The sequence below is a fragment of the Macaca mulatta genome, chromosome 6, assembly GCF_049350105.2.
Source record: "Macaca mulatta isolate MMU2019108-1 chromosome 6, T2T-MMU8v2.0, whole genome shotgun sequence".
Taxonomy (NCBI): Eukaryota; Metazoa; Chordata; class Mammalia; order Primates; family Cercopithecidae; genus Macaca; species Macaca mulatta.
Genome location: NC_133411.1, coordinates 54537078 through 54681256, shown reverse-complemented (window position 1 = coordinate 54681256; position 144179 = coordinate 54537078).

Here is a 144179-nt window from a genome sequence, read left to right as displayed (position 1 = left end):
CTTCTTGAGGGGAAAGCTGTAACTCTGTGAGATGATTTCACAGAACACAAAGAAGTTTCTCAGAAAGCTTCTTTCTCTTAGTTATCGGAGGATATTTCCTTTGGCCCTATAGTCTTCAAAGGGATCCGAAATATCTGTTCTTAGATTCCACAGAAATAAGGCTAGCAAAGAGATCCACGAAATACAGATGTAACTCTGTGAGATGAATTAACAGAACACTGAGCAGTTTCTCAGAAAGCTTCTTTCCAGATTTCATCTGAGGATATTTCCTTTTTCACCATAGCCCTCTATGGGCTTCCAAATATCACTTTGCCAATTCCACAAGAACTGTCTTAGCGAAAGGATTCTTGAGGGGAAAGCTGTAACTCTGTGAGATGATTTCACAGAACACAAAGAAGTTTCTCAGAAAGCTTCTTTCTCTTAGTTTTCGGAGGATATTTCCTTTGGCCCTATAGTCTTCAAAGGGATCCGAAATATCTGTTCTCAGATTCCACAGAAATAAGGCTAGCAAAGAGATCCACGAAATACAGATGTAACTCTGTGAGATGAATTAACAGAACACTAAGCAGTTTCTCAGAAATCTTCTTTCCAGATTTCATCGGAGGATATTTCCTTTTTCACCATAGCCCTCTATGTTCTTCCAAATATCACTTTGCCAATTCCACAAGAACTGTCTTAGCAAAAGGCTTCTTCAGGGGAAAGCTGTAACTCTGTGAGCTCATTTCACAGAACACAAAGAAGTTTCTCAGAAAGCTTCTTTCTCTTAGTTTTCGGAGGATATTTCCCTTGGCCCTATAGTCTTCAAAGGGATCCGAAATATCTGTTCTCAGATTCCACAGAAATAATGCTAGCAAAGAGATCCACGAAATATAGATGTAACTCTGTGAGATGAATTAACAGAACCCTAAGCAGTTTCTCAGAAATCTTCTTTCCAGATTTCATCGGAGGATATTTCCTTTTTCACCATAGCCCTCTATGGGCTTCCAAATATCACTTTGCCAATTCCACAAGAACTGTCTTAGCGAAAGGATTCTTGAGGGGAAAGCTGTAACTCTGTGAGATGATTTCACAGAACACAAAGAAGTTTCTCAGAAAGCTTCCTTTTCTTTGTTATCCGAGGATATTTCCTTTGGCCCTATAGTCTTCAAAGGGATCCGAAATATCTGTTCTCAGATTCCACAGAAATAAGCCTAGCAAAGAGATCCACGAAATACAGATGTAACTCTGTGAGATGAATTAACAGAACACTGAGCAGTTTCTCAGAAAGCTTCTTTCCAGATTTCATCGGAGGATATTTCCTTTTTCACCATAGCCCTCTATGGGCTTCCAAAAATCACTTTGCCAATTCCACAAGAACTGTCTTAGCGAAAGGCTTCTTGAGGGGAAAGCTGTAACTCTGTGAGATGATTTCACAGAACACAAAGAAGTTTCTCAGAAAGCTTCTTTCTCTTAGTTTTCGGAGGATATTTCCTTTGGCCCTATAGTCTTCAAAGGGATCCGAAATATCTGTTCTCAGATTCCACAGAAATAAGGCTAGCAAAGAGATCCACGAAATATAGATGTAACTCTGTGAGATGAATTAACAGAACACTAAGCAGTTTCTCAGAAAGCTTCTTTCCAGATTTCATCTGAGGATATTTCCTTTTTCACCATAGCCCTCTATGGGCTTCCAAATATCACTTTGCCAATTCCACAAGAACTGTCTTAGCGAAAGGCTTCTTGAGGGGAAAGCTGTAACTCTGTGAGCTGATTTGACAGAACACAAAGAAGTTTCTCAGAAAGCTTCTTTCTCTTAGTTTTCGGAGGATATTTCCTTTGGCCCTATAGTCTTCAAAGGGATCCGAAATATCTGTTCACAGATTCCACAGAAATAACGCTAGCAAAGAGATCCAGAAATATAGATGTAACTCTGTGAGATGAATTAACAGAACACTAAGCAGTTTCTCAGAAAGCTTCTTTCCAGATTTCATCGGAGGATATTTCCTTTTTCACCATAGAACTCTATGGGCTTCCAAATATCACTTTGCCAATTCCACAAGAAATGTCTTAGCGAAAGGCTTCATGAGGGGAAAGCTGTAACTCTGTGAGATGATTTCACAGAACACAAAGAAGTTTCTCAGAAAGCTTCTTTCTCTTAGTTATCGGAGGATATTTCCTTTGGCCCTATAGTCTTCAAAGGGATCCGAAATATCTGTTCTCAGATTCCACAGAAATAAGGTTAGCAAAGAGATCCACGAAATATAGATGTAACTCTGTGAGATGAATTAACAGAACCCTAAGCAGTTTCTCAGAAATCTTCTTTCCAGATTTCATCGGAGGATATTTCCTTTTTCACCATAGCCCTCTATGGGCTTCCAAATATCACTTTGCCAATTCCACAAGAACTGTCTTAGCGAAAGGATTCTTGAGGGGAAAGCTGTAACTCTGTGAGATGATTTCACAGAACACAAAGAAGTTTCTCAGAAAGCTTCCTTTTCTTTGTTATCCGAGGATATTTCCTTTGGCCCTATAGTCTTCAAAGGGATCCGAAATATCTGTTCTCAGATTCCACAGAAATAAGCCTAGCAAAGAGATCCACGAAATACAGATGTAACTCTGTGAGATGAATTAACAGAACACTGAGCAGTTTCTCAGAAAGCTTCTTTCCAGATTTCATCGGAGGATATTTCCTTTTTCACCATAGCCCTCTATGGGCTTCCAAATATCACTTTGCCAATTCCACAAGAACTGTCTTAGCGAAAGGCTTCTTGAGGGGAAAGCTGTAACTCTGTGAGATGATTTCACAGAACACAAAGAAGTTTCTCAGAAAGCTTCTTTCTCTTAGTTTTCGGAGGATATTTCCTTTGGCCCTATAGTCTTCAAAGGGATCCGAAATATCTGTTCTCAGATTCCACAGAAATAAGGCTAGCAAAGAGATCCACGAAATATAGATGTAACTCTGTGAGATGAATTAACAGAACACTAAGCAGTTTCTCAGAAAGCTTCTTTCCAGATTTCATCTGAGGATATTTCCTTTTTCACCATAGCCCTCTATGGGCTTCCAAATATCACTTTGCCAATTCCACAAGAACTGTCTTAGCGAAAGGCTTCTTGAGGGGAAAGCTGTAACTCTGTGAGCTGATTTGACAGAACACAAAGAAGTTTCTCAGAAAGCTTCTTTCTCTTAGTTTTCGGAGGATATTTCCTTTGGCCCTATAGTCTTCAAAGGGATCCGAAATATCTGTTCTCAGATTCCACAGAAATAACGCTAGCAAAGAGATCCAGAAATATAGATGTAACTCTGTGAGATGAATTAACAGAACACTAAGCAGTTTCTCAGAAAGCTTCTTTCCAGATTTCATCGGAGGATATTTCCTTTTTCACCATAGAACTCTATGGGCTTCCAAATATCACTTTGCCAATTCCACAAGAAATGTCTTAGCGAAAGGCTTCATGAGGGGAAAGCTGTAACTCTGTGAGATGATTTCACAGAACACAAAGAAGTTTCTCAGAAAGCTTCTTTCTCTTAGTTATCGGAGGATATTTCCTTTGGCCCTATAGTCTTCAAAGGGATCCGAAATATCTGTTCTCAGATTCCACAGAAATAAGGCTAGCAAAGAGATCCACGAAATACAGATGTAACTCTGTGAGATGAATTAACAGAACACTAAGCAGTTTCTCAGAAAGCTTCTTTCCAGATTTCATCTGAGGATATTTCCTTTTTCACCATAGCCCTCTATGGGCTTCCAAATATCACTTTGCGAATTCCACAAGAACTGTCTTAGCGAAAGGCTTCTTGAGGGGAAAGCTGTAACTCTGTGAGATGATTTCACAGAACACAAAGAAGTTTCTGAGAAAGCTTCTTTCTCTTAGTTATCGGAGGATATTTCCTTTGGCCCAATAGTCTTCAAAGGGATCCGAAATATCTGTTCTCAGATTCCACAGAAATAAGGCTAGCAAAGAGATCCACGAAATATAGATGTAACTCTGTGAGATGAATTAACAGAACACTAAGCAGTTTCTCAGAAAGCTTCTTTCCAGATTTCATCGGAGGATATTTCCTTTTTCACCATAGCCCTCTATGGGCTTCCAAATATCACTTTGCCAATTCCACAAGAACTGTCTTAGCGAAAGGCTTCTTGAGGGGAAAGCTGTAACTCTGTGAGCTCATTTCACAGAACACAAAGAAGTTTCTCAGAAAGCTTCTTTCTCTTAGTTTTCGGAGGATATTTCCTTTGGCCCTATAGTCTTCAAAGGGATCCGAAATATCTGTTCTCAGATTCCACAGAAATAAGGCTAGCAAAAAGATTCATGAAACATAGATGTAACTCTGTGAGATGAATTAACAGAACACTAAGCAGTTTCTCAGAAAGCTTCTTTCCAGATTTCAACTGAGGATATTTCCTTTTTCACCATAGCCCTCTATGGGCTTCCAAATATCACTTTGCCAATTCCACAAGAACTGTCTTAGCGAAAGGCTTCTTGAGGGGAAAGCTGTAACTCTGTGAGCTGATTTGACAGAACACAAAGAAGTTTCTCAGAAAGCTTCTTTCTCTTAGTTTTCGGAGGATATTTCCTTTGGCCCTATAGTCTTCAAAGGGATCCGAAATATCTGTTCTCAGATTCCACAGAAATAACGCTAGCAAAGAGATCCAGAAATATAGATGTAACTCTGAGAGATGAATTAACAGAACACTAAGCAGTTTCTCAGAAAGCTTCTTTCCAGATTTCATCGGAGGATATTTCCTTTTTCACCATAGCCCTCTAAGGGCTTCCAAATATCACTTTGCCAATTACACAAGAAATGTCTTAGCGAAAGGCTTCTTGAGGGGAAAGCTGTAACTCTGTGAGATGATTTCACAGAACACAAAGAAGTTTCTCAGAAAGCTTCTTTCTCTTAGTTATCGGAGGATATTTCCTTTGGCTTATAGTCTTCAAAGGGATCCGAAATATCTGTTTTCAGATTCCACAGAAATAAGGCTAGCAAAGAGATCCACGAAATACAGATGTAATTCTGTGAGATGAATTAACAGAACACTAAGCAGTTTCTCAGAAAGCTTCTTTCCAGATTTCATCGGAGGATATTTCCTTTTTCACCATAGCCCTCTATGGGCTTCCAAATATCACTTTGCCAATTCCACAAGAACTGTCTTAGCGAAAGGCTTCTTGAGGGGAAAGCTGTAACTCTGTGAGATGATTTCACAGAACACAAAGAAGTTTCTCAGAAAGCTTCTTTCTCTTTGTTATCGGAGGATATTTCCTTTGGCCCTATAGTCTTCAAAGGGATCCGAAATATCTGTTCTCAGATTCCACAGAAATAACGCTAGCAAAGAGATCCACGAAATATAGAAGTAACTCTGTGAGACGAATTAACAGAACACTTAGCAGTTTCTCAGAAAGCTTCTTTCCAGATTTCATCGGAGGATATTTCCTTTTTCAACATAGCCCTCTATGGGCTTCCAAATATCTCTTTGGCAATTACACAAGAAATGTCTTAGCGAAAGGATTCTAGAGGGGAAAGCTGTAACTCTGTGAGATGATTTCACAGAACACAAAGAAGTTTCTCAGAAAGCTTCTTTCTCTTAGTTATCGGAGGATATTTCCTTTGGCCCTATAGTCTTCAATGGGATCCGAAATATCTGTTCTCAGATTCCACAGAAATAAGGCTAGCAAAGAGATCCACGAAATATAGAAGTAACTCTGTGAGATGAATTAACAGAACACTAAGCGGTTTCTCAGAAAGCTTCTTTCCAGATTTCATCGGAGGATATTTCCTTTTTCTCCATAGAACTCTATGGGCTTCCAAATATCACTTTGCCAATTCCACAAGAAATGTCTTAGCGAAAGGCTTCATGAGGGGAAAGCTGTAACTCTGTGAGATGATTTCACAGAACACAAAGAAGTTTCTCAGAAAGCTTCTTTCTCTTACTTATCGGAGGATATTTCCTTTGGCCCTATAGTCTTCAAAGGGATCCGAAATATCTGTTCTCAGATTCCACAGAAATAAGGCTAGCAAAAAGATCCACGAAATACAGATGTAACTCTGTGAGATGAATTAACAGAACACTAAGCAGTTTCTCAGAAAGCTTCTTTCCAGATTTCATCTGAGGATATTTCCTTTTTCACCATAGCCCTCTATGGGCTTCCAAATATCACTTTGCCAATTCCACAAGAACGGTCTTAGCGAAAGGCTTCTTGAGGGGAAAGCTGTAACTGTGAGCTGATTTCACAGAACACAAAGAAGTTTCTCAGAAAGCTTCTTTCTCTTAGTTATCGGAGGATATTTCCTTTGGCCCTATAGTCTACAAAGGGATCCGAAATATCTGTTCTCAGATTCCACAGAAATAAGGCTAGCCAAGTGATCCACGAAATACAGATGTAACTCTGTGAGATGAATTAACAGAACACTAAGCAGTTTCTCAGAAAGCTTCTTTCCAGATTTCATCTGATTATATTGCCTTTTTCACCATAGCCCTCTATGGGCTTCCAAATATCACTTTGCCAATTCCACAAGAACTGTCTTAGCGACAGGCTTCTTGAGGGGAAAGCTGTAACTCTGTGAGGTGATTACATAGAACACAAAGAAGTTTCTCAGAAAGCTTCTTTCTCTTAGTTATCGGAGGATATTTCCTTTGGCCCTATAGTCTACAAAGGGATCCGAAATATGTGTTCTCAGATTCCACAGAAATAAGGCTAGCAAAGTGATCCACGAAATACAGCTGTAACTCTGTGAGATGAATTAACAGAACACTAAGCAGTTTATCAGAAAGCTTCTTTCCAGATTTCATCTGATTATATTGCCTTTTTCACCATAGCCCTCTATGGGCTTCCAAATATCACTTTGCCAATTCCACAAGAACTGTCTAAGCGAAAGGCTTCTTGAGGGGAAAGCTGTAACTCTGTGAGATGATTTCACAGAACACAAAGAAGTTTCTCAGAAAGCTTCTTTCTCTTAGTTTTCGGAGGATATTTCCTTTGGCCCTATAGTCTTCAAAGGGATCCGAAATATCTGTTCTCAGATTCCACAGAAATAAGGCTAGCAAAGAGATCCACGAAATATAGATGTAACTCTGTGAGATGAATTAACAGAACACTAAGCAGTTTCTCAGAAAGCTTCTTTCCAGATTTCATCGGAGGATATTTCCTTTTTCACCATAGCCCTCTATGGGCTTCCAAATATCACTTTGCCAATTCCACAAGAACTGTCTTAGCGAAAGGATTCTTGAGGGGAAAGCTGTAACTCTGTGAGATGATTTCACAGAACACAAAGAAGTTTCTCAGAAAGCTTCTTTCTCTTAGTTTTCGGAGGATATTTCCTTTGGCCCTATAGTCTTCAAAGGGATCCGAAATATCTGTTCTCAGATTCCACAGAAATAAGGCTAGCAAAGAGATCCATGAAACATAGATGTATCTCTGTGAGATGAATTAACAGAACACTAAGCAGTTTCTCAGAAAGCTTCTTTCCAGATTTCAACTGAGGATATTTCCTTTTTCACCATAGCCCTCTATGGGCTTCCAAATATCACTTTGCCAATTCCACAAGAACTGTCTTAGCGAAAGGCTTCTTGAGGGGAAAGCTGTAACTCTGTGAGCTGATTTGACAGAACACAAAGAAGTTTCTCAGAAAGCTTCTTTCTCTTTGTTTTCGGAGGATATTTCCTTTGGCCCTATAGTCTTCAAAGGGATCCGAAATATCTGTTCTCAGATTCCACAGAAATAACGCTAGCAAAGAGATCCAGAAATATAGATGTAACTCTGTGAGATGAATTAACAGAACACTAAGCAGTTTCTCAGAAAGCTTCTTTCCAGATTTCATCGGAGGATATTTCCTTTTTCACCATAGAACTCTATGGGCTTCCAAATATCACTTTGCCAATTCCACAAGAAATGTCTTAGCGAAAGGCTTCATGAGGGGAAAGCTGTAACTCTGTGAGATGATTTCACAGAACACAAAGAAGTTTCTCAGAAAGCTTCTTTCTCTTAGTTATCGGAGGATATTTCCTTTGGCCCTATAGTCTTCAAAGGGATCCGAAATATCTGTTCTCAGATTCCACAGAAATAAGGCTAGCAAAGAGATCCACGAAATACACATGTAACTCTGTGAGATGAATTAACAGAACACTAAGCAGTTTCTCAGAAAGCTTCTTTCCAGATTTCATCTGAGGATATTTCCTTTTTCACCATAGCCCTCTATGGGCTTCCAAATATCACTTTGCGAATTCCACAAGAACTGTCTTAGCGAAAGGCTTCTTGAGGGGAAAGCTGTAACTCTGTGAGATGATTTCACAGAACACAAAGAAGTTTCTCAGAAAGCTTCTTTCTCTTAGTTATCGGAGGATATTTCCTTTGGCCCAATAGTCTTCAAAGGGATACGAAATATCTGTTGTCAGATTCCATAGAAATAAGGCTAGCCAAGTGATCCACGAAATACAGATGTAACACTTTGAGATGAATTAACAGAACACTAAGCAGTTTCTCAGAAAGCTTCTTTCCAGATTTCATCGGAGGATATTTCCTTTTTCACCATAGCCCTCTATGGGCTTCCAAATATCACTTTGCCAATTCCACAAGAACTGTCTTAGCGAAAGGCTTCTTGAGGGGAAAGCTTAACTCTGTGAGATGATTACATAGAACACAAAGAAATTTCTCAGAAAGCTTCTTTCTCTTTGTTATCGGAGGATATTTCCTTTGGCCCTATAGTCTTCAAAGGGATCCGAAATATCTGTTCTCAGATTAAACAGAAATAAGGCTAGCAAAGAGATCCACGAAATACAGATGTAATTCTGTGAGATGAATTAACAGAACACTAAGCAGTTTCTCAGAAAGCTTCTTTACAGATTTCATCGGAGGATATTTCCTTTTTCACCATAGCCCTCTATGGGCTTCCAAATATCACTTTGCCAATTCCACAAGAACTGCCTTAGCAAAAGGCTTCTTCAGGGGAAAGCTGTAACTCTGTGAGCTGATTTGACAGAACACAAAGAAGTTTCTCAGAAAGCTTCTTTCTCTTAGTTTTCGGAGGATATTTCCTTTGGCCCTATAGTCTTCAAAGGGATCCGAAATATCTGTTCTCAGATTCCACAGAAATAACGCTAGCAAAGAGATCCAGAAATATAGATGTAACTCTGAGAGATGAATTAACAGAACACTAAGCAGTTTCTCAGAAAGCTTCTTTCCAGATTTCATCGGAGGATATTTCCTTTTTCACCATAGCCCTCTAAGGGCTTCCAAATATCACTTTGCCAATTACACAAGAAATGTCTTAGCGAAAGGCTTCTTGAGGGGAAAGCTGTAACTCTGTGAGATGATTTCACAGAACACAAAGAAGTTTCTCAGAAAGCTTCTTTCTCTTAGTTATCGGAGGATATTTCCTTTGGCCCTATAGTCTTCAAAGGGAACCGAAATATCTGTTCTTAGATTCCACTGAAATAAGGCTAGCAAAGAGATCCACGAAATACAGATGTAACTCTGTGAGATGAATTAACAGAACACTGAGCAGTTTCTCAGAAAGCTTCTTTCCAGATTTCATCGGAGGATATTTCCTTTTTCACCATAGCCCTCTATGGGCTTCCAAATATCACTTTGCCAATTCCACAAGAACTGTCTTAGCGAAAGGATTCTTGAGGGGAAAGCTGTAACTCTGTGAGATGATTTCACAGAACACAAAGAAGTTTCTCAGAAAGCTTCTTTCTCTTAGTTATCGGAGGATATTTCCTTTGGCTTATAGTCTTCAAAGGGATCCGAAATATCTGTTTTCAGATTCCACAGAAATAAGGCTAGCAAAGAGATCCACGAAATACAGATGTAATTCTGTGAGATGAATTAACAGAACACTAAGCAGTTTCTCAGAAAGCTTCTTTCCAGATTTCATCGGAGGATATTTCCTTTTTCACCATAGCCCTCTATGGGCTTCCAAATATCACTTTGCCAATTCCACAAGAACTGTCTTAGCGAAAGGCTTCTTGAGGGGAAAGCTGTAACTCTGTGAGATGATTTCACAGAACACAAAGAAGTTTCTCAGAAAGCTTCTTTCTCTTGTTATCGGAGGATATTTCCTTTGGCCCTATAGTCTTCAAAGGGATCCGAAATATCTGTTCTGAGATTCCACAGAAATAACGCTAGCAAAGAGATCCACGAAATATAGAAGTAACTCTGTGAGACGAATTAACAGAACACTTAGCAGTTTCTCAGAAAGCTTCTTTCCAGATTTCATCGGAGGATATTTCCTTTTTCACCATAGCCCTCTATGGGCTTCCAAATATCACTTTGCCAATTCCACAAGAACTGTCTTAGCGAAAGGCTTCTTGAGGGGAAAGCTGTAACTCTGTGAGCTGATTTGACAGAACACAAAGAAGTTTCTCAGAAAGCTTCTTTCTCTTAGTTTTCGGAGGATATTTCCTTTGGCCCTATAGTCTTCAAAGGGATCCGAAATATCTGTTCTCAGATTCCACAGAAATAACGCTAGCAAAGAGATCCAGAAATATAGATGTAACTCTGTGAGATGAATTAACAGAACACTAAGCAGTTTCTCAGAAAGCTTCTTTCCAGATTTCATCGGAGGATATTTCCTTTTTCACCATAGAACTCTATGGGCTTCCAAATATCACTTTGCCAATTCCACAAGAAATGTCTTAGGGAAAGGCTTCATGAGGGGAAAGCTGTAACTCTGTGAGCTGATTTGACAGAACACAAAGAAGTTTCTCAGAAAGCTTCTTTCTCTTAGTTATCGGAGGATATTTCCTTTGGCCCTATAGTCTTCAAAGGGATCCGAAATATCTGTTCTCAGATTCCACAGAAATAAGGCTAGCAAAGAGATCCACGAAATACAGATGTAACTCTGTGGGATGAATTAACAGAACACTAAGCAGTTTCTCAGAAAGCTTCTTTCCAGATTTCATCTGAGGATAATTCCTTTTTCACCATAGCCCTCTATGGGCTTCCAAATATCACTTTGCCAATTCCACAAGAACTGTCTTAGCGAAAGGCTTCTTGAGGGGAAAGCTGTAACTCTGTGAGATGATTTCACAGAACACAAAGAAGTTTCTGAGAAAGCTTCTTTCTCTTAGTTATCGGAGGATATTTCCTTTGGCCCAATAGTCTTCAAAGGGATACGAAATATCTGTTGTCAGATTCCACAGAAATAAGGGTAGCCAAGTGATCCACGAAATACAGATGTAACACTGTGAGATGAATTAACAGAACACTAAGCAGTTTCTCAGAAAGCTTCTTTCCAGATTTCATCTGAGGATATTTCCTTTTTCACCATAGCCCTCTATGGGCTTCCAAATATCACTTTGCCAATTCCACAAGAACTGTCTTAGCGAAAGGCTTCTTGAGGGGAAAGCTTAACTCTGTGAGATGATTACATAGAACACAAAGAAATTTCTCACAAAGCTTCTTTCTCTTTGTTATCTGAGGATATTTCCTTTGGCCCTATAGTCTTCAAAGGGATCCGAAATATCTGTTCTCAGATTCCACAGAAATAAGGCTAGCAAAGAGATCCAGGAAATACAGATGTAACTCTGTGAGATGAATTAACAGAACACTAAGCAGTTTCTCAGAAATCTTCTTTCCAGATTTCATCGGAGGATATTTCCTTTTTCACCATAGCCCTCTATGGGCTTCCAAATATCACTTTGCCAATTCCACAAGAACTGTCTTAGCAAAAGGCTTCTTCAGGGGAAAGCTGTAACTCTGTGAGCTCATTTCACAGAACACAAAGAAGTTTCTCAGAAAGCTTCTTTCTCTTAGTTTTCGGAGGATATTTCCCTTGGCCCTATAGTCTTCAAAGGGATCCGAAATATCTGTTCTCAGATTCCACAGAAATAATGCTAGCAAAGAGATCCACGAAATATAGATGTAACTCTGTGAGATGAATTAACAGAACCCTAAGCAGTTTCTCAGAAATCTTCTTTCCAGATTTCATCGGAGGATATTTCCTTTTTCACCATAGCCCTCTATGGGCTTCCAAATATCACTTTGCCAATTCCACAAGAACTGTCTTAGCGAAAGGATTCTTGAGGGGAAAGCTGTAACTCTGTGAGATGATTTCACAGAACACAAAGAAGTTTCTCAGAAAGCTTCCTTTTCTTTGTTATCCGAGGATATTTCCTTTGGCCCTATAGTCTTCAAAGGGATCCGAAATATCTGTTCTTAGATTCCACAGAAATAAGCCTAGCAAAGAGATCCACGAAATACAGATGTAACTCTGTGAGATGAATTAACAGAACACTGAGCAGTTTCTCAGAAAGCTTCTTTCCAGATTTCATCTGAGGATATTTCCTTTTTCACCATAGCCCTCTATGGGCTTCCAAATATCACTTTGCCAATTCCACAAGAACTGTCTTAGCGAAAGGATTCTTGAGGGGAAAGCTGTAACTCTGTGAGATGATTTCACAGAACACAAAGAAGTTTCTCAGAAAGCTTCTTTCTCTTAGTTTTCGGAGGATATTTCCTTTGGCCCTATAGTCTTCAAAGGGATCCGAAATATCTGTTCTCAGATTCCACAGAAATAAGGCTAGCAAAGAGATCCACGAAATATAGATGTAACTCTGTGAGATGAATTAACAGAACACTAAGCAGTTTCTCAGAAAGCTTCTTTCCAGATTTCATCTGAGGATATTTCCTTTTTCACCATAGCCCTCTATGGGCTTCCAAATATCACTTTGCCAATTCCACAAGAACTGTCTTAGCGAAAGGCTTCTTGAGGGGAAAGCTGTAACTCTGTGAGCTGATTTGACAGAACACAAAGAAGTTTCTCAGAAAGCTTCTTTGTCTTAGTTATCGGAGGATATTTCCTTTGGCCCTATAGTCTTCAAAGGGATCCGAAATATCTGTTCTCAGATTCCACAGAAATAACGCTAGCAAAGAGATCCAGAAATATAGATGTAACTCTGTGAGATGAATTAACAGAACACTAAGCAGTTTCTCAGAAAGCTTCTTTCCAGATTTCATCGGAGGATATTTCCTTTTTCACCATAGAACTCTATGGGCTTCCAAATATCACTTTGCCAATTCCACAAGAAATGTCTTAGCGAAAGGCTTCATGAGGGGAAAGCTGTAACTCTGTGAGATGATTTCACAGAACACAAAGAAGTTTCTCAGAAAGCTTCTTTCTCTTAGTTATCGGAGGATATTTCCTTTGGCCCTATAGTCTTCAAAGGGATCCGAAATATCTGTTCTCAGATTCCACAGAAATAAGGCTAGCAAAGAGATCCACGAAATACAGATGTAACTCTGTGAGATGAATTAACAGAACACTAAGCAGTTTCTCAGAAAGCTTCTTTCCAGATTTCATCTGAGGATATTTCCTTTTTCACCATAGCCCTCTATGGGCTTCCAAATATCACTTTGCGAATTCCACAAGAACTGTCTTAGCGAAAGGCTTCTTGAGGGGAAAGCTGTAACTCTGTGAGATGATTTCACAGAACACAAAGAAGTTTCTGAGAAAGCTTCTTTCTCTTAGTTATCGGAGGATATTTCCTTTGGCCCAATAGTCTTCAAAGGGATACGAAATATCTGTTGTCAGATTCCACAGAAATAAGGCTAGCCAAGTGATCCACGAAATACAGATGTAACACTTTGAGATGAATTAACAGAACACTAAGCAGTTTCTCAGAAAGCTTCTTTCCAGATTTCATCGGAGGATATTTCCTTTTTCACCATAGCCCTCTATGGGCTTCCAAATATCACTTTGCCAATTCCACAAGAACTGTCTTAGCGAAAGGCTTCTTGAGGGGAAAGCTTAACTCTGTGAGATGATTACATAGAACACAAAGAAATTTCTCACAAAGCTTCTTTCTCTTTGTTATCTGAGGATATTTCCTTTGGCCCTATAGTCTTCAAAGGGATCCGAAATATCTGTTCTCAGATTAAACAGAAATAAGGCTAGCAAAGAGATCCACGAAATACAGATGTAATTCTGTGAGATGAATTAACAGAACACTAAGCAGTTTCTCAGAAAGCTTCTTTACAGATTTCATCGGAGGATATTTCCTTTTTCACCATAGCCCTCTATGGGCTTCCAAATATCACTTTGCCAATTCCACAAGAACTGCCTTAGCAAAAGGCTTCTTCAGGGGAAAGCTGTAACTCTGTGAGCTGATTTGACAGAACACAAAGAAGTTTCTCAGAAAGCTTCTTTCTCTTAGTTTTCGGAGGATATTTCCTTTGGCCCTATAGTCTTCAAAGGGATCCGAAATATCTGTTCTCAGATTCCACAGAAATAACGCTAGCAAAGAGATCCAGAAATATAGATGTAACTCTGAGAGATGAATTAACAGAACACTAAGCAGTTTCTCAGAAAGCTTCTTTCCAGATTTCATCGGAGGATATTTCCTTTTTCACCATAGCCCTCTAAGGGCTTCCAAATATCACTTTGCCAATTACACAAGAAATGTCTTAGCGAAAGGCTTCTTGAGGGGAAAGCTGTAACTCTGTGAGATGATTTCACAGAACACAAAGAAGTTTCTCAGAAAGCTTCTTTCTCTTAGTTATCGGAGGATATTTCCTTTGGCCCTATAGTCTTCAAAGGGAACCGAAATATCTGTTCTTAGATTCCACAGAAATAAGGCTAGCAAAGAGATCCACGAAATACAGATGTAACTCTGTGAGATGAATTAACAGAACACTGAGCAGTTTCTCAGAAAGCTTCTTTCCAGATTTCATCGGAGGATATTTCCTTTTTCACCATAGCCCTCTATGGGCTTCCAAATATCACTTTGCCAATTCCACAAGAACTGTCTTAGCGAAAGGATTCTTGAGGGGAAAGCTGTAACTCTGTGAGATGATTTCACAGAACACAAAGAAGTTTCTCAGAAAGCTTCTTTCTCTTAGTTATCGGAGGATATTTCCTTTGGCTTATAGTCTTCAAAGGGATCCGAAATATCTGTTTTCAGATTCCACAGAAATAAGGCTAGCAAAGAGATCCACGAAATACAGATGTAATTCTGTGAGATGAATTAACAGAACACTAAGCAGTTTCTCAGAAAGCTTCTTTCCAGATTTCATCGGAGGATATTTCCTTTTTCACCATAGCCCTCTATGGGCTTCCAAATATCACTTTGCCAATTCCACAAGAACTGTCTTAGCGAAAGGCTTCTTGAGGGGAAAGCTGTAACTCTGTGAGATGATTTCACAGAACACAAAGAAGTTTCTCAGAAAGCTTCTTTCTCTTTGTTATCGGAGGATATTTCCTTTGGCCCTATAGTCTTCAAAGGGATCCGAAATATCTGTTCTGAGATTCCACAGAAATAACGCTAGCAAAGAGATCCACGAAATATAGAAGTAACTCTGTGAGACGAATTAACAGAACACTTAGCAGTTTCTCAGAAAGCTTCTTTCCAGATTTCATCGGAGGATATTTCCTTTTTCAACATAGCCCTCTATGGAATTCCAAATATCTCTTTGGCAATTACACAAGAAATGTCTTAGCGAAAGGCTTCTTGAGGGGAAAGCTGTAACTCTGTGAGATGATTTCACAGAACGCAAAGAAGTTTCTCAGAAAGCTTCTTTCTCTTAGTTATCGGAGGATATTTCCTTTGGCCCTATAGTCTTCAAAGGGATCAGAAATATCTGTTCTCAGATTCCACAGAAATAAGGCTAGCAAAGAGATCCACGAAATACAGATGTAACTCTGTGAGATGAATTAACAGAACACTAAGCAGTTTCTCAGAAAGCTTCTTTCCAGATTTCATCTGAGGATAATTCCTTTTTCACCATAGCCCTCTATGGGCTTCCAAATATCACTTTGCCAATTCCACAAGAACTGTCTTACCAAAAGGTTTCTTCAGGGGAAAGCTGTAACTCTGAGAGCTCATTTCACAGAACACAAAGAAGTTTCTCAGAAAGCTTCTTTCTCTTAGTTTTCGGAGGATATTTCCCTTGGCCCTATAGTCTTCAAAGGGATCCGAAATATCTGTTCTCAGATTCCACAGAAATAATGCTAGCAAAGAGATCCACGAAATATAGATGTAACTCTGTGAGATGAATTAACAGAACACTAAGCAGTTTCTCAGAAATCTTCTTTCCAGATTTCATCGGAGGATATTTCCTTTTTCACCATAGCCCTCTATGGGCTTCCAAATATCACTTTGCCAATTCCACAAGAACTGTCTTAGCGAAAGGATTCTAGAGGGGAAAGCTGTAACTCTGTGAGATGATTTCACAGAACACAAAGAAGTTTCTCAGAAAGCTTCTTTCTCTTAGTTATCGGAGGATATTTCCTTTGGCCCTATAGTCTTCAATGGGATCCGAAATATCTGTTCTCAGATTCCACAGAAATAAGGCTAGCAAAGAGATCCACGAAATATAGAAGTAACTCTGTGAGATGAATTAACAGAACACTAAGCGGTTTCTCAGAAAGCTTCTTTCCAGATTTCATCGGAGTTTATTTCCTTTTTCTCCATAGAACTCTATGGGCTTCCAAATATCACTTTGCCAATTCCACAAGAAATGTCTTAGCGAAAGGCTTCATGAGGGGAAAGCTGTAACTCTGTGAGATGATTTCACAGAACACAAAGAAGTTTCTCAGAAAGCTTCTTTCTCTTAGTTATCGGAGGATATTTCCTTTGGCCCTATAGTCTTCAAAGGGATCCGAAATATCTGTTTTCAGATTCCACAGAAATAAGGCTAGCAAAGAGATCCACGAAATACAGATGTAACTCTGTGAGATGAATTAACAGAACACTAAGCAGTTTCTCAGAAAGCTTCTTTCCAGATTTCATCTGAGGATATTTCCTTTTTCACCATAGCCCTCTATGGGCTTCCAAATATCACTTTGCCAATTCCACAAGAACGGTCTTAGCGAAAGGCTTCTTGAGGGGAAAGCTGTAACTGTGAGCTGATTTCACAGAACACAAAGAAGTTTCTCAGAAAGCTTCTTTCTCTTAGTTATCGGAGGATATTTCCTTTGGCCCTATAGTCTACAAAGGGATCCGAAATATCTGTTCTCAGATTCCACAGAAATAAGGCTAGCCAAGTGATCCACGAAATACAGATGTAACTCTGTGAGATGAATTAACAGAACACTAAGCAGTTTCTCGGAAAGCTTCTTTCCAGATTTCATCTGATTATATTGCCTTTTTCACCATAGCCCTCTATGGGCTTCCAAATATCACTTTGCCAATTCCACAAGAACTGTCTTAGCGACAGGCTTCTTGAGGGGAAAGCTGTAACTCTGTGAGGTGATTACATAGAACACAAAGAAGTTTCTCAGAAAGCTTCTTTCTCTTAGTTATCGGAGAATATTTCCTTTGGCCCTATAGTCTTCAAAGGGATCCGAAATATCTGTTCTCAGATTCCACAGAAATAAGGCTAGCAAAGAGATCCATGAAATACAGATGTAACTCTGTGAGATGAATTAACAGAACACTAAGCAGTTTCTCAGAAAGCTTCTTTCCAGATTTCATCGGAGAATATTTCCTTTTTCACCATAGCCCTCTATGGGCTTCCAAATATCACTTTGCCAATTCCACAAGAACTGTCTTAGCGAAAGGCTTCTTGAGGGGAAAGCTGTAACTCTGTGAGATGATTTCACAGAACACAAAGAAGTTTCTCAGAAAGCTTCTTTCTCTTAGTTTTCGGAGGATATTTCCTTTGGCCCTATAGTCTTCAAAGGGATCCGAAATATCTGTTCTCAGATTCCACAGAAATAAGGCTAGCAAAGAGATCCACGAAATATAGATGTAACTCTGTGAGATGAATTAACAGAACACTAAGCAGTTTCTCAGAAAGCTTCTTTCCAGATTTCATCGGAGGATATTTCCTTTTTCACCATAGCCCTCTATGGGCTTCCAAATATCACTTTGCCAATTCCACAAGAACTGTCTTAGCGAAAGGCTTCTTGAGGGGAAAGCTGTAACTCTGTGAGCTCATTTCACAGAACACAAAGAAGTTTCTCAGAAAGCTTCTTTCTCTTAGTTTTCGGAGGATATTTCCTTTGGCCCTATAGTCTTCAAAGGGATCCGAAATATCTGTTCTCAGATTCCACAGAAATAAGGCTAGCAAAGAGATCCATGAAACATAGATGTAACTCTGTGAGATGAATTAACAGAACACTAAGCAGTTTCTCAGAAAGCTTCTTTCCAGATTTCAACTGAGGATATTTCCTTTTTCACCATAGCCCTCTATGGGCTTCCAAATATCACTTTGCCAATTCCACAAGAACTGTCTTAGCGAAAGGCTTCTTGAGGGGAAAGCTGTAACTCTGTGAGCTGATTTGACAGAACACAAAGAAGTTTCTCAGAAAGCTTCTTTCTCTTTGTTTTCGGAGGATATTTCCTTTGGCCCTATAGTCTTCAAAGGGATCCGAAATATCTGTTCTCAGATTCCACAGAAATAACGCTAGCAAAGAGATCCAGAAATATAGATGTAACTCTGTGAGATGAATTAACAGAACACTAAGCAGTTTCTCAGAAAGCTTCTTTCCAGATTTCATCTGAGGATATTTCCTTTTTCACCATAGCCCTCTAAGGGCTTCCAAATATCACTTTGCCAATTACACAAGAAATGTCTTAGCGAAAGGCTTCTTGAGGGGAAAGCTGTAACTCTGTGAGATGATTTCACAGAACACAAAGAAGTTTCTCAGAAAGCTTCTTTCTCTTAGTTATCGGAGGATATTTCCTTTGGCCCTATAGTCTTCAAAGGGATCCGAAATATCTGTTCTTAGATTCCACAGAAATAAGGCTAGCAAAGAGATCCACGAAATACAGATGTAACTCTGTGAGATGAATTAACAGAACACTGAGCAGTTTCTCAGAAAGCTTCTTTCCAGATTTCATCTGAGGATATTTCCTTTTTCACCATAGCGCTCTACGGGCTTCCAAATATCACTTTGCCAATTCCACAAGAACTGTCTTAGCGAAAGGATTCTTGAGGGGAAAGCTGTAACTCTGTGAGATGATTTCACAGAACACAAAGAAGTTTCTCAGAAAGCTTCTTTCTCTTAGTTTTCGGAGGATATTTCCTTTGGCCCTATAGTCTTCAAAGGGATCCGAAATATCTGTTCTCAGATTCCACAGAAATAAGGCTAGCAAAGAGATCCACGAAATATAGATGTAACTCTGTGAGATGAATTAACAGAACACTAAGCAGTTTCTCAGAAAGCTTCTTTCCAGATTTCATCTGAGGATATTTCCTTTTTCACCATAGCCCTCTATGGGCTTCCAAATATCACTTTGCCAATTCCACAAGAACTGTCTTAGCGAAAGGCTTCTTGAGGGGAAAGCTGTAACTCTGTGAGCTGATTTGACAGAACACAAAGAAGTTTCTCAGAAAGCTTCTTTCTCTTAGTTTTCGGAGGATATTTCCTTTGGCCCTATAGTCTTCAAAGGGATCCGAAATATCTGTTCTCAGATTCCACAGAAATAACGCTAGCAAAGAGATCCAGAAATATAGATGTAACTCTGTGAGATGAATTAACAGAACACTAAGCAGTTTCTCAGAAAGCTTCTTTCCAGATTTCATCGGAGGATATTTCCTTTTTCACCATAGAACTCTACGGGCTTCCAAATATCACTTTGCCAATTCCACAAGAAATGTCTTAGCGAAAGGCTTCATGAGGGGAAAGCTGTAACTCTATGAGATGATTTCACAGAACACAAAGAAGTTTCTCAGAAAGCTTCTTTCTCTTAGTTATCGGAGGATATTTCCTTTGGCCCTATAGTCTTCAAAGGGATCCGAAATATCTGTTTTCAGATTCCACAGAAATAAGGCTAGCAAAGAGATCCACGAAATACAGATGTAACTCTGTGAGATGAATTAACAGAACACTAAGCAGTTTCTCAGAAAGCTTCTTTCCAGATTTCATCTGAGGATATTTCCTTTTTCACCATAGCCCTCTATGGGCTTCCAAATATCACTTTGCCAATTCCACAAGAACTGTCTTAGCGAAAGGCTTCTTGAGGGGAAAGCTCTAACTCTGTGAGCTGATTTCACAGAACACAAAGAAGGTTCTCAGAAAGCTTCTTTCTCTTAGTTATCGGAGGATATTTCCTTGGGCCCTATAGTCTACAAAGGGATCCGAAATATCTGTTCTCAGATTCCACAGAAATAAGGCTAGCCAAGTGATCCACGAAATACAGATGTAACTCTGTGAGATGAATTAACAGAACACTAAGCAGTTTCTCAGAAAGCTTCTTTCCAGATTTCATCTGATTATATTGCCTTTTTCACCATAGCCCTCTATGGGCTTCCAAATATCACTTTGCCAATTCCACAAGAACTGTCTTAGCGAAAGGCTTCTTGAGGGGAAAGCTGTAACTCTGTGAGATGATTTCACAGAACACAAAGAAGTTTCTCAGAAAGCTTCTTTCTCTTAGTTTTCGGAGGATATTTCCTTTGGCCCTATAGTCTTCAAAGGGATCCGAAATATCTGTTCTCAGATTCCACAGAAATAAGGCTAGCAAAGAGATCCACGAAATATAGATGTAACTCTGTGAGATGAATTAACAGAACACTAAGCAGTTTCTCAGAAAGCTTCTTTCCAGATTTCATCGGAGAATATTTCCTTTTTCACCATAGCCCTCTATGGGCTTCCAAATATCACTTTGCCAATTCCACAAGAACTGTCTTAGCGAAAGGCTTCTTGAGGGGAAAGCTGTAACTCTGTGAGCTCATTTCACAGAACACAAAGAAGTTTCTCAGAAACCTTCTTTCTCTTAGTTATCGGAGGATATTTCCTTTGGCCCTATAGTCTTCAAAGGGATCCGAAATATCTGTTCTTAGATTCCACAGAAATAAGGCTAGCAAAGAGATCCACGAAATACAGATGTAACTCTGTGAGATGAATTAACAGAACACTGAGCAGTTTCTCAGAAAGCTTCTTTCCAGATTTCATCTGAGGATATTTCCTTTTTCACCATAGCCCTCTATGGGCTTCCAAATATCACTTTGCCAATTCCACAAGAACTGTCTTAGCGAAAGGATTCTTGAGGGGAAAGCTGTAACTCTGTGAGATGAATTCACAGAACAGAAAGAAGTTTCTCAGAAAGCTTCTTTCTCTTAGTTTTCGGAGGATATTTCCTTTGGCCCTATAGTCTTCAAAGGGATCCGAAATATCTGTTCTCAGATTCCACAGAAATAAGGCTAGCAAAGAGATCCACGAAATATAGATGTAACTCTGTGAGATGAATTAACAGAACACTAAGCAGTTTCTCAGAAAGCTTCTTTCCAGATTTCATCTGAGGATATTTCCTTTTTCACCATAGCCCTCTATGGGCTTCCAAATATCACTTTGCCAATTCCACAAGAACTGTCTTAGCGAAAGGCTTCTTGAGGGGAAAGCTGTAACTCTGTGAGATGATTTCACAGAACACAAAGAAGTTTCTCAGAAAGCTTCTTTCTCTTAGTTATCGGAGGATATTTCCTTTGGCCCTATAGTCTTCAAAGGGATCCGAAATATCTGTTTTCAGATTCCACAGAAATAAGGCTAGCAAAGAGATCCACGAAATACAGATGTAACTCTGTGAGATGAATTAACAGAACACTAAGCAGTTTCTCAGAAAGCTTCTTTCCAGATTTCATCTGTGGATATTTCCTTTTTCACCATAGCCCTCTATGGGCTTCCAAATATCACTTTGCCAATTCCACAAGAACTGTCTTAGCGAAAGGCTTCTTGAGGGGAAAGCTGTAACTGTGAGCTGATTTCACAGAACACAAAGAAGTTTCTCAGAAAGCTTCTTTCTCTTAGTTATCGGAGTATATTTCCTTTGGCCCTATAGTCTACAAAGGGATCCGAAATATCTGTTCTCAGATTCCACAGAAATAAGGCTAGCCAAGTGATCCACGAAATACAGATGTAACTCTGTGAGATGAATTAAAAGAACACTAAGCAGTTTCTCAGAAAGCTTCTTTCCAGATTTCATCTGATTATATTGCCTTTTTCACCATAGCCCTCTATGGGCTTCCAAATATCACTTTGCCAATTCCACAAGAACTGTCTCAGCGAAAGACTTCTTGAGGGGAAAGCTGTAACTCTGTGAGGTGATTACATAGAACACAAAGAAGTTTCTCAGAAAGCTTCTTTCTCTTAGTTATCGGAGGATATTTCCTTTGGCCCTATAGTCTTCAAAGGGATCCGAAATATCTGTTCTCAGATTCCACAGAAATAAGGCTAGCAAAGAGATCCACGAAATACAGATGTAACTCTGTGAGATGAATTAACAGAACACTAAGCAGTTTCTCAGAAAGCTTCTTTCCAGATTTCATCGGAGGATATTTCCTTTTTCACCATAGCCCTCTATGGGCTTCCAAATATCACTTTGCCAATTCCACAAGAACTGTCTTAGCGAAAGGCTTCTTGAGGGGAAAGCTGTAACTCTGTGAGATGATTTCACAGAACACAAAGAAGTTTCTCAGAAAGCTTCTTTCTCTTAGTTTTCGGAGGATATTTCCTTTGGCCCTATAGTCTTCAAAGGGATCCGAAATATCTGTTCTCAGATTCCACAGAAATAAGGCTAGCAAAGAGATCCACGAAATATAGATGTAACTCTGTGAGATGAATTAACAGAACACTAAGCAGTTTCTCAGAAAGCTTCTTTCCAGATTTCATCGGAGGATATTTCCTTTTTCACCATAGACCTCTATGGGCTTCCAAATATCACTTTGCCAATTCCACAAGAACTGTCTTAGCGAAAGGCTTCTTGAGGGGAAAGCTGTAACTCTGTGAGCTCATTTCACAGAACACAAAGAAGTTTCTCAGAAAGCTTCTTTCTCTTAGTTTTCGGAGGATATTTCCTTTGGCCCTATAGTCTTCAAAGGGATCCGAAATATCTGTTCTCAGATTCCACAGAAATAAGGCTAGCAAAGAGATCCACGAAATATAGATGTAATTCTGTGAGATGAATTAACAGAACACTAAGAAGTTTATCAGAAAGCTTCTTTCCAGATTTCATCTGAGGATATTTCCTTTTTCACCATAGCCCTCTATGGGCTTCCAAATATCACTTTGCCAATTCCACAAGAACTGTCTTAGCGAAAGGCTTCTTGAGGGGAAAGCTGTAACTCTGTGAGCTGATTTGACAGAACACAAAGAAGTTTCTCAGAAAGCTTCTTTCTCTTAGTTATCGGAGGATATTTCCTTTGGACCTATAGTCTTCAAAGGGATCCGAAATATCTGTTCTTAGATTCCACAGAAATAAGGCTAGCAAAGAGATCCACGAAATACAGATGTAACTCTGTGAGATGAATTAACAGAACACTGAGCAGTTTCTCAGAAAGCTTCTTTCCAGATTTCATCTGAGGATATTTCCTTTTTCACCATAGCCCTCTATGGGCTTCCAAATATCACTTTGCCAATTCCACAAGAAATGTCTTAGCGAAAGGATTCTTGAGGGGAAAGCTGTAACTCTGTGAGATGATTTCACAGAACACAAAGAAGTTTCTCAGAAAGCTTCTTTCTCTTAGTTTTCGGAGGATATTTCCTTTGGACCTATAGTCTTCAAAGGGATCCGAAATATCTGTTCTCAGATTCCACAGAAATAAGGCTAGCAAAGAGATCCACGAAATATAGATGTAACTCTGTGAGATGAATTAACAGAACACTAAGCAGTTTCTCAGAAAGCTTCCTTCCAGATTTCATCTGAGGATATTTCCTTTTTCACCATAGCCCTCTATGGGCTTCCAAATATCACTTTGCCAATTCCACAAGAACTGTCTTAGCGAAAGGCTTCTTGAGGGGAAAGCTGTAACTCTGTGAGCTGATTTGACAGAACACAAAGAAGTTTCTCAGAAAGCTTCTTTCTGTTAGTTTTCGGAGGATATTTCCTTTGGCCCTATAGTCATCAAAGGGATCCGAAATATCTGTTCTCAGATTCCACAGAAATAACGCTAGCAAAGAGATCCAGAAATATAGATGTAACTCTGTGAGATGAATTAACAGAACACTAAGCAGTTTCTCAGAAAGCTTCTTTCCAGATTTCATCGGAGGATATTTCCTTTTTCACCATAGAACTCTACGGGCTTCCAAATATCACTTTGCCAATTCCACAAGAAATGTCTTAGCGAAAGGCTTCATGAGGGGAAAGCTGTAACTCTATGAGATGATTTCACAGAACACAAAGAAGTTTCTCAGAAAGCTTCTTTCTCTTAGTTATCGGAGGATATTTCCTTTGGCCCTATAGTCTTCAAAGGGATCCGAAATATCTGTTTTCAGATTCCACAGAAATAAGGCTAGCAAAGAGATCCACGAAATACAGATGTAACTCTGTGAGATGAATTAACAGAACACTAAGCAGTTTCTCAGAAAGCTTCTTTCCAGATTTCATCTGAGGATATTTCCTTTTTCACCATAGCCCTCTATGGGCTTCCAAATATCACTTTGCCAATTCCACAAGAACTGTCTTAGCGAAAGGCTTCTTGAGGGGAAAGCTCTAACTCTGTGAGCTGATTTCACAGAACACAAAGAAGGTTCTCAGAAAGCTTCTTTCTCTTAGTTATCGGAGGATATTTCCTTGGGCCCTATAGTCTACAAAGGGATCCGAAATATCTGTTCTCAGATTCCACAGAAATAAGGCTAGCCAAGTGATCCACGAAATACAGATGTAACTCTGTGAGATGAATTAACAGAACACTAAGCAGTTTCTCAGAAAGCTTCTTTCCAGATTTCATCTGATTATATTGCCTTTTTCACCATAGCCCTCTATGGGCTTCCAAATATCACTTTGCCAATTCCACAAGAACTGTCTTAGCGAAAGGCTTCTTGAGGGGAAAGCTGTAACTCTGTGAGATGATTTCACAGAACACAAAGAAGTTTCTCAGAAAGCTTCTTTCTCTTAGTTTTCGGAGGATATTTCCTTTGGCCCTATAGTCTTCAAAGGGATCCGAAATATCTGTTCTCAGATTCCACAGAAATAAGGCTAGCAAAGAGATCCACGAAATATAGATGTAACTCTGTGAGATGAATTAACAGAACACTAAGCAGTTTCTCAGAAAGCTTCTTTCCAGATTTCATCGGAGAATATTTCCTTTTTCACCATAGCCCTCTATGGGCTTCCAAATATCACTTTGCCAATTCCACAAGAACTGTCTTAGCGAAAGGCTTCTTGAGGGGAAAGCTGTAACTCTGTGAGATGATTTCACAGAACACAAAGAAGTTTCTCAGAAACCTTCTTTCTCTTAGTTATCGGAGGATATTTCCTTTGGCCCTATAGTCTTCAAAGGGATCCGAAATATCTGTTCTTAGATTCCACAGAAATAAGGCTAGCAAAGAGATCCACGAAATACAGATGTAACTCTGTGAGATGAATTAACAGAACACTGAGCAGTTTCTCAGAAAGCTTCTTTCCAGATTTCATCTGAGGATATTTCCTTTTTCACCATAGCCCTCTATGGGCTTCCAAATATCACTTTGCCAATTCCACAAGAACTGTCTTAGCGAAAGGATTCTTGAGGGGAAAGCTGTAACTTTGTGAGATGATTTCACAGAACAGAAAGAAGTTTCTCAGAAAGCTTCTTTCTCTTAGTTTTCGGAGGATATTTCCTTTGGCCCTATAGTCTTCAAAGGGATCCGAAATATCTGTTCTCAGATTCCACAGAAATAAGGCTAGCAAAGAGATCCACGAAATATAGATGTAACTCTGTGAGATGAATTAACAGAACACTAAGCAGTTTCTCAGAAAGCTTCTTTCCAGATTTCATCTGAGGATATTTCCTTTTTCACCATAGCCATCTATGGGCTTCCAAATATCACTTTGCCAATTCCACAAGAACTGTCTTAGCGAAAGACTTCTTGAGGGGAAAGCTGTAACTCTGTGAGCTGATTTGACAGAACACAAAGAAGTTTCTCAGAAAGCTTCTTTCTCTTAGTTTTCGGAGGATATTTCCTTTGGCCCTATAGTCTTCAAAGGGATCCGAAATATATGTGTTCTCAGATTCCACAGAAATAACGCTCGCAAAGAGATCCAGAAATATAGATGTAACTCTGTGAGATGAATTAACAGAACACTAAGCAGTTTCTCAGAAAGCTTCTTTCCAGATTTCATCGGAGGATATTTCCTTTTTCACCATAGAACTCTATGGGCTTCCAAATATCACTTTGCCAATTCCACAAGAAATGTCTTAGCGAAAGGCTTCATGAGGGGAAAGCTGTAACTCTGTGAGATGATTTCACAGAACACAAAGAAGTTTCTCAGAAAGCTTCTTTCTCTTAGTTATCGGAGGATATTTCCTTTGGCCCTATAGTCTTCAAAGGGATCCGAAATATCTGTTCTCAGGTTCCACAGAAATAAGGCTAGCAAAGAGATCCACGAAATACAGATGTAACTCTGTGAGATGAATTAACAGAACACTAAGCAGTTTCTCAGAAAGCTTCTTTCCAGATTTCATCTGAGGATAATTCCTTTTTCACCATAGCCCTCTATGGGCTTCCAAATATCACTTTGCCAATTCCACAAGAACTGTCTTAGCGAAAGGCTTCTTGAGGGGAAAGCTGTAACTCTGTGAGATGATTTCACAGAACACAAAGAAGTTTCTGAGAAAGCTTCTTTCTCTTAGTTATCGGAGGATATTTCCTTTGGCCCAATAGTCTTCAAAGGGATACGAAATATCTGTTGTCAGATTCCACAGAAATAAGGCTAGCCAAGTGATCCACGAAATACAGATGTAACACTGTGAGATGAATTAACAGAACACTAAGCAGTTTCTCAGAAAGCTTCTTTCCAGATTTCATCTGAGGATATTTCCTTTTTCACCATAGCCCTCTATGGGCTTCCAAATATCACTTTGCCAATTCCACAAGAACTGTCTTAGCGAAAGGCTTCTTGAGGGGAAAGCTTAACTCTGTGAGATGATTACATAGAACACAAAGAAATTTCTCACAAAGCTTCTTTCTCTTTGTTATCTGAGGATATTTCCTTTGGCCCTATAGTCTTCAAAGGGATCCGAAATATCTGTTCTCAGATTCCACAGAAATAAGGCTAGCAAAGAGATCCACGAAATACAGATGTAACTCTGTGAGATGAATTAACAGAACACTAAGCAGTTTCTCAGAAAGCTTCTTTCCAGATTTCATCGGAGGATATTTCCTTTTTCACCATAGCCCTCTATGGGCTTCCAAATATCACTTTGCCAATTCCACAAGAACTGTCTTAGCGAAGGGCTTCTTGAGGGGAAAGCTGTAACTCTGTGAGCTCATTTCACAGAACACAAAGAAGTTTCTCAGAAAGCTTCTTTCTCTTAGTTATCGGAGGATATTTCCTTTGGCCCTATAGTCTTCAAAGGGATCAGAAATATCTGTTCTCAGATTCCACAGAAATAAGGCTAGCAAAGAGATCCACGAAATACAGATGTAACTCTGTGAGATGAATTAACAGAACACTAAGCAGTTTCTCAGAAAGCTTCTTTCCAGATTTCATCTGAGGATAATTCCTTTTTCACCATAGCCCTCTATGGGCTTCCAAATATCACTTTGCCAATTCCACAAGAACTGTCTTAGCGAAAGGCTTCTTGAGGGGAAAGCTGTAACTCTGTGAGATGATTTCACAGAACACAAAGAAGTTTCTGAGAAAGCTTCTTTCTCTTAGTTATCGGAGGATATTTCCTTTGGCCCAATAGTCTTCAAAGGGATACGAAATATCTGTTGTCAGATTCCACAGAAATAAGGCTAGCCAAGTGATCCACGAAATACAGATGTAACACTGTGAGATGAATTAACAGAACACTAAGCAGTTTCTCAGAAAGCTTCTTTCCATATTTCATCTGAGGATATTTCCTTTTTCACCATAGCCCTCTATGGGCTTCCAAATATCACTTTGCCAATTCCACAAGAACTGTCTTAGCGAAAGGCTTCTTGAGGGGAAAGCTTAACTCTGTGAGATGATTACACAGAACACAAAGAAATTTCTCACAAAGCTTCTTTCTCTTTGTTATCTGAGGATATTTTCTTTGGCCCTATAGTCTTCAAAGGGATCCGAAATATCTGTTCTCAGATTCCACAGAAATAAGGCTAGCAAAGAGATCCACGAAATACAGATGAAACTCTGTGAGATGAATTAACAGAACACTAAGCAGTTTCTCAGAAAGCTTCTTTCCAGATTTCATCGGAGGATATTTCCTTTTTCACCATAGCCCTCTATGGACTTCCAAATATCACTTTGCCAATTCCACAAGAACTGTCTTAGCAAAAGGCTTCTTGAGGGGAAAGCTGTAACTCTGTGAGCTCATTTCACAGAACACAAAGAAGTTTCTCAGAAAGCTTCTTTCTCTTAGTTTTCGGATGATATTTCCCTTGGCCCTATAGTCTTCAAAGGGATCCGAAATATCTGTTCTCAGATTCCACAGAAATAATGCTAGCAAAGAGATCCACGAAATATAGATGTAACTCTGTGAGATGAATTAACAGAACACTAAGCAGTTTCTCAGAAATCTTCTTTCCAGATTTCATCGGAGGATATTTCCTTTTTCACCATAGCCCTCTATGGGCTTCCAAATATCACTTTGCCAATTCCACAAGAACTGTCTTAGCGAAAGGATTCTAGAGGGGAAAGCTGTAACTCTGTGAGATGATTTCACAGAACACAAAGAAGTTTCTCAGAAAGCTTCTTTCTCTTAGTTATCGGAGGATATTTCCTTTGGCCCTATAGTCTTCAAAGGGATCCGAAATATCTGTTCTCAGATTCCACAGAAATAAGGCTAGCAAAGAGATCCACGAAATATAGAAGTAACTCTGTGAGATGAATTAACAGAACACTAAGCGGTTTCTCAGAAAGCTTCTTTCCAGATTTCATCGGAGGATATTTCCTTTTTCACCATAGAACTCTATGGGCTTCCAAATATCACTTTGCCAATTCCACAAGAAATGTCTTAGCGAAAGGCTTCATGAGGGGAAAGCTGTAACTCTGTGAGATGATTTCACAGAACACAAAGAAGTTTCTCAGAAAGCTTCTTTCTCTTAGTTATCGGAGGATATTTCCTTTGGCCCTATAGTCTTCAAAGGGATCCGAAATATCTGTTTTCAGATTCCACAGAAATAAGGCTAGCAAAGAGATCCACGAAATACAGATGTAACTCTGTGAGATGAATTAACAGAACACTAAGCAGTTTCTCAGAAAGCTTCTTTCCAGATTTCATCGGAGGATATTTCCTTTTTCACCATAGCCCTCTATGGGCTTCCAAATATCACTTTGCCAATTCCACAAGAACTGTCTTAGCGAAAGGCTTCCTGAGGGGAAAGCTTAACTCTGTGAGATGATTACACAGAACACAAAGAAATTTCTCAGAAAGCTTCTTTCTCTTTGTTATCTGAGGATATTTTCTTTGGCCCTATAGTCTTCAAAGGGATCCGAAATATCTGTTCTCAGATTCCACAGAAATAAGGCTAGCAAAGAGATCCATGAAATACAGATGTAACTCTGTGAGATGAATTAACAGAACACTAAGCAGTTTCTCAGAAAGCTTCTTTCCAGATTTCATCGGAGGATATTTCCTTTACACCATAGCCCTCTATGGGCTTCCAAATATCACTTTGCCAATTCCACAAGAACTGTCTTAGCGAAAGGCTTCTTGAGGGGAAAGCTGTAACTCTGTGAGCTCATTTCACAGAACACAAAGAAGTTTCTCAGAAAGCTTCTTTCTCTTAGTTTTCGGAGGATATTTCCCTTGGCCCTATAGTCTTCAAAGGGATCCGAAATATCTGTTCTCAGATTCCACAGAAATAATGCTAGAAAAGAGATCCACGAAATATAGATGTAACTCGGTGAGATGAATTAACAGAACACTAAGCAGTTTCTCAGAAATCTTCTTTCCAGATTTCATCGGAGGATATTTCCTTTTTCACCATAGCCCTCTATGGGCTTCCAAATATCACTTTGCCAATTCCACAAGAACTGTCTTAGCGAAAGGATTCTAGAGGGGAAAGCTGTAACTCTGTGAGATGATTTCACAGAACACAAAGAAGTTTCTCAGAAAGCTTCTTTCTCTTAGTTATCGGAGGATATTTCCTTTGGCCCTATAGTCTTCAAAGGGATCCGAAATATCTGTTCTCAGATTCCACAGAAATAAGGCTAGCAAAGAGATCCACGAAATATAGAAGTAACTCTGTGAGATGAATTAACAGAACACTAAGCGGTTTCTCAGAAAGCTTCTTTCCAGATTTCATCGGAGGATATTTCCTTTTTCACCATAGCCCTCTATGGGCTTCCAAATATCACTTTGCCAATTCCACAAGAACTGTCTTAGCGAAAGGCTTCTTGAGGGGAAAGCTGTAACTCTGTGAGCTCATTTCACAGAACACAAAGAAGTTTCTCAGAAAGCTTCTTTCTCTTAGTTTTCGGAGGATATTTCCCTTGGCCCTATAGTCTTCAAAGGGATCCGAAATATCTGTTCTCAGATTCCACAGAAATAATGCTAGCAAAGAGATCCACGAAATATAGATGTAACTCTGTGAGATGAATTAACAGAACACTAAGCAGTTTCTCAGAAATCTTCTTTCAAGATTTCATCGGAGGATATTTCCTTTTTCACCATAGCCCTCTATGGGCTTCCAAATATCACTTTGCCAATTCCACAAGAACTGTGTTAGCGAAAGGATTCTAGAGGGGAAAGCTGTAACTCTGTGCGATGATTTCACAGAACACAAAGAAGTTTCTCAGAAAGCTTCTTTCTCTTAGTTATCGGAGGATATTTCCTTTGGCACTATAGTCTTCAAAGGGATCCGAAATATCTGTTCTCAGATTCCACAGAAATAAGGCTAGCAAAGAGATCCACGAAATATAGATGTAACTCTGTGAGATGAATTAACAGAACACTAAGCAGTTTCTCAGAAAGCTTCTTTCCAGATTTCATCGGAGGATATTTCCTTTTTCACCTTAGAACTCTATGGGCTTCCAAATATCACTTTGCCAATTCCACAAGAAATGTCTTAGGGAAAGGCTTCATGAGGGGAAAGCTGTAACTCTGTGAGATGATTTCACAGAACACAAAGAAGTTTCTCAGAAAGCTTCTTTCTCTTAGTTATCGGAGGATATTTCCTTTGGCCCTATAGTCTTCAAAGGGATCCGAAATATCTGTTTTCAGATTCCACAGAAATAAGGCTAGCAAAGAGATCCACGAAATACAGATGTAACTCTGTAAGATGAATTAACAGAACACTAAGCAGTTTCTCAGAAAGCTTCTTTCCAGATTTCATCTGAGGATATTTCCTTTTTCACCATAGCCCTCTATGGGCTTCCAAATATCACTTTGCCAATTCCACAAGAACTGTCTTAGCGAAAGGCTTCTTGAGGGGAAAGCTGTAACTGTGAGCTGATTTCTCAGAACACAAAGAAGTTTCTCAGAAAGCTTCTTTCTCTTAGTTATCGGATGATATTTCCTTTGGCCCTATTGTCTACAAAGGGATCCGAAATATCTGTTCTCAGATTCCACAGAAATAAGGCTAGCCAACTGATCCACGAAATACAGATGTAACTCTGTGAGATGAATTAACAGAACACTAAGCAGTTTCTCAGAAAGCTTCTTTCCAGATTTCATCTGATTATATTGCCTTTTTCACCATAGCCCTCTATGGGCTTCCAAATATCACTTTGCCAATTCCACAAGAACTGTCTTAGCGAAAGGCTTCTTGAGGGGAAAGCTGTAACTCTGTGAGGTGATTACATAGAACACAAAGAAGTTTCTCAGAAAGCTTCTTTCTCTTAGTTATCGGAGGATATTTCCTTTGGCCCTATAGTCTTCAAAGGGATCCGAAATATCTGTTCTCAGATTCCACAGAAATAAGGCTAGCAAAGAGATCCACGAAATACAGATGTAACTCTGTGAGATGAATTAACAGAACACTAAGCAGTTTCTCAGAAAGCTTCTTTCCGGATTTCATCGGAGGATATTTCCTTTATCACCATAGCCCTCTATGGGCTTCCAAATATCACTTTGCCAATTCCACAAGAACTGTCTTAGCGAAAGGCTTCTTGAGGGGAAAGCTGTAACTCTGTGAGATGATTTCACAGAACACAAAGAAGTTTCTCAGAAAGCTTCTTTCTCTTAGTTTTCGGAGGATATTTCCTTTGGCCCTATAGTCTTCAAAGGGATCCGAAATATCTGTTCTCAGATTCCACAGAAATAAGGCTAGCAAAGAGATCCACGAAATATAGATGTAGCTCTGTGAGATGAATTAACAGAACACTAAGCAGTTTCTCAGAAAGCTTCTTTCCAGATTTCATCGGAGGATATTTCCTTTTTCACCATAGCCCTCTATGGGCTTCCAAATATCACTTTGCCAATTCCACAAGAACTGTCTTAGCGAAAGGCTTCTTGAGGGGAAAGCTGTAACTCTGTGAGCTCATTTCACAGAACACAAAGAAGTTTCTCAGAAAGCTTCTTTCTCTTAGTTTTCGGAGGATATTTCCTTTGGCCCTATAGTCTTCAAAGGGATCCGAAATATCTGTTCTCAGATTCCACAGAAATAAGGCTAGCAAAGAGATCCACGAAATATAGATGTAACTCTGTGAGATGAATTAACAGAACACTAAGCAGTTTCTCAGAAAGCTTCTTTCCAGATTTCATCTGAGGATATTTCCTTTTTCACCATAGCCCTCTATGGGCTTCCAAATATCACTTTGCCAATTCCACAAGAACTGTCTTAGCGAAAGGCTTCTTGAGGGGAAAGCTGTAACTCTGTGAGCTGATTTGACAGAACACAAAGAAGTTTCTCAGAAAGCTTCTTTCTCTTAGTTTTCGGAGGATATTTCCTTTGGCCCTATAGTCTTCAAAGGGATCCGAAATATCTGTTCTCAGATTCCACAGAAATAACGCTAGCAAAGAGATCCAGAAATATAGATGTAACTCTGTGAGATGAATTAACAGAACACTAAGCAGTTTCTCAGAAAGCTTCTTTCCAGATTTCATCGGAGGATATTTCCTTTTTCACCATAGCCCTCTAAGGGCTTCCAAATATCACTTTGCCAATTACACAAGAAATGTCTTAGCGGAAGGCTCCTTGAGGGGAAAGCTGTAACTCTGTGAGATGATTTCACAGAACACAAAGAAGTTTCTCAGAAAGCTTCTTTCTCTTAGTTATCGGAGGATATTTCCTTTGGCCCTATAGTCTTCAAAGGGATCCGAAATATCTGTTCTTAGATTCCACAGAAATAAGGCTAGCAAAGAGATACACGAAATACAGATGTAACTCTGTGAGATGAATTAACAGAACACTGAGCAGTTTCTCAGAAAGCTTCTTTCCAGATTTCATCTGAGGATATTTCCTTTTTCACCATAGCCCTCTATGGGCTTCCAAATATCACTTTGCCAATTCCACAAGAACTGTCTTAGCGAAAGGATTCTTGAGGGGAAAGCTGTAACTCTGTGAGATGATTTCACAGAACACAAAGAAGTTTCTCAGAAAGCTTCTTTCTCTTAGTTTTCGAAGGATATTTCCTTTGGCCCTATAGTCTTCAAAGGGATCCGAAATATCTGTTCTCAGATTCCACAGAAATAAGCCTAGCAAAGAGGTCCACGAAATATAGATGTAACTCTGTGAGATGAATTAACAGAACACTAACAGTTTCTCAGAAAGCTTCTTTCCAGATTTCATCTGAGGATATTTCCTTTTTCACCATAGCCCTCTATGGGCTTCCAAATATCACTTTGCCAATTCCACAAGAACTGTCTTAGCGAAAGGCTTCTTGAGGGGAAAGCTGTAACTCTGTGAGCTGATTTGACAGAACACAAAGAAGTTTCTCAGAAAGCTTCTTTCTCTTAGTTTTCGGAGGATATTTCCTTTGGCCCTATAGTCTTCAAAGGGATCAGAAATATCTGTTCTCAGATTCCACAGAAATAACGCTAGCAAAGAGATCCAGAAATATAGATGTAACTCTGTGAGATGAATTAACAGAACACTAAGCAGTTTCTCAGAAAGCTTCTTTCCAGATTTCATCGGAGGATATTTCCTTTTTCACCATAGAACTCTATGGGCTTCCAAATATCACTTTGCCAATTCCACAAGAAATGTCTTAGCGAAAGGCTTCATGAGGGGAAAGCTGTAACTCTGTGAGATGATTTCACAGAACACAAAGAAGTTTCTCAGAAAGCTTCTTTCTCTTAGTTATCGGAGGATATTTCCTTTGGCCCTATAGTCTTCAAAGGGATCCGAAATATCTGTTTTCAGATTCCACAGAAATAAGGCTAGCAAAGAGATCCACGAAATACAGATGTAACTCTGTGAGATGAATTAACAGAACACTAAGCAGTTTCTCAGAAAGCTTCTTTCCAGATTTCATCGGAGGATATTTCCTTTTTCACCATAGCCCTCTATGGGCTTCCAAATATCACTTTGCCAATTCCACAAGAACTGTCTTAGCGAAAGGATTCTTGAGGGGAAAGCTGTAACTCTGTGAGATGATTTCACAGAACACAAAGAAGTTTCTCAGAAAGCTTCTTTCTCTTAGTTTTCGGAGGATATTTCCTTTGGCCCTATAGTCTTCAAAGGGATCCGAAATATCTGTTTTCAGATTCCACAGAAATAAGGCTAGCAAAGAGATCCACGAAATACAGATGTAACTCTGTGAGATGAATTAACAGAACACTAAGCCGTTTCTCAGAAAGCTTCTTTCCAGATTTCATCTGAGGATATTTCCTTTTTCACCATAGCCCTCTATGGGCTTCCAAATATCACTTTGCCAATTCCACAAGAACTGTCTTAGCGAAAGGCTTCTTGAGGGGAAAGCTGTAACTCTGTGAGATGATTTCACAGAACACAAAGAAGTTTCTCAGAAAGCTTCTTTCTCTTAGTTTTCGGAGGATATTTCCTTTGGCCCTATAGTCTTCAAAGGGATCCGAAATATCTGTTCTCAGATTCCACAGAAATAAGGCTAGCAAAGAGATCCACGAAATATAGATGTAACTCTGTGAGATGAATTAACAGAACACTAAGCAGTTTCTCAGAAAGCTTCTTTCCAGATTTCATCGGAGGATATTTCCTTTTTCACCATAGCCCTCTATGGGCTTCCAAATATCACTTTGCCAATTCCACAAGAACTGTCTTAGCGAAAGGCCTCTTGAGGGGAAAGCTGTAACTCTGTGAGCTCATTTCACAGAACACAAAGAAGTTTCTCAGAAAGCTTCTTTCTCTTAGTTTTCGGAGGATATTTCCTTTGGCCCTATAGTCTTCAAAGGGATCCGAAATATCTGTTCTCAGATTCCACAGAAATAACGCTAGAAAAGAGATCCAGAAATATAGATGTAACTCTGTGAGATGAATTAACAGAACACTAAGCAGTTTCTCAGAAAGCTTCTTTCCAGATTTCATCGGAGGATATTTCCTTTTTCACCATAGCACTCTAAGGGCTTCCAAATATCACTTTGCCAATTCCACAAGAACTGTCTTAGCGAAAGGCTTCTTGAGGGGAAAGCTGTAACTCTGTGAGAGGATTTCACAGACACAAAGAAGTTTCTCAGAAAGCTTCTTTCTCTTAGTTATTGGAGGATATTTCCTTTGGCCCTATAGTCTTCAAAGGGATCCGAAATATCTGTTCTCAGATTCCACAGAAATAAGGCTAGGAAAGAGATCCACGAAATACAGATGTAACTCTGTGAGATGAATTAACAGAACACTGAGCAGTTTCTCAGAAAGCTTCTTTCCAGATTTCATCTGAGGATATTTCCTTTTTCACCATAGCCCTCTATGGGCTTCCAAATATCACTTTGCCAATTCCACAAGAACTGTCTTAGCGAAAGGATTCTTGAGGGGAAAGCTGTAACTCTGTGAGATGATTTCACGGAACACAAAGAAGTTTCTCAGAAAGCTTCTTTCTCTTAGTTATCGGAGGATATTTCCTTTGGCCCTATAGTCTTCAAAGGGATCCGAAATATCTGTTTTCAGATTCCACAGAAATAAGGCTAGCAAAGAGATCCACGAAATACAGATGTAACTCTGTGAGATGAATTAACAGAACACTAAGCAGTTTCTCAGAAAGCTTCTTTCCAGATTTCATCTGAGGATATTTCCTTTTTCACCATAGCCCTCTATGGGCTTCCAAATATCACTTTGCCAATTCCACAAGAACTGTCTTAGCGAAAGGCTTCTTGAGGGGAAAGCTGTAACTCTCTGAGATGATTTCACAGAACACAAAGAAGTTTCTCAGAAAGCTTCTTTCTCTTAGTTTTCGGAGGATATTTCCTTTGGCCCTATAGTCTTCAAAGGGATCCGAAATATCTGTTCTCAGATTCCACAGAAATAAGGCTAGCAAAGAGATCCACGAAATATAGATGTAACTCTGTGAGATGAATTAACAGAACACTAAGCAGTTTCTCAGAAAGCTTCTTTCCAGATTTCATCGGAGGATATTTCCTTTTTCACCATAGCCCTCTATGGGCTTCCAAATATCACTTTGCCAATTCCACAAGAACTGTCTTAGCGAAAGGCCTCTTGAGGGGAAAGCTGTAACTCTGTGAGCTCATTTCACAGAACACAAAGAAGTTTCTCAGAAAGCTTCTTTCTCTTAGTTTTCGGAGGATATTTCCTTTCGCCCTATAGTCTTCAAAGGGATCCGAAATATCTGTTCTCAGATTCCACAGAAATAAGGCTAGCAAAGAGATCCACGAAATATAGATGTAACTCTGTGAGATGAATTAACAGAACACTAAGCAGTTTCTCAGAAAGCTTCTTTCCAGATTTCATCTGAGGATATTTCCTTTTTCACCATAGCCCTCTATGGGCTTCCAAATATCACTTTGCCAATTCCACAAGAACTGTCTTAGCGAAAGGCTTCTTGAGGGGAAAGCTGTAACTCTGTGAGCTGATATGACAGAACACAAAGAAGTTTCTCAGAAAGCTTCTTTCTCTTAGTTTTCGGAGGATATTTCCTTTGGCCCTATAGTCTTCAAAGGGATCCGAAATATCTGTTCTCAGATTCCACAGAAATAACGCTAGCAAAGAGATCCAGAAATATAGATGTAACTCTGTGAGATGAATTAACAGAACACTAAGCAGTTTCTCAGAAAGCTTCTTTCCAGATTTCATCGGAGGATATTTCCTTTTTCACCATAGCACTCTAAGGGCTTCCAAATATCACTTTGCCAATTCCACAAGAACTGTCTTAGCGAAAGGCTTCTTGAGGGGAAAGCTGTAACTCTGTGAGAGGATTTCACAGACACAAAGAAGTTTCTCAGAAAGCTTCTTTCTCTTAGTTATTGGAGGATATTTCCTTTGGCCCTATAGTCCTCAAAGGGATCCGAAATATCTGTTCTTAGATTCCACAGAAATAAGGGTAGGAAAGAGATCCACGAAATACAGATGTAACTCTGTGAGATGAATTAACAGAACACTGAGCAGTTTCTCAGAAAGCTTCTTTCCAGATTTCATCTGAGGATATTTCCTTTTTCACCATAGCCCTCTATGGGCTTCCAAATATCACTTTGCCAATTCCACAAGAACTGTCTTAGCGAAAGGATTCTTGAGGGGAAAGCTGTAACTCTGTGAGATGATTTCACGGAACACAAAGAAGTTTCTCAGAAAGCTTCTTTCTCTTAGTTATCGGAGGATATTTCCTTTGGCCCTATAGTCTTCAAAGGGATCCGAAATATCTGTTTTCAGATTCCACAGAAATAAGGCTAGCAAAGAGATCCACGAAATACAGATGTAACTCTGTGAGATGAATTAACAGAACACTGAGCAGTTTCTCAGAAAGCTTCTTTCCAGATTTCATCTGAGGATATTTCCTTTTTCACCATAGCCCTCTATGGGCTTCCAAATATCACTTTGCCAATTCCACAAGAACTGTCTTAGCGAAAGGCTTCTTGAGGGGAAAGCTGTAACCCTCTGAGATGATTTCACAGAACACAAAGAAGTTTCTCAGAAAGCTTCTTTCTCTTAGTTTTCGGAGGATATTTCCTTTGGCCCTATAGTCTTCAAAGGGATCCGAAATATCTGTTCTCAGATTCCACAGAAATAAGGCTAGCAAAGAGATCCACGAAATATAGATGTAACTCTGTGAGATGAATTAACAGAACACTAAGCAGTTTCTCAGAAAGCTTCTTTCCAGATTTCATCGGAGGATATTTCCTTTTTCACCGTAGCCCTCTATGGGCTTCCAAATATCACTTTGCCAATTCCACAAGAACTGTCTTAGCGAAAGGCCTCTTGAGGGGAAAGCTGTAACTCTGTGAGCTCATTTCACAGAACACAAAGAAGTTTCTCAGAAAGCTTCTTTCTCTTAGTTTTCGGAGGATATTTCCTTTGGCCCTATAGTCTTCAAAGGGATCCGAAATATCTGTTCTCAGATTCCACAGAAATAAGGCTAGCAAAGAGATCCACGAAATATAGATGTAACTCTGTGAGATGAATTAACAGAACACTAAGCAGTTTCTCAGAAAGCTTCTTTCCAGATTTCATCTGAGGATATTTCCTTTTTCACCATAGCCCTCTATGGGCTTCCAAATATCACTTTGCCAATTCCACAAGAACTGTCTTAGCGAAAGGCTTCTTGAGGGGAAAGCTGTAACTCTGTGAGCTGATATGACAGAACACAAAGAAGTTTCTCAGAAAGCTTCTTTCTCTTAGTTTTCGGAGGATATTTCCTTTGGCCCTATAGTCTTCAAAGGGATCCGAAATATCTGTTCTCAGATTCCACAGAAATAACGCTAGCAAAGAGATCCAGAAATATAGATGTAACTCTGTGAGATGAATTAACAGAACACTAAGCAGTTTCTCAGAAAGCTTCTTTCCAGATTTCATCGGAGGATATTTCCTTTTTCACCATAGCACTCTAAGGGCTTCCAAATATCACTTTGCCAATTCCACAAGAACTGTCTTAGCGAAAGGCTTCTTGAGGGGAAAGCTGTAACTCTGTGAGAGGATTTCACAGACACAAAGAAGTTTCTCAGAAAGCTTCTTTCTCTTAGTTATTGGAGGATATTTCCTTTGGCCCTATAGTCTTCAAAGGGATCCGAAATATCTGTTCTTAGATTCCACAGAAATAAGGGTAGGAAAGAGATCCACGAAATACAGATGTAACTCTGTGAGATGAATTAACAGAACACTGAGCAGTTTCTCAGAAAGCTTCTTTCCAGATTTCATCTGAGGATATTTCCTTTTTCACCATAGCCCTCTATGGGCTTCCAAATATCATTTTGCCAATTCCACAAGAACTGTCTTAGCGAAAGGATTCTTGAGGGGAAAGCTGTAACTCTGTGAGATGATTTCACGGAACACAAAGAAGTTTCTCAGAAAGCTTCTTTCTCTTAGTTATCGGAGGATATTTCCTTTGGCCCTATAGTCTTCAAAGGGATCCGAAATATCTGTTTTCAGATTCCACAGAAATAAGGCTAGCAAAGAGATCCACGAAATACAGATGTAACTCTGTGAGATGAATTAACAGAACACTAAGCAGTTTCTCAGAAAGCTTCTTTCCAGATTTCATCGGAGGATATTTCCTTTTTCATCATAGCCCTCTATGGGCTTCCAAATATCACTTGGCCAATTCCACAAGAACTGTCTTAGCGAAAGGCTTCTTGAGGGGAAAGCTGTAACTCTGTGAGATGATTTCCCAGAACACAAAGAAGTTTCTCAGAAAGCTTCTTTCTCTTTGTTATCGGAGGATATTTCCTTTGGCCCTATAGTCTTCAAAGGGATCCGAAATATCTGTTCTCAGATTCCACAGAAATAACGCTAGCAAAGAGATCCACGAAATATAGAAGTAACTCTGTGAGACGAATTAACAGAACACTAAGCAGTTTCTCAGAAACCTTCTTTCCAGATTTCATCGGAGGATATTTCCTTTTTCAACATAGCCCTCTATGGGCTTCCAAATATCTCTTTGGCAATTACACAAGAAATGTCTTAGCGAAAGGCTTCTTGAGGGGAAAGCTGTAACTCTGTGAGATGATTTCACAGAACACAAAGAAGTTTCTCAGAAAGCTTCTTTCTCTTAGTTATCGGAGGATATTTCCTTTGGCCCTATAGTCTTCAAAGGGATCAGAAATATCTGTTCTCAGATTCCACAGAAATAAGGCTAGCAAAGAGATCCACGAAATACAGATGTAACTCTGTGAGATGAATTAACAGAACACTAAGCAGTTTCTCAGAAAGCTTCTTTCCAGATTTCATCGGAGGATATTTCCTTTTTCACCATAGCCCTCTATGGGCTTCCAAATATCACTTTGCCAATTCCACAAGAACTGTCTTAGCGAAAGGCTTCTTGAGGGGAAAGCTGTAACTCTGTGAGCTGATTTGACAGAACACAAAGAAGTTTCTCAGAAAGCTTCTTTCTCTTAGTTTTCGGAGGATATTTCCTTTGGCCCTATAGTCTTCAAAGGGATCCGAAATATCTGTTCTCAGATTCCACAGAAATAACGCTAGCAAAGAGATTCAGAAATATAGATGTAGCTCTGTGAGATGAATTAACAGAACACTAAGCAGTTTCTCAGAAAGCTTCTTTCCAGATTTCATCGGAGGATATTTCCTTTTTCACCATAGCACTCTAAGGGCTTCCAAATATCACTTTGCCAATTCCACAAGAACTGTCTTAGCGAAAGGCTTCTTGAGGGGAAAGCTGTAACTCTGTGAGAGGATTTCACAGACACAAAGAAGTTTCTCAGAAAGCTTCTTTCTCTTAGTTATTGGAGGATATTTCCTTTGGCCCTATAGTCTTCAAAGGGATCCGAAATATCTGTTCTTAGATTCCACAGAAATAAGGCTAGGAAAGAGATCCACGAAATACAGATGTAACTCTGTGAGATGAATTAACAGAACACTGAGCAGTTTCTCAGAAAGCTTCTTTCCAGATTTCATCTGAGGATATTTCCTTTTTCACCATAGCCCTCTATGGGCTTCCAAATATCATTTTGCCAATTCCACAAGAACTGTCTTAGCGAAAGGATTCTTGAGGGGAAAGCTGAACTCTGTGAGATGATTTCACGGAACACAAAGAAGTTTCTCAGAAAGCTTCTTTCTCTTAGTTATCGGAGGATATTTCCTTTGGACCTATAGTCTTCAAAGGGATCCGAAATATCTGTTTTCAGATTCCACAGAAATAAGGCTAGCAAAGAGATCCACGAAATACAGATGTAACTCTGTGAGATGAATTAACAGAACACTAAGCAGTTTCTCAGAAAGCTTCTTTCCAGATTTCATCGGAGGATATTTCCTTTTTCACCATAGCCCTCTATGGGCTTCCAAATATCACTTGGCCAATTCCACAAGAACTGTCTTAGCGAAAGGCTTCTTGAGGGGAAAGCTGTAACTCTGTGAGATGATATCCCAGAACACAAAGAAGTTTCTCAGAAAGCTTCTTTCTCTTTGTTATCGGAGGATATTTCCTTTGGCCCTATAGTCTTCAAAGGGATCCGAAATATCTGTTCTCGGATTCCACAGAAATAACGCTAGCAAAGAGATCCACGAAATATAGAAGTAACTCTGTGAGACGAATTAACAGAACACTAAGCAGTTTCTCAGAAACCTTCTTTCCAGATTTCATCGGAGGATATTTCCTTTTTCAACATAGCCCTCTATGGGCTTCCAAATATCTCTTTGGCAATTACACAAGAAATGTCTTAGCGAAAGGCTTCTTGAGGGGAAAGCTGTAACTCTGTGAGATGATTTCACAGAACACAAAGAAGTTTCTCAGAAAGCTTCTTTCTCTTAGTTATCGGAGGATATTTCCTTTGGCCCTATAGTCTTCAAAGGGATCAGAAATATCTGTTCTCAGATTCCACAGAAATAAGGCTAGCAAAGAGATCCACGAAATACAGATGTAACTCTGTGAGATGAATTAACAGAACACTAAGCAGTTTCTCAGAAAGCTTCTTTCCAGATTTCATCGGAGGATATTTCCTTTTTCACCATAGCCCTCTATGGGCTTCCAAATATCACTTTGCCAATTCCACAAGAACTGTCTTAGCGAAAGGCTTCTTGAGGGGAAAGCTGTAACTCTGTGAGCTGATTTGACAGAACACAAAGAAGTTTCTCAGAAAGCTTCTTTCTCTTAGTTTTCGGAGGATATTTCCTTTGGCCCTATAGTCTTCAAAGGGATCCGAAATATCTGTTCTCAGATTCCACAGAAATAACGCTAGCAAAGAGATCCAGAAATATAGATGTAACTCTGTGAGATGAATTAACAGAACACTAAGCAGTTTCTCAGAAAGCTTCTTTCCAGATTTCATCGGAGGATATTTCCTTTTTCACCATAGCACTCTAAGGGCTTCCAAATATCACTTTGCCAATTCCACAAGAACTGTCTTAGCGAAAGGCTTCTTGAGGGGAAAGCTGTAACTCTGTGAGAGGATTTCACAGACACAAAGAAGTTTCTCAGAAAGCTTCTTTCTCTTAGTTATTGGAGGATATTTCCTTTGGCCCTATAGTCTTCAAAGGGATCCGAAATATCTGTTCTTAGATTCCACAGAAATAAGGCTAGGAAAGAGATCCACGAAATACAGATGTAACTCTGTGAGATGAATTAACAGAACACTGAGCAGTTTCTCAGAAAGCTTCTTTCCAGATTTCATCTGAGGATATTTCCTTTTTCACCATAGCCCTCTATGGGCTTCCAAATATCACTTTGCCAATTCCACAAGAACTGTCTTAGCGAAAGGCTTCTTTAGGGGAAAGCTGTAACTCTCTGAGATGATTTCACAGAACACAAAGAAGTTTCTCAGAAAGCTTCTTTCTCTTAGTTTTCGGAGGATATTTCCTTTGGCCCTATAGTCTTCAAAGGGATCCGAAATATCTGTTCTCAGATTCCACAGAAATAAGGCTAGCAAAGAGATCCACGAAATATAGATGTAACTCTGTGAGATGAATTAACAGAACACTAAGCAGTTTCTCAGAAAGCTTCTTTCCAGATTTCATCGGAGGATATTTCCTTTTTCACCGTAGCCCTCTATGGGCTTCCAAATATCACTTTGCCAATTCCACAAGAACTGTCTTAGCGAAAGGCCTCTTGAGGGGAAAGCTGTAACTCTGTGAGCTCATTTCACAGAACACAAAGAAGTTTCTCAGAAAGCTTCTTTCTCTTAGTTTTCGGAGGATATTTCCTTTGGCCCTATAGTCTTCAAAGGGATCCGAAATATCTGTTCTCAGATTCCACAGAAATAAGGCTAGCAAAGAGATCCACGAAATATAGATGTAACTCTGTGAGATGAATTAACAGAACACTAAGCAGTTTCTCAGAAAGCTTCTTTCCAGATTTCATCTGAGGATATTTCCTTTTTCACCATAGCCCTCTATGGGCTTCCAAATATCACTTTGCCAATTCCACAAGAACTGTCTTAGCGAAAGGCTTCTTGAGGGGAAAGCTGTAACTCTGTGAGCTGATATGACAGAACACAAAGAAGTTTCTCAGAAAGCTTCTTTCTCTTAGTTTTCGGAGGATATTTCCTTTGGCCCTATAGTCTTCAAAGGGATCCGAAATATCTGTTCTCAGATTCCACAGAAATAACGCTAGCAAAGAGATCCAGAAATATAGATGTAACTCTGTGAGATGAATTAACAGAACACTAAGCAGTTTCTCAGAAAGCTTCTTTCCAGATTTCATCGGAGGATATTTCCTTTTTCACCATAGCACTCTAAGGGCTTCCAAATATCACTTTGCCAATTCCACAAGAACTGTCTTAGCGAAAGGCTTCTTGAGGGGAAAGCTGTAACTCTGTGAGAGGATTTCACAGACACAAAGAAGTTTCTCAGAAAGCTTCTTTCTCTTAGTTATTGGAGGATATTTCCTTTGGCCCTATAGTCTTCAAAGGGATCCGAAATATCTGTTCTTAGATTCCACAGAAATAAGGGTAGGAAAGAGATCCACGAAATACAGATGTAACTCTGTGAGATGAATTAACAGAACACTGAGCAGTTTCTCAGAAAGCTTCTTTCCAGATTTCATCTGAGGATATTTCCTTTTTCACCATAGCCCTCTATGGGCTTCCAAATATCATTTTGCCAATTCCACAAGAACTGTCTTAGCGAAAGGATTCTTGAGGGGAAAGCTGTAACTCTGTGAGATGATTTCACGGAACACAAAGAAGTTTCTCAGAAAGCTTCTTTCTCTTAGTTATCGGAGGATATTTCCTTTGGCCCTATAGTCTTCAAAGGGATCCGAAATATCTGTTTTCAGATTCCACAGAAATAAGGCTAGCAAAGAGATCCACGAAATACAGATGTAACTCTGTGAGATGAATTAACAGAACACTAAGCAGTTTCTCAGAAAGCTTCTTTCCAGATTTCATCGGAGGATATTTCCTTTTTCACCATAGCCCTCTATGGGCTTCCAAATATCACTTGGCCAATTCCACAAGAACTGTCTTAGCGAAAGGCTTCTTGAGGGGAAAGCTGTAACTCTGTGAGATGATTTCCCAGAACACAAAGAAGTTTCTCAGAAAGCTTCTTTCTCTTTGTTATCGGAGGATATTTCCTTTGGCCCTATAGTCTTCAAAGGGATCCGAAATATCTGTTCTCAGATTCCACAGAAATAACGCTAGCAAAGAGATCCACGAAATATAGAAGTAACTCTGTGAGACGAATTAACAGAACACTAAGCAGTTTCTCAGAAACCTTCTTTCCAGATTTCATCGGAGGATATTTCCTTTTTCAACATAGCCCTCTATGGGCTTCCAAATATCTCTTTGGCAATTACACAAGAAATGTCTTAGCGAAAGGCTTCTTGAGGGGAAAGCTGTAACTCTGTGAGATGATTTCACAGAACACAAAGAAGTTTCTCAGAAAGCTTCTTTCTCTTAGTTATCGGAGGATATTTCCTTTGGCCCTATAGTCTTCAAAGGGATCAGAAATATCTGTTCTCAGATTCCACAGAAATAAGGCTAGCAAAGAGATCCACGAAATACAGATGTAACTCTGTGAGATGAATTAACAGAACACTAAGCAGTTTCTCAGAAAGCTTCTTTCCAGATTTCATCGGAGGATATTTCCTTTTTCACCATAGCCCTCTATGGGCTTCCAAATATCACTTTGCCAATTCCACAAGAACTGTCTTAGCGAAAGGCTTCTTGAGGGGAAAGCTGTAACTCTGTGAGCTGATTTGACAGAACACAAAGAAGTTTCTCAGAAAGCTTCTTTCTCTTAGTTTTCGGAGGATATTTCCTTTGGCCCTATAGTCTTCAAAGGGATCCGAAATATCTGTTCTCAGATTCCACAGAAATAACGCTAGCAAAGAGATTCAGAAATATAGATGTAGCTCTGTGAGATGAATTAACAGAACACTAAGCAGTTTCTCAGAAAGCTTCTTTCCAGATTTCATCGGAGGATATTTCCTTTTTCACCATAGCACTCTAAGGGCTTCCAAATATCACTTTGCCAATTCCACAAGAACTGTCTTAGCGAAAGGCTTCTTGAGGGGAAAGCTGTAACTCTGTGAGAGGATTTCACAGACACAAAGAAGTTTCTCAGAAAGCTTCTTTCTCTTAGTTATTGGAGGATATTTCCTTTGGCCCTATAGTCTTCAAAGGGATCCGAAATATCTGTTCTTAGATTCCACAGAAATAAGGCTAGGAAAGAGATCCACGAAATACAGATGTAACTCTGTGAGATGAATTAACAGAACACTGAGCAGTTTCTCAGAAAGCTTCTTTCCAGATTTCATCTGAGGATATTTCCTTTTTCACCATAGCCCTCTATGGGCTTCCAAATATCACTTTGCCAATTCCACAAGAACTGTCTTAGCGAAAGGATTCTTGAGGGGAAAGCTGTAACTCTGTGAGATGATTTCACGGAACACAAAGAAGTTTCTCAGAAAGCTTCTTTCTCTTAGTTATCGGAGGATATTTCCTTTGGCCCTATAGTCTTCAAAGGGATCCGAAATATCTGTTTTCAGATTCCACAGAAATAAGGCTAGCAAAGAGATCCACGAAATACAGATGTAACTCTGTGAGATGAATTAACAGAACACTAAGCAGTTTCTCAGAAAGCTTCTTTCCAGATTTCATCTGAGGATATTTCCTTTTTCACCATAGCCCTCTATGGGCTTCCAAATATCACTTTGCCAATTCCACAAGAACTGTCTTAGCGAAAGGCTTCTTGAGGGGAAAGCTGTAACTCTCTGAGATGATTTCACAGAACACAAAGAAGTTTCTCAGAAAGCTTCTTTCTCTTAGTTTTCGGAGGATATTTCCTTTGGCCCTATAGTCTTCAAAGGGATCCGAAATATCTGTTCTCAGATTCCACAGAAATAAGGCTAGCAAAGAGATCCACGAAATATAGATGTAACTCTGTGAGATGAATTAACAGAACACTAAGCAGTTTCTCAGAAAGCTTCTTTCCAGATTTCATCGGAGGATATTTCCTTTTTCACCATAGCCCTCTATGGGCTTCCAAATATCACTTTGCCAATTCCACAAGAACTGTCTTAGCGAAAGGCCTCTTGAGGGGAAAGCTGTTACTCTGTGAGCTCATTTCACAGAACACAAAGAAGTTTCTCAGAAAGCTTCTTTCTCTTAGTTTTCGGAGGATATTTCCTTTGGCCCTATAGTCTTCAAAGGGATCCGAAATATCTGTTCTCAGATTCCACAGAAATAAGGCTAGCAAAGAGATCCACGAAATATAGATGTAACTCTGTGAGATGAATTAACAGAACACTAAGCAGTTTCTCAGAAAGCTTCTTTCCAGATTTCATCGGAGGATATTTCCTTTTTCACCATAGCCCTCTATGGGCTTCCAAATATCACTTTGCCAATTCCACAAGAACTGTCTTAGCGAAAGGCTTCTTGAGGGGAAAGCTGTAACTCTGTGAGCTGATATGACAGAACACAAAGAAGTTTCTCAGAAAGCTTCTTTCTCTTAGTTTTCGGAGGATATTTCCTTTGGCCCTATAGTCTTCAAAGGGATCCGAAATATCTGTTCTCAGATTCCACAGAAATAACGCTAGCAAAGAGATCCAGAAATATAGATGTAACTCTGTGAGATGAATTAACAGAACACTAAGCAGTTTCTCAGAAAGCTTCTTTCCAGATTTCATCGGAGGATATTTCCTTTTTCACCATAGCACTCTAAGGGCTTCCAAATATCACTTTGCCAATTCCACAAGAACTGTCTTAGCGAAAGGCTTCTTGAGGGGAAAGCTGTAACTCTGTGAGAGGATTTCACAGACACAAAGAAGTTTCTCAGAAAGCTTCTTTCTCTTAGTTATTGGAGGATATTTCCTTTGGCCCTATAGTCTTCAAAGGGATCCGAAATATCTGTTCTTAGATTCCACAGAAATAAGGGTAGGAAAGAGATCCACGAAATACAGATGTAACTCTGTGAGATGAATTAACAGAACACTGAGCAGTTTCTCAGAAAGCTTCTTTCCAGATTTCATCTGAGGATATTTCCTTTTTCACCATAGCCCTCTATGGGCTTCCAAATATCATTTTGCCAATTCCACAAGAACTGTCTTAGCGAAAGGATTCTTGAGGGGAAAGCTGAACTCTGTGAGATGATTTCACGGAACACAAAGAAGTTTCTCAGAAAGCTTCTTTCTCTTAGTTATCGGAGGATATTTCCTTTGGCCCTATAGTCTTCAAAGGGATCCGAAATATCTGTTTTCAGATTCCACAGAAATAAGGCTAGCAAAGAGATCCACGAAATACAGATGTAACTCTGTGAGATGAATTAACAGAACACTAAGCAGTTTCTCAGAAAGCTTCTTTCCAGATTTCATCGGAGGATATTTCCTTTTTCACCATAGCCCTCTATGGGCTTCCAAATATCACTTGGCCAATTCCACAAGAACTGTCTTAGCGAAAGGCTTCTTGAGGGGAAAGCTGTAACTCTGTGAGATGATTTCCCAGAACACAAAGAAGTTTCTCAGAAAGCTTCTTTCTCTTTGTTATCGGAGGATATTTCCTTTGGCCCTATAGTCTTCAAAGGGATCCGAAATATCTGTTCTCAGATTCCACAGAAATAACGCTAGCAAAGAGATCCACGAAATATAGAAGTAACTCTGTGAGACGAATTAACAGAACACTAAGCAGTTTCTCAGAAACCTTCTTTCCAGATTTCATCGGAGGATATTTCCTTTTTCAACATAGCCCTCTATGGGCTTCCAAATATCTCTTTGGCAATTACACAAGAAATGTCTTAGCGAAAGGCTTCTTGAGGGGAAAGCTGTAACTCTGTGAGATGATTTCACAGAACACAAAGAAGTTTCTCAGAAAGCTTCTTTCTCTTAGTTATCGGAGGATATTTCCTTTGGCCCTATAGTCTTCAAAGGGATCAGAAATATCTGTTCTCAGATTCCACAGAAATAAGGCTAGCAAAGAGATCCACGAAATACAGATGTAACTCTGTGAGATGAATTAACAGAACACTAAGCAGTTTCTCAGAAAGCTTCTTTCCAGATTTCATCGGAGGATATTTCCTTTTTCACCATAGCCCTCTATGGGCTTCCAAATATCACTTTGCCAATTCCACAAGAACTGTCTTAGCGAAAGGCTTCTTGAGGGGAAAGCTGTAACTCTGTGAGCTGATTTGACAGAACACAAAGAAGTTTCTCAGAAAGCTTCTTTCTCTTAGTTTTCGGAGGATATTTCCTTTGGCCCTATAGTCTTCAAAGGGATCCGAAATATCTGTTCTCAGATTCCACAGAAATAACGCTAGCAAAGAGATCCAGAAATATAGATGTAACTCTGTGAGATGAATTAACAGAACACTAAGCAGTTTCTCAGAAAGCTTCTTTCCAGATTTCATCGGAGGATATTTCCTTTTTCACCATAGCACTCTAAGGGCTTCCAAATATCACTTTGCCAATTCCACAAGAACTGTCTTAGCGAAAGGCTTCTTGAGGGGAAAGCTGTAACTCTGTGAGAGGATTTCACAGACACAAAGAAGTTTCTCAGAAAGCTTCTTTCTCTTAGTTATTGGAGGATATTTCCTTTGGCCCTATAGTCTTCAAAGGGATCCGAAATATCTGTTCTTAGATTCCACAGAAATAAGGCTAGGAAAGAGATCCACGAAATACAGATGTAACTCTGTGAGATGAATTAACAGAACACTGAGCAGTTTCTCAGAAAGCTTCTTTCCAGATTTCATCTGAGGATATTTCCTTTTTCACCATAGCCCTCTATGGGCTTCCAAATATCACTTTGCCAATTCCACAAGAACTGTCTTAGCGAAAGGCTTCTTTAGGGGAAAGCTGTAACTCTCTGAGATGATTTCACAGAACACAAAGAAGTTTCTCAGAAAGCTTCTTTCTCTTAGTTTTCGGAGGATATTTCCTTTGGCCCTATAGTCTTCAAAGGGATCCGAAATATCTGTTCTCAGATTCCACAGAAATAAGGCTAGCAAAGAGATCCACGAAATATAGATGTAACTCTGTGAGATGAATTAACAGAACACTAAGCAGTTTCTCAGAAAGCTTCTTTCCAGATTTCATCGGAGGATATTTCCTTTTTCACCGTAGCCCTCTATGGGCTTCCAAATATCACTTTGCCAATTCCACAAGAACTGTCTTAGCGAAAGGCCTCTTGAGGGGAAAGCTGTAACTCTGTGAGCTCATTTCACAGAACACAAAGAAGTTTCTCAGAAAGCTTCTTTCTCTTAGTTTTCGGAGGATATTTCCTTTGGCCCTATAGTCTTCAAAGGGATCCGAAATATCTGTTCTCAGATTCCACAGAAATAAGGCTAGCAAAGAGATCCACGAAATATAGATGTAACTCTGTGAGATGAATTAACAGAACACTAAGCAGTTTCTCAGAAAGCTTCTTTCCAGATTTCATCTGAGGATATTTCCTTTTTCACCATAGCCCTCTATGGGCTTCCAAATATCACTTTGCCAATTCCACAAGAACTGTCTTACGAAAGGCTTCTTGAGGGGAAAGCTGTAACTCTGTGAGCTGATATGACAGAACACAAAGAAGTTTCTCAGAAAGCTTCTTTCTCTTAGTTTTCGGAGGATATTTCCTTTGGCCCTATAGTCTTCAAAGGGATCCGAAATATCTGTTCTCAGATTCCACAGAAATAACGCTAGCAAAGAGATCCAGAAATATAGATGTAACTCTGTGAGATGAATTAACAGAACACTAAGCAGTTTCTCAGAAAGCTTCTTTCCAGATTTCATCGGAGGATATTTCCTTTTTCACCATAGCACTCTAAGGGCTTCCAAATATCACTTTGCCAATTCCACAAGAACTGTCTTAGCGAAAGGCTTCTTGAGGGGAAAGCTGTAACTCTGTGAGAGGATTTCACAGACACAAAGAAGTTTCTCAGAAAGCTTCTTTCTCTTAGTTATTGGAGGATATTTCCTTTGGCCCTATAGTCTTCAAAGGGATCCGAAATATCTGTTCTTAGATTCCACAGAAATAAGGCTAGGAAAGAGATCCACGAAATACAGATATAACTCTGTGAGATGAATTAACAGAACACTGAGCAGTTTCTCAGAAAGCTTCTTTCCAGATTTCATCTGAGGATATTTCCTTTTTCACCATAGCCCTCTATGGGCTTCCAAATATCACTTTGCCAATTCCACAAGAACTGTCTTAGCGAAAGGATTCTTGAGGGGAAAGCTGTAACTCTGTGAGATGATTTCACGGAACACAAAGAAGTTTCTCAGAAAGCTTCTTTCTCTTAGTTATCGGAGGATATTTCCTTTGGCCCTATAGTCTTCAAAGGGATCCGAAATATCTGTTTTCAGATTCCACAGAAATAAGGCTAGCAAAGAGATCCACGAAATACAGATGTAACTCTGTGAGATGAATTAACAGAACACTAAGCAGTTTCTCAGAAAGCTTCTTTCCAGATTTCATCTGAGGATATTTCCTTTTTCACCATAGCCCTCTATGGGCTTCCAAATATCACTTTGCCAATTCCACAAGAACTGTCTTAGCGAAAGGCTTCTTGAGGGGAAAGCTGTAACTCTCTGAGATGATTTCACAGAACACAAAGAGGTTTCTCAGAAAGCTTCTTTCTCTTAGTTTTCGGAGGATATTTCCTTTGGCCCTATAGTCTTCAAAGGGATCCGAAATATCTGTTCTCAGATTCCACAGAAATAAGGCTAGCAAAGAGATCCACGAAATATAGATGTAACTCTGTGAGATGAATTAACAGAACACTAAGCAGTTTCTCAGAAAGCTTCTTTCCAGATTTCATCGGAGGATATTTCCTTTTTCACCATAGCCCTCTATGGGCTTCCAAATATCACTTTGCCAATTCCACAAGAACTGTCTTAGCGAAAGGCCTCTTGAGGGGAAAGCTGTAACTCTGTGAGCTCATTTCACCGAACACAAAGAAGTTTCTCAGAAAGCTTCTTTCTCTTAGTTTTCGGAGGATATTTCCTTTGGCCCTATAGTCTTCAAAGGGATCCGAAATATCTGTTCTCAGATTCCACAGAAATAAGGCTAGCAAAGAGATCCACGAAATATAGATGTAACTCTGTGAGATGAATTAACAGAACACTAAGCAGTTTCTCAGAAAGCTTCTTTCCAGATTTCATCGGAGGATATTTCCTTTTTCACCATAGCCCTCTATGGGCTTCCAAATATCACTTTGCCAATTCCACAAGAACTGTCTTAGCGAAAGGCTTCTTGAGGGGAAAGCTGTAACTCTGTGAGCTGATTTGACAGAACACAAAGAAGTTTCTCAGAAAGCTTCTTTCTCTTAGTTTTCGGAGGATATTTCCTTTGGCCCTATAGTCTTCAAAGGGATCCGAAATATCTGTTCTCAGATTCCACAGAAATAACGCCAGCAAAGAGATCCAGAAATATAGATGTAACTCTGTGAGATGAATTAACAGAACACTAAGCAGTTTCTCAGAAAGCTTCTTTCCAGATTTCATCGGAGGATATTTCCTTTTTCACCATAGCACTCTAAGGGCTTCCAAATATCACTTTGCCAATTCCACAAGAACTGTCTTAGCGAAAGGCTTCTTGAGGGGAAAGCTGTAACTCTGTGAGAGGATTTCACAGACACAAAGAAGTTTCTCAGAAAGCTTCTTTCTCTTAGTTATTGGAGGATATTTCCTTTGGCCCTATAGTCTTCAAAGGGATCCGAAATATCTGTTCTTAGATTCCACAGAAATAAGGGTAGGAAAGAGATCCACGAAATACAGATGTAACTCTGTGAGATGAATTAACAGAACACTGAGCAGTTTCTCAGAAAGCTTCTTTCCAGATTTCATCTGAGGATATTTCCTTTTTCACCATAGCCCTCTATGGGCTTCCAAATATCACTTTGCCAATTCCACAAGAACTGTCTTAGCGAAAGGATTCTTGAGTGGAAAGCTGTAACTCTGTGAGATGATTTCACGGAACACAAAGAAGTTTCTCAGAAAGCTTCTTTCTCTTAGTTATCGGAGGATATTTCCTTTGGCCCTATAGTCTTCAAAGGGATCCGAAATATCTGTTTTCAGATTCCACAGAAATAAGGCTAGCAAAGAGATCCACGAAATACAGATGTAACTCTGTGAGATGAATTAACAGAACACTAAGCAGTTTCTCAGAAAGCTTCTTTCCAGATTTCATCGGAGGATATTTCCTTTTTCACCATAGCCCTCTATGGGCTTCCAAATATCACTTGGCCAATTCCACAAGAACTGTCTTAGCGAAAGGCTTCTTGAGGGGAAAGCTGTAACTCTGTGAGATGATTTCCCAGAACACAAAGAAGTTTCTCAGAAAGCTTCTTTCTCTTTGTTATCGGAGGATATTTCCTTTGGCCCTATAGTCTTCAAAGGGATCCGAAATATCTGTTCTCAGATTCCACAGAAATAACGCTAGCAAAGAGATCCACGAAATATAGAAGTAACTCTGTGAGACGAATTAACAGAACACTAAGCAGTTTCTCAGAAACCTTCTTTCCAGATTTCATCGGAGGATATTTCCTTTTTCAACATAGCCCTCTATGGGCTTCCAAATATCTCTTTGGCAATTACACAAGAAATGTCTTAGCGAAAGGCTTCTTGAGGGGAAAGCTGTAACTCTGTGAGATGATTTCACAGAACACAAAGAAGTTTCTCAGAAAGCTTCTTTCTCTTAGTTATCGGAGGATATTTCCTTTGGCCCTATAGTCTTCAAAGGGATCAGAAATATCTGTTCTCCGATTCCACAGAAATAAGGCTAGCAAAGAGATCCACGAAATACAGATGTAACTCTGTGAGATGAATTAACAGAACACTAAGCAGTTTCTCAGAATGCTTCTTTCCAGATTTCATCTGAGGATAATTCCTTTTTCACCATAGCCCTCTATGGGCTTCCAAATATCACTTTGCCAATTCCACAAGAACTGTCTTAGCGAAAGGCTTCTTGAGGGGAAAGCTGTAACTCTGTGAGATGATTTCACAGAACACAAAGAAGTTTCTGAGAAAGCTTCTTTCTCTTAGTTATCGGAGGATATTTCCTTTGGCCCAATAGTCTTCAAAGGGATACGAAATATCTGTTGTCAGATTCCACAGAAATAAGGCTAGCCAAGTGATCCACGAAATACAGATGTAACACTGTGAGATGAATTAACAGAACACTAAGCAGTTTCTCAGAAAGCTTCTTTCCAGATTTCATCTGAGGATATTTCCTTTTTCATCATAGCACTCTATGGGCTTCCAAATATCACTTTGCCAATTCCACAAGAACTGTCTTAGCAAAAGGCTTCTTCAGGGGTAGCTATAACTCTGTGAGCTCATTTCACAGAACACAAAGAAGTTTCTCAGAAAGCTTCTTTCTCTTAGTTTTCGGAGGATATTTCCCTTGGCACTATAGTCTTCAAAGAGATCCGAAATATCTGTTCTCAGATTCCACAGAAATAATGCTAGCAAAGAGATCCACGAAATATAGATGTAACTCTGTGAGATGAATTAAGAGAACACTAAGCAGTTTCACAGAAATCTTCTTTCCAGATTTCATCGGAGGATATTTCCTTTTTCACCATAGCCCTCTATGGGCTTCCAAATATCACTTTGCCAATTCCACAAGAACTGTCTTAGCGAAAGGATTCTTGAGGTGAAAGCTGTAACTCTGTGAGATGATTTCACAGAACACAAAGAAGTTTCTCAGAAAGCTTCTTTTTCTTTGTTATCCGAGGATATTTCCTTTGGCCCTATAGTCTTCAAAGGGATCCGAAATATCTGTACTCAGATTCCACAGAAATAAGCCTAGGAAAGAGATCCACGAAATACAGATGTAACTCTGTGAGATGAATTAACAGAACACTGAGCAGTTTCTCAGAAAGCTTCTTTCCAGATTTCATCGGAGGATATTTCCTTTTTCACCATAGCCCTCTATGGGCTTCCAAATATCACTTTGCCAATTCCACAAGAACTGTCTTAGCGAAAGGCTTCTTGAGGGGAAAGCTGTAACTCTGTGAGATGATTTCACAGAACACAAAGAAGTTTCTCAGAAAGCTTCTTTCTCTTAGTTATCGGAGGATATTTCCTTTGGCCCTATAGTCGACAAAGGGATCCGAAATATCTGTTCTCCGATTCCACAGAAATAAGGCTAGCCAAGTGATCCACGAAATACAGATGTAACTCTGTGAGATGAATTAACAGAACACTAAGCAGTTTCTCAGAAAGCTTCTTTCCAGATTTCATCTGATTATATTGCCTTTTTCACCATAGCCCTCTATGGGCTTCCAAATATCACTTTGCCAATTCCACAAGAACTGTCTTAGCGAAAGGCTTCTTGAGGGGAAAGCTGTAACTCTGTGAGGTGATTACATAGAACACAAAGAAGTTTCTCAGAAAGCTTCTTTCTCTTAGTTATCGGAGGATATTTCCTTTGGCCCTATAGTCTTCAAAGGGATCCGAAATATCTGTTCTCAGATTCCAGAGAAATAAGGCTAGCAAAGAGATCCACGAAATACAGATGTAACTCTGTGAGATGAATTAACAGAACACTAAGCAGTTTCTCAGAAAGCTTCTTTCCAGATTTCATCTGAGGATATTTCCTTTTTAACCATAGCCCTCTATGGGCTTCCAAATATCACTTTGCCAATTCCACAAAAACTGTCTTAGCGAAAGGCTTCTTGAGGGGAAAGCTGTAACTCTGTGAGATGATTTCACAGAACACAAAGAAGTTTCTCAGAAAGCTTCTTTCTCTTAGTTTTCAGAGGATATTTCCTTTGGCCCTATAGTCTTCAAAGGGATCCGAAATATCTGTTCTCAGATTCCACAGAAATAAGGCTAGCAAAGAGATCCACGAAATATAGATGTAACTTTGTGAGATGAATTAACAGAACACTAAGCAGTTTCTCAGAAAGCTTCTTTCCAGATTTCATCGGAGGATATTTCCTTTTTCACCATAGCCCTCTATGGGCTTCCAAATATCACTTTGCCAATTCCACAAGAACTGTCTTAGCGAAAGGCTTCTTGAGGGGAAAGCTGTAACTCTGTGAGCTCATTTCACAGAACACAAAGAAGTTTCTCAGAAAGCTTCTTTCTCTTAGTTTTCGGAGGATATTTCCTTTGGCCCTATAGTCTTCAAAGCGATCCGAAATATCTGTTCTCAGATTCCACAGAAATAAGGCTAGCAAAGAGATCCATGAAATATAGATGTAACTCTGTGAGATGAATTAACAGAACACTAAGCAGTTTCTCAGAAAGCCTCTTTCCAGATTTCATCTGAGGATATTTCCTTTTTCACCATAGCCCTCTATGGGCTTCCAAATATCACTTTGCCAATTCCACAAGAACTGTCTTAGCGAAAGGCTTCTTGAGGGGAAAGCTGTAACTCTGTGAGCTGATTTGACAGAACACAAAGAAGTTTCTCAGAAAGCTTCTTTCTCTTAGTTTTCGGAGGATATTTCCTTTGGCCCTATAGTCTTCAAAGGGATCCGAAATATCTGTTCTCAGATTCCACAGAAATAACGCTAGCAAAGAGATCCAGAAATATAGATGTAACTCTGTGAGATGAATTAACAGAACACTAAGCAGTTTCTCAGAAAGCTTCTTTCCAGATTTCATCGGAGGATATTTCCTTTTTCACCATAGCCCTCTAAGGGCTTCCAAATATCCCTTTGCCAATTACACAAGAAATGTCTTAGCGAAACGCTTCTTGAGGGGAAAGCTGTAACTCTGTGAGATGATTTCACAGAACACAAAGAAGTTTCTCAGAAAGCTTCTTTCTCTTAGTTATCGGAGGATATTTCCTTTGGCCCTATAGTCTTCAAAGGGATCCGAAATATCTGTTCTCAGATTCCCCAGAAATAAGGCTAGCAAAGAGATCCAGAAATACAGATGTAACTCTGTGAGATGAATTAACAGAACACTGAGCAGTTTCTCAGAAAGCTTCTTTCCAGATTTCATCGGAGGATATTTCCTTTTTCACCATAGCCCTCTATGGGCTTCCAAATATCACTTTGCCAATTCCACAAGAACTGTCTTAGCGAAAGGATTCTTGAGGGGAAAGCTGTAACTCTGTGAGATGATTTCACAGAACACAAAGAAGTTTCTCAGAAAGCTTCTTTCTCTTAGTTTTCGGAGGATATTTCCTTTGGCCCTATAGTCTTCAAAGGGATCCGAAATATCTGTTCTCAGATTCCACAGAAATAAGGCTAGCAAAGAGATCCACGAAATATAGATGTAACTCTGTGAGATGAATTAACAGAACACTAAGCAGTTTCTCAGAAAGCTTCTTTCCAGATTTCATCTGAGGATATTTCCTTTTTCACCATAGCCCTCTATGGGCTTCCAAATATCACTTTGCCAATTCCACAAGAACTGTCTTAGCGAAAGGCTTCTTGAGGGGAAAGCTGTAACTCTGTGAGCTGATTTGACAGAACACAAAGAAGTTTCTCAGAAAGCTTCTTTCTCTTAGTTTTCGGAGGATATTTCCTTTGGCCCTATAGTCTTCAAAGGGATCCGAAATATCTGTTCTCAGATTCCACAGAAATAACGCTAGCAAAGAGATCCAGAAATATAGATGTAACTCTGTGAGATGAATTAACAGAACACTAAGCAGTTTCTCAGAAAGCTTCTTTCCAGATTTCATCGGAGGATATTTCCTTTTTCACCATAGCCCTCTAAGGGCTTCCAAATATCACTTTGCCAATTACACAAGAAATGTCTTAGCGAAAGGCTTCTTGAGGGGAAAGCTGTAACTCTGTGAGATGATTTCACAGACACAAAGAAGTTTCTCAGAAAGCTTCTTTCTCTTAGTTATTGGAGGATATTTCCTTTGGCACTATAGTCTTCAAAGGGATCCGAAATATCTGTTCTTAGATTCCACAGAAATAAGGCTAGGAAAGAGATCCACGAAATACAGATGTAACTCTGTGAGATGAATTAACAGAACACTGAGCAGTTTCTCAGAAAGCTTCTTTCCAGATTTCATCTGAGGATATTTCCTTTTTCACCATAGCCCTCTATGGGCTTCCAAATATCACTTGGCCAATTCCACAAGAACTGTCTTAGCGAAAGGATTCTTGAGGGGAAAGCTGTAACTCTGTGAGATGATTTCACGGAACACAAAGAAGTTTCTCAGAAAGCTTCTTTCTCTTAGTTATCGGAGGATATTTCCTTTGGCCCTATAGTCTTCAAAGGGATCCGAAATATCTGTTTTCAGATTCCACAGAAATAAGGCTAGCAAAGAGATCCACGAAATACAGATGTAACTCTGTGAGATGAATTAACAGAACACTAAGCAGTTTCTCAGAAAGCTTCTTTCCAGATTTCATCGGAGGATATTTCCTTTTTCACCATAGCCCTCTATGGGCTTCCAAATATCACTTGGCCAATTCCACAAGAACTGTCTTAGCGAAAGGCTTCTTGAGGGGAAAGCTGTAACTCTGTGAGATGATTTCACAGAACACAAAGAAGTTTCTCAGAAAGCTTCTTTCTCTTTGTTATCGGAGGATATTTCCTTTGGCCCTATAGTCTTCAAAGGGATCCGAAATATCTGTTCTCAGATTCCACAGAAATAAGGCTAGCAAAGAGATCCACGAAATATATATGTAACTCTGTGAGATGAATTAACAGAACACTAAGCAGTTTCTCAGAAAGCTTCTTTCCAGATTTCATCGGAGGATATTTCCTTTTTCACCATAGCCCTCTATGGGCTTCCAAATATCACTTTGTCAATTCCACAAGAACTGTCTTAGCGAAAGGCTTCTTGAGGGGAAAGCTGTAACTCTGTGAGATGATTTCACAGAACACAAAGAAGTTTCTCAGAAAGCTTCTTTCTCTTAGTTTTCGGAGGATATTTCCTTTGGCCCTATAGTCTTCAAAGGGATCCGAAATATCTGTTCTCAGATTCCACAGAAATAAGGCTGGCAAGGAGATTCACGAAATACAGATGTAACTCTGTGAGATGAATTAACAGAACACTAAGCAGTTTCTCAGAAAGCTTCTTTCCAGATTTCATCTGAGGATATTTCCTTTTTCACCATAGCCCTCTATGGGCTTCCAAATATCACTTTGCCAATTCCACAAGAACTGTCTTAGCGAAAGGCTTCTTGAGGGGAAAGCTGTAACTCTGTGAGCTGATTTGACAGAACACAAAGAAGTTTCTCAGAAAGCTTCTTTCTCTTAGTTATCGGAGGATATTTCCTTTGGCCCTATAGTCTTCAAAGGGATCCGAAATATCTATTCTTAGATTCCACAGAAATAAGGCTAGCAAAGAGATCCACGAAATACAGATGTAACTCTGTGAGATGAATTAACAGAACACTGAGCAGTTTCTCAGAAAGCTTCTTTCCAGATTTCATCGGAGGATATTTCCTTTTTCACCATAGCCCTCTATGGGCTTCCAAATATCACTTTGCCAATTCCACAAGAACTGTCTTAGCGAAAGGCTTCTTGAGGGGAAAGCTGTAACTCTGTGAGATGATTTCACAGAACACAAAGAAGTTTCTCAGAAAGCTTCTTTCTCTTAGTTTTCGGAGGATATTTCCTTTGGCCCTATAGTCTTCAAAGGGATCCGAAATATCTGTTCTCAGATTCCACAGAAATAAGTCTAGCAAAGAGATCCACGAAATATAGATGTAACTCTGTGAGATGAATTAACAGAACACTAAGCAGTTTCTCAGAAAGCTTCTTTCCAGATTTCATCGGAGGATATTTCCTTTTTCACCATAGCCCTCTATGGGCTTCCAAATATCACTTTGCCAATTCCACAAGAACTGTCTTAGCGAAAGGCCTCTTGAGGGGAAAGCTGTAACTCTGTGAGCTCATTTCACAGAACACAAAGAAGTTTCTCAGAAAGCTTCTTTCTCTTAGTTTTTGGAGGATATTTCCTTTGGCCCTATAGTCTTCAAAGGGATCCGAAATATCTGTTCTCAGATTCCACAGAAATAACGCTAGCAAAGAGATCCACGAAATATAGATGTAACTCTGTGAGATGAATTAACAGAACACTAAGCAGTTTCTCAGAAAGCTTCTTTCCATATTTCATCTGAGGATATTTCCTTTTTCACCATAGCCCTCTATGGGCTTCCAAATATCACTTTGCCAATTCCACAACAACTGTCTTAGCGAAAGGCTTCTTGAGGGGAAAGCTGTAACTCTGTGAGCTGATTTGACAGAACACAAAGAAGTTTCTCAGAAAGCTTCTTTCTCTTAGTTTTCGGAGGATATTTCCCTTGGCCATATAGTCTTCAAAGGGATCCGAAATATCTGTTCTCAGATTCCACAGAAATAAGGCTAGCAAAGAGATCCACCAAATACAGATGTAACTCTGTGAGATGAATTAACAGAACACTAAGCAGTTTCTCAGAAAGCTTCTTTCCAGATTTCATCGGAGGATATTTCCTTTTTCACCATAGCCCTCTATGGGCTTCCAAATATCACTTTGCCAATTCCACAAGAACTGTCTTAGCGAAAGGCTTCTTGAGGGGAAAGCTGTAACTCTGTGAGATGATTTCACAGAACACAATGAAGTTTTTCAGAAAGCTTCTTTTTCTTTGTTATCGGAGAATATTTCCTTTGGCCCTATAGTCTTCAAAGGGATCCGAAATATCTGTTCTCAGATTCCACAGAAATAAGCTTAGCAAAGAGATCCACGAAATACAGATGTAACTCTGTGAGATGAATTAACAGAACACTGAGCAGTTTCTCAGAAAGCTTCTTTCCAGATTTCATCTGAGGATATTTCCTTTTTCACCATAGCCCTCTATGGGCTTCCAAATATCTCTTTGACAATTCCACAAGAACTGTCTTAGCGAAAGGCTTCTTGAGGGGAAAGCTGTAACTCTGTGAGATGATTTCACAGACCACAAAGAAGTTTCTCAGAAAGCTTCTTTTTCTTTATTATCCGAGGATATTTCCTTTGGCCCTATTGTCTTCAAAGAGATCCGAAATATCTGTTCTCAGATTCCACAGAAATAAGCCTAGCAAACAGATCCACGAAATACAGATGTAACCCTGTGAGATGAATTAACAGAACACTGAGCAGTTTCTCAGAAAGCTTCTTTCCAGATTTCGTCGGAGGATATTTCCTTTTTCACCATAGCCCTCTATGGGCTTCCAAATATCACTTGGCCAATTCCACAAGAACTGTCTTAGCGAAAGGCTTCTTGAGGGGAAAGCTGTAACTCTGTGAGATGATTTCACAGAACACAAAGAAGTTTCTCAGAAAGCTTCTTTCTCTTAGTTATCGGAGGATATTTCCTTTGGCCCTATAGTCTTCAAAGGGATCCGAAATATCTGTTTTCAGATTCCACAGAAATAAGGCTAGCAAAGACATCCACGAAATACAGATGTAACTCTGTGAGATGAATTAACAGAACACTAAGCAGTTTCTCAGAAAGCTTCTTTCCAGATTTCATCTGAGGATATTTCCTTTTTCACCATAGCCCTCTATGGGCTTCCAAATATCACTTTGCCAATTCCACAAGAACTGTCTTAGCGAAAGGCTTCTTGAGGGGAAAGCTTTACCTCTGTGAGATGATTTCACAGAACACAAAGAAGTTTCTCAGAAAGCTTCTTTCTCTTTGTTATCGGAGGATATTTCCTTTTGCCCTATAGTCTTCAAAGGGATCCGAAATATCTGTTCTCAGATTCCACAGAAATAAGGCTAGCAAAGAGATCCACGAAATATAGATGTAACTCTGTGAGATGAACTAACAGAACACTAAGCAGTTTCTCAGAAAGCTTCTTTCCAGATTTCATCGGAGGATATTTCCTTTTTCACCATAGCCCTCTATGGGCTTCCAAATATCACTTTGCCAATTCCACAAGAACTGTCTTAGCGAAAGGCTTCTTGAGGGGAAAGCTGTAACTCTGTGAGATGATTTCACAGAACACAAAGAAGTTTCTCAGAAAGCTTCTTTCTCTTAGTTATCGGAGGATATTTCCTTTGGCCCTATAGTCTTCAAAGGGATCCGAAATATCTGTTTTCAGATTCCACAGAAATAAGGCTAGCAAAGAGATCCACGAAATACAGATGTAACTCTGTGAGATGAATTAACAGAACACTAAGCAGTTTCTCAGAAAGCTTCTATCCAGATTTCATCTGAGGATATTTCCTTTTTCACCATAGCCCTCTAAGGGCTTCCAAATATCACTTTGCCAATTCCACAAGAACTGTCTTAGAGAAAGGCTTCTTGAGGGGAAAGCTGTAACTCTGTGAGATGATTTCACAGAACACAAAGAAGTTTCTCAGAAAGCTTCTTTCTCTTAGTTATCGGAGGATATTTCCTTTGGCCCTATAGTCTTCAAAGGGATCCGAAATATCTGTTCTCAGATTCCACAGAAAAAAGGCTAGCCAAGTGATCCACGAAATACAGATATAACTCTGTGAGATGAATTAACAGAACACTAAGCAGTTTCTCAGAAAGCTTCTTTCCAGATTTCATCTGAGGATATTTCGTTATTCACCATAGCCCTCTATGGGCTTCCAAATATCACTTTGCCAATTCCACAAGAACTGTCTTAGCGAAAGGCTTCTTGAGGGGAAAGCTGTAACTCTGTGAGATGATTACATAGAACACAAAGAAATTTCTCACAAAGCTTCTTTCTCTTTGTTATCGGAGGATATTTCCTTTGGCCCTATAGTCTTCAAAGGGATCCGAAATATCTGTTCTCAGATTCCACAGAATTAAGGCTAGCAAAGAGATCCACGAAATACAGATGTAACTCTGTGAGATGAATTAACAGAACACTAAGCAGTTTCTCAGAAAGCTTTCCAGATTTCATCGGAGGATATTTCCTTTTTCACCATAGCCCTCTATGGGCTTCCAAATATCACTTTGCCAATTCCACAAGAACTGTCTTAGCGAAAGGCTTCTTGAGGGGAAAGGTGTAACTCTGTGAGATGATTTCACAGAACACAAAGAAGTTTCTCAGAAAGCTTCTTTCTCTTAGTTATCGGAGGATATTTCCTTTGGCCTTATAGTCTTCAAAGGGATCCGAAATATCTGTTGTCAGATTCCACAGAAATAAGGCTAGCAAAGAGATCCACGAAATACAGATGTAACTCTGTGAGATGAATTAACAGAACACTAAGCAGTTTCTCAGAAAGCTTCTTTCCAGATTTCATCGGAGGATATTTCCTTTTTCACCATAGCCTTCTATGGGCTACCAAATATCACTTGGCCAATTCCAGAAGAACTGTCTTACCGAAAGGCTTCTTGAGGGGAAAGCTGTAACTCTGTGAGATGATTTCACAGAACACAAAGAAGTTTCTCAGAAAGCTTCTTTTTCTTTGTTATCGGAGGATATTTCCTTTGGCCCTATAGTCTTCAAAGGGATCCGAAATATCTGTTCTCAGATTCCACAGAAATAAGCCTAGCAAAGAGATCCACGAAATACACATGTAACTCTGTGAGATGAATTAACAGAACACTGAGCAGTTTCTCAGAAAGCTTCTTTCCAGATTTCATCTGAGGATATTTCCTTTTTCACCATAGCCCTCTATGGGCTTCCAAATATCACTTTGCCAATTCCACAAGAACTGTCTTAGCGAAAGGATTCTTGAGGGGAATGCTGTAACTCTGTGAGATGATTTCACAGAACACAAAGAAGTTTCTCAGAAAGCTTCTTTCTCTTAGTTATCGGAGGATATTTCCTTTGGCCCTATAGTCTTCAAAGGGATCCGAAATATCTGTTTTCAGATTCCACAGAAATAAGGCTAGCAAAGAGATCCACGAAATACAGATATAACTCTGTGAGATGAATTAACAGAACACTAAGCAGTTTCTCAGAAATCTTCTTTCCAGATTTCATCGGAGGATATTTCCTTTTTCACCATAGCCCTCTAAGGGCTTCCAAATATCACTTTGCCAATTCCACAAGAAATGTCTTAGCGAAAGGCTTCTTGAGGGGAAAGCTGTAACTCTGTGAGATGATTTCACAGAACACAAAGAAGTTTCTCAGAAAGCTTCTTTCTCTTAGTTATTGGAGGATATTTCCTTTGGCCCTATAGTCTTCAAAGGGATCCGAACTATCTGTTTTCAGATTCCACAGAAATAAGGCTAGCAAAGAGATCCACCAAATACAGATGTAACACTGTGAGATGAATTAACAGAACACTAAGCAGTTTCTCAGAAAGCTTCTTTCCAGATTTCATCTGAGGATATTTCCTTTTTCACAATAGCCCTCTATGGGCTTCCAAATATCACTTTGCCAATTCCACAAGAACTGTCTTAGCGAAAGGCTTCTTGAGGGGAAAGCTGTAACTCTGTGAGATGATTTCACAGAACACAAAGAAGTTTCTCAGAAAGCTTCTTTCTCTTAGTTATCGGAGGATATTTCCTTTGGCCCAATAGTCTTCAAAGGGATACGAAATATCTGTTCTCAGATTCCACAGAAATAAGGCTAGCCAAGTGATCCACGAAATACAGATGTAACTCTGTGAGATGAATTAACAGAACACTAAGCAGTTTCTCAGAAAGCTTCTTTCCAGATTTCATCTGAGGATATTTCCTTTTTCACCATAGCCCTCTAAGGGCTTCCAAATATCACTTTGCCAATTCCACAAGAAATGTCTTAGCGAAAGGCTTCTTGAGGGGAAAGCTGTAACTCTGTGAGATGATTTCACAGAACATAAAGAAGTTTCTCAGAAAGCTTCTTTCTCTTAGTTATCGGAGGATATTTCCTTTGGCCCTATAGTCTTCAAAGGGATCCGAAATATCTGTTCTCAGATTCCACAGAAATAAGCCTAGCAAACAGATCCACGAAATACAGATGTAACTCTGTGAGATGAATTAACAGAACACTGAGCAGTTTCTCAGAAAGCTTCTTTCCAGATTTCATCGGAGGATATTTCCTTTTTCACCATAGCCCTCTAGGGGCTTCCAAATATCACTTTGCCAATTCCACAAGAACTGTCTTAGCGAAAGGCTTCTTGAGGGGAAAGCTGTAACTCTGTGAGCTCATTTCACAGAACACAAAGAAGTTTCTCAGAAAGCTTCTTTCTCTTAGTTATCGGAGGATATTTCCTTTGGCCCTATAGTCTTCAAAGGGATCCGAAATATCTGTTCTCAGATTCCACAGAAATAAGGCTAGCAAAGAGATCTACGAAATATAGATGTAACTCTGTGAGATGAATTAACAGAACACTAAGCAGTTTCTCAGAAAGCTTCTTTCCAGATTTCATCGGAGGATATTTCCTTTTTCACCATAGCTCTCTATGGGCTTCCAAATATCACTTTGCCAATTCCACAAGAACTGTCTTAGCGAAAGGCTTCTTGAGGTTAAAGCTGTAACTCTGTGAGCTCATTTCACAGAACACTAAGAAGTTTCTCAGAAAGCTTCTTTCTCTTAGTTTTCGGAGGATATTTCCTTTGGCCCTATAGTCTTCAAAGGGATCCGAAATATCTGTTCTCAGATTCCACAGAAATAAGGCTAGCAAAGAGATCCACGAAATATAGATGTAACTCAGTGAGATGAATTAACAGAACACTAAGCAGTTTCTCAGAAAGCTTCTTTCCAGATTTCATCTGAGGATATTTCCTTTTTCACCATAGCCCTCTATGGGCTTCCAAATATCACTTTGCCAATTCCACAAGAACTGTCTTAGCGAAAGGCTTCTTGAGGGGAAAGCTGTAACTCTGTGAGATGATTACATAGAACACAAAGAAATTTCTCACAAAGCTTCTTTCTCTTTGTTATCGGAGGATATTTCCTTTGGCCCTATAGTCTTCAAAGGGATCCGAAATATCTGTTCTCAGATTCCACAGAAATAAGGCTAGCAAAGAGATCCACGAAATACAGATGTAACTCTGTCAGATGAATTAACAGAACACTAAGCAGTTTCTCAGAAAGCTTCTTTCCAGATTTCATCTGAGGATATTTCCTTTTTCACCATAGCCCTCTATGGGCTTCCAAATATCACTTTGCCAATTCCACAAGAACTGTCTTAGCGAAAGGCTTCTTGAGGGGAAAGATGTAACTCTGTGAGATGATTTCACAGAACACAAAGAAGTTTCTCAGAAAGCTTCTTTCTCTTAGTTATCGGAGGATATTTCCTTTGGCCCTATAGTCTTCAAAGGGATCCGAAATATCTGTTCTCAGATTCCACAGAAATAAGGCTAGCAAAGAGATCCACGAAATACAGATGTAACTCTGTGAGATGAATTAACAGAACACTAAGCAGTTTCTCAGAAAGCTTCTTTCCAGATTTCATCTGAGAATATTTCCTTTTTCACCATAGCCCTCTATGGGCTTCCAAATGTCACTTTGCCAATTCCACAAGAACTGTCTTAGCGAAAGGCTTCTTGAGGGGAAAGCTGTAACTCTGTGAGATGATTTCACAGAACACAAAGAAGTTTCTCAGAAAGCTTCTTTCTCTTAGTTATCGGAGGATATTTCCTTTGGCCCTATAGTCTTCAAAGGGATCCGAAATATCTGTTCTCAGATTCCACAGAAATAAGGCTAGCAAAGAGATCTACGAAATATAGATGTAACTCTGTGAGATGAATTAACAGAACACTAAGCAGTTTCTCAGAAAGCTTCTTTCCAGATTTCATCGGAGGATATTTCCTTTTTCACCATAGCTCTCTATGGGCTTCCAAATATCACTTTGCCAATTCCACAAGAACTGTCTTAGCGAAAGGCTTCTTGAGGGGAAAGCTGTAACTCTGTGAGCTCATTTCACAGACACAAAGAAGTTTCTCAGAAAGCTTCTTTCTCTTAGTTTTCGGAGGATATTTACTTTGGCCCTATAGTCTTCAAAGGGATCCGAAATATCTGTTCTCAGATTCCACAGAAATAAGGCTAGCAAAGAGATCCACGAAATGTAGATGTAACTCTGTGAGATGAATTAACAGAACACTAAGCAGTTTCTCAGAAAGCTTCTTTCCAGATTTCATCGGAGGATATTTCCTTTTTCACCATAGCCCTCTATGGGCTTCCAAATATCACTTTGCCAATTCCACAAGAACTGTCTTAGCGAAAGGCTTCTTGAGGGGAAAGATGTAACTCTGTGAGATGATTTCACAGAACACAAAGAAGTTTCTCAGAAAGCTTCTTTCTCTTAGTTATCGGAGGATATTTCCTTTGGCCCTATAGTCTTCAAAGGGATCCGAAATATCTGTTCTCAGATTCCACAGAAATAAGGCTAGCAAAGAGATCCACGAAATACAGATGTAACTCTGTGAGATGAATTAACAGAACACTAAGCAGTTTCTCAGAAAGCTTCTTTCCAGATTTCATCTGAGAATATTTCCTTTTTCACCATAGCCCTCTATGGGCTTCCAAATGTCACTTTGCCAATTCCACAAGAACTGTCTTAGCGAAAGGCTTCTTGAGGGGAAAGCTGTAACTCTGTGAGATGATTTCACAGAACACAAAGAAGTTTCTCAGAAAGCTTCTTTCTCTTAGTTATCGGAGGATATTTCCTTTGGCCCTATAGTCTTCAAAGGGATCCGAAATATCTGTTCTCAGATTCCACAGAAATAAGGCTAGCAAAGAGATCTACGAAATATAGATGTAACTCTGTGAGATGAATTAACAGAACACTAAGCAGTTTCTCAGAAAGCTTCTTTCCAGATTTCATCGGAGGATATTTCCTTTTTCACCATAGCTCTCTATGGGCTTCCAAATATCACTTTGCCAATTCCACAAGAACTGTCTTAGCGAAAGGCTTCTTGAGGGGAAAGCTGTAACTGTGTGAGCTCATTTCACAGAACACTAAGAAGTTTCTCAGAAAGCTTCTTTCTCTTAGTTTTCGGAGGATATTTCCTTTGGCCCTATAGTCTTCAAAGGGATCCGAAATATCTGTTCTCAGATTCCACAGAAATAAGGCTAGCAAAGAGATCCACGAAATATAGATGTAACTCTGTGAGATGAATTAACAGAACACTAAGCAGTTTCTCAGAAAGCTTCTTTCCAGATTTCATCTGAGGATATTTCCTTTTTCACCATAGCCCTCTATGGGCTTCCAAATATCACTTTGCCAATTCCACAAGAACTGTCTTAGCGAAAGGCTTCTTGAGGGGAAAGCTGTAACTCTGTGAGATGATTACATAGAACACAAAGAAATTTCTCACAAAGCTTCTTTCTCTTTGTTATCGGAGGATATTTCCTTTGGCCCTATAGTCTTCAAAGGGATCCGAAATATCTGTTCTCAGATTCCACAGAAATAAGGCTAGCAAAGAGATCCACGAAATACAGATGTAACTCTGTCAGATGAATTAACAGAACACTAAGCAGTTTCTCAGAAAGCTTCTTTCCAGATTTCATCTGAGGATATTTCCTTTTTCACCATAGCCCTCTATGGGCTTCCAAATATCACTTGGCCAATTCCACAAGAACTGTCTTAGCGAAAGGCTTCTTGAGGGAAAAGCTGTAACTCTGTGAGCTGATTTGACAGAACACAAAGAAGTTTCTCAGAAAGCTTCTTTCTCTTAGTTATCGGAGGATATTTCCTTTGGCCCTATAGTCTTCAAAGGGATCCGAAATATCTCTTCTCAGATTCCACAGAAATAAGGCTGGCAAGGAGATCCACGAAATACAGATGTAACTCTGTGAGATGAATTAACAGAACACTAAGCAGTTTCTCAGAAAGCTTCTTTCCAGATTTCATCGGAGGATATTTCCTTTTTCACCATAGCCCTCTATGGGCTTCCAAATATCACTTTGCCAATTCCACAAGAACTGTCTTAGCGAAAGGCTTCTTGAGGGGAAAGCTGTAACTCTGTGAGCTCATTTCACAGACACAAAGAAGTTTCTCAGAAAGCTTCTTTCTCTTAGTTTTCGGAGGATATTTACTTTGGCCCTATAGTCTTCAAAGGGATCCGAAATATCTGTTCTCAGATTCCACAGAAATAAGGCTAGCAAAGAGATCCACGAAATGTAGATGTAACTCTGTGAGATGAATTAACAGAACACTAAGCAGTTTCTCAGAAAGCTTCTTTCCAGATTTCATCGGAGGATATTTCCTTTTTCACCATAGCCCTCTATGGGCTTCCAAATATCACTTTGCCAATTCCACAAGAACTGTCTTAGCGAAAGGCTTCTTGAGGGGAAAGCTGTAACTCTGTGAGATGATTTCACAGAACACAAAGAAGTTTCTCAGAAAGCTTCTTTCTCTTAGTTTTCGGAGGATATTTCCTTTGGCCCTATAGTCTTCAAAGGGATCCGAAATATCTGTTCTCAGATTCCACAGAAATAAGGCTAGCAAAGAGATCCACGAAATATAGATGTAGCTCTGTGAGATGAATTAACAGAACACTAAGCAGTTTCTCAGAAAGCTTCTTTCCAGATTTCATCGGAGGATATTTCCTTTTTCACCATAGCCCTCTATGGGCTTCCAAATATCACTTTGCCAATTCCACAAGAACTGTCTTAGCGAAAGGCTTCTTGAGGGGAAAGCTGTAACTCTGTGAGCTCATTTCACAGAACACAAAGAAGTTTCTCAGAAAGCTTCTTTCTCTTAGTTTTCGGAGGATATTTCCTTTGGCCCTATAGTCTTCAAAGGGATCCGAAATATCTGTTCTCAGATTCCACAGAAATAAGGCTAGCAAAGAGATCCACGAAATATAGATGTAACTCTGTGAGATGAATTAACAGAACACTAAGCAGTTTCTCAGAAAGCTTCTTTCCAGATTTCATCTGAGGATATTTCCTTTTTCACCATAGCCCTCTATGGGCTTCCAAATATCACTTTGCCAATTCCACAAGAACTGTCTTAGCGAAAGGCTTCTTGAGGGGAAAGCTGTAACTCTGTGAGCTGATTTGACAGAACACAAAGAAGTTTCTCAGAAAGCTTCTTTCTCTTAGTTTTCGGAGGATATTTCCTTTGGCCCTATAGTCTTCAAAGGGATCCGAAATATCTGTTCTCAGATTCCACAGAAATAACGCTAGCAAAGAGATCCAGAAATATAGATGTAACTCTGTGAGATGAATTAACAGAACACTAAGCAGTTTCTCAGAAAGCTTCTTTCCAGATTTCATCGGAGGATATTTCCTTTTTCACCATAGCCCTCTAAGGGCTTCCAAATATCACTTTGCCAATTACACAAGAAATGTCTTAGCGGAAGGCTTCTTGAGGGGAAAGCTGTAACTTTGTGAGATGATTTCACAGAACACAAAGAAGTTTCTCAGAAAGCTTCTTTCTCTTAGTTATCGGAGGATATTTCCTTTGGCCCTATAGTCTTCAAAGGGATCCGAAATATCTGTTCTTAGATTCCACAGAAATAAGGCTAGCAAAGAGATACACGAAATACAGATGTAACTCTGTGAGATGAATTAACAGAACACTGAGCAGTTTCTCAGAAAGCTTCTTTCCAGATTTCATCTGAGGATATTTCCTTTTTCACCATAGCCCTCTATGGGCTTCCAAATATCACTTTGCCAATTCCACAAGAACTGTCTTAGCGAAAGGATTCTTGAGGGGAAAGCTGTAACTCTGTGAGATGATTTCACAGAACACAAAGAAGTTTCTCAGAAAGCTTCTTTCTCTTAGTTTTCGAAGGATATTTCCTTTGGCCCTATAGTCTTCAAAGGGATCCGAAATATCTGTTCTCAGATTCCACAGAAATAAGCCTAGCAAAGAGGTCCACGAAATATAGATGTAACTCTGTGAGATGAATTAACAGAACACTAAGCAGTTTCTCAGAAAGCTTCTTTCCAGATTTCATCTGAGGATATTTCCTTTTTCACCATAGCCCTCTATGGGCTTCCAAATATCACTTTGCCAATTCCACAAGAACTGTCTTAGCGAAAGGCTTCTTGAGGGGAAAGCTGTAACTCTGTGAGCTGATTTGACAGAACACAAAGAAGTTTCTCAGAAAGCTTCTTTCTCTTAGTTTTCGGAGGATATTTCCTTTGGCCCTATAGTCTTCAAAGGGATCAGAAATATCTGTTCTCAGATTCCACAGAAATAACGCTAGCAAAGAGATCCAGAAATATAGATGTAACTCTGTGAGATGAATTAACAGAACACTAAGCAGTTTCTCAGAAAGCTTCTTTCCAGATTTCATCGGAGGATATTTCCTTTTTCACCATAGAACTCTATGGGCTTCCAAATATCACTTTGCCAATTCCACAAGAAATGTCTTAGCGAAAGGCTTCATGAGGGGAAAGCTGTAACTCTGTGAGATGATTTCACAGAACACAAAGAAGTTTCTCAGAAAGCTTCTTTCTCTTAGTTATCGGAGGATATTTCCTTTGGCCCTATAGTCTTCAAAGGGATCCGAAATATCTGTTTTCAGATTCCACAGAAATAAGGCTAGCAAAGAGATCCACGAAATACAGATGTAACTCTGTGAGATGAATTAACAGAACACTAAGCAGTTTCTCAGAAAGCTTCTTTCCAGATTTCATCGGAGGATATTTCCTTTTTCACCATAGCCCTCTATGGGCTTCCAAATATCACTTTGCCAATTCCACAAGAACTGTCTTAGCGAAAGGCTTCTTGAGGGGAAAGCTCTAACTCTGTGAGCTGATTTCACAGAACACAAAGAAGTTTCTCAGAAAGCTTCTTTCTCTTAGTTATCGGAGGATATTTCCTTTGGCCCTATAGTCTACAAAGGGATCCGAAATATCTGTTCTCAGATTCCACAGAAATAAGGCTAGCCAAGTGATCCACGAAATACAGATGTAACTCTGTGAGATGAATTAACAGAACACTAAGCAGTTTCTCAGAAAGCTTCTTTCCAGATTTCATCGGAGGATATTTCCTTTTTCACCATAGCCCTCTATGGGCTTCCAAATATCACTTTGCCAATTCCACAAGAACTGTCTTAGCGAAAGGCTTCTTGAGGGGAAAGCTGTAACTCTGTGAGATGATTTCACAGAACACAAAGAAGTTACTCAGAAAGCTTCTTTCTCTTAGTTTTCGGAGGATATTTCCTTTGGCCCTATAGTCTTCAAAGGGATCCGAAATATCTGTTCTCAGATTCCACAGAAATAAGGCTAGCAAAGAGATCCACGAAATATAGACGTAACTCTGTGAGATGAATTAACAGAACACTAAGCAGTTTCTCAGAAAGCTTCTTTCCAGATTTCATCGGAGAATATTTCCTTTTTCACCATAGCCCTCTAGGGGCTTCCAAATATCACTTTGCCAATTCCACAAGAACTGTCTTAGCGAAAGGCTTCTTGAGGGGAAAGCTGTAACTCTGTGAGCTCATTTCACAGAACACAAAGAAGTTTCTCAGAAAGCTTCTTTCTCTTAGTTTTCGGAGGATATTTCCTTTGGCCCTATAGTCTTCAAAGGGATCCGAAATATCTGTTCTCAGATTCCACAGAAATAAGGCTAGCAAAGAGATCCACGAAATATAGATGTAACTCTGTGAGATGAATTAACAGAACACTAAGCAGTTTCTCAGAAAGCTTCTTTCCAGATTTCATCGGAGGATATTTCCTTTTTCACCATAGCCCTCTAAGGGCTTCCAAATATCACTTTGCCAATTACACAAGAAATGTCTTAGCGAAAGGCTTCTTGAGGGGAAAGCTGTAACTCTGTGAGATGATTTCACAGAACACAAAGAAGTTTCTCAGAAAGCTTCTTTCTCTTAGTTATCGGAGGATGTTTCCTTTGGCCCTATAGTCTTCAAAGCGATCGGAAATATCTGTTCTTAGATTCCACAGAAATAAGGCTAGCAAAGAGATCCACGAAATACAGATGTAACTCTGTGAGATGAATTAACAGAACACTGAGCAGTTTCTCAGAAAGCTTCTTTCCAGATTTCATCGGAGGATATTTCCTTTTTCACCATAGCCCTCTATGGGCTTCCAAATATCACTTTGCCAATTCCACAAGAACTGTCTTAGCGAAAGGCTTCTTGAGGGGAAAGCTGTAACTCTGTGAGATGATTTCACAGAACACAAAGAAGTTTCTCAGAAAGCTTCTTTCTCTTAGTTTTCGGAGGATATTTCCTTTGGCCCTATAGTCTTCAAAGGGATCCGAAATATCTGTTCTTAGATTCCACAGAAATAAGGCTAGCAAAGAGATCCACGAAATATAGACGTAACTCTGTGAGATGAATTAACAGAACACTAAGCAGTTTCTCAGAAAGCTTCTTTCCAGATTTCATCGGAGAATATTTCCTTTTTCACCATAGCCCTCTATGGGCTTCCAAATATCACTTTGCCAATTCCACAAGAACTGTCTTAGCGAAAGGCTTCTTGAGGGGAAAGCTGTAACTCTGTGAGCTCATTTCACAGAACACAATGAAGTTTCTCAGAAAGCTTCTTTCTCTTAGTTTTCGGAGGATATTTCCTTTGGACCTATAGTCTTCAAAGGGATCCGAAATATCTGTTCTCAGATTCCACAGAAATAAGGCTAGCAAAGAGATCCACGAAATATAGATGTAACTCTGTGAGATGAATTAACAGAACAATAAGCAGTTTCTCAGAAAGCTTCTTTCCAGATTTCATCGGAGGATATTTCCTTTTTCACCATAGCCCTCTAAGGGCTTCCAAATATCACTTTGCCAATTACACAAGAAATGTCTTAGCGAAAGGCTTCTTGAGGGGAAAGCTGTAACTCTGTGAGATGATTTCACAGAACACAAAGAAGTTTCTCAGAAAGCTTCTTTCTCTTAGTTATCGGAGGATGTTTCCTTTGGCCCTATAGTCTTCAAAGCGATCGGAAATATCTGTTCTTAGATTCCACAGAAATAAGGCTAGCAAAGAGATCCACGAAATACAGATGTAACTCTGTGAGATGAATTAACAGAACACTGAGCAGTTTCTCAGAAAGCTTCTTTCCAGATTTCATCGGAGGATATTTCCTTTTTCACCATAGCCCTCTATGGGCTTCCAAATATCACTTTGCCAATTCCACAAGAACTGTCTTAGCGAAAGGATTCTTGAGGGGAAAGCTGTAACTCTGTGAGATGATTTCACAGAACACAAAGAAGTTTCTCAGAAAGCTTCTTTCTCTTAGTTTTCGGAGGATATTTCCTTTGGCCCTATAGTCTTCAAAGGGATCCGAAATATCTGTTTTCAGATTCCACAGAAATAAGGCTAGCAAAGAGATCCACGAAATACAGATGTAACTCTGTGAGATGAATTAACAGAACACTAAGCCGTTTCTCAGAAAGCTTCTTTCCAGATTTCATCTGAGGATATTTCCTTTTTCACCATAGCCCTCTATGGGCTTCCAAATATCACTTTGCCAATTCCACAAGAACTGTCTTAGCGAAAGGCTTCTTGAGGGGAAAGCTGTAACTCTGTGAGATGATTTCACAGAACACAAAGAAGTTTCTCAGAAAGCTTCTTTCTCTTAGTTTTCGGAGGATATTTCCTTTGGCCCTATAGTCTTCAAAGGGATCCGAAATATCTGTTCTCAGATTCCACAGAAATAAGGCTAGCAAAGAGATCCACGAAATATAGATGTAACTCTGTGAGATGAATTAACAGAACACTAAGCAGTTTCTCAGAAAGCTTCTTTCCAGATTTCATCGGAGGATATTTCCTTTTTCACCATAGCCCTCTATGGGCTTCCAAATATCACTTTGCCAATTCCACAAGAACTGTCTTAGCGAAAGGCCTCTTGAGGGGAAAGCTGTAACTCTGTGAGCTCATTTCACAGAACACAAAGAAGTTTCTCAGAAAGCTTCTTTCTCTTAGTTTTCGGAGGATATTTCCTTTGGCCCTATAGTCTTCAAAGGGATCCCAAATATCTGTTCTCAGATTCCACAGAAATAAGGCTAGCAAAGAGATCCACGAAATATAGTTGTAACTCTGTGAGATGAATTAACAGAACACTAAGCAGTTTCTCAGAAAGCTTCTTTCCAGATTTCATCTGAGGATATTTCCTTTTTCACCATAGCCCTCTATGGGCTTCCAAATATCACTTTGCCAATTCCACAAGAACTGTCTTAGCGAAAGGCTTCTTGAGGGGAAAGCTGTAACTCTGTGAGCTGATTTGACAGAACACAAAGAAGTTTCTCAGAAAGCTTCTTTCTCTTAGTTTTCGGAGGATATTTCCTTTGGCCCTATAGTCTTCAAAGGGATCCGAAATATCTGTTCTCAGATTCCACAGAAATAACGCTAGAAAAGAGATCCAGAAATATAGATGTAACTCTGTGAGATGAATTAACAGAACACTAAGCAGTTTCTCAGAAAGCTTCTTTCCAGATTTCATCGGAGGATATTTCCTTTTTCACCATAGCACTCTAAGGGCTTCCAAATATCACTTTGCCAATTCCACAAGAACTGTCTTAGCGAAAGGCTTCTTGAGGGGAAAGCTGTAACTCTGTGAGAGGATTTCACAGACACAAAGAAGTTTCTCAGAAAGCTTCTTTCTCTTAGTTATTGGAGGATATTTCCTTTGGCCCTATAGTCTTCAAAGGGATCCGAAATATCTGTTCTCAGATTCCACAGAAATAAGGCTAGGAAAGAGATCCACGAAATACAGATGTAACTCTGTGAGATGAATTAACAGAACACTGAGCAGTTTCTCAGAAAGCTTCTTTCCAGATTTCATCTGAGGATATTTCCTTTTTCACCATAGCCCTCTATGGGCTTCCAAATATCACTTTGCCAATTCCACAAGAACTGTCTTAGCGAAAGGATTCTTGAGGGGAAAGCTGTAACTCTGTGAGATGATTTCACGGAACACAAAGAAGTTTCTCAGAAAGCTTCTTTCTCTTAGTTATCGGAGGATATTTCCTTTGGCCCTATAGTCTTCAAAGGGATCCGAAATATCTGTTTTCAGATTCCACAGAAATAAGGCTAGCAAAGAGATCCACGAAATACAGATGTAACTCTGTGAGATGAATTAACAGAACACTAAGCAGTTTCTCAGAAAGCTTCTTTCCAGATTTCATCTGAGGATATTTCCTTTTTCACCATAGCCCTCTATGGGCTTCCAAATATCACTTTGCCAATTCCACAAGAACTGTCTTAGCGAAAGGCTTCTTGAGGGGAAAGCTGTAACTCTCTGAGATGATTTCACAGAACACAAAGAAGTTTCTCAGAAAGCTTCTTTCTCTTAGTTTTCGGAGGATATTTCCTTTGGCCCTATAGTCTTCAAAGGGATCCGAAATATCTGTTCTCAGATTCCACAGAAATAAGGCTAGCAAAGAGATCCACGAAATATAGATGTAACTCTGTGAGATGAATTAACAGAACACTAAGCAGTTTCTCAGAAAGCTTCTTTCCAGATTTCATCGGAGGATATTTCCTTTTTCACCATAGCCCTCTATGGGCTTCCAAATATCACTTTGCCAATTCCACAAGAACTGTCTTAGCGAAAGGCCTCTTGAGGGGAAAGCTGTAACTCTGTGAGCTCATTTCACAGAACACAAAGAAGTTTCTCAGAAAGCTTCTTTCTCTTAGTTTTCGGAGGATATTTCCTTTCGCCCTATAGTCTTCAAAGGGATCCGAAATATCTGTTCTCAGATTCCACAGAAATAAGGCTAGCAAAGAGATCCACGAAATATAGATGTAACTCTGTGAGATGAATTAACAGAACACTAAGCAGTTTCTCAGAAAGCTTCTTTCCAGATTTCATCTGAGGATATTTCCTTTTTCACCATAGCCCTCTATGGGCTTCCAAATATCACTTTGCCAATTCCACAAGAACTGTCTTAGCGAAAGGCTTCTTGAGGGGAAAGCTGTAACTCTGTGAGCTGATATGACAGAACACAAAGAAGTTTCTCAGAAAGCTTCTTTCTCTTAGTTTTCGGAGGATATTTCCTTTGGCCCTATAGTCTTCAAAGGGATCCGAAATATCTGTTCTCAGATTCCACAGAAATAACGCTAGCAAAGAGATCCAGAAATATAGATGTAACTCTGTGAGATGAATTAACAGAACACTAAGCAGTTTCTCAGAAAGCTTCTTTCCAGATTTCATCGGAGGATATTTCCTTTTTCACCATAGCACTCTAAGGGCTTCCAAATATCACTTTGCCAATTCCACAAGAACTGTCTTAGCGAAAGGCTTCTTGAGGGGAAAGCTGTAACTCTGTGAGAGGATTTCACAGACACAAAGAAGTTTCTCAGAAAGCTTCTTTCTCTTAGTTATTGGAGGATATTTCCTTTGGCCCTATAGTCCTCAAAGGGATCCGAAATATCTGTTCTTAGATTCCACAGAAATAAGGGTAGGAAAGAGATCCACGAAATACAGATGTAACTCTGTGAGATGAATTAACAGAACACTGAGCAGTTTCTCAGAAAGCTTCTTTCCAGATTTCATCTGAGGATATTTCCTTTTTCACCATAGCCCTCTATGGGCTTCCAAATATCACTTTGCCAATTCCACAAGAACTGTCTTAGCGAAAGGATTCTTGAGGGGAAAGCTGTAACTCTGTGAGATGATTTCACGGAACACAAAGAAGTTTCTCAGAAAGCTTCTTTCTCTTAGTTATCGGAGGATATTTCCTTTGGCCCTATAGTCTTCAAAGGGATCCGAAATATCTGTTTTCAGATTCCACAGAAATAAGGCTAGCAAAGAGATCCACGAAATACAGATGTAACTCTGTGAGATGAATTAACAGAACACTGAGCAGTTTCTCAGAAAGCTTCTTTCCAGATTTCATCTGAGGATATTTCCTTTTTCACCATAGCCCTCTATGGGCTTCCAAATATCACTTTGCCAATTCCACAAGAACTGTCTTAGCGAAAGGCTTCTTGAGGGGAAAGCTGTAACCCTCTGAGATGATTTCACAGAACACAAAGAAGTTTCTCAGAAAGCTTCTTTCTCTTAGTTTTCGGAGGATATTTCCTTTGGCCCTATAGTCTTCAAAGGGATCCGAAATATCTGTTCTCAGATTCCACAGAAATAAGGCTAGCAAAGAGATCCACGAAATATAGATGTAACTCTGTGAGATGAATTAACAGAACACTAAGCAGTTTCTCAGAAAGCTTCTTTCCAGATTTCATCGGAGGATATTTCCTTTTTCACCGTAGCCCTCTATGGGCTTCCAAATATCACTTTGCCAATTCCACAAGAACTGTCTTAGCGAAAGGCCTCTTGAGGGGAAAGCTGTAACTCTGTGAGCTCATTTCACAGAACACAAAGAAGTTTCTCAGAAAGCTTCTTTCTCTTAGTTTTCGGAGGATATTTCCTTTGGCCCTATAGTCTTCAAAGGGATCCGAAATATCTGTTCTCAGATTCCACAGAAATAAGGCTAGCAAAGAGATCCACGAAATATAGATGTAACTCTGTGAGATGAATTAACAGAACACTAAGCAGTTTCTCAGAAAGCTTCTTTCCAGATTTCATCTGAGGATATTTCCTTTTTCACCATAGCCCTCTATGGGCTTCCAAATATCACTTTGCCAATTCCACAAGAACTGTCTTAGCGAAAGGCTTCTTGAGGGGAAAGCTGTAACTCTGTGAGCTGATATGACAGAACACAAAGAAGTTTCTCAGAAAGCTTCTTTCTCTTAGTTTTCGGAGGATATTTCCTTTGGCCCTATAGTCTTCAAAGGGATCCGAAATATCTGTTCTCAGATTCCACAGAAATAACGCTAGCAAAGAGATCCAGAAATATAGATGTAACTCTGTGAGATGAATTAACAGAACACTAAGCAGTTTCTCAGAAAGCTTCTTTCCAGATTTCATCGGAGGATATTTCCTTTTTCACCATAGCACTCTAAGGGCTTCCAAATATCACTTTGCCAATTCCACAAGAACTGTCTTAGCGAAAGGCTTCTTGAGGGGAAAGCTGTAACTCTGTGAGAGGATTTCACAGACACAAAGAAGTTTCTCAGAAAGCTTCTTTCTCTTAGTTATTGGAGGATATTTCCTTTGGCCCTATAGTCTTCAAAGGGATCCGAAATATCTGTTCTTAGATTCCACAGAAATAAGGGTAGGAAAGAGATCCACGAAATACAGATGTAACTCTGTGAGATGAATTAACAGAACACTGAGCAGTTTCTCAGAAAGCTTCTTTCCAGATTTCATCTGAGGATATTTCCTTTTTCACCATAGCCCTCTATGGGCTTCCAAATATCATTTTGCCAATTCCACAAGAACTGTCTTAGCGAAAGGATTCTTGAGGGGAAAGCTGTAACTCTGTGAGATGATTTCACGGAACACAAAGAAGTTTCTCAGAAAGCTTCTTTCTCTTAGTTATCGGAGGATATTTCCTTTGGCCCTATAGTCTTCAAAGGGATCCGAAATATCTGTTTTCAGATTCCACAGAAATAAGGCTAGCAAAGAGATCCACGAAATACAGATGTAACTCTGTGAGATGAATTAACAGAACACTAAGCAGTTTCTCAGAAAGCTTCTTTCCAGATTTCATCGGAGGATATTTCCTTTTTCATCATAGCCCTCTATGGGCTTCCAAATATCACTTGGCCAATTCCACAAGAACTGTCTTAGCGAAAGGCTTCTTGAGGGGAAAGCTGTAACTCTGTGAGATGATTTCCCAGAACACAAAGAAGTTTCTCAGAAAGCTTCTTTCTCTTTGTTATCGGAGGATATTTCCTTTGGCCCTATAGTCTTCAAAGGGATCCGAAATATCTGTTCTCAGATTCCACAGAAATAACGCTAGCAAAGAGATCCACGAAATATAGAAGTAACTCTGTGAGACGAATTAACAGAACACTAAGCAGTTTCTCAGAAACCTTCTTTCCAGATTTCATCGGAGGATATTTCCTTTTTCAACATAGCCCTCTATGGGCTTCCAAATATCTCTTTGGCAATTACACAAGAAATGTCTTAGCGAAAGGCTTCTTGAGGGGAAAGCTGTAACTCTGTGAGATGATTTCACAGAACACAAAGAAGTTTCTCAGAAAGCTTCTTTCTCTTAGTTATCGGAGGATATTTCCTTTGGCCCTATAGTCTTCAAAGGGATCAGAAATATCTGTTCTCAGATTCCACAGAAATAAGGCTAGCAAAGAGATCCACGAAATACAGATGTAACTCTGTGAGATGAATTAACAGAACACTAAGCAGTTTCTCAGAAAGCTTCTTTCCAGATTTCATCGGAGGATATTTCCTTTTTCACCATAGCCCTCTATGGGCTTCCAAATATCACTTTGCCAATTCCACAAGAACTGTCTTAGCGAAAGGCTTCTTGAGGGGAAAGCTGTAACTCTGTGAGCTGATTTGACAGAACACAAAGAAGTTTCTCAGAAAGCTTCTTTCTCTTAGTTTTCGGAGGATATTTCCTTTGGCCCTATAGTCTTCAAAGGGATCCGAAATATCTGTTCTCAGATTCCACAGAAATAACGCTAGCAAAGAGATTCAGAAATATAGATGTAGCTCTGTGAGATGAATTAACAGAACACTAAGCAGTTTCTCAGAAAGCTTCTTTCCAGATTTCATCGGAGGATATTTCCTTTTTCACCATAGCACTCTAAGGGCTTCCAAATATCACTTTGCCAATTCCACAAGAACTGTCTTAGCGAAAGGCTTCTTGAGGGGAAAGCTGTAACTCTGTGAGAGGATTTCACAGACACAAAGAAGTTTCTCAGAAAGCTTCTTTCTCTTAGTTATTGGAGGATATTTCCTTTGGCCCTATAGTCTTCAAAGGGATCCGAAATATCTGTTCTTAGATTCCACAGAAATAAGGCTAGGAAAGAGATCCACGAAATACAGATGTAACTCTGTGAGATGAATTAACAGAACACTGAGCAGTTTCTCAGAAAGCTTCTTTCCAGATTTCATCTGAGGATATTTCCTTTTTCACCATAGCCCTCTATGGGCTTCCAAATATCATTTTGCCAATTCCACAAGAACTGTCTTAGCGAAAGGATTCTTGAGGGGAAAGCTGAACTCTGTGAGATGATTTCACGGAACACAAAGAAGTTTCTCAGAAAGCTTCTTTCTCTTAGTTATCGGAGGATATTTCCTTTGGACCTATAGTCTTCAAAGGGATCCGAAATATCTGTTTTCAGATTCCACAGAAATAAGGCTAGCAAAGAGATCCACGAAATACAGATGTAACTCTGTGAGATGAATTAACAGAACACTAAGCAGTTTCTCAGAAAGCTTCTTTCCAGATTTCATCGGAGGATATTTCCTTTTTCACCATAGCCCTCTATGGGCTTCCAAATATCACTTGGCCAATTCCACAAGAACTGTCTTAGCGAAAGGCTTCTTGAGGGGAAAGCTGTAACTCTGTGAGATGATATCCCAGAACACAAAGAAGTTTCTCAGAAAGCTTCTTTCTCTTTGTTATCGGAGGATATTTCCTTTGGCCCTATAGTCTTCAAAGGGATCCGAAATATCTGTTCTCGGATTCCACAGAAATAACGCTAGCAAAGAGATCCACGAAATATAGAAGTAACTCTGTGAGACGAATTAACAGAACACTAAGCAGTTTCTCAGAAACCTTCTTTCCAGATTTCATCGGAGGATATTTCCTTTTTCAACATAGCCCTCTATGGGCTTCCAAATATCTCTTTGGCAATTACACAAGAAATGTCTTAGCGAAAGGCTTCTTGAGGGGAAAGCTGTAACTCTGTGAGATGATTTCACAGAACACAAAGAAGTTTCTCAGAAAGCTTCTTTCTCTTAGTTATCGGAGGATATTTCCTTTGGCCCTATAGTCTTCAAAGGGATCAGAAATATCTGTTCTCAGATTCCACAGAAATAAGGCTAGCAAAGAGATCCACGAAATACAGATGTAACTCTGTGAGATGAATTAACAGAACACTAAGCAGTTTCTCAGAAAGCTTCTTTCCAGATTTCATCGGAGGATATTTCCTTTTTCACCATAGCCCTCTATGGGCTTCCAAATATCACTTTGCCAATTCCACAAGAACTGTCTTAGCGAAAGGCTTCTTGAGGGGAAAGCTGTAACTCTGTGAGCTGATTTGACAGAACACAAAGAAGTTTCTCAGAAAGCTTCTTTCTCTTAGTTTTCGGAGGATATTTCCTTTGGCCCTATAGTCTTCAAAGGGATCCGAAATATCTGTTCTCAGATTCCACAGAAATAACGCTAGCAAAGAGATCCAGAAATATAGATGTAACTCTGTGAGATGAATTAACAGAACACTAAGCAGTTTCTCAGAAAGCTTCTTTCCAGATTTCATCGGAGGATATTTCCTTTTTCACCATAGCACTCTAAGGGCTTCCAAATATCACTTTGCCAATTCCACAAGAACTGTCTTAGCGAAAGGCTTCTTGAGGGGAAAGCTGTAACTCTGTGAGAGGATTTCACAGACACAAAGAAGTTTCTCAGAAAGCTTCTTTCTCTTAGTTATTGGAGGATATTTCCTTTGGCCCTATAGTCTTCAAAGGGATCCGAAATATCTGTTCTTAGATTCCACAGAAATAAGGCTAGGAAAGAGATCCACGAAATACAGATGTAACTCTGTGAGATGAATTAACAGAACACTGAGCAGTTTCTCAGAAAGCTTCTTTCCAGATTTCATCTGAGGATATTTCCTTTTTCACCATAGCCCTCTATGGGCTTCCAAATATCACTTTGCCAATTCCACAAGAACTGTCTTAGCGAAAGGCTTCTTTAGGGGAAAGCTGTAACTCTCTGAGATGATTTCACAGAACACAAAGAAGTTTCTCAGAAAGCTTCTTTCTCTTAGTTTTCGGAGGATATTTCCTTTGGCCCTATAGTCTTCAAAGGGATCCGAAATATCTGTTCTCAGATTCCACAGAAATAAGGCTAGCAAAGAGATCCACGAAATATAGATGTAACTCTGTGAGATGAATTAACAGAACACTAAGCAGTTTCTCAGAAAGCTTCTTTCCAGATTTCATCGGAGGATATTTCCTTTTTCACCGTAGCCCTCTATGGGCTTCCAAATATCACTTTGCCAATTCCACAAGAACTGTCTTAGCGAAAGGCCTCTTGAGGGGAAAGCTGTAACTCTGTGAGCTCATTTCACAGAACACAAAGAAGTTTCTCAGAAAGCTTCTTTCTCTTAGTTTTCGGAGGATATTTCCTTTGGCCCTATAGTCTTCAAAGGGATCCGAAATATCTGTTCTCAGATTCCACAGAAATAAGGCTAGCAAAGAGATCCACGAAATATAGATGTAACTCTGTGAGATGAATTAACAGAACACTAAGCAGTTTCTCAGAAAGCTTCTTTCCAGATTTCATCTGAGGATATTTCCTTTTTCACCATAGCCCTCTATGGGCTTCCAAATATCACTTTGCCAATTCCACAAGAACTGTCTTAGCGAAAGGCTTCTTGAGGGGAAAGCTGTAACTCTGTGAGCTGATATGACAGAACACAAAGAAGTTTCTCAGAAAGCTTCTTTCTCTTAGTTTTCGGAGGATATTTCCTTTGGCCCTATAGTCTTCAAAGGGATCCGAAATATCTGTTCTCAGATTCCACAGAAATAACGCTAGCAAAGAGATCCAGAAATATAGATGTAACTCTGTGAGATGAATTAACAGAACACTAAGCAGTTTCTCAGAAAGCTTCTTTCCAGATTTCATCGGAGGATATTTCCTTTTTCACCATAGCACTCTAAGGGCTTCCAAATATCACTTTGCCAATTCCACAAGAACTGTCTTAGCGAAAGGCTTCTTGAGGGGAAAGCTGTAACTCTGTGAGAGGATTTCACAGACACAAAGAAGTTTCTCAGAAAGCTTCTTTCTCTTAGTTATTGGAGGATATTTCCTTTGGCCCTATAGTCTTCAAAGGGATCCGAAATATCTGTTCTTAGATTCCACAGAAATAAGGGTAGGAAAGAGATCCACGAAATACAGATGTAACTCTGTGAGATGAATTAACAGAACACTGAGCAGTTTCTCAGAAAGCTTCTTTCCAGATTTCATCTGAGGATATTTCCTTTTTCACCATAGCCCTCTATGGGCTTCCAAATATCATTTTGCCAATTCCACAAGAACTGTCTTAGCGAAAGGATTCTTGAGGGGAAAGCTGTAACTCTGTGAGATGATTTCACGGAACACAAAGAAGTTTCTCAGAAAGCTTCTTTCTCTTAGTTATCGGAGGATATTTCCTTTGGCCCTATAGTCTTCAAAGGGATCCGAAATATCTGTTTTCAGATTCCACAGAAATAAGGCTAGCAAAGAGATCCACGAAATACAGATGTAACTCTGTGAGATGAATTAACAGAACACTAAGCAGTTTCTCAGAAAGCTTCTTTCCAGATTTCATCGGAGGATATTTCCTTTTTCACCATAGCCCTCTATGGGCTTCCAAATATCACTTGGCCAATTCCACAAGAACTGTCTTAGCGAAAGGCTTCTTGAGGGGAAAGCTGTAACTCTGTGAGATGATTTCCCAGAACACAAAGAAGTTTCTCAGAAAGCTTCTTTCTCTTTGTTATCGGAGGATATTTCCTTTGGCCCTATAGTCTTCAAAGGGATCCGAAATATCTGTTCTCAGATTCCACAGAAATAACGCTAGCAAAGAGATCCACGAAATATAGAAGTAACTCTGTGAGACGAATTAACAGAACACTAAGCAGTTTCTCAGAAACCTTCTTTCCAGATTTCATCGGAGGATATTTCCTTTTTCAACATAGCCCTCTATGGGCTTCCAAATATCTCTTTGGCAATTACACAAGAAATGTCTTAGCGAAAGGCTTCTTGAGGGGAAAGCTGTAACTCTGTGAGATGATTTCACAGAACACAAAGAAGTTTCTCAGAAAGCTTCTTTCTCTTAGTTATCGGAGGATATTTCCTTTGGCCCTATAGTCTTCAAAGGGATCAGAAATATCTGTTCTCAGATTCCACAGAAATAAGGCTAGCAAAGAGATCCACGAAATACAGATGTAACTCTGTGAGATGAATTAACAGAACACTAAGCAGTTTCTCAGAAAGCTTCTTTCCAGATTTCATCGGAGGATATTTCCTTTTTCACCATAGCCCTCTATGGGCTTCCAAATATCACTTTGCCAATTCCACAAGAACTGTCTTAGCGAAAGGCTTCTTGAGGGGAAAGCTGTAACTCTGTGAGCTGATTTGACAGAACACAAAGAAGTTTCTCAGAAAGCTTCTTTCTCTTAGTTTTCGGAGGATATTTCCTTTGGCCCTATAGTCTTCAAAGGGATCCGAAATATCTGTTCTCAGATTCCACAGAAATAACGCTAGCAAAGAGATTCAGAAATATAGATGTAGCTCTGTGAGATGAATTAACAGAACACTAAGCAGTTTCTCAGAAAGCTTCTTTCCAGATTTCATCGGAGGATATTTCCTTTTTCACCATAGCACTCTAAGGGCTTCCAAATATCACTTTGCCAATTCCACAAGAACTGTCTTAGCGAAAGGCTTCTTGAGGGGAAAGCTGTAACTCTGTGAGAGGATTTCACAGACACAAAGAAGTTTCTCAGAAAGCTTCTTTCTCTTAGTTATTGGAGGATATTTCCTTTGGCCCTATAGTCTTCAAAGGGATCCGAAATATCTGTTCTTAGATTCCACAGAAATAAGGCTAGGAAAGAGATCCACGAAATACAGATGTAACTCTGTGAGATGAATTAACAGAACACTGAGCAGTTTCTCAGAAAGCTTCTTTCCAGGTTTCATCTGAGGATATTTCCTTTTTCACCATAGCCCTCTATGGGCTTCCAAATATCACTTTGCCAATTCCACAAGAACTGTCTTAGCGAAAGGATTCTTGAGGGGAAAGCTGTAACTCTGTGAGATGATTTCACGGAACACAAAGAAGTTTCTCAGAAAGCTTCTTTCTCTTAGTTATCGGAGGATATTTCCTTTGGCCCTATAGTCTTCAAAGGGATCCGAAATATCTGTTTTCAGATTCCACAGAAATAAGGCTAGCAAAGAGATCCACGAAATACAGATGTAACTCTGTGAGATGAATTAACAGAACACTAAGCAGTTTCTCAGAAAGCTTCTTTCCAGATTTCATCTGAGGATATTTCCTTTTTCACCATAGCCCTCTATGGGCTTCCAAATATCACTTTGCCAATTCCACAAGAACTGTCTTAGCGAAAGGCTTCTTGAGGGGAAAGCTGTAACTCTCTGAGATGATTTCACAGAACACAAAGAAGTTTCTCAGAAAGCTTCTTTCTCTTAGTTTTCGGAGGATATTTCCTTTGGCCCTATAGTCTTCAAAGGGATCCGAAATATCTGTTCTCAGATTCCACAGAAATAAGGCTAGCAAAGAGATCCACGAAATATAGATGTAACTCTGTGAGATGAATTAACAGAACACTAAGCAGTTTCTCAGAAAGCTTCTTTCCAGATTTCATCGGAGGATATTTCCTTTTTCACCATAGCCCTCTATGGGCTTCCAAATATCACTTTGCCAATTCCACAAGAACTGTCTTAGCGAAAGGCCTCTTGAGGGGAAAGCTGTTACTCTGTGAGCTCATTTCACAGAACACAAAGAAGTTTCTCAGAAAGCTTCTTTCTCTTAGTTTTCGGAGGATATTTCCTTTGGCCCTATAGTCTTCAAAGGGATCCGAAATATCTGTTCTCAGATTCCACAGAAATAAGGCTAGCAAAGAGATCCACGAAATATAGATGTAACTCTGTGAGATGAATTAACAGAACACTAAGCAGTTTCTCAGAAAGCTTCTTTCCAGATTTCATCGGAGGATATTTCCTTTTTCACCATAGCCCTCTATGGGCTTCCAAATATCACTTTGCCAATTCCACAAGAACTGTCTTAGCGAAAGGCTTCTTGAGGGGAAAGCTGTAACTCTGTGAGCTGATATGACAGAACACAAAGAAGTTTCTCAGAAAGCTTCTTTCTCTTAGTTTTCGGAGGATATTTCCTTTGGCCCTATAGTCTTCAAAGGGATCCGAAATATCTGTTCTCAGATTCCACAGAAATAACGCTAGCAAAGAGATCCAGAAATATAGATGTAACTCTGTGAGATGAATTAACAGAACACTAAGCAGTTTCTCAGAAAGCTTCTTTCCAGATTTCATCGGAGGATATTTCCTTTTTCACCATAGCACTCTAAGGGCTTCCAAATATCACTTTGCCAATTCCACAAGAACTGTCTTAGCGAAAGGCTTCTTGAGGGGAAAGCTGTAACTCTGTGAGAGGATTTCACAGACACAAAGAAGTTTCTCAGAAAGCTTCTTTCTCTTAGTTATTGGAGGATATTTCCTTTGGCCCTATAGTCTTCAAAGGGATCCGAAATATCTGTTCTTAGATTCCACAGAAATAAGGGTAGGAAAGAGATCCACGAAATACAGATGTAACTCTGTGAGATGAATTAACAGAACACTGAGCAGTTTCTCAGAAAGCTTCTTTCCAGATTTCATCTGAGGATATTTCCTTTTTCACCATAGCCCTCTATGGGCTTCCAAATATCATTTTGCCAATTCCACAAGAACTGTCTTAGCGAAAGGATTCTTGAGGGGAAAGCTGAACTCTGTGAGATGATTTCACGGAACACAAAGAAGTTTCTCAGAAAGCTTCTTTCTCTTAGTTATCGGAGGATATTTCCTTTGGCCCTATAGTCTTCAAAGGGATCCGAAATATCTGTTTTCAGATTCCACAGAAATAAGGCTAGCAAAGAGATCCACGAAATACAGATGTAACTCTGTGAGATGAATTAACAGAACACTAAGCAGTTTCTCAGAAAGCTTCTTTCCAGATTTCATCGGAGGATATTTCCTTTTTCACCATAGCCCTCTATGGGCTTCCAAATATCACTTGGCCAATTCCACAAGAACTGTCTTAGCGAAAGGCTTCTTGAGGGGAAAGCTGTAACTCTGTGAGATGATTTCCCAGAACACAAAGAAGTTTCTCAGAAAGCTTCTTTCTCTTTGTTATCGGAGGATATTTCCTTTGGCCCTATAGTCTTCAAAGGGATCCGAAATATCTGTTCTCAGATTCCACAGAAATAACGCTAGCAAAGAGATCCACGAAATATAGAAGTAACTCTGTGAGACGAATTAACAGAACACTAAGCAGTTTCTCAGAAACCTTCTTTCCAGATTTCATCGGAGGATATTTCCTTTTTCAACATAGCCCTCTATGGGCTTCCAAATATCTCTTTGGCAATTACACAAGAAATGTCTTAGCGAAAGGCTTCTTGAGGGGAAAGCTGTAACTCTGTGAGATGATTTCACAGAACACAAAGAAGTTTCTCAGAAAGCTTCTTTCTCTTAGTTATCGGAGGATATTTCCTTTGGCCCTATAGTCTTCAAAGGGATCAGAAATATCTGTTCTCAGATTCCACAGAAATAAGGCTAGCAAAGAGATCCACGAAATACAGATGTAACTCTGTGAGATGAATTAACAGAACACTAAGCAGTTTCTCAGAAAGCTTCTTTCCAGATTTCATCGGAGGATATTTCCTTTTTCACCATAGCCCTCTATGGGCTTCCAAATATCACTTTGCCAATTCCACAAGAACTGTCTTAGCGAAAGGCTTCTTGAGGGGAAAGCTGTAACTCTGTGAGCTGATTTGACAGAACACAAAGAAGTTTCTCAGAAAGCTTCTTTCTCTTAGTTTTCGGAGGATATTTCCTTTGGCCCTATAGTCTTCAAAGGGATCCGAAATATCTGTTCTCAGATTCCACAGAAATAACGCTAGCAAAGAGATCCAGAAATATAGATGTAACTCTGTGAGATGAATTAACAGAACACTAAGCAGTTTCTCAGAAAGCTTCTTTCCAGATTTCATCGGAGGATATTTCCTTTTTCACCATAGCACTCTAAGGGCTTCCAAATATCACTTTGCCAATTCCACAAGAACTGTCTTAGCGAAAGGCTTCTTGAGGGGAAAGCTGTAACTCTGTGAGAGGATTTCACAGACACAAAGAAGTTTCTCAGAAAGCTTCTTTCTCTTAGTTATTGGAGGATATTTCCTTTGGCCCTATAGTCTTCAAAGGGATCCGAAATATCTGTTCTTAGATTCCACAGAAATAAGGCTAGGAAAGAGATCCACGAAATACAGATGTAACTCTGTGAGATGAATTAACAGAACACTGAGCAGTTTCTCAGAAAGCTTCTTTCCAGATTTCATCTGAGGATATTTCCTTTTTCACCATAGCCCTCTATGGGCTTCCAAATATCACTTTGCCAATTCCACAAGAACTGTCTTAGCGAAAGGCTTCTTTAGGGGAAAGCTGTAACTCTCTGAGATGATTTCACAGAACACAAAGAAGTTTCTCAGAAAGCTTCTTTCTCTTAGTTTTCGGAGGATATTTCCTTTGGCCCTATAGTCTTCAAAGGGATCCGAAATATCTGTTCTCAGATTCCACAGAAATAAGGCTAGCAAAGAGATCCACGAAATATAGATGTAACTCTGTGAGATGAATTAACAGAACACTAAGCAGTTTCTCAGAAAGCTTCTTTCCAGATTTCATCGGAGGATATTTCCTTTTTCACCGTAGCCCTCTATGGGCTTCCAAATATCACTTTGCCAATTCCACAAGAACTGTCTTAGCGAAAGGCCTCTTGAGGGGAAAGCTGTAACTCTGTGAGCTCATTTCACAGAACACAAAGAAGTTTCTCAGAAAGCTTCTTTCTCTTAGTTTTCGGAGGATATTTCCTTTGGCCCTATAGTCTTCAAAGGGATCCGAAATATCTGTTCTCAGATTCCACAGAAATAAGGCTAGCAAAGAGATCCACGAAATATAGATGTAACTCTGTGAGATGAATTAACAGAACACTAAGCAGTTTCTCAGAAAGCTTCTTTCCAGATTTCATCTGAGGATATTTCCTTTTTCACCATAGCCCTCTATGGGCTTCCAAATATCACTTTGCCAATTCCACAAGAACTGTCTTACGAAAGGCTTCTTGAGGGGAAAGCTGTAACTCTGTGAGCTGATATGACAGAACACAAAGAAGTTTCTCAGAAAGCTTCTTTCTCTTAGTTTTCGGAGGATATTTCCTTTGGCCCTATAGTCTTCAAAGGGATCCGAAATATCTGTTCTCAGATTCCACAGAAATAACGCTAGCAAAGAGATCCAGAAATATAGATGTAACTCTGTGAGATGAATTAACAGAACACTAAGCAGTTTCTCAGAAAGCTTCTTTCCAGATTTCATCGGAGGATATTTCCTTTTTCACCATAGCACTCTAAGGGCTTCCAAATATCACTTTGCCAATTCCACAAGAACTGTCTTAGCGAAAGGCTTCTTGAGGGGAAAGCTGTAACTCTGTGAGAGGATTTCACAGACACAAAGAAGTTTCTCAGAAAGCTTCTTTCTCTTAGTTATTGGAGGATATTTCCTTTGGCCCTATAGTCTTCAAAGGGATCCGAAATATCTGTTCTTAGATTCCACAGAAATAAGGCTAGGAAAGAGATCCACGAAATACAGATATAACTCTGTGAGATGAATTAACAGAACACTGAGCAGTTTCTCAGAAAGCTTCTTTCCAGATTTCATCTGAGGATATTTCCTTTTTCACCATAGCCCTCTATGGGCTTCCAAATATCACTTTGCCAATTCCACAAGAACTGTCTTAGCGAAAGGATTCTTGAGGGGAAAGCTGTAACTCTGTGAGATGATTTCACGGAACACAAAGAAGTTTCTCAGAAAGCTTCTTTCTCTTAGTTATCGGAGGATATTTCCTTTGGCCCTATAGTCTTCAAAGGGATCCGAAATATCTGTTTTCAGATTCCACAGAAATAAGGCTAGCAAAGAGATCCACGAAATACAGATGTAACTCTGTGAGATGAATTAACAGAACACTAAGCAGTTTCTCAGAAAGCTTCTTTCCAGATTTCATCTGAGGATATTTCCTTTTTCACCATAGCCCTCTATGGGCTTCCAAATATCACTTTGCCAATTCCACAAGAACTGTCTTAGCGAAAGGCTTCTTGAGGGGAAAGCTGTAACTCTCTGAGATGATTTCACAGAACACAAAGAGGTTTCTCAGAAAGCTTCTTTCTCTTAGTTTTCGGAGGATATTTCCTTTGGCCCTATAGTCTTCAAAGGGATCCGAAATATCTGTTCTCAGATTCCACAGAAATAAGGCTAGCAAAGAGATCCACGAAATATAGATGTAACTCTGTGAGATGAATTAACAGAACACTAAGCAGTTTCTCAGAAAGCTTCTTTCCAGATTTCATCGGAGGATATTTCCTTTTTCACCATAGCCCTCTATGGGCTTCCAAATATCACTTTGCCAATTCCACAAGAACTGTCTTAGCGAAAGGCCTCTTGAGGGGAAAGCTGTAACTCTGTGAGCTCATTTCACCGAACACAAAGAAGTTTCTCAGAAAGCTTCTTTCTCTTAGTTTTCGGAGGATATTTCCTTTGGCCCTATAGTCTTCAAAGGGATCCGAAATATCTGTTCTCAGATTCCACAGAAATAAGGCTAGCAAAGAGATCCACGAAATATAGATGTAACTCTGTGAGATGAATTAACAGAACACTAAGCAGTTTCTCAGAAAGCTTCTTTCCAGATTTCATCGGAGGATATTTCCTTTTTCACCATAGCCCTCTATGGGCTTCCAAATATCACTTTGCCAATTCCACAAGAACTGTCTTAGCGAAAGGCTTCTTGAGGGGAAAGCTGTAACTCTGTGAGCTGATTTGACAGAACACAAAGAAGTTTCTCAGAAAGCTTCTTTCTCTTAGTTTTCGGAGGATATTTCCTTTGGCCCTATAGTCTTCAAAGGGATCCGAAATATCTGTTCTCAGATTCCACAGAAATAACGCCAGCAAAGAGATCCAGAAATATAGATGTAACTCTGTGAGATGAATTAACAGAACACTAAGCAGTTTCTCAGAAAGCTTCTTTCCAGATTTCATCGGAGGATATTTCCTTTTTCACCATAGCACTCTAAGGGCTTCCAAATATCACTTTGCCAATTCCACAAGAACTGTCTTAGCGAAAGGCTTCTTGAGGGGAAAGCTGTAACTCTGTGAGAGGATTTCACAGACACAAAGAAGTTTCTCAGAAAGCTTCTTTCTCTTAGTTATTGGAGGATATTTCCTTTGGCCCTATAGTCTTCAAAGGGATCCGAAATATCTGTTCTTAGATTCCACAGAAATAAGGGTAGGAAAGAGATCCACGAAATACAGATGTAACTCTGTGAGATGAATTAACAGAACACTGAGCAGTTTCTCAGAAAGCTTCTTTCCAGATTTCATCTGAGGATATTTCCTTTTTCACCATAGCCCTCTATGGGCTTCCAAATATCACTTTGCCAATTCCACAAGAACTGTCTTAGCGAAAGGATTCTTGAGGGGAAAGCTGTAACTCTGTGAGATGATTTCACGGAACACAAAGAAGTTTCTCAGAAAGCTTCTTTCTCTTAGTTATCGGAGGATATTTCCTTTGGCCCTATAGTCTTCAAAGGGATCCGAAATATCTGTTTTCAGATTCCACAGAAATAAGGCTAGCAAAGAGATCCACGAAATACAGATGTAACTCTGTGAGATGAATTAACAGAACACTAAGCAGTTTCTCAGAAAGCTTCTTTCCAGATTTCATCGGAGGATATTTCCTTTTTCACCATAGCCCTCTATGGGCTTCCAAATATCACTTGGCCAATTCCACAAGAACTGTCTTAGCGAAAGGCTTCTTGAGGGGAAAGCTGTAACTCTGTGAGATGATTTCCCAGAACACAAAGAAGTTTCTCAGAAAGCTTCTTTCTCTTTGTTATCGGAGGATATTTCCTTTGGCCCTATAGTCTTCAAAGGGATCCGAAATATCTGTTCTCAGATTCCACAGAAATAACGCTAGCAAAGAGATCCACGAAATATAGAAGTAACTCTGTGAGACGAATTAACAGAACACTAAGCAGTTTCTCAGAAACCTTCTTTCCAGATTTCATCGGAGGATATTTCCTTTTTCAACATAGCCCTCTATGGGCTTCCAAATATCTCTTTGGCAATTACACAAGAAATGTCTTAGCGAAAGGCTTCTTGAGGGGAAAGCTGTAACTCTGTGAGATGATTTCACAGAACACAAAGAAGTTTCTCAGAAAGCTTCTTTCTCTTAGTTATCGGAGGATATTTCCTTTGGCCCTATAGTCTTCAAAGGGATCAGAAATATCTGTTCTCAGATTCCACAGAAATAAGGCTAGCAAAGAGATCCACGAAATACAGATGTAACTCTGTGAGATGAATTAACAGAACACTAAGCAGTTTCTCAGAATGCTTCTTTCCAGATTTCATCTGAGGATAATTCCTTTTTCACCATAGCCCTCTATGGGCTTCCAAATATCACTTTGCCAATTCCACAAGAACTGTCTTAGCGAAAGGCTTCTTGAGGGGAAAGCTGTAACTCTGTGAGATGATTTCACAGAACACAAAGAAGTTTCTGAGAAAGCTTCTTTCTCTTAGTTATCGGAGGATATTTCCTTTGGCCCAATAGTCTTCAAAGGGATACGAAATATCTGTTGTCAGATTCCACAGAAATAAGGCTAGCCAAGTGATCCACGAAATACAGATGTAACACTGTGAGATGAATTAACAGAACACTAAGCAGTTTCTCAGAAAGCTTCTTTCCAGATTTCATCTGAGGATATTTCCTTTTTCATCATAGCACTCTATGGGCTTCCAAATATCACTTTGCCAATTCCACAAGAACTGTCTTAGCAAAAGGCTTCTTCAGGGGTAGCTATAACTCTGTGAGCTCATTTCACAGAACACAAAGAAGTTTCTCAGAAAGCTTCTTTCTCTTAGTTTTCGGAGGATATTTCCCTTGGCACTATAGTCTTCAAAGAGATCCGAAATATCTGTTCTCAGATTCCACAGAAATAATGCTAGCAAAGAGATCCACGAAATATAGATGTAACTCTGTGAGATGAATTAAGAGAACACTAAGCAGTTTCACAGAAATCTTCTTTCCAGATTTCATCGGAGGATATTTCCTTTTTCACCATAGCCCTCTATGGGCTTCCAAATATCACTTTGCCAATTCCACAAGAACTGTCTTAGCGAAAGGATTCTTGAGGTGAAAGCTGTAACTCTGTGAGATGATTTCACAGAACACAAAGAAGTTTCTCAGAAAGCTTCTTTTTCTTTGTTATCCGAGGATATTTCCTTTGGCCCTATAGTCTTCAAAGGGATCCGAAATATCTGTACTCAGATTCCACAGAAATAAGCCTAGCAAAGAGATCCACGAAATACAGATGTAACTCTGTGAGATGAATTAACAGAACACTGAGCAGTTTCTCAGAAAGCTTCTTTCCAGATTTCATCGGAGGATATTTCCTTTTTCACCATAGCCCTCTATGGGCTTCCAAATATCACTTTGCCAATTCCACAAGAACTGTCTTAGCGAAAGGCTTCTTGAGGGGAAAGCTGTAACTCTGTGAGATGATTTCACAGAACACAAAGAAGTTTCTCAGAAAGCTTCTTTCTCTTAGTTATCGGAGGATATTTCCTTTGGCCCTATAGTCGACAAAGGGATCCGAAATATCTGTTCTCCGATTCCACAGAAATAAGGCTAGCCAAGTGATCCACGAAATACAGATGTAACTCTGTGAGATGAATTAACAGAACACTAAGCAGTTTCTCAGAAAGCTTCTTTCCAGATTTCATCTGATTATATTGCCTTTTTCACCATAGCCCTCTATGGGCTTCCAAATATCACTTTGCCAATTCCACAAGAACTGTCTTAGCGAAAGGCTTCTTGAGGGGAAAGCTGTAACTCTGTGAGGTGATTACATAGAACACAAAGAAGTTTCTCAGAAAGCTTCTTTCTCTTAGTTATCGGAGGATATTTCCTTTGGCCCTATAGTCTTCAAAGGGATCCGAAATATCTGTTCTCAGATTCCAGAGAAATAAGGCTAGCAAAGAGATCCACGAAATACAGATGTAACTCTGTGAGATGAATTAACAGAACACTAAGCAGTTTCTCAGAAAGCTTCTTTCCAGATTTCATCTGAGGATATTTCCTTTTTAACCATAGCCCTCTATGGGCTTCCAAATATCACTTTGCCAATTCCACAAAAACTGTCTTAGCGAAAGGCTTCTTGAGGGGAAAGCTGTAACTCTGTGAGATGATTTCACAGAACACAAAGAAGTTTCTCAGAAAGCTTCTTTCTCTTAGTTTTCAGAGGATATTTCCTTTGGCCCTATAGTCTTCAAAGGGATCCGAAATATCTGTTCTCAGATTCCACAGAAATAAGGCTAGCAAAGAGATCCACGAAATATAGATGTAACTTTGTGAGATGAATTAACAGAACACTAAGCAGTTTCTCAGAAAGCTTCTTTCCAGATTTCATCGGAGGATATTTCCTTTTTCACCATAGCCCTCTATGGGCTTCCAAATATCACTTTGCCAATTCCACAAGAACTGTCTTAGCGAAAGGCTTCTTGAGGGGAAAGCTGTAACTCTGTGAGCTCATTTCACAGAACACAAAGAAGTTTCTCAGAAAGCTTCTTTCTCTTAGTTTTCGGAGGATATTTCCTTTGGCCCTATAGTCTTCAAAGCGATCCGAAATATCTGTTCTCAGATTCCACAGAAATAAGGCTAGCAAAGAGATCCATGAAATATAGATGTAACTCTGTGAGATGAATTAACAGAACACTAAGCAGTTTCTCAGAAAGCCTCTTTCCAGATTTCATCTGAGGATATTTCCTTTTTCACCATAGCCCTCTATGGGCTTCCAAATATCACTTTGCCAATTCCACAAGAACTGTCTTAGCGAAAGGCTTCTTGAGGGGAAAGCTGTAACTCTGTGAGCTGATTTGACAGAACACAAAGAAGTTTCTCAGAAAGCTTCTTTCTCTTAGTTTTCGGAGGATATTTCCTTTGGCCCTATAGTCTTCAAAGGGATCCGAAATATCTGTTCTCAGATTCCACAGAAATAACGCTAGCAAAGAGATCCAGAAATATAGATGTAACTCTGTGAGATGAATTAACAGAACACTAAGCAGTTTCTCAGAAAGCTTCTTTCCAGATTTCATCGGAGGATATTTCCTTTTTCACCATAGCCCTCTAAGGGCTTCCAAATATCCCTTTGCCAATTACACAAGAAATGTCTTAGCGAAACGCTTCTTGAGGGGAAAGCTGTAACTCTGTGAGATGATTTCACAGAACACAAAGAAGTTTCTCAGAAAGCTTCTTTCTCTTAGTTATCGGAGGATATTTCCTTTGGCCCTATAGTCTTCAAAGGGATCCGAAATATCTGTTCTCAGATTCCCCAGAAATAAGGCTAGCAAAGAGATCCACGAAATACAGATGTAACTCTGTGAGATGAATTAACAGAACACTGAGCAGTTTCTCAGAAAGCTTCTTTCCAGATTTCATCGGAGGATATTTCCTTTTTCACCATAGCCCTCTATGGGCTTCCAAATATCACTTTGCCAATTCCACAAGAACTGTCTTAGCGAAAGGATTCTTGAGGGGAAAGCTGTAACTCTGTGAGATGATTTCACAGAACACAAAGAAGTTTCTCAGAAAGCTTCTTTCTCTTAGTTTTCGGAGGATATTTCCTTTGGCCCTATAGTCTTCAAAGGGATCCGAAATATCTGTTCTCAGATTCCACAGAAATAAGGCTAGCAAAGAGATCCACGAAATATAGATGTAACTCTGTGAGATGAATTAACAGAACACTAAGCAGTTTCTCAGAAAGCTTCTTTCCAGATTTCATCTGAGGATATTTCCTTTTTCACCATAGCCCTCTATGGGCTTCCAAATATCACTTTGCCAATTCCACAAGAACTGTCTTAGCGAAAGGCTTCTTGAGGGGAAAGCTGTAACTCTGTGAGCTGATTTGACAGAACACAAAGAAGTTTCTCAGAAAGCTTCTTTCTCTTAGTTTTCGGAGGATATTTCCTTTGGCCCTATAGTCTTCAAAGGGATCCGAAATATCTGTTCTCAGATTCCACAGAAATAACGCTAGCAAAGAGATCCAGAAATATAGATGTAACTCTGTGAGATGAATTAACAGAACACTAAGCAGTTTCTCAGAAAGCTTCTTTCCAGATTTCATCGGAGGATATTTCCTTTTTCACCATAGCCCTCTAAGGGCTTCCAAATATCACTTTGCCAATTACACAAGAAATGTCTTAGCGAAAGGCTTCTTGAGGGGAAAGCTGTAACTCTGTGAGATGATTTCACAGACACAAAGAAGTTTCTCAGAAAGCTTCTTTCTCTTAGTTATTGGAGGATATTTCCTTTGGCACTATAGTCTTCAAAGGGATCCGAAATATCTGTTCTTAGATTCCACAGAAATAAGGCTAGGAAAGAGATCCACGAAATACAGATGTAACTCTGTGAGATGAATTAACAGAACACTGAGCAGTTTCTCAGAAAGCTTCTTTCCAGATTTCATCTGAGGATATTTCCTTTTTCACCATAGCCCTCTATGGGCTTCCAAATATCACTTGGCCAATTCCACAAGAACTGTCTTAGCGAAAGGATTCTTGAGGGGAAAGCTGTAACTCTGTGAGATGATTTCACGGAACACAAAGAAGTTTCTCAGAAAGCTTCTTTCTCTTAGTTATCGGAGGATATTTCCTTTGGCCCTATAGTCTTCAAAGGGATCCGAAATATCTGTTTTCAGATTCCACAGAAATAAGGCTAGCAAAGAGATCCACGAAATACAGATGTAACTCTGTGAGATGAATTAACAGAACACTAAGCAGTTTCTCAGAAAGCTTCTTTCCAGATTTCATCGGAGGATATTTCCTTTTTCACCATAGCCCTCTATGGGCTTCCAAATATCACTTGGCCAATTCCACAAGAACTGTCTTAGCGAAAGGCTTCTTGAGGGGAAAGCTGTAACTCTGTGAGATGATTTCACAGAACACAAAGAAGTTTCTCAGAAAGCTTCTTTCTCTTTGTTATCGGAGGATATTTCCTTTGGCCCTATAGTCTTCAAAGGGATCCGAAATATCTGTTCTCAGATTCCACAGAAATAAGGCTAGCAAAGAGATCCACGAAATATATATGTAACTCTGTGAGATGAATTAACAGAACACTAAGCAGTTTCTCAGAAAGCTTCTTTCCAGATTTCATCGGAGGATATTTCCTTTTTCACCATAGCCCTCTATGGGCTTCCAAATATCACTTTGTCAATTCCACAAGAACTGTCTTAGCGAAAGGCTTCTTGAGGGGAAAGCTGTAACTCTGTGAGATGATTTCACAGAACACAAAGAAGTTTCTCAGAAAGCTTCTTTCTCTTAGTTTTCGGAGGATATTTCCTTTGGCCCTATAGTCTTCAAAGGGATCCGAAATATCTGTTCTCAGATTCCACAGAAATAAGGCTGGCAAGGAGATTCACGAAATACAGATGTAACTCTGTGAGATGAATTAACAGAACACTAAGCAGTTTCTCAGAAAGCTTCTTTCCAGATTTCATCTGAGGATATTTCCTTTTTCACCATAGCCCTCTATGGGCTTCCAAATATCACTTTGCCAATTCCACAAGAACTGTCTTAGCGAAAGGCTTCTTGAGGGGAAAGCTGTAACTCTGTGAGCTGATTTGACAGAACACAAAGAAGTTTCTCAGAAAGCTTCTTTCTCTTAGTTATCGGAGGATATTTCCTTTGGCCCTATAGTCTTCAAAGGGATCCGAAATATCTATTCTTAGATTCCACAGAAATAAGGCTAGCAAAGAGATCCACGAAATACAGATGTAACTCTGTGAGATGAATTAACAGAACACTGAGCAGTTTCTCAGAAAGCTTCTTTCCAGATTTCATCGGAGGATATTTCCTTTTTCACCATAGCCCTCTATGGGCTTCCAAATATCACTTTGCCAATTCCACAAGAACTGTCTTAGCGAAAGGCTTCTTGAGGGGAAAGCTGTAACTCTGTGAGATGATTTCACAGAACACAAAGAAGTTTCTCAGAAAGCTTCTTTCTCTTAGTTTTCGGAGGATATTTCCTTTGGCCCTATAGTCTTCAAAGGGATCCGAAATATCTGTTCTCAGATTCCACAGAAATAAGTCTAGCAAAGAGATCCACGAAATATAGATGTAACTCTGTGAGATGAATTAACAGAACACTAAGCAGTTTCTCAGAAAGCTTCTTTCCAGATTTCATCGGAGGATATTTCCTTTTTCACCATAGCCCTCTATGGGCTTCCAAATATCACTTTGCCAATTCCACAAGAACTGTCTTAGCGAAAGGCCTCTTGAGGGGAAAGCTGTAACTCTGTGAGCTCATTTCACAGAACACAAAGAAGTTTCTCAGAAAGCTTCTTTCTCTTAGTTTTTGGAGGATATTTCCTTTGGCCCTATAGTCTTCAAAGGGATCCGAAATATCTGTTCTCAGATTCCACAGAAATAACGCTAGCAAAGAGATCCACGAAATATAGATGTAACTCTGTGAGATGAATTAACAGAACACTAAGCATTTTCTCAGAAAGCTTCTTTCCATATTTCATCTGAGGATATTTCCTTTTTCACCATAGCCCTCTATGGGCTTCCAAATATCACTTTGCCAATTCCACAACAACTGTCTTAGCGAAAGGCTTCTTGAGGGGAAAGCTGTAACTCTGTGAGCTGATTTGACAGAACACAAAGAAGTTTCTCAGAAAGCTTCTTTCTCTTAGTTTTCGGAGGATATTTCCCTTGGCCATATAGTCTTCAAAGGGATCCGAAATATCTGTTCTCAGATTCCACAGAAATAAGGCTAGCAAAGAGATCCACCAAATACAGATGTAACTCTGTGAGATGAATTAACAGAACACTAAGCAGTTTCTCAGAAAGCTTCTTTCCAGATTTCATCGGAGGATATTTCCTTTTTCACCATAGCCCTCTATGGGCTTCCAAATATCACTTTGCCAATTCCACAAGAACTGTCTTAGCGAAAGGCTTCTTGAGGGGAAAGCTGTAACTCTGTGAGATGATTTCACAGAACACAATGAAGTTTTTCAGAAAGCTTCTTTTTCTTTGTTATCGGAGAATATTTCCTTTGGCCCTATAGTCTTCAAAGGGATCCGAAATATCTGTTCTCAGATTCCACAGAAATAAGCTTAGCAAAGAGATCCACGAAATACAGATGTAACTCTGTGAGATGAATTAACAGAACACTGAGCAGTTTCTCAGAAAGCTTCTTTCCAGATTTCATCTGAGGATATTTCCTTTTTCACCATAGCCCTCTATGGGCTTCCAAATATCTCTTTGACAATTCCACAAGAACTGTCTTAGCGAAAGGCTTCTTGAGGGGAAAGCTGTAACTCTGTGAGATGATTTCACAGACCACAAAGAAGTTTCTCAGAAAGCTTCTTTTTCTTTATTATCCGAGGATATTTCCTTTGGCCCTATTGTCTTCAAAGAGATCCGAAATATCTGTTCTCAGATTCCACAGAAATAAGCCTAGCAAACAGATCCACGAAATACAGATGTAACCCTGTGAGATGAATTAACAGAACACTGAGCAGTTTCTCAGAAAGCTTCTTTCCAGATTTCGTCGGAGGATATTTCCTTTTTCACCATAGCCCTCTATGGGCTTCCAAATATCACTTGGCCAATTCCACAAGAACTGTCTTAGCGAAAGGCTTCTTGAGGGGAAAGCTGTAACTCTGTGAGATGATTTCACAGAACACAAAGAAGTTTCTCAGAAAGCTTCTTTCTCTTAGTTATCGGAGGATATTTCCTTTGGCCCTATAGTCTTCAAAGGGATCCGAAATATCTGTTTTCAGATTCCACAGAAATAAGGCTAGCAAAGACATCCACGAAATACAGATGTAACTCTGTGAGATGAATTAACAGAACACTAAGCAGTTTCTCAGAAAGCTTCTTTCCAGATTTCATCTGAGGATATTTCCTTTTTCACCATAGCCCTCTATGGGCTTCCAAATATCACTTTGCCAATTCCACAAGAACTGTCTTAGCGAAAGGCTTCTTGAGGGGAAAGCTTTACCTCTGTGAGATGATTTCACAGAACACAAAGAAGTTTCTCAGAAAGCTTCTTTCTCTTTGTTATCGGAGGATATTTCCTTTTGCCCTATAGTCTTCAAAGGGATCCGAAATATCTGTTCTCAGATTCCACAGAAATAAGGCTAGCAAAGAGATCCACGAAATATAGATGTAACTCTGTGAGATGAACTAACAGAACACTAAGCAGTTTCTCAGAAAGCTTCTTTCCAGATTTCATCGGAGGATATTTCCTTTTTCACCATAGCCCTCTATGGGCTTCCAAATATCACTTTGCCAATTCCACAAGAACTGTCTTAGCGAAAGGCTTCTTGAGGGGAAAGCTGTAACTCTGTGAGATGATTTCACAGAACACAAAGAAGTTTCTCAGAAAGCTTCTTTCTCTTAGTTATCGGAGGATATTTCCTTTGGCCCTATAGTCTTCAAAGGGATCCGAAATATCTGTTTTCAGATTCCACAGAAATAAGGCTAGCAAAGAGATCCACGAAATACAGATGTAACTCTGTGAGATGAATTAACAGAACACTAAGCAGTTTCTCAGAAAGCTTCTATCCAGATTTCATCTGAGGATATTTCCTTTTTCACCATAGCCCTCTAAGGGCTTCCAAATATCACTTTGCCAATTCCACAAGAACTGTCTTAGAGAAAGGCTTCTTGAGGGGAAAGCTGTAACTCTGTGAGATGATTTCACAGAACACAAAGAAGTTTCTCAGAAAGCTTCTTTCTCTTAGTTATCGGAGGATATTTCCTTTGGCCCTATAGTCTTCAAAGGGATCCGAAATATCTGTTCTCAGATTCCACAGAAAAAAGGCTAGCCAAGTGATCCACGAAATACAGATATAACTCTGTGAGATGAATTAACAGAACACTAAGCAGTTTCTCAGAAAGCTTCTTTCCAGATTTCATCTGAGGATATTTCGTTATTCACCATAGCCCTCTATGGGCTTCCAAATATCACTTTGCCAATTCCACAAGAACTGTCTTAGCGAAAGGCTTCTTGAGGGGAAAGCTGTAACTCTGTGAGATGATTACATAGAACACAAAGAAATTTCTCACAAAGCTTCTTTCTCTTTGTTATCGGAGGATATTTCCTTTGGCCCTATAGTCTTCAAAGGGATCCGAAATATCTGTTCTCAGATTCCACAGAATTAAGGCTAGCAAAGAGATCCACGAAATACAGATGTAACTCTGTGAGATGAATTAACAGAACACTAAGCAGTTTCTCAGAAAGCTTTCCAGATTTCATCGGAGGATATTTCCTTTTTCACCATAGCCCTCTATGGGCTTCCAAATATCACTTTGCCAATTCCACAAGAACTGTCTTAGCGAAAGGCTTCTTGAGGGGAAAGCTGTAACTCTGTGAGATGATTTCACAGAACACAAAGAAGTTTCTCAGAAAGCTTCTTTCTCTTAGTTATTGGAGGATATTTCCTTTGGCCCTATAGTCTTCAAAGGGATCCGAACTATCTGTTTTCAGATTCCACAGAAATAAGGCTAGCAAAGAGATCCACCAAATACAGATGTAACACTGTGAGATGAATTAACAGAACACTAAGCAGTTTCTCAGAAAGCTTCTTTCCAGATTTCATCTGAGGATATTTCCTTTTTCACAATAGCCCTCTATGGGCTTCCAAATATCACTTTGCCAATTCCACAAGAACTGTCTTAGCGAAAGGCTTCTTGAGGGGAAAGCTGTAACTCTGTGAGATGATTTCACAGAACACAAAGAAGTTTCTCAGAAAGCTTCTTTCTCTTAGTTATCGGAGGATATTTCCTTTGGCCCAATAGTCTTCAAAGGGATACGAAATATCTGTTCTCAGATTCCACAGAAATAAGGCTAGCCAAGTGATCCACGAAATACAGATGTAACTCTGTGAGATGAATTAACAGAACACTAAGCAGTTTCTCAGAAAGCTTCTTTCCAGATTTCATCTGAGGATATTTCCTTTTTCACCATAGCCCTCTAAGGGCTTCCAAATATCACTTTGCCAATTCCACAAGAAATGTCTTAGCGAAAGGCTTCTTGAGGGGAAAGCTGTAACTCTGTGAGATGATTTCACAGAACATAAAGAAGTTTCTCAGAAAGCTTCTTTCTCTTAGTTATCGGAGGATATTTCCTTTGGCCCTATAGTCTTCAAAGGGATCCGAAATATCTGTTCTCAGATTCCACAGAAATAAGCCTAGCAAACAGATCCACGAAATACAGATGTAACTCTGTGAGATGAATTAACAGAACACTGAGCAGTTTCTCAGAAAGCTTCTTTCCAGATTTCATCGGAGGATATTTCCTTTTTCACCATAGCCCTCTAGGGGCTTCCAAATATCACTTTGCCAATTCCACAAGAACTGTCTTAGCGAAAGGCTTCTTGAGGGGAAAGCTGTAACTCTGTGAGCTCATTTCACAGAACACAAAGAAGTTTCTCAGAAAGCTTCTTTCTCTTAGTTATCGGAGGATATTTCCTTTGGCCCTATAGTCTTCAAAGGGATCCGAAATATCTGTTCTCAGATTCCACAGAAATAAGGCTAGCAAAGAGATCTACGAAATATAGATGTAACTCTGTGAGATGAATTAACAGAACACTAAGCAGTTTCTCAGAAAGCTTCTTTCCAGATTTCATCGGAGGATATTTCCTTTTTCACCATAGCTCTCTATGGGCTTCCAAATATCACTTTGCCAATTCCACAAGAACTGTCTTAGCGAAAGGCTTCTTGAGGTTAAAGCTGTAACTCTGTGAGCTCATTTCACAGAACACTAAGAAGTTTCTCAGAAAGCTTCTTTCTCTTAGTTTTCGGAGGATATTTCCTTTGGCCCTATAGTCTTCAAAGGGATCCGAAATATCTGTTCTCAGATTCCACAGAAATAAGGCTAGCAAAGAGATCCACGAAATATAGATGTAACTCAGTGAGATGAATTAACAGAACACTAAGCAGTTTCTCAGAAAGCTTCTTTCCAGATTTCATCTGAGGATATTTCCTTTTTCACCATAGCCCTCTATGGGCTTCCAAATATCACTTTGCCAATTCCACAAGAACTGTCTTAGCGAAAGGCTTCTTGAGGGGAAAGCTGTAACTCTGTGAGATGATTACATAGAACACAAAGAAATTTCTCACAAAGCTTCTTTCTCTTTGTTATCGGAGGATATTTCCTTTGGCCCTATAGTCTTCAAAGGGATCCGAAATATCTGTTCTCAGATTCCACAGAAATAAGGCTAGCAAAGAGATCCACGAAATACAGATGTAACTCTGTCAGATGAATTAACAGAACACTAAGCAGTTTCTCAGAAAGCTTCTTTCCAGATTTCATCTGAGGATATTTCCTTTTTCACCATAGCCCTCTATGGGCTTCCAAATATCACTTTGCCAATTCCACAAGAACTGTCTTAGCGAAAGGCTTCTTGAGGGGAAAGATGTAACTCTGTGAGATGATTTCACAGAACACAAAGAAGTTTCTCAGAAAGCTTCTTTCTCTTAGTTATCGGAGGATATTTCCTTTGGCCCTATAGTCTTCAAAGGGATCCGAAATATCTGTTCTCAGATTCCACAGAAATAAGGCTAGCAAAGAGATCCACGAAATACAGATGTAACTCTGTGAGATGAATTAACAGAACACTAAGCAGTTTCTCAGAAAGCTTCTTTCCAGATTTCATCTGAGAATATTTCCTTTTTCACCATAGCCCTCTATGGGCTTCCAAATGTCACTTTGCCAATTCCACAAGAACTGTCTTAGCGAAAGGCTTCTTGAGGGGAAAGCTGTAACTCTGTGAGATGATTTCACAGAACACAAAGAAGTTTCTCAGAAAGCTTCTTTCTCTTAGTTATCGGAGGATATTTCCTTTGGCCCTATAGTCTTCAAAGGGATCCGAAATATCTGTTCTCAGATTCCACAGAAATAAGGCTAGCAAAGAGATCTACGAAATATAGATGTAACTCTGTGAGATGAATTAACAGAACACTAAGCAGTTTCTCAGAAAGCTTCTTTCCAGATTTCATCGGAGGATATTTCCTTTTTCACCATAGCTCTCTATGGGCTTCCAAATATCACTTTGCCAATTCCACAAGAACTGTCTTAGCGAAAGGCTTCTTGAGGGGAAAGCTGTAACTCTGTGAGCTCATTTCACAGACACAAAGAAGTTTCTCAGAAAGCTTCTTTCTCTTAGTTTTCGGAGGATATTTACTTTGGCCCTATAGTCTTCAAAGGGATCCGAAATATCTGTTCTCGGATTCCACAGAAATAAGGCTAGCAAAGAGATCCACGAAATGTAGATGTAACTCTGTGAGATGAATTAACAGAACACTAAGCAGTTTCTCAGAAAGCTTCTTTCCAGATTTCATCTGAGAATATTTCCTTTTTCACCATAGCCCTCTATGGGCTTCCAAATGTCACTTTGCCAATTCCACAAGAACTGTCTTAGCGAAAGGCTTCTTGAGGGGAAAGCTGTAACTCTGTGAGATGATTTCACAGAACACAAAGAAGTTTCTCAGAAAGCTTCTTTCTCTTAGTTATCGGAGGATATTTCCTTTGGCCCTATAGTCTTCAAAGGGATCCGAAATATCTGTTCTCAGATTCCACAGAAATAAGGCTAGCAAAGAGATCTACGAAATATAGATGTAACTCTGTGAGATGAATTAACAGAACACTAAGCAGTTTCTCAGAAAGCTTCTTTCCAGATTTCATCGGAGGATATTTCCTTTTTCACCATAGCTCTCTATGGGCTTCCAAATATCACTTTGCCAATTCCACAAGAACTGTCTTAGCGAAAGGCTTCTTGAGGGGAAAGCTGTAACTGTGTGAGCTCATTTCACAGAACACTAAGAAGTTTCTCAGAAAGCTTCTTTCTCTTAGTTTTCGGAGGATATTTCCTTTGGCCCTATAGTCTTCAAAGGGATCCGAAATATCTGTTCTCAGATTCCACAGAAATAAGGCTAGCAAAGAGATCCACGAAATATAGATGTAACTCTGTGAGATGAATTAACAGAACACTAAGCAGTTTCTCAGAAAGCTTCTTTCCAGATTTCATCTGAGGATATTTCCTTTTTCACCATAGCCCTCTATGGGCTTCCAAATATCACTTTGCCAATTCCACAAGAACTGTCTTAGCGAAAGGCTTCTTGAGGGGAAAGCTGTAACTCTGTGAGATGATTACATAGAACACAAAGAAATTTCTCACAAAGCTTCTTTCTCTTTGTTATCGGAGGATATTTCCTTTGGCCCTATAGTCTTCAAAGGGATCCGAAATATCTGTTCTCAGATTCCACAGAAATAAGGCTAGCAAAGAGATCCACGAAATACAGATGTAACTCTGTCAGATGAATTAACAGAACACTAAGCAGTTTCTCAGAAAGCTTCTTTCCAGATTTCATCTGAGGATATTTCCTTTTTCACCATAGCCCTCTATGGGCTTCCAAATATCACTTGGCCAATTCCACAAGAACTGTCTTAGCGAAAGGCTTCTTGAGGGAAAAGCTGTAACTCTGTGAGCTGATTTGACAGAACACAAAGAAGTTTCTCAGAAAGCTTCTTTCTCTTAGTTATCGGAGGATATTTCCTTTGGCCCTATAGTCTTCAAAGGGATCCGAAATATCTCTTCTCAGATTCCACAGAAATAAGGCTGGCAAGGAGATCCACGAAATACAGATGTAACTCTGTGAGATGAATTAACAGAACACTAAGCAGTTTCTCAGAAAGCTTCTTTCCAGATTTCATCGGAGGATATTTCCTTTTTCACCATAGCCCTCTATGGGCTTCCAAATATCACTTTGCCAATTCCACAAGAACTGTCTTAGCGAAAGGCTTCTTGAGGGGAAAGCTGTAACTCTGTGAGCTCATTTCACAGACACAAAGAAGTTTCTCAGAAAGCTTCTTTCTCTTAGTTTTCGGAGGATATTTACTTTGGCCCTATAGTCTTCAAAGGGATCCGAAATATCTGTTCTCAGATTCCACAGAAATAAGGCTAGCAAAGAGATCCACGAAATGTAGATGTAACTCTGTGAGATGAATTAACAGAACACTAAGCAGTTTCTCAGAAAGCTTCTTTCCAGATTTCATCGGAGGATATTTCCTTTTTCACCATAGCCCTCTATGGGCTTCCAAATATCACTTTGCCAATTCCACAAGAACTGTCTTAGCGAAAGGCTTCTTGAGGGGAAAGATGTAACTCTGTGAGATGATTTCACAGAACACAAAGAAGTTTCTCAGAAAGCTTCTTTCTCTTAGTTATCGGAGGATATTTCCTTTGGCCCTATAGTCTTCAAAGGGATCCGAAATATCTGTTCTCAGATTCCACAGAAATAAGGCTAGCAAAGAGATCCACGAAATACAGATGTAACTCTGTGAGATGAATTAACAGAACACTAAGCAGTTTCTCAGAAAGCTTCTTTCCAGATTTCATCTGAGAATATTTCCTTTTTCACCATAGCCCTCTATGGGCTTCCAAATGTCACTTTGCCAATTCCACAAGAACTGTCTTAGCGAAAGGCTTCTTGAGGGGAAAGCTGTAACTCTGTGAGATGATTTCACAGAACACAAAGAAGTTTCTCAGAAAGCTTCTTTCTCTTAGTTATCGGAGGATATTTCCTTTGGCCCTATAGTCTTCAAAGGGATCCGAAATATCTGTTCTCAGATTCCACAGAAATAAGGCTAGCAAAGAGATCTACGAAATATAGATGTAACTCTGTGAGATGAATTAACAGAACACTAAGCAGTTTCTCAGAAAGCTTCTTTCCAGATTTCATCGGAGGATATTTCCTTTTTCACCATAGCTCTCTATGGGCTTCCAAATATCACTTTGCCAATTCCACAAGAACTGTCTTAGCGAAAGGCTTCTTGAGGGGAAAGCTGTAACTGTGTGAGCTCATTTCACAGAACACTAAGAAGTTTCTCAGAAAGCTTCTTTCTCTTAGTTTTCGGAGGATATTTCCTTTGGCCCTATAGTCTTCAAAGGGATCCGAAATATCTGTTCTCAGATTCCACAGAAATAAGGCTAGCAAAGAGATCCACGAAATACAGATGTAACTCTGTGAGATGAATTAACAGAACACTAAGCAGTTTCTCAGAAAGCTTCTTTCCAGATTTCATCTGAGAATATTTCCTTTTTCACCATAGCCATCTATGGGCTTCCAAATGTCACTTTGCCAATTCCACAAGAACTGTCTTAGCGAAAGGCTTCTTGAGGGGAAAGCTGTAACTCCGTGAGATGATTTCACAGAACACAAAGAAGTTTCTCAGAAAGCTTCTTTCTCTTAGTTATCGGAGGATATTTCCTTTGGCCCTATAGTCTTCAAAGGGATCCGAAATATCTGTTCTCAGATTCCACAGAAATAAGGCTAGCAAAGAGATCTACGAAATATAGATGTAACTCTGTGAGATGAATTAACAGAACACTAAGCAGTTTCTCAGAAAGCTTCTTTCCAGATTTCATCGGAGGATATTTCCTTTTTCACCATAGCTCTCTATGGGCTTCCAAATATCACTTTGAAATTCCACAAGAACTGTCTTAGCGAAAGGCTTCTTGAGGGGAAAGCTGTAACTCTGTGAGCTCATTTCACAGAACACTAAGAAGTTTCTCAGAAAGCTTCTTTCTCTTAGTTTTCGGAGGATATTTCCTTTGGCCCTATAGTCTTCAAAGGGATCCGAAATATCTGTTCTCAGATTCCACAGAAATAAGGCTAGCAAAGAGATCCACGAAATATAGATGTAACTCTGTGAGATGAATTAACAGAACACTAAGCAGTTTCTCAGAAAGCTTCTTTCCAGATTTCATCTGAGGATATTTCCTTTTTCACCATAGCCCTCTATGGGCTTCCAAATATCACTTTGCCAATTCCACAAGAACTGTCTTAGCGAAAGGCTTCTTGAGGGGAAAGCTGTAACTCTGTGAGATGATTACATAGAACACAAAGAAATTTCTCACAAAGCTTCTTTCTCTTTGTTATCGGAGGATATTTCCTTTGGCCCTATAGTCTTCAAAGGGATCCGAAATATCTGTTCTCAGATTCCACAGAAATAAGGCTAGCAAAGAGATCCACGAAATACAGATGTAACTCTGTCAGATGAATTAACAGAACACTAAGCAGTTTCTCAGAAAGCTTCTTTCCAGATTTCATCTGAGGATATTTCCTTTTTCACCATAGCCCTCTATGGGCTTCCAAATATCACTTTGCCAATTCCACAAGAACTGTCTTAGCGAAAGGCTTCTTGAGGGAAAAGCTGTAACTCTGTGAGATGATTTGACAGAACACAAAGAAGTTTCTCAGAAAGCTTCTTTCTCTTAGTTATCGGAGGATATTTCCTTTGGCCCTATAGTCTTCAAAGGGATCCGAAATATCTCTTCTCAGATTCCACAGAAATAAGGCTGGCAAGGAGATCCACGAAATACAGATGTAACTCTGTGAGATGAATTAACAGAACACTAAGCAGTTTCTCAGAAAGCTTCTTTCCAGATTTCATCGGAGGATATTTCCTTTTTCACCATAGCCCTCTATGGGCTTCCAAATATCACTTTGCCAATTCCACAAGAACTGTCTTAGCGAAAGGCTTCTTGAGGGGAAAGCTGTAACTCTGTGAGCTCATTTCACAGACACAAAGAAGTTTCTCAGAAAGCTTCTTTCTCTTAGTTTTCGGAGGATATTTACTTTGGCCCTATAGTCTTCAAAGGGATCCGAAATATCTGTTCTCAGATTCCACAGAAATAAGGCTAGCAAAGAGATCCACGAAATGTAGATGTAACTCTGTGAGATGAATTAACAGAACACTAAGCAGTTTCTCAGAAAGCTTCTTTCCAGATTTCATCGGAGGATATTTCCTTTTTCACCATAGCCCTCTATGGGCTTCCAAATATCACTTTGCCAATTCCACAAGAACTGTCTTAGCGAAAGGCTTCTTGAGGGGAAAGATGTAACTCTGTGAGATGATTTCACAGAACACAAAGAAGTTTCTCAGAAAGCTTCTTTCTCTTAGTTATCGGAGGATATTTCCTTTGGCCCTATAGTCTTCAAAGGGATCCGAAATATCTGTTCTCAGATTCCACAGAAATAAGGCTAGCAAAGAGATCCACGAAATACAGATGTAACTCTGTGAGATGAATTAACAGAACACTAAGCAGTTTCTCAGAAAGCTTCTTTCCAGATTTCATCTGAGAATATTTCCTTTTTCACCATAGCCCTCTATGGGCTTCAAAATGTCACTTTGCCAATTCCACAAGAACTGTCTTAGCGAAAGGCTTCTTGAGGGGAAAGCTGTAACTCTGTGAGCTCATTTCACAGAACACAAAGACGTTTCTCAGAAAGCTTCTTTCTCTTAGTTATCGGATGATATTTCCTTTGGCCCTATAGTCTTCAAAGGGATCCGAAATATCTGTTCTCAGATTCCACAGACATAAGGCTAGCAAAGAGATCCACGAAATATAGAAGTAACTCTGTGAGATGAATTAACAGAACACTAAGCAGTTTCTCAGAAAGCTTCTTTCCAGATTTCATCGGAGGATACTTCCTTTTTCACCATAGCCCTCTATGGGCTTCCAAATATCACTTTGACAATTCCACAAGAACTGTCTTAGCAAAAGGCTTCTTGAGGGGAAAGCTGTAACTCTGTGAGCTCATTTCACAGAACACAAAGAAGTTTCTCAGAAAGCTTCTTTCTCTTACTTTTCGGAGGATATTTCCCTTGGCCCTATAGTCTTCAAAGGGATCCGAAATATCTGTTCTCAGATTCCACAGAAATAAGGCTAGCAAAGAGATCCACGAAATATATATGTAACTCTGTGAGATGAATTAACAGAACACTAAGCAGTTTCTCAGAAAGCTTCTTTCCAGATATCATCGGAGGATATTTCCTTTTTCACCATAGCCCTCTATGGGCTTCCAAATATCACTTTGTCAATTCCACAAGAACTGTCTTAGCGAAAGGCTTCTTGAGGGGAAAGCTGTAACTCTGTGAGATGATTTCACAGAACACAAAGAAGTTTCTCAGAAAGCTTCTTTCTCTTAGTTTTCGGAGGATATTTCCTTTGGCCCTATAGTCTTCAAAGGGATCCGAAATATCTGTTCTCAGATTCCACAGAAATAAGGCTGGCAAGGAGATCCACGAAATACAGATGTAACTCTGTGAGATGAACTAACAGAACACTAAGCAGTTTCTCAGAAAGCTTCTTTCCAGATTTCATCTGAGGATATTTCCTTTTTCACCATAGCCCTCTATGGGCTTCCAAATATCACTTGGCCAATTCCACAAGAACTGTCTTAGCGAAAGGCTTCTTGAGGGGAAAGCTGTAACTCTGTGAGCTCATTTCACAGAACACAAAGAAGTTTCTCAGAAAGCTTCTTTCTCTTAGTTTTCGGAGGATATTTCCTTTGGCCCTATAGTCTTCAAAGGGATCCGAAATATCTGTTCTCAGATTCCACAGAAATAAGGCTAGCAAGGAGATCCACGAAATATAGATGTAACTCTGTGAGATGAATTAACAGAACACTAAGCAGTTTCTCAGAAAGTTTCTTTCCAGATTTCATCGGAGGATATTTCCTTTTTCACCATAGCCCTCTATGGGCTTCCAAATATCACTTTGCCAATTCCACAAGAACTGTCTTAGCGAAAGGCTTCTTGAGGGGAAAGCTGTAACTCTGTGAGATGATTTCATAGAACACAAAGAAGTTTCTCAGAAAGCTTCTTTCTCTTAGTTATCGGATGATATTTCCTTTGGCCCTATAGTCTTCAAAGGGATCCGAAATATCTGTTCTCAGATTCCACAGAAATAAGCCTAGCAAAGAGATCCACGAAATATAGATGTAACTCTGTGAGATGAATTAACAGAACACTAAGCAGTTTCTCAGAAAGCTTCTTTCCAGATTTCATCGGAGGATATTTCCTTTTTCACCATAGCTCTCTATGGGCTTCCAAATATCACTTTGCCAATTCCACAAGAACTGTCTTAGCGAAAGGCTTCTTGAGGGGAAAGCTGTAACTCTGTGAGCTCATTTCACAGAACACTAAGAAGTTTCTCAGAAAGCTTCTTTCTCTTAGTTTTCGGAGGATATTTCCTTTGGCCCTATAGTCTTCAAAGGGATCCGAAATATCTGTTCTCAGATTTCACAGAAATAAGGCTAGCAAAGAGATCCACGAAATATAGATGTAACTCTGTGAGATGAATTAACAGAACACTAAGCAGTTTCTCAGAAAGCTTCTTTCCAGATTTCATCTGAGGATATTTCCTTTTTCACCATAGCCCTCTATGGGCTTCCAAATATCACTTTGCCAATTCCACAAGAACTGTCTTAGCGAAAGGCTTCTTGAGGGGAAAGCTGTAACTCTGTGAGATGATTACATAGAACACAAAGATATTTCTCACAAAGCTTCTTTCTCTTTGTTATCGGAGGATATTTCCTTTGGCCCTATAGTCTTCAAAGGGATCCGAAATATCTGTTCTCAGATTCCACAGAAATAAGGCTAGCAAAGAAATCCACGAAATACAGATGTAACACTGTCAGATGAATTAACAGAACACTAAGCAGTTTCTCAGAAAGCTTCTTTCCAGATTTCATCTGAGGATATTTCCTTTTTCACCATAGCCCTCTATGGGCTTCCAAAATCACTTTGCCAATTCCACAAGAACTGTCTTAGCGAAAGGCTTCTTGAGGGAAAAGCTGTAACTCTGTGAGCTGATTTGACAGAACACAAAGAAGTTTCTCAGAAAGCTTCTTTCTCTTAGTTATCGGAGGATATTTCCTTTGGCCCTATAGTCTTCAAAGGGATCCGAAATATCTCTTCTCAGATTCCACAGAAATAAGGCTGGCAAGGAGATCCACGAAATACAAATGTAACTCTGTGAGATGAATTAACAGAACACTAAGCAGTTTCTCAGAAAGCTTCTTTCCAGATTTCATCGGAGGATATTTCCTTTTTCACCATAGTCCTCTATGGGCTTCCAAATATCACTTTGCCAATTCCACAAGAACTGTCTTAGTGAAAGGCTTCTTGAGGGGAAAGCTGTAACTCTGTGAGTTCATTTCACAGAACACAAAGAAGTTTCTCAGAAAGCTTCTTTCTCTTAGGTTTCGGTGGATATTTCCTTTGGCCCTATAGTCTTCAAAGGGATCCGAAATATCTGTTCTCAGATTCCACAGAAATAAGGCTAGCAAGGAGATGCACGAAATATAGATGTAACTCTGTTAGATGAATTAACAGAACACTAAGCAGTTTCTCAGAAAGTTTCTTTCCAGATTTCATCGGAGGATATTTCCTTTTTCACCATAGCCCTCTATGGGCTTCCAAATATCACTTTGCCAATTCCACAAGAACTGTCTTAGCGAAAGGCTTCTTGAGGGGAAAGCTGTAACTCTGTGACATGATTTCATAGAACACAAAGAAGTTTCTCAGAAAGCTTCTTTCTCTTAGTTATCGGAGGATATTTCCTTTGGCCCTATAGTCTTCAAAGGGATCCGAAATATCTGTTCTCAGATTCCACAGAAATAAGCCTAGCAAAGAGATCCACGAAATATAGATGTAACTCTGTGAGATGAATTAACAGAACACTAAGCAGATTCTCAGAAAGCTTCTTTCCAGATTTCATCGGAGGATATTTCCTTTTTCACCATAGCCCTCTATGGGCTTCCAAATATCACTTTGCCAATTCCACAAGAACTGTCTTAGCGAAAGGCTTCTTGAGGGGAAAGCTGTAACTCTGTGAGATGATTTCACAGAACACAAAGAAGTTTCTCAGAAAGCTTCTTTCTCTTAGTTATCGGAGGATATTTCCTTTGGCCCAATAGTCTTCAAAGGGATCCGAAATATCTGTTCTCAGATTCCACAGAAATAAGGCTAGCAAAGAGATCCACGAAATACAGATGTAACTCTGTGAGATGAATTAACAGAACACTAAGCAGTTTTTCAGAAAGCTTCTTTCCAGATTTCATCTGAGGATATTTCCTTTTTCACCATAGCCCTCTATGGGCTTCCAAATATCACTTTGCCAATTCCACAAGAACTGTCTTAGCGAAAGGCTTCTTGAGGGGAAAGCTGTAACTCTGTGAGCTCATTTCACAGAACACAAAGAAGTTTCTCAGAAAGCTTCTTTCTCTTAGTTTTCGGAGGATATTTCCTTTGGCCCTATAGTCTTCAAAGGGATCCGAAATATCTGTTCTCAGATTCCACAGAAATAAGGCTAGCAAAGAGATCCACGAAATATAGATGTAACTCTGTGAGATGAATTAACAGAACACTAAGCAGTTTCTCAGAAAGCTTCTTTCCAGATTTCATCGGAGGATATTTCCTTTTTCACCATAGCCCTCTATGGGTTTCCAAATATCACTTTGCCAATTCCACAAGAACTGTCTTAGCGAAAGGCTTCTTGAGGGGAAAGCTGTAACTCTGTGAGCTCATTTCACAGAACACAAAGAAGTTTCTCAGAAAGCTTCTTTCTCTTAGTTTTCGGAGGATATTTCCCTTGGCCCTATAGTCTTCAAAGGGATCCGAAATATCTCTTCTCAGATTCCACAGAAATAAGGCTGGCAAGGAGATCCACGAAATACAGATGTAACTCTGTGAGATGAATTAACAGAACACTAAGCAGTTTCTCAGAAAGCTTCTTTCCAGATTTCATCGGAGGATATTTCCTTTTTCACCATAGCCCTCTATGGGCTTCCAAATATCACTTTGCCAATTCCACAAGAACTGTCTTAGCGAAAGGCTTCTTGAGGGGAAAGCTGTAACTCTGTGAGCTCATTTCACAGACACAAAGAAGTTTCTCAGAAAGCTTCTTTCTCTTAGTTTTCGGAGGATATTTCCTTTGGCCCTATAGTCTTCAAAGGGATCCGAAATATCTGTTCTCAGATTCCACAGAAATAAGGCTAGCAAAGAGATCCACGAAATGTAGATGTAACTCTGTGAGATGAATTAACAGAACACTAAGCAGTTTCTCAGAAAGCTTCTTTCCAGATTTCATCGGAGGATATTTCCTTTTTCACCATAGCCCTCTATGGGCTTCCAAATATCACTTTGCCAATTCCACAAGAACTGTCTTAGCGAAAGGCTTCTTGAGGGGAAAGATGTAACTCTGTGAGATGATTTCACAGAACACAAAGAAGTTTCTCAGAAAGCTTCTTTCTCTTAGTTATCGGAGGATATTTCCTTTGGCCCTATAGTCTTCAAAGGGATCCGAAATATCTGTTCTCAGATTCCACAGAAATAAGGCTAGCAAACAGATCCACGAAATACAGATGTAACTCTGTGAGATGAATTAACAGAACACTAAGCAGTTTCTCAGAAAGCTTCTTTCCAGATTTCATCTGAGAATATTTCCTTTTTCACCATAGCCCTCTATGGGCTTCAAAATGTCACTTTGCCAATTCCACAAGAACTGTCTTAGCGAAAGGCTTCTTGAGGGGAAAGCTGTAACTCTGTGAGCTCATTTCACAGAACACAAAGACGTTTCTCAGAAAGCTTCTTTCTCTTAGTTATCCGATGATATTTCCTTTGGCCCTATAGTCTTCAAAGGGATCCGAAATATCTGTTCTCAGATTCCACAGACATAAGGCTAGCAAAGAGATCCACGAAATATAGAAGTAACTCTGTGAGATGAATTAACAGAACACTAAGCAGTTTCTCAGAAAGCTTCTTTCCAGATTTCATCGGAGGATACTTCCTTTTTCACCATAGCCCTCTATGGGCTTCCAAATATCACTTTGACAATTCCACAAGAACTGTCTTAGCAAAAGGCTTCTTGAGGGGAAAGCTGTAACTCTGTGAGCTCATTTCACAGAACACAAAGAAGTTTCTCAGAAAGCTTCTTTCTCTTACTTTTCGGAGGATATTTCCCTTGGCCCTATAGTCTTCAAAGGGATCCGAAATATCTGTTCTCAGATTCCACAGAAATAAGGCTAGCAAAGAGATCCACGAAATATATATGTAACTCTGTGAGATGAATTAACAGAACACTAAGCAGTTTCTCAGAAAGCTTCTTTCCAGATATCATCGGAGGATATTTCCTTTTTCACCATAGCCCTCTATGGGCTTCCAAATATCACTTTGCCAATTCCACAAGAACTGTCTTAGCGAAAGGCTTCTTGAGGGAAAAGCTGTAACTCTGTGAGCTGATTTGACAGAACACAAAGAAGTTTCTCAGAAAGCTTCTTTCTCTTAGTTATCGGAGGATATTTCCTTTGGCCCTATAGTCTTCAAAGGGATCCGAAATATCTCTTCTCAGATTCCACAGAAATAAGGCTGGCAAGGAGATCCACGAAATACAGATGTAACTCTGTGAGATGAATTAACAGAACACTAAGCAGTTTCTCAGAAAGCTTCTTTCCAGATTTCATCGGAGGATATTTCCTTTTTCACCATAGTCCTCTATGGGCTTCCAAATATCACTTTGCCAATTCCACAAGAACTGTCTTAGTGAAAGGCTTCTTGAGGGGAAAGCTGTAACTCTGTGAGTTCATTTCACAGAACACAAAGAAGTTTCTCAGAAAGCTTCTTTCTCTTAGGTTTCGGTGGATATTTCCTTTGGCCCTATAGTTTTCAAAGGGATCCGAAATATCTGTTCTCAGATTCCACAGAAATAAGGCTAGCAAGGAGATGCACGAAATATAGATGTAACTCTGTGAGATGAATTAACAGAACACTAAGCAGTTTCTCAGAAAGTTTCTTTCCAGATTTCATCGGAGGATATTTCCTTTTTCACCATAGCCCTCTATGGGCTTCCAAATATCACTTTGCCAATTCCACAAGAACTGTCTTAGCGAAAGGCTTCTTGAGGGGAAAGCTGTAACTCTGTGACATGATTTCTTAGAACACAAAGAAGTTTCTCAGAAAGCTTCTTTCTCTTAGTTATCGGAGGATATTTCCTTTGGCCCTATAGTCTTCAAAGGGATCCGAAATATCTGTTCTCAGATTCCACAGAAATAAGCCTAGCAAAGAGATCCACGAAATATAGATGTAACTCTGTGAGATGAATTAACAGAACACTAAGCAGATTCTCAGAAAGCTTCTTTCCAGATTTCATCGTAGGATATTTCCTTTTTCACCATAGCCCTCTATGGGCTTCCAAATATCACTTTGCCAATTCCACAAGAACTGTCTTAGCGAAAGGCTTCTTGAGGGGAAAGCTGTAACTCTGTGAGATGATTTCACAGAACACAAAGAAGTTTCTCAGAAAGCTTCTTTCTCTTAGTTATCGGAGGATATTTCCTTTGGCCCAATAGTCTTCAAAGGGATCCGAAATATCTGTTCTCAGATTCCACAGAAATAAGGCTAGCAAAGAGATCCACGAAATACAGATGTAACTCTGTGAGATGAATTAACAGAACACTAAGCAGTTTTTCAGAAAGCTTCTTTCCAGATTTCATCTGAGGATATTTCCTTTTTCACCATAGCCCTCTATGGGCTTCCAAATATCACTTTGCCAATTCCACAAGAACTGTCTTAGCGAAAGGCTTCTTGAGGGGAAAGCTGTAACTCTGTGAGCTCATTTCACAGAACACAAAGAAGTTTCTCAGAAAGCTTCTTTCTCTTAGTTTTCGGAGGATATTTCCTTTGGCCCTATAGTCTTCAAAGGGATCCGAAATATCTGTTCTCAGATTCCACAGAAATAAGGCTAGCAAAGAGATCCACGAAATATAGATGTAACTCTGTGAGATGAATTAACAGAACACTAAGCAGTTTCTCAGAAAGCTTCTTTCCAGATTTCATCGGAGGATATTTCCTTTTTCACCATAGCCCTCTATGGGTTTCCAAATATCACTTTGCCAATTCCACAAGAACTGTCTTAGCGAAAGGCTTCTTGAGGGGAAAGCTGTAACTCTGTGAGCTCATTTCACAGAACACAAAGAAGTTTCTCAGAAAGCTTCTTTCTCCTAGTTTTCGGAGGATATTTCCTTTGGCCCTATAGTCTTCAAAGGGATCCGAAATATCTGTTCTCAGATTCCACAGAAATAAGGCTAGCAAAGAGATCCACGAAATATAGATGTAACTCTGTGAGATGAATTAACAGAACACTAAGCAGTTTCTCAGAAAGCTTCTTTCCAGATTTCATCTGAGGATATTTCCTTTTTCACCATAGCCCTCTATGGGCTTCCAAATATCACTTTGCCAATTCCACAAGAACTGTCTTAGCGAAAGGCTTCTTGAGGGGAAAGCTGCAACTCTGTGAGCTGATTTGACAGAACACAAAGAAGTTTCTCAGAAAGCTTCTTTCTCTTAGTTTTCGGAGGATATTTCCTTTGGCCCTATAGTCTTCAAAGGGATCGAAATATCTGTTCTCAGATTCCACAGAAATAAGGCTAGCAAAGAGATCCACGAAATATAGATGTAACTCTGTGAGATGAATTAACAGAACCCTAAGCAGTTTCTCAGAAAGCTTCTTTCCAGATTTCATCCGAGGATATTTCCTTTTTCACCAGAGCCCTCTATGGGCTTCCAAATATCACTTTGCCAATTCCACAAGAACTGTCTTAGCGAAAGGCTTCTTGAGGGGAAAGCTGTAACTCTGTGAGATGATTTCACAGAACACAAAGAAGTTTCTCAGAAAGCTTCTTTCTCTTAGTTATCGGAGGATATTTCCTTTGGCCCTATAGTCTTCAAAGGGATCCGAAATATCTGTTCTCAGATTCCACAGAAATAAGGCTAGCAAAGAGATCCACGAAATGTAGATGTAACTCTGTGAGATGAATTAACAGAACACTAAGCAGTTTCTCAGAAAGCTTCTTTCCAGATTTCATCGGAGGATATTTCCTTTTTCACCATAGCCCTCTATGGGCTTCCAAATATCACTTTGCCAATTCCACAAGAACTGTCTTAGCGAAAGGCTTCTTGAGGGGAAAGCTGTAACTCTGTGAGATGATTTCACAGAACACAAAGAAGTTTCTCAGAAAGCTTCTTTCTCTTAGTTATCGGAGGATATTTCCTTTGGCCCTATAGTCTTCAAAGGGATCCGAAATATCTGTTCTCAGATTCCACAGAAATAAGGCTAGCAAAGAGATCCACGAAATATAGAAGTAACTCTGTGAGAAGAATTAACAGAACACTAAGCAGTTTCTCAGAAAGCTTCTTTCCATATTTCATCTGAGGATATTTCCTTTTTCACCATAGCCCTCTATGGGCTTCCAAATATCACTTTGCCAATTCCACAAGAACTGTCTTAGCGAAAGGCTTCTTGAGGGGAAAGCTGTAACTCTGTGAGATGATTTCACAGAACACAAAGAAGTTTCTCAGAAAGCTTCTTTCTCTTAGTTATCGGAGGATATTTCCTTTGGCCCAATAGTCTTCAAAGGGATCCGAAATATCTGTTCTCAGATTCCACAGAAATAAGGCTAGCAAAGAGATCCACGAAATACAGATGTAACTCTGTGAGATGAATTAACAGAACACTAAGCAGTTTTTCAGAAAGCTTCTTTCCAGATTTCATCTGAGGATATTTCCTTTTTCACCATAGCCCTCTATGGGCTTCCAAATATCACTTTGCCAATTCCACAAGAACTGTCTTAGCGAAAGGCTTCTTGAGGGGAAAGCTGTAACTCTGTGAGCTCATTTCACAGAACACAAAGAAGTTTCTCAGAAAGCTTCTTTCTCTTAGTTTTCGGAGGATATTTCCTTTGGCCCTATAGTCTTCAAAGGGATCCGAAATATCTGTTCTCAGATTCCACAGAAATAAGGCTAGCAAAGAGATCCACGAAATATAGATGTAACTCTGTGAGATGAATTAACAGAACACTAAGCAGTTTCTCAGAAAGCTTCTTTCCAGATTTCATCGGAGGATATTTCCTTTTTCACCATAGCCCTCTATGGGTTTCCAAATATCACTTTGCCAATTCCACAAGAACTGTCTTAGCGAAAGGCTTCTTGAGGGGAAAGCTGTAACTCTGTGAGCTCATTTCACAGAACACAAAGAAGTTTCTCAGAAAGCTTCTTTCTCCTAGTTTTCGGAGGATATTTCCTTTGGCCCTATAGTGTTCAAAGGGATCCGAAATATCTGTTCTCAGATTCCACAGAAATAAGGCTAGCAAAGAGATCCACGAAATATAGATGTAACTCTGTGAGATGAATTAACAGAACACTAAGCAGTTTCTCAGAAAGCTTCTTTCCAGATTTCATCTGAGGATATTTCCTTTTTCACCATAGCCCTCTATGGGCTTCCAAATATCACTTTGCCAATTCCACAAGAACTGTCTTAGCGAAAGGCTTCTTGAGGGGAAAGCTGCAACTCTGTGAGCTGATTTGACAGAACACAAAGAAGTTTCTCAGAAAGCTTCTTTCTCTTAGTTTTCGGAGGATATTTCCTTTGGCCCTATAGTCTTCAAAGGGATCGAAATATCTGTTCTCAGATTCCACAGAAATAAGGCTAGCAAAGAGATCCACGAAATATAGATGTAACTCTGTGAGATGAATTAACAGAACCCTAAGCAGTTTCTCAGAAAGCTTCTTTCCAGATTTCATCCGAGGATATTTCCTTTTTCACCAGAGCCCTCTATGGGCTTCCAAATATCACTTTGCCAATTCCACAAGAACTGTCTTAGCGAAAGGCTTCTTGAGGGGAAAGCTGTAACTCTGTGAGATGATTTCACAGAACACAAAGAAGTTTCTCAGAAAGCTTCTTTCTCTTAGTTATCGGAGGATATTTCCTTTGGCCCTATAGTCTTCAAAGGGATCCGAAATATCTGTTCTCAGATTCCACAGAAATAAGGCTAGCAAAGAGATCCACGAAATGTAGATGTAACTCTGTGAGATGAATTAACAGAACACTAAGCAGTTTCTCAGAAAGCTTCTTTCCAGATTTCATCGGAGGATATTTCCTTTTTCACCATAGCCCTCTATGGGCTTCCAAATATCACTTTGCCAATTCCACAAGAACTGTCTTAGCGAAAGGCTTCTTGAGGGGAAAGCTGTAACTCTGTGAGATGATTTCACAGAACACAAAGAAGTTTCTCAGAAAGCTTCTTTCTCTTAGTTATCGGAGGATATTTCCTTTGGCCCTATAGTCTTCAAAGGGATCCGAAATATCTGTTCTCAGATTCCACAGAAATAAGGCTAGCAAAGAGATCCACGAAATATAGAAGTAACTCTGTGAGAAGAATTAACAGAACACTAAGCAGTTTCTCAGAAAGCTTCTTTCCATATTTCATCTGAGGATATTTCCTTTTTCACCATAGCCCTCTATGGGCTTCCAAATATCACTTTGCCAATTCCACAAGAACTGTCTTAGCAAAAGGCTTCTTGAGGGGAAAGCTGTAACTCTGTGAGCTCATTTCACAGAACACAAAGAAGTTTCTCAGAAAGCTTCTTTCTCTTACTTTTCGGAGGATATTTCCCTTGGCCCTATAGTCTTCAAAGGGATCCGAAATATCTGTTCTCAGATTCCACAGAAATAAGGCTAGCAAAGAGATCCACGAAATATATATGTAACTCTGTGAGATGAATTAACAGAACACTAAGCAGTTTCTCAGAAAGCTTCTTTCCAGATTTCATCGGAGGATATTTCCTTTTTCACCATAGACCTCTATGGGCTTCCAAATATCACTTTATCAATTCCACAAGAACTGTCTTAGCGAAAGGCTTCTTGAGGGGAAAGCTGTAACTCTGTGAGATGATTTCACAGAACACAAAGAAGTTTCTCAGAAAGCTTCTTTCTCTTAGTTTTCGGAGGATATTTCCTTTGGCCCTATAGTCTTCAAAGGGATCCGAAATATCTGTTCTCAGATTCCACAGAAAAAAGGCTAGCAAAGAGATCCACGAAATATAGATGTAACTCTGTGAGATGAATTAACAGAACACTAAGCAGTTTCTCAGAAAGCTTCTTTCCAGATTTCATCGGAGGATATTTCCTTTTACGCAATAGCTCTCTATGGGTTTCCAAATATCACTTTGCCAATTCCACAAGAACTGTCTTAGCGAAAGGCTTCTTGAGGGGAAAGCTGTAACTCTGTGAGCTCATTTCACAGAACACAAAGAAGTTTCTCAGAAAGCTTCTTTCTCTTAGTTTTCGGAGGATATTTCCTTTGGCCCTATAGTCTTCAAAGGGATCCGAAATATCTGTTCTCAGATTCCACAGAAATAAGGCTAGCAAAAAGATCCACGAAATATAGATGTAACTCTGTGAGATGAATTAACAGAACACTAAGCAGTTTCTCAGAAAGCTTCTTTCCAGATTTCATCTGAGGATATTTCCTTTTTCACCGTAGCCCTCTATGGGCTTTCAAATATCACTTTGCCAATTCCACAAGAACTGTCTTAGCGAAAGGCTTCTTGAGGGGAAAGCTGTAACTCTGTGAGCTGATTTGACAGAACACAAAGAAGTTTCTCAGAAAGCTTCTTTCTCTTAGTTTTCGGAGGATATTTCCTTTGGCCCTATAGTCTTCAAAGGGATCCGAAATATCTGTTCTCAGATTCCACAGAAATAAGGCTAGCAAAGAGATCCACGAAATATAGATGTAACTCTGTGAGATGAATTAACAGAACACTAAGCAGTTTCTCAGAAAGCTTCTTTCCAGATTTCATCGGAGGATATTTCCTTTTTCACCATAGTCCTCTATGGGCTTCCAAATATCACTTTGCCAATTCCACAAGAACTGTCTTAGTGAAAGGCTTCTTGAGGGGAAAGCTGTAACTCTGTGAGTTCATTTCACAGAACACAAAGAAGTTTCTCAGAAAGCTTCTTTCTCTTAGGTTTCGGTGGATATTTCCTTTGGCCCTATAGTCTTCAAAGGGATCCGAAATATCTGTTCTCAGATTCCACAGAAATAAGGCTAGCAAGGAGATGCACGAAATATAGATGTAACTCTGTGAGATGAATTAACAGAACACTAAGCAGTTTCTCAGAAAGTTTCTTTCCAGATTTCATCGGAGGATATTTCCTTTTTCACCATAGCCCTCTATGGGCTTCCAAATATCACTTTGCCAATTCCACAAGAACTGTCTTAGCGAAAGGCTTCTTGAGGGGAAAGCTGTAACTCTGTGACATGATTTCATAGAACACAAAGAAGTTTCTCAGAAAGCTTCTTTCTCTTAGTTATCGGAGGATATTTCCTTTGGCCCTATAGTCTTCAAAGGGATCCGAAATATCTGTTCTCAGATTCCACAGAAATAAGCCTAGCAAAGAGATCCACGAAATATAGATGTAACTCTGTGAGATGAATTAACAGAACACTAAGCAGATTCTCAGAAAGCTTCTTTCCAGATTTCATCGGAGGATATTTCCTTTTTCACCATAGCCCTCTATGGGCTTCCAAATATCACTTTGCCAATTCCACAAGAACTGTCTTAGCGAAAGGCTTCTTGAGGGGAAAGCTGTAACTCTGTGAGATGATTTCACAGAACACAAAGAAGTTTCTCAAAAAGCTTCTTTCTCTTAGTTATCGGAGGATATTTCCTTTGGCCCAATAGTCTTCAAAGGGATCCGAAATATCTGTTCTCAGATTCCACAGAAATAAGGCTAGCAAAGAGATCCACGAAATACAGATGTAACTCTGTGAGATGAATTAACAGAACACTAAGCAGTTTTTCAGAAAGCTTCTTTCCAGATTTCATCTGAGGATATTTCCTTTTTCACCATAGCCCTCTATGGGCTTCCAAATATCACTTTGCCAATTCCACAAGAACTGTCTTAGCGAAAGGCTTCTTGAGGGGAAAGCTGTAACTCTGTGAGCTCATTTCACAGAACACAAAGAAGTTTCTCAGAAAGCTTCTTTCTCTTAGTTTTCGGAGGATATTTCCTTTGGCCCTATAGTCTTCAAAGGGATCCGAAATATCTGTTCTCAGATTCCACAGAAATAAGGCTAGCAAAGAGATCCACGAAATATAGATGTAACTCTGTGAGATGAATTAACAGAACACTAAGCAGTTTCTCAGAAAGCTTCTTTCCAGATTTCATCGGAGGATATTTCCTTTTTCACCATAGCCCTCTATGGGTTTCCAAATATCACTTTGCCAATTCCACAAGAACTGTCTTAGCGAAAGGCTTCTTGAGGGGAAAGCTGTAACTCTGTGAGCTCATTTCACAGAACACAAAGAAGTTTCTCAGAAAGCTTCTTTCTCCTAGTTTTCGGAGGATATTTCCTTTGGCCCTATAGTCTTCAAAGGGATCCGAAATATCTGTTCTCAGATTCCACAGAAATAAGGCTAGCAAAGAGATCCACGAAATATAGATGTAACTCTGTGAGATGAATTAACAGAACACTAAGCAGTTTCTCAGAAAGCTTCTTTCCAGATTTCATCTGAGGATATTTCCTTTTTCACCATAGCCCTCTATGGGCTTCCAAATATCACTTTGCCAATTCCACAAGAACTGTCTTAGCGAAAGGCTTCTTGAGGGGAAAGCTGCAACTCTGTGAGCTGATTTGACAGAACACAAAGAAGTTTCTCAGAAAGCTTCTTTCTCTTAGTTTTCGGAGGATATTTCCTTTGGCCCTATAGTCTTCAAAGGGATCGAAATATCTGTTCTCAGATTCCACAGAAATAAGGCTAGCAAAGAGATCCACGAAATATAGATGTAACTCTGTGAGATGAATTAACAGAACCCTAAGCAGTTTCTCAGAAAGCTTCTTTCCAGATTTCATCCGAGGATATTTCCTTTTTCACCAGAGCCCTCTATGGGCTTCCAAATATCACTTTGCCAATTCCACAAGAACTGTCTTAGCGAAAGGCTTCTTGAGGGGAAAGCTGTAACTCTGTGAGATGATTTCACAGAACACAAAGAAGTTTCTCAGAAAGCTTCTTTCTCTTAGTTATCGGAGGATATTTCCTTTGGCCCTATAGTCTTCAAAGGGATCCGAAATATCTGTTCTCAGATTCCACAGAAATAAGGCTAGCAAAGAGATCCACGAAATGTAGATGTAACTCTGTGAGATGAATTAACAGAACACTAAGCAGTTTCTCAGAAAGCTTCTTTCCAGATTTCATCGGAGGATATTTCCTTTTTCACCATAGCCCTCTATGGGCTTCCAAATATCACTTTGCCAATTCCACAAGAACTGTCTTAGCGAAAGGCTTCTTCAGGGGAAAGCTGTAACTCTGTGAGATGATTTCACAGAACACAAAGAAGTTTCTCAGAAAGCTTCTTTCTCTTAGTTATCGGAGGATATTTCCTTTGGCCCTATAGTCTTCAAAGGGATCCGAAATATCTGTTCTCAGATTCCACAGAAATAAGGCTAGCAAAGAGATCCACGAAATATAGAAGTAACTCTGTGAGAAGAATTAACAGAACACTAAGCAGTTTCTCAGAAAGCTTCTTTCCATATTTCATCTGAGGATATTTCCTTTTTCACCATAGCCCTCTATGGGCTTCCAAATATCACTTTGCCAATTCCACAAGAACTGTCTTAGCAAAAGGCTTCTTGAGGGGAAAGCTGTAACTCTGTGAGCTCATTTCACAGAACACAAAGAAGTTTCTCAGAAAGCTTCTTTCTCTTACTTTTCGGAGGATATTTCCCTTGGCCCTATAGTCTTCAAAGGGATCCGAAATATCTGTTCTCAGATTCCACAGAAATAAGGCTAGCAAAGAGATCCACGAAATATATATGTAACTCTGTGAGATGAATTAACAGAACACTAAGCAGTTTCTCAGAAAGCTTCTTTCCAGATTTCATCGGAGGATATTTCCTTTTTCACCATAGACCTCTATGGGCTTCCAAATATCACTTTGTCAATTCCACAAGAACTGTCTTAGCGAAAGGCTTCTTGAGGGGAAAGCTGTAACTCTGTGAGATGATTTCACAGAACACAAAGAAGTTTCTCAGAAAGCTTCTTTCTCTTAGTTTTCGGAGGATATTTCCTTTGGCCCTATAGTCTTCAAAGGGATCCGAAATATCTGTTCTCAGATTCCACAGAAATAAGGCTAGCAAAGAGATCCACGAAATATAGATGTAACTCTGTGAGATGAATTAACAGAACACTAAGCAGTTTCTCAGAAAGCTTCTTTCCAGATTTCATCGGAGGATATTTCCTTTTACGCAATAGCTCTCTATGGGTTTCCAAATATCACTTTGCCAATTCCACAAGAACTGTCTTAGCGAAAGGCTTCTTGAGGGGAAAGCTGTAACTCTGTGAGCTCATTTCACAGAACACAAAGAAGTTTCTCAGAAAGCTTCTTTCTCTTAGTTTTCGGAGGATATTTCCTTTGGCCCTATAGTCTTCAAAGGGATCCGAAATATCTGTTCTCAGATTCCACAGAAATAAGGCTAGCAAAAAGATCCACGAAATATAGATGTAACTCTGTGAGATGAATTAACAGAACACTAAGCAGTTTCTCAGAAAGCTTCTTTCCAGATTTCATCTGAGGATATTTCCTTTTTCACCATAGCCCTCTATGGGCTTTCAAATATCACTTTGCCAATTCCACAAGAACTGTCTTAGCGAAAGGCTTCTTGAGGGGAAAGCTGTAACTCTGTGAGCTGATTTGACAGAACACAAAGAAGTTTCTCAGAAAGCTTCTTTCTCTTAGTTTTCGGAGGATATTTCCTTTGGCCCTATAGTCTTCAAAGGGATCCGAAATATCTGTTCTCAGATTCCACAGAAATAAGGCTAGCAAAGAGATCCACGAAATATAGATGTAACTCTGTGAGATGAATTAACAGAACACTAAGCAGTTTCTCAGAAAGCTTCTTTCCAGATTTCATCGGAGGATATTTCCTTTTTCACCAGAGCCCTCTATGGGCTTCCAAATATCACTTTGCCAATTCAACAAGAACTGTCTTAGCGAAAGGCTTCTTGAGGGGAAAGCTGTAACTCTGTGAGATGATTTCACAGAACACAAAGAAGTTTCTCAGAAAGCTTCTTTCTCTTAGTTATCGGAGGATATTTCCTTTGGCCCTACAGTCTTCAAAGGGATCCGAAATATCTGTTCTCAGATTCCACAGAAATAAGGCTAGCAAAGAGATCCACGAATTACAGATGGAACTCTGTGAGATGAATTAACAGAACACTAAGCAGTTTCTCAGAAAGCTTCTTTCCAGATTTCATCGGAGGATATTTCCTTTTTCAGCATAGCCCTCTATGGGCTTCCAAATATCACTTTGCCAATTCCACAAGAACTGTCTTAGCGAAAGGCTTCTTGAGGGGAAAGCTGTAACTCTGTGAGATGATTTCACAGAACACAAAGAAGTTTCTCAGAAAGCTTCTTTCTCTTAGTTATCGGAGGATATTTCCTTTGGCCCTATAGTCTTCAAAGGGATCCGAAATATCTGTTCTCAGATTCCACAGAAATAAGGCTAGCAAAGAGATCCACGAAACATAGAAGTAACTCTGTGAGAAGAATTAACAGAACACTAAGCAGTTTCTCAGAAAGCTTCTTTCCAGATTTCATCAGAGGATATTTCCTTTTTCACCATAGCCCTCTATGGGCTTCCAAATATCACTTTGCCAATTCCACAAGAACTGTCTTAGCGAAAGGCTTCTTGAGGGGAAAGCTGTAACTCTGTGAGCTCATTTCACAGAACACAGAGAAGTTTCTCAGAAAGCTTCTTTCTCTTACTTTTCGGAGGATATTTCCCTTGGCCCTATAGTCTTCAAAGGGATCCGAAATATCTGTTCTCAGATTCCACAGAAAAAAGGCTGTCAAGGAGATCCAAGAAATACAGATGTAACTCTGTGAGATGAATTAACAGAACACTAAGCAGTTTCTCAGAAAGCTTCTTTACAGATTTCATCGGAGGATATTTCCTTTTTCGCCATAGCCCTCTATGGGCTTGCAAATATCACTTTGCCAATTCCACAAGAACTGTCTTAGCGAAAGGCTTCTTGAGGGGAAAGCTGTAACTCTGTGAGCTGATTTGACAGAACACAAAGAAGTTTCTCAGAAAGCTTCTTTCTCTTAGTTTTCGGAGGATATTTCCTTTGGCCATATAGTCTTCAAAGGGATCCGAAATATCTGTTCTCAGATTCCACAGAAATAAGGCTAGCAAAGAGATCCACGAAATGTAGATGTAACTCTGTGAGATGAATTAACAGAACACTAAGCAGTTTCTCCTAAAGCTTCTTTCCAGGTTTCCTCGGAGGATATTTCCTTTTTCACCATAGCCCTCTATGGGCTTCCAAATATCACTTTGCCAATTCCACAAGAACTGTCTTAGCGAAAGGCTTCTTGAGGGGAAAGCTGTAACTCTGTGAGATGATTTCACAGAACACAAAGAAGTTTCTCAGAAAGTTTCTTTCTCTTAGTTATCAGAGGATATTTCCTTTGGCCCTATAGTCTTCAAAGGGATCCGAAATATCTGTTCTCAGATTCCACAGAAATAAGGCTAGCAAAGAGATCCACGAAATGCAGATGTAACTCTGTGAGATGAATTAACAGAACACTAAGCAGTTTCTCAGAAAGCTTCTTTCCAGATTTCATCGGAGGATATTTCCTTTTTCACCATAGCCCTCTATGGGCTTCCAAATATCACTTTGCCAATTCCACAAGAACTGTCTTAGCGAAAGGCTTCTTGAGGGGAAAGCTGTAACTCTGTGAGATGATTTCACAGAACACAAAGAAGTTTCTCAGAAAGCTTCTTTCTCTTAGTTATCGGAGGATATTTCCTTTGGCCCTATAGTCTTCAAAGGGATCCGAAATATCTGTTCTCAGATTCCACAGAAATAAGGCTAGCAAAGAGAACCACGAAATATAGAAGTAACTCTGTGAGATGAATTAACAGAACACTAAGCAGTTTCTCAGAAAGCTTCTTTCCAGATTTCATCGGAGGATATTTCCTTTTTCAACATAGCCCTCTATGGGCTTCCAAATATCACTTTGCCAATTCCACAAGAACTGTCTTAGCGAAAGGCTTCTTGAGGGGAAAGCTGTAACTCTGTGAGCTCATTTCACAGAACACAAAGAAGTTTCTCAGAAAGCTTCTTTCTCTTAGTTTTCGGAGGATATTTCCTTTGGCCCTATAGTCTTCAAAGGGATCCGAAATATCTGTTCTCAGATTCCACAGAAATAAGGCTAGCAAAGAGATCCACGAAATATAGATGTAACTCTGTGAGATGAATTAACAGAACACTAAGCAGTTTCTCAGAAAGCTTCTTTCCAGATTTCATCGGAGGATATTTCCTTTTTCACCATAGCCCTCTATGGGTTTCCAAATATCACTTTGCCAATTCCACAAGAACTGTCTTAGCGAAAGGCTTCTTGAGGGGAAAGCTGTAACTCTGTGAGCTCATTTCACAGAACACGAAGAAGTTTCTCAGAAAGCTTCTTTCTCTTAGTTTTCGGAGGATATTTGCTTTGGCCCTATAGTCTTCAAAGGGATCCGAAATATCTGTTCTCAGATTCCACAGAAATAAGGCTAGCAAAGAGATCCACGAAATGTAGATGTAACTCTGTGAGATGAATTAACAGAACACTAAGCAGTTTCTCAGAAAGCTTCTTTCCAGATTTCATCGGAGGATATTTCCTTTTTCACCATAGCCCTCTAAGGGCTTCCAAATATCACTTTGCCAATTCCACAAGAACTGTCTTAGCGAAAGGCTTCTTGAGATGAAAGCTGTAACTCTGTGAGATGATTTCACAGAACACAAAGAAGTTTCTCAGAAAGCTTCTTTCTCTTAGTTATCGGAGGATATTTCCTTTGGCCCTATAGTCTTCAAAGGGATCCGAAATATCTGTTCTCAGATTCCACAGAAATAAGGCTAGCAAAGAGATCCACGAAATATAGATGTAACTCTGTGAGGTGAATTAACAGAACACTAAGCAGTTTCTCAGAAAGCTTCTTTCCAGATTTCATCTAAGGATATTTCCTTTTTCACCATAGCCCTCTATGGGCTTCCAAATATCACTTTGCCAATTCCACAAGAACTGTCTTAGCGAAAGGCTTCTTGAGGGGAAAGCTGTAACTCTGTGAGATGATTTCACAGAACACAAAGAAGTTTCTCAGAAAGCTTCTTTCTCTCAGTTATCGGAGGATATTTCCTTTGGCCCTATAGTCTTCAAAGGGATCCGAAATATCTGTTCTCAGATTCCACAGAAATAAGGCTAGCAAAGAGTTCCACGAAATACAGATGTAACTCTGTGAGATGAATTAACAGAACACTAAGCAGTTTCTCAGAAAGCTTCTTTCCAGATTTCATCTGAGGATATTTCCTTTTTCACCATAGCCCTCTATGGGCTTCCAAATATCACTTTGCCAATTCCACAAGAACTGTCTTAGCGAAAGGCTTCTTGAGGGGAAAGCTGTAACTCTGTGAGATGATTTCACAGAACACAAAGAAGTTTCTCAGAAAGCTTCTTTCTCTTACTTTTCGGAGGATATTTCCCTTGGCCCTATAGTCTTCAAAGGGATCCGAAATATCTGTTCTCAGATTCCACAGAAATAAGGCTAGCAAGGAGATCCACGAAATATAGATGTAACTCTGTGAGATGAATTAACAGAACACTAAGCAGTTTCTCAGAAAGTTTCTTTCCAGATTTCATCGGAGGATATTTCCTTTTTCACCATAGCCCTCTATGGGCTTCCAAATATCACTTTGCCAATTCCACAAGAACTTTCTTAGCGAAAGGCTTCTTGAGGGGAAAGCTTTAACTCTGTGAGATGATTTCATAGAACACAAAGAAGTTTCTCAGAAAGCTTCTTTCTCTTAGTTTTCGGAGGATATTTCCTTTGGCCCTATAGTCTTCAAAGGGATCCGAAATATCTGTTCTCAGATTCCACAGAAATAAGGCTGGCAAGGAGATCCACGAAATACAGATGTAACTCTGTGAGATGAATTAACAGAACACTAAGCAGTTTCTCAGAAAGCTTCTTTCCAGATTTCATCGGAGGATATTTCCTTTTTCACCATAGCCCTCTAAGGGCTTCCAAATATCAGTTTGCCAATTTCACAAGAACTGTCTTAGCGAAAGGCTTCTTGAGATGAAAGTTGTACCTCTGTGAGATGATTTCACAGAACACAAAGAAGTTTCTCAGAAAGCTTCTTTCTCTTAGTTATCGGAGGATATTTCCTTTGGCCCTATAGTCTTCAAAGGGATCCGAAATATCTGTTCTCAGATTCCACAGAAATAAGGCTAGCAAAGAGATCCACGAAATACAGATGTAACTCTGTGAGATGAATTAACAGAACACTAAGCAGTTTCTCAGAAAGCTTCTTTCCAGATTTCATAGGAGGATATTTCCTTTTTCACCATAGCCCTCTATGGGCTTCCAAATATCACTTTGCCAATTCCACAAGAACTGTCTTAGCGAAAGGCTTCTTGAGGGGAAAGCTGTAACTCTGTGAGATGATTTCACAGAACACAAAGAAGTTTCTCAGAAACCTTCTTTCTCTTAGTTATCGGAGGATATTTCCTTTGGCCCTATAGTCTTCAAAGGGATCCGAAATATCTGTTCTCAGATTCCACAGAAATAAGGCTAGCAAAGAGAACCACGAAATATAGAAGTAACTCTGTGTGATGAATTAACAGAACACTAAGCAGTTTCTCAGAAAGCTTCTCTCCAGATTTCATCGGAGGATATTTCCTTTTTCACCATAGCCCTCTATGGGCTTCCAAATATCACTTTGCCAATTCCACAAGAACTGTCTTAGCAAAAGGCTTCTTGAGGGGAAAGCTGTAACTCTGTGAGCTCATTTCACAGAACACAAAGAAGTTTCTCAGAAAGCTTCTTTCTCTTACTTTTCGGAGGATATTTCCCCTGGCCCTATAGTCTTCAAAGGGATCCGAAATATCTGTTCTCAGATTCCACAGAAATAAGGCTAGCAAAGAGATCCACGAAATATATATGTAACTCTGTGAGATGAATTAACAGAACACTAAGCAGTTTCTCAGAAAGCTTCTTTCCAGATTTCATCGGAGGATATTTCCTTTTTCACCATAGCCCTCTATGGGCTTCCAAATATCACTTGGCCAATTCCACAAGAACTGTCTTAGCGAAAGGCTTCTTGAGGGGAAAGCTGTAACTCTGTGAGATGATTTCACAGAACACAAAGAAGTATCTCAGAAAGCTTCTTTCTCTTGGTTTTCGGAGGATATTTCCTTTGGCCCTATAGTCTTCAAAGGGATCCGAAATATCTGTTCTCAGATTCCACAGAAATAAGGCTGGCAAGGAGATCCACGAAATACAGATGTAAGTCTGTGAGATGAATTAACAGAACACTAAGCAGTTTCTCAGAAAGCTTCTTTCCAGATTTCATCGGAGGATATTTCCTTTTTCACCATAGCCCTCTAGGGGCTTCCAAATATCACTTTGCCAATTCCACAAGAACTGTCTTAGCGAAAGGCTTCTTGAGGGGAAAGCTGTAACTCTGTGAGCTCATTTCACAGAACACAAAGAAGTTTCTCAGAAAGCTTCTTTCTCTTAGTTTTCGGAGGATATTTCCTTTGGCCCTATAGTCTTCAAAGGGATCCGAAATATCTGTTCTCAGATTCCACAGAAATAAGGCTAGCAAAGAGATCCACGAAATATATATGTAACTCTGTGAGATGAATTAACAGAACACTAAGCAGTTTCTCAGAAAGCTTCTTTCCAGATTTCATCGGAGGATATTTCCTTTTTCACCATAGCCCTCTAGGGGCTTCCAAATATCACTTTGCCAATTCCACAAGAACTGTCTTAGCGAAAGGCTTCTTGAGGGGAAAGCTGTAACTCTGTGAGATGATTTCACAGAACACAAAGAAGTTTCTCAGAAAGCTTCTTTCTCTTAGTTATCGGAGGATATTTCCTTTGGCCCTATAGTCTTCAAAGGGATCCGAAATATCTGTTCTCAGATTCCACAGAAATAAGGCTAGCAAAGAGAACCACGAAATATAGAAGTAACTCTGTGAGATGAATTAACAGAACACTAAGCAGTTTCTCAGAAAGCTTTTCTCCAGATTTCATCGGAGGATATTTCCTTTTTCAACATAGCCCTCTATGGGCTTCCAAATATCACTTTGCCAATTCCACAAGAACTGTCTTAGCAAAAGGCTTCTTGAGGGGAAAGCTGTAACTCTGTGAGCTCATTTCACAGAACACAAAGAAGTTTCTCAGAACGCTTCTTTCTCTTACTTTTCGGAGGATATTTCCCTTGGCCCTATAGTCTTCAAAGGGATCCGAAATATCTGTTCTCAGATTCCACAGAAATAAGGCTAGCAAAGAGATCCACGAAATATATATGTAACTCTGTGAGATGAATTAACAGAACACTAAGCAGTTTCTCAGAAAGCTTCTTTCCAGATTTCATCGGAGGATATTTCCTTTTTCACCATAGCCCTCTATGGGCTCCCAAATATCACTTTATCAATTCCACAAGAACTGTCTTAGCGAAAGGCTTCTTGAGGGGAAAGCTGTAACTCTGTGAGATGATTTCACAGAACACAAAGAAGTTTCTCAGAAAGCTTCTTTCTCTTAGTTATCGGAGGATATTTCCTTTGGCCCTATAGTCTTCAAAGGGATCCGAAATATCTGTTCTCAGATTCCACAGAAATAAGGCTAGCAAAGAGATCCACGAAATATAGAAGTAACTCTGTGAGATGAATTAACAGAACACTAAGCAGTTTCTCAGAAAGCTTCTCTCCAGATTTCATCGGAGGATATTTCCTTTTTCAACATAGCCCTCTATGGGCTTCCAAATATCACTTTGCCAATTCCACAAGAACTGTCTTAGCAAAAGGCTTCTTGAGGGGAAAGCTGTAACTCTGTGAGCTCATTTCACAGAACACAAAGAAGTTTCTCAGAAAGCTTCTTTCTCTTACTTTTCGGAGGATATTTCCCTTGGCCCTATAGTCTTCAAAGGAATCTGAAATATCTGTTCTCAGATTCCACAGAAATAAGGCTAGCAAAGAGATCCACGAAATATATATGTAACTCTGTGAGATGAATTAACAGAACACTAAGCAGTTTCTCAGAAAGCTTCTTTCCAGATTTCATCGGAGGATATTTCCTTTTTCACCATAGCCCTCTATGGGCTTCCAAATATCACTTTGCCAATTCCACAAGAACTGTCTTAGCGAAAGGCTTCTTGAGGGGAAAGCTGTAACTCTGTGAGATGATTTCACGGAACACAAAGAAGTATCTCAGAAAGCTTCTTTCTCTTGGTTTTCGGAGGATATTTCCTTTGGCCCTATAGTCTTCAAAGGGATCCGAAATATCTGTTCTCAGATTCCACAGAAATAAGGCTGGCAAGGAGATCCACGAAATACAGATGTAACTCTGTGAGATGAATTAACAGAACACTAAGCAGTTTCTCAGAAAGCTTCTTTCCAGATTTCATCGGAGGATATTTCCTTTTTCACCATAGCCCTCTAGGGGCTTCCAAATATCACTTTGCCAATTCCACAAGAACTGTCTTAGCGAAAGGCTTCTTGAGGGGAAAGCTGTAACTCTGTGAGCTCATTTCACAGAACACAAAGAAGTTTCTCAGAAAGCTTCTTTCTCTTAGTTTTCGGAGGATATTTCCTTTGGCCCTATAGTCTTCAAAGGGATCCGAAATATCTGTTCTCAGATTCCACAGAAATAAGGCTAGCAAAGAGATCCACGAAATATATATGTAACTCTGTGAGATGAATTAACAGAACACTAAGCAGTTTCTCAGAAAGCTTCTTTCCAGATTTCATCGGAGGATATTTCCTTTTTCACCATAGCCCTCTATGGGCTTCCAAATATCACTTTGCCAATTCCAAAAGAACTGTCTTAGCGAAAGGCTTCTTGAGGGGAAAGCTGTAACTCTGTGAGCTGATTTAACAGAACACAAAGAAGTTTTTCAGAAAGCTTCTTTCTCTTAGTTTTCGGAGGATATTTCCTTTGGCCCTATAGTCTTCAAAGGGATCCGAAATATCTGTTCTCAGATTCCACAGAAATAAGGCTAGCAAAGAGATCCACGAAATGGAGATGTAACTCTGTGAGATGAATTAACAGAACACTAAGCAGTTTCTCAGAAAGCTTCTTTCCAGATTTCATCGGAGGATATTTCCTTTTTCACCTAGCCCTCTATGGGCTTCCAAATATCACTTTGCGAATTCCACAAGAACTGTCTTAGCGAAAGGCTTCTTGAGATGAAAGCTGTAACTCTGTGAGATGATTTCAAAGAACACAAAGAAGTTTCTCAGAAAGCTTCTTTCTCTTAGTTATCGGAGGATATTTCCTTTGGCCCTATAGTCTTCAAAGGGATCCGAAATATCTGTTCTCAGATTCCACAGAAATAAGGCTAGCAAAGAGATCCACGAAATACAGATGTAACTCTGTGAGATGAATTAACAGAACACTAAGCAGTTTCTCAGAAAGCTTCTTTCCAGATTTCATCTGAGGATATTTCCTTTTTCACCATAGCCCTCTATGGGCTTCCAAATATCACTTTGCCAATTCCACAAGAACTGTCTTAGCGAAAGGCTTCTTGAGGGGAAAGCTGTAACTCTGTGAGATGATTTCACAGAACACAAAGAAGTTTCTCAGAAAGCTTCTTTCTCTTAGTTATCGGAGGATATTTCCTTTGGCCCTATAGTCTTCAAAGGGATCCGAAATATCTGTTCTCAGATTCCACAGAAATAAGGCTAGCAAAGAGAACCACGAAATACAGAAGTAACTCTGTGAAATGAATTAACAGAACACTAAGCAGTTTCTCAGAAAGCTTCTCTCCAGATTTCATCTGAGGATATTTCCTTTTTCAACATAGCCCTCTATGGGCTTCCAAATATCACTTTGCCAATTCCACAGGAACTGTCTTAGCAAAAGGCTTCTTGAGGGGAAAGCTGTAACTCTGTGAGCTCATTTAACAGAACACAAAGAAGTTTCTCAGAAAGCTTCTTTCTTTTACTTTTCGGAGGATATTTCCCTTGGCCCTATAGTCTTCAAAGGGATCCGAAATATCTGTTCTCAGATTCCACAGAAATAAGGCTAGCAAAGAGATCCACGAAATATATATGTAAATCTGTGAGATGAATTAACAGAACACTAAGCAGTTTCTCAGAAAGCTTCTTTCCAGATTTCATCGGAGGATATTTCCTTTTTCACCATAGCCCTCTATGGGCTTCCAAATATCACTTTGCCAATTCCACAAGAACTGTCTTAGCGAAAGGCTTCTTGAGGGGAAAGCTGTAACTCTGTGAGCTCATTTCACAGAACACAAAGAAGTTTCTCAGAAAGCTTCTTTCTCTTAGTTTTCGGAGGATATTTCCTTTGGCCCTATAGTCTTCAAAGGGATCCGAAATATCTGTTCTCAGATTCCACAGAAATAAGGCTAGCAAGGAGATCCACGAAATATAGATGTAACTCTGTGAGATGAATTAACAGAACACTAAGCAGTTTCTCAGAAAGCTTCTTTCCAGATTTCATCGGAGGATATTTCCTTTTTCACCATAGCCCTCTAGGGGCTTCCAAATATCACTTTGCCAATTCCACAAGAACTGTCTTAGCGAAAGGCTTCTTGAGGGGAAAGCTGTAACTCTGTGAGCTCATTTCACAGAACACAAAGAAGTTTCTCAGAAAGCTTCTTTCTCTTAGTTATCGGAGGATATTTCCTTTGGCCCTATAGTCTTCAAAGGGATCCGAAATATCTGTTCTCAGATTCCACAGAAATAAGGCTAGCAAAGAGAACCACGAAATATAGAAGTAACTCTGTGAGATGAATTAACAGAACACTAAGCAGTTTCTCAGAAAGCTTCTTTCCAGATTTCATCTGAGGATCATTCGTTTTTCACCATAGCCCTCTATGGGCTTCCAAATATCACTTTGCCAATTCCACAAGAACTGTCTTAGCAAAAGGCTTCTTGAGGGGAAAGCTGTAACTCTGTGAGCTCATTTCACAGAACACAAAGAAGTTTCTCAGAAAGCTTCTTTCTCTTACTTTTCGGAGGATATTTCCCTTGGCCCTATAGTCTTCAAAGGGATCCGAAATATCTGTTCTCAGATTCCACAGAAATAAGGCTAGCAAAGAGATCCACGAAATATATATGTAACTCTGTGAGATGAATTAACAGAACACTAAGCAGTTTCTCAGAAAGCTTCTTTCCAGATTTCATCGGAGGATATTTCCTTTTTCACCATAGCCCTCTATGGGCTTCCAAATATCACCTTATCAATTCCACAAGAACTGTCTTAGCGAAAGGCTTCTTGAGGGGAAAGCTGTAACTCTGTGAGATGATTTCACAGAACAAAAAGAAGTATCTCAGAAAGCTTCTTTCTCTTGGTTTTCGGAGGATATTTCCTTTGGCCCTATAGTCTTCAAAGGGATCCGAAATATCTGTTCTCAGATTCCACAGAAATAAGGCTGGCAAGGAGATCCACGAAATACAGATGTAACTCTGTGAGATGAATTAACAGAACACTAACCAGTTTCTCAGAAAGCTTCTTTCCAGATTTCATCGGAGGATATTTCCTTTTTCACCATAGCCCTCTAGGGGCTTCCAAATATCACTTTGCCAATTCCACAAGAACTGTCTTAGCGAAAGGCTTCTTGAGGGGAAAGCTGTAACTCTGTGAGCTCATTTCACAGAACACAAAGAAGTTTCTCAGAAAGCTTCTTTCTCTTAGTTTTCGGAGGATATTTCCTTTGGCCCTATAGTCTTCAAAGGGATCCGAAATATCTGTTCTCAGATTCCACAGAAATAAGGCTAGCAAAGAGATCCACGAAATATAGATGTATCTCTGTGAGATGAATTAACAGAACACTAAGCAGTTTCTCAGAAAGCTTCTTTCCAGATTTCATCGGAGGATATTTCCTTTTTCACCATAGCCCTCTATGGGTTTCCAAATATCACATTGCCAATTCCACAAGAACTGTCTTAGCGAAAGGCTTCTTGAGGGGAAAGCTGTAACTCTGTGAGCTGATTTGACAGAACACAAAGAAGTTTCTCAGAAAGCTTCTTTCTCTTAGTTTTCGGAGGATATTTCCTTTGGCCCTATAGTCTTCAAAGGGATCCGAAATATCTGTTCTCAGATTCCACAGAAATAAGGCTAGCAAAGAGATCCACGAAATATATATGTAACTCTGTGAGATGAATTAACAGAACACTAAGCAGTTTCTCAGAAAGCGTCTTTCCAGATTTCATCTGAGGATATTTCCTTTTTCACCATAGCCCTCTATGGGCTTCCAAATATCACTTTGCCAATTCCACAAGAACTGTCTTAGCGAAAGGCTTCTTGAGGGGAAAGCTGTAACTCTGTGAGCTGATTTAACAGAACACAAAGAAGTTTTTCAGAAAGCTTCTTTCTCTTAGTTTTCGGAGGATATTTCCTTTGGCCCTATAGTCTTCAAAGGGATCCGAAATATCTGTTCTCAGATTCCACAGAAATAAGGCTAGCAAAGAGATCCACGAAATGGAGATGTAACTCTGTGAGATGAATTAACAGAACACTAAGCAGTTTCTCAGAAAGCTTCTTTCCAGATTTCATCGGAGGATATTTCCTTTTTCACCATAGCCCTCTATGGGCTTCCAAATATCACTTTGCCAATTCCACAAGAACTGTCTTAGCGAAAGGCTTCTTGAGGGGAAAGCTGTAACTCTGTGAGATGATTTCACAGAAAACAAAGAAGTTTCTCAGAAAGCTTCTTTCTCTTAGTTATCGGATGATATTTCCTTTGGCCCTATAGTCTTCAAAGGGATCCGAAATATCTGTTCTCAGATTCCACAGAAATAAGGCTAGCAAAGAGATCCACGAAATACAGATGTAACTCTGTGAGATGAATTAAAAGAACACTAAGCAGTTTCTCAGAAAGCTTCTTTCCAGATTTCATCTGAGGATATTTCCTTTTTCACCATAGCCCTCTATGGGCTTCCAAATATCACTTTGCCAATTCCACAAGAACTGTCTTAGCGAAAGGCTTCTTGAGGGGAAAGCAGTAACTCTGTGAGATGATTTCACAGAACACAAAGAAGTTTCTCAGAAAGCTTCTTTCTCTTAGTTATCGGAGGATATTTCCTTTGGCCCTATAGTCTTCAAAGGGATCCGAAATATCTGTTCTCAGATTCCACAGAAATAAGGCTAGCAAAGAGAACCACGAAATATAGAAGTAACTCTGTGAGATGAATTAACAGAACACTAAGCAGTTTCTCAGAAAGCTTCTCTCCAGATTTCATCGGAGGATATTTCCTTTTTCAACATAGCCCTCTTTGGTCTTCCAAATATCACTTTGCCAATTCCACAAGAACTGTCTTAGCAAAAGGCTTCTTGAGGGGAAAGCTGTAACTCTGTGAGCTCATTTCACAGAACACAAAGAAGTTTCTCAGAAAGCTTCTTTCTCTTACTTTTCGGAGGATATTTCCCTTGGCCCTATAGTCTTCAAAGGGATCCGAAATATCTGTTCTCAGATTCCACATAAATAAGGCTAGCAAAGAGATCCACGAAATATATATGTAACTCTGTGAGATGAATTAACAGAACACTAAGCAGTTTCTCAGAAAGCTTCTTTCCAGATTTCATCGGAGGATATTTCCTTTTTCACCATAGCCCTCTATGGGCTTCCAAATATCACTTTGCCAATTCCACAAGAACTGTCTTAGCGAAAGGCTTCTTGAGGGGAAAGCTGTAACTCTGTGAGCTCATTTCACAGAACACAAAGAAGTTTCTCAGAAAGCTTCTTTCTCTTAGTTTTCGGAGGATATTTCCTTTGGCCCTATAGTCTTCAAAGGGATCCGAAATATCTGTTCTCAGATTCCACAGAAATAAGGCTAGCAAGGAGATCAACGAAATATAGATGTAACTCTGTGAGATGAATTAACAGAACACTAAGCAGTTTCTCAGAAAGCTTCTTTCCTGATTTCATCTGAGGATATTTCCTTTTTCACCATAGCCCTCTAGGGGCTTCCAAATATCACTTTGCCAATTCCACAAGAACTGTCTTAGCGAAAGGCTTCTTGAGGGGAAAGCTGTAACTCTGTGAGCTCATTTCACAGAACACAAAGAAGTTTCTCAGAAAGCTTCTTTCTCTTAGTTATCGGAGGATATTTCCTTTGGCCCTATAGTCTTCAAAGGGATCCGAAATATCTGTTCTCAGATTCCACAGAAATAAGGCTAGCAAAGAGAACCACGAAATATAGAAGTAACTCTGTGAGATGAATTAACAGAACACTAAGCAGTTTCTCAGAAAGCTTTTCTCCAGATTTCATCGGAGGATATTTCCTTTATCAACATAGCCCTCTATGGGCTTCCAAATATCACTTTGCCAATTCCACAAGAACTGTCTTAGCGAAAGGCTTCTTGAGGGGAAAGCTGTAACTCTGTGAGCTCATTTCACAGAACACAAAGAAGTTTCTCAGAAAGCTTCTTTCTCTTACTTTTCGGAGGATATTTCCCTTGGCCCTATAGTCTTCAAAGGGATCCGAAATATCTGTTCTCAGATTCCACAGAAATAAGGCTAGCAAAGAGATCCACGAAATATATATGTAACTCTGTGAGATGAATTAACAGAACACTAAGCAGTTTCTCAGAAAGCTTCTTTCCAGATTTCATCGGAGGATATTTCCTTTTTCACCATAGCCCTCTATGGGCTTCCAAATATCACTTTATCAATTCCACAAGAACTGTCTTAGCGAAAGGCTTCATGAGGGGAAAGCTGTAACTCTGTGAGATGATTTCACAGAACACAAAGAAGTATCTCAGAAAGCTTCTTTCTCTTGGTTATCGGAGGATATTTCCTTTGGCCCTATAGTCTTCAAAGAGATCTGAAATATCTGTTCTCACATTCCACAGAAATAAGGCTGGCAAGGAGATCCACGAAATACAGATGTAACTCTGTGAGATGAATTAACAGAACACTAAGCAGTTTCTCAGAAAGCTTCTTTCCAGATTTCATCGGAGGATATTTCCTTTTTCACCATAGCCCTCTAGGGGCTTCCAAATATCACTTTGCCAATTCCACAAGAACTGTCTTAGCGAAAGGCTTCTTGAGGGGAAAGCTGTAACTCTGTGAGCTCATTTCACAGAACACAAAGAAGTTTCTCAGAAAGCTTCTTTCTCTTAGTTTTCGGAGGATATTTCCTTTGGCCCTATAGTCTTCAAAGGGATCCGAAATATCTGTTCTCAGATTCCACAGAAATAAGGCTAGCAAAGAGATCCACGAAATATATATGTAACTCTGTGAGATGAATTAACAGAACACTAAGCAGTTTCTCAGAAAGCTTCTTTCCAGATTTCATCGGAGGATATTTCCTTTTTCACCATAGCCCTCTATGGGTTTCCAAATATCACTTTGCCAATTCCACAAGAACTGTCTTAGCGAAAGGCTTCTTGAGGGGAAAGCTGTAACTCTGTGAGCTGATTTGACAGAACACGAAGAAGTTTCTCAGAAAGCTTCTTTCTCTTAGTTTTCGGAGGATATTTCCTTTGGCCCTATAGTCTTCAAAGGGATCCGAAATATCTGTTCTCAGATTCCACAGAAATAAGGCTAGCAAAGAGATCCACGAAATATATATGTAACTCTGTGAGATGAATTAACAGAACACTAAGCAGTTTCTCAGAAAGCTTCTTTCCAGATTTCATCTGAGGATATTTCCTTTTTCACCATAGCCCTCTATGGGCTTCCAAATATCACTTTGCCAATTCCACAAGAACTGACTTAGCGAAAGGCTTCTTGAGGGGAAAGCTGTAACTCTGTGAGCTGATTTAACAGAACACAAAGAAGTTTTTCAGAAAGCTTCTTTCTCTTAGTTTTCGGAGGATATTTCCTTTGGCCCTATAGTCTTCAAAGGGATCCGAAATATCTGTTCTCAGATTCCACAGAAATAAGGCTAGCAAAGAGATCCACGAAATGGAGATGTAACTCTGTGAGATGAATTAACAGAACACTAAGCAGTTTCTCAGAAAGCTTCTTTCCAGATTTCATCGGAGGATATTTCCTTTTTCACCATAGCCCTCTATGGGCTTCCAAATATCACTTTGCCAATTCCACAAGAACTGTCTTAGCGAAAGGCTTCTTGAGATGAAAGCTGTAACTCTGTGAGATGATTTCACAGAACACAAAGAAGTTTCTCAGAAAGCTTCTTTCTCTTAGTTATCGGAGGATATTTCCTTTGGCCCTATAATCTTCAAAGGGATCCGAAATATCTGTTCTCAGATTCCACAGAAATAAGGCTAGCAAAGAGATCCACGAAATACAGATGTAACTCTGTGAGATGAATTAACAGAACACTAAGCAGTTTCTCAGAAAGCTTCTTTCCAGATTTCATCGGAGGATATTTCCTTTTTCACCATAGCCCTCTATGGGCTTCCAAATATCACTTTGCCAATTCCACAAGAACTGTCTTAGCGAAAGGCTTCTTGAGGGGAAAGCTGTAACTCTGTGAGCTCATTTCACAGAACACAAAGAAGTTTCTCAGAAAGCTTCTTTCTCTTAGTTTTCGGAGGATATTTCCTTTGGCCCTATAGTCTTCAAAGGGATCCGAAATATCTGTTCTCAGATTCCACAGAAATAAGGCTAGCAAAGAGATCCACGAAATATAGATGTAACTCTGTGAGATGAATTAACAGAACACTAAGCAGTTTCTCAGAAAGCTTCTTTCCAGATTTCATCGGAGGATATTTCCTTTTTCACCATAGCCCTCTATGGGTTTCCAAATATCACTTTGCCAAATCCACAAGAACTGTCTTAGCGAAAGGCTTCTTGAGGGGAAAGCTGTAACTCTGTGAGCTGATTTGACAGAACACAAAGAAGTTTCTCAGAAAGCTTCTTTCTCTTAGTTTTCGGAGGATATTTCCTTTGGCCCTATAGTCTTCAAAGGGATCCGAAATATCTGTTCTCAGATTCCACAGAAATAAGGCTAGCAAAGAGATCCACGAAATATATATGTAACTCTGTGAGATGAATTAACAGAACACTAAGCAGTTTCTCAGAAAGCTTCTTTCCAGATTTCATCGGAGGATATTTCCTTTTTCACCATAGCCCTCTATGGGCTTCCAAATATCACTTTATCAATTCCACAAGAACTGTCTTAGCGAAAGGCTTCATGAGGGGAAAGCTGTAACTCTGTGAGATGATTTCACAGAACACAAAGAAGTATCTCAGAAAGCTTCTTTCTCTTGGTTTTCGGAGGATATTTCCTTTGGCCCTATAGTCTTCAAAGGGATCTGAAATATCTGTTCTCACATTCCACAGAAATAAGGCTGGCAAGGAGATCCACGAAATACAGATGTAACTCTGTGAGATGAATTAACAGAACACTAAGCAGTTTCTCAGAAAGCTTCTTTCCAGATTTCATCGGAGGATATTTCCTTTTTCACCATAGCCCTCTAGGGGCTTCCAAATATCACTTTGCCAATTCCACAAGAACTGTCTTAGCGAAAGGCTTCTTGAGGGGAAAGCTGTAACTCTGTGAGCTCATTTCACAGAACACAAAGAAGTTTCTCAGAAAGCTTCTTTCTCTTAGTTTTCGGAGGATATTTCCTTTGGCCCTATAGTCTTCAAAGGGATCCGAAATATCTGTTCTCAGATTCCACAGAAATAAGGCTAGCAAAGAGATCCACGAAATATAGATGTAACTCTGTGAGATGAATTAACAGAACACTAAGCAGTTTCTCAGAAAGCTTCTTTCCAGATTTCATCGGAGGATATTTCCTTTTTCACCATAGCCCTCTATGGGTTTCCAAATATCACTTTGCCAATTCCACAAGAACTGTCTTAGCGAAAGGCTTCTTGAGGGGAAAGCTGTAACTCTGTGAGCTGATTTGACAGAACACGAAGAAGTTTCTCAGAAAGCTTCTTTCTCTTAGTTTTCGGAGGATATTTCCTTTGGCCCTATAGTCTTCAAAGGGATCCGAAATATCTGTTCTCAGATTCCACAGAAATAAGGCTAGCAAAGAGATCCACGAAATATATATGTAACTCTGTGAGATGAATTAACAGAACACTAAGCAGTTTCTCAGAAAGCTTCTTTCCAGATTTCATCTGAGGATATTTCCTTTTTCACCATAGCCCTCTATGGGCTTCCAAATATCACTTTGCCAATTCCACAAGAACTGACTTAGCGAAAGGCTTCTTGAGGGGAAAGCTGTAACTCTGTGAGCTGATTTAACAGAACACAAAGAAGTTTTTCAGAAAGCTTCTTTCTCTTAGTTTTCGGAGGATATTTCCTTTGGCCCTATAGTCTTCAAAGGGATCCGAAATATCTGTTCTCAGATTCCACAGAAATAAGGCTAGCAAAGAGATCCACGAAATGGAGATGTAACTCTGTGAGATGAATTAACAGAACACTAAGCAGTTTCTCAGAAAGCTTCTTTCCAGATTTCATCGGAGGATATTTCCTTTTTCACCATAGCCCTCTATGGGCTTCCAAATATCACTTTGCCAATTCCACAAGAACTGTCTTAGCGAAAGGCTTCTTGAAATGAAAGCTGTAACTCTGTGAGATGATTTCACAGAACACAAAGAAGTTTCTCAGAAAGCTTCTTTCTCTTAGTTATCGGAGGATATTTCCTTTGGCCCTATAATCTTCAAAGGGATCCGAAATATCTGTTCTCAGATTCCACAGAAATAAGGCTAGCAAAGAGATCCACGAAATACAGTTGTAACTCTGTGAGATGAATTAACAGAACATTAAGCAGTTTCTCAGAATGCTTCTTTCCAGATTTCATCGGAGGATATTTCCTTTTTCACCATAGCCCTCTATGGGCTTCCAAATATCACTTTGCCAATTCCACAAGAACTGTCTTAGCGAAAGGCTTCTTGAGGGGAAAGCTGTAACTCTGTGAGATGATTTCACAGAACACAAAGAAGTTTCTCAGAAAGCTTCTTTCTCTTAGTTATCGGAGGATATTTCCTTTGGCCCTATAGTCTTCAAAGGGATCCGAAATATCTGTTCTCAGCTTCCACAGAAATAAGGCTAGCAAAGAGAACCACGAAATATAGAAGTAACTCTGTGAGATGAATTAACAGAACACTAAGCAGTTTCTCAGAAAGCTTCTCTCCAGATTTCATCGGAGGATATTTCCTTTTTCAACATAGCCCTCTATGGGCTTCCAAATATCACTTTGCCAATTCCACAAGAACTGTCTTAGCAAAAGGCTTCTTGAGGGGAAAGCTGTAACTCTGTGAGCTCATTTCACAGAACACAAAGAAGTTTCTCAGAAAGCTTCTTTCTCTTACTTTTCGGAGGATATTTCCCTTGGCCCTATAGTCTTCAAAGGGATCCGAAATATCTGTTCTCAGATTCCACAGAAATAAGGCTGGCAAGGAGATCCACGAAATGGAGATGTAACTCTGTGAGATGAATTAACAGAACACTAAGCAGTTTCTCAGAAAGCTTCTTTCCAGATTTCATCGGAGGATATTTCCTTTTTCACCATAGCCCTCTATGGGCTTCCAAATATCACTTTGCCAATTCCACAAGAACTGTCTTAGCGAAAGGCTTCTTGAGATGAAAGCTGTAACTCTGTGAGATGATTTCACAGAACACAAAGAAGTTTCTCAGAAAGCTTCTTTCTCTTAATTATCGGAGGATATTTCCTTTGGCCCTATAGTCTTCAAAGGGATCCGAAATATCTGTTCTCAGATTCCACAGAAATAAGGCTAGCAAAGAGATCCACGAAATACAGATGTAACTCTGTGAGATGAATTAACAGAACACTAAGCAGTTTC